The 142,446-nt window shown below is 53.6% G+C and overlaps 1 protein-coding gene across 1 annotated transcript; it reads right to left on the reverse strand.

The window, feature by feature from the left end:
- Positions 1 to 17,605: 17,605 nt before the first annotated feature.
- SYT7 (synaptotagmin 7) lies at positions 17,606 to 107,867 on the reverse strand. Its single transcript, XM_077819929.1, has 13 exons — positions 107,843 to 107,867; positions 102,761 to 102,864; positions 89,660 to 89,739; positions 84,041 to 84,172; positions 82,716 to 82,931; positions 76,343 to 76,711; positions 67,825 to 67,947; positions 58,009 to 58,144; positions 34,071 to 34,341; positions 32,806 to 32,975; positions 31,892 to 32,006; positions 31,188 to 31,387; positions 17,606 to 17,710 (listed from the first exon to the last, which is right to left on the reverse strand). The coding sequence occupies exons 1-13, from the start codon at positions 107,865 to 107,867 to the stop codon at positions 17,606 to 17,608; spliced, it is 2,046 nt and encodes a 681-aa protein (XP_077676055.1).
- Positions 107,868 to 142,446: the final 34,579 nt, after the last annotated feature.

Below are 142,446 nucleotides of genomic sequence, written 5' to 3' on the forward strand. Positions count from 1 at the left end.
CCATCTGCTCCTGCTGACTGCAAACATAAGGCAGCCTAGCAGAGAGGAAGTCTCTCTTTAGAAGGGCATGAATCTGAAAGGTTCAAGGTAAACAAAATGAGCAGGTTCACTGCAAAAGGGAAGAGCACATTTTGTTACCTGTCCCTTCAGAGAACCTTTCTCATATGTACAGTGTCTGCTGGAAGAGAAATACGAATCAGTCGCATTGACTGTGGCAAGTGGTTTCATATGACCATTCTGCTCTTTACACTGAAACAATCCAAGCATACACAAGACCTGATCCTCAGAAGGTATTAATTGGCCTAGTTCCATTAAAATCAATGAAGCTGCACCGATTTACCCCAGCTGAGGTTCTGGCTCACAACCTATACGTGAGAAGTCTCAATGTCTCAGGGCAATCATCCACCTACGCCCAGTATTCATAGTCATAGGAGGCAGTATACAAATCCCTGACTTTCTTGGGTTTCAATCTTGGGCCATATTTGGTACTCTGGCTTCCTGGTAGAGGTGTTTGTGCTGTTCTAGTAGGTGACATTGGTTTGGCTGGCACAGGGCGTGTTGTCTTAGCGGTTCACAAATTGTGTGTGCCATAGGAGATGCAAGGTTTGCGAACACCGGCCCAGGGCTTTTTATCAGCTTCTGGTTTGCTCATGTAGACTAGGGATCTTCTCAGCAGGTTCAGAGAGCTGCTATTTCAGCCATTTCTGTGTGCTGAGAAAAGGGGTTGGTACATGGACTGGTGATTTGAAGTGTGATTCCACTCTGAAAAGTGACTCTGCAAAAACGGCAGGGGGTTGCTCAGCAGATCTACTCCCGGAGTGTTTTCAGAGGCCCAGCACATTTGGGGGCACCTGAAAATAATGAATAATATCTGGTTGCTTTATTGAGAAAAATACATTTTGGCTGTTTCTCACACCTCTTAGCCCTGAGTGAGCTGGATTCTGTTCCTTCTGCACTGACACCATCGGCAGAATTGTGTGCTCAGGGTCTGTCTGCACTGCAGTCAGGGGTGTGATTGCAGCATGTATAGACATATCCAAGATAGCTGTGATGGAGCTCAAGTAAGGATAGCCATGAATCTGCGACAGAATGGAGGGCAGCTGCTTGAGTGTGTGCCCAGGGTCCTGGGCAGGTGGGCCTAGCCCAGGCAGCTGCCCTTGCTGCTCCAGCTTTACTGTTCTTGTAACTCGGGCTAGATCAAAGCTCACTCAGGTCTGTCACCACATGCTACAGTCACATCTCCTGATTGCCATGCAGCCATGCCTCCGTTCCAGTCATTTACACATGTGCAACCCCATTGAAGGTGAAGGGGTTTCACCAGTGTCGCTGAGGACACAATCAGAAGATAGGGGGCTGCAGAGATGCCAACAAAGGTCAAAATTGGTCTGCAGAAACTCTCTAGCTGGTGATGATGTCGAAGAAGGAAAGAATTAAATTTAGTTTTCAGAGCCTAAGGTGAGTTTTAGTGGCTGGCTTCTTTTTACTTGTATACTAAGCACATTTGACCTGGAATCATGGAGAGGTGACAGATGTAGAACATCACGGTGCCATTTCTATAGTGTCATTTTTCAGAGTAGAATCACACTTTAAAGTCAATAAGTGAATTCTGATAGAGGCTGAAGAACCTTTGCCATCAGCCTTGGCTTTTGACCGGTATACGTTCTGTCCTTTGGACTGGTTCCTTAGCAAGACTGTTGCTTTGTGGATAACACAGATTAACTGTGCTATGTTTACCAACTCATGCACTGGCAAAGATTGCAGATTCCTCTGAGGAATAACAAAGGCCGTTGTCTAAGACAATCTTTTTAGGGATTCCATGTCTAGCAGGTATGGCCCTCCGTTTGTGGTACTTTCAGTGGTATTCAGGATTTCCAGTTCAGAGAAGTTAGTGTAATATTGCACAACATTCATATTGTGTCGTTCCACACAAGGAATCAAACAACTGTCAGTGGTCTGCCATGATCTTGCTGGCATTCCATGAGGTATCATTGGCTCACTTGTATCAAGCTGGTCAACTTGCTGACAATGTACCAAACCAAAGGAGTAGGTCACAGTTTCTTTGCTCGCCTTTCCGCATGCCCATCAGCCAGAGGTTATGGGCCTACTACAGGAGTGGGTGGGTGAGGATCTGTGGCCTGCAATGTGCAGGCGGTCAGCTTAGATGATTGCGAAGGTACCCTCTGGCCTTAAAGTCTCTGAACCCAGTTGGAGAGTTTCTCAGTGCACATGGAACACCTGTTCTGGCCAAATAACCCATCTCAGTGGATTGCCACCCTTGGGCTCATGCTGCCAGCATGAGACAAAGCCAGAACTGCCTGAGCTCTGAAGGGCTGAGGTATGGCCAACTCCTGCAGTCCACTCCTGCAGTGTGTGGTCTGCTCCTTGGTGTTCCATGGCCAATTCTTTTCAGACTGCCTTCGGTGAAGGGGCTGCCTGGGGACTTGCCAGCTCTGGCGGTGTTTGTCCTGGCTTTTGGTGACGCTTCAGCAGCGTTGTGATACTTTAGCCCTGTATCTTTTACTGGTTCCTTGCGTAGTCTTTCTTTCTTTCTAACTGGGTGTTCAAGGCCATGACCATTGGTGGTGTTGGTGATATCTGCTCCTTCCAGGGTGCCTAGGCAAAGACTGACTGGCTGCCTGGGCCACTGGTGCCCTCAGGGCCTTGGGCCTATCTCCTCCACAGCGCATCCTTCTGTGGGTGCAGCAATAAGACATTTCTCTGAACTCATTGCAGCTCTTTGGCACTGAGATTAGTCCTGCAGTACACTGTCCTGTTAATGTGCTTGGGCTTTGTGCCTCTGAGCTCCCTCTCCTCTGGAGTTTACCCCTTGACATCAGTAGGCATATAGAATCGTAGGACTGGAAGGGACCTCAAGAGATCATCTAGTCCAGCCCCCTGCACTCATGGCAGGACTCAGTATTACCTAGACCATCCACGACAGGTGTTTGTCTAACCTGCTCTTAAAAATCTCCATCGATGGAGATTCCACCACCTCCCTAGGCAATTTATTCCAGTGCTTAACCACTCTGACAGTTAGGAAGTTTTTCCTAATGTCCAACCTAAACCTCCCTTGCTGCAATTAAAGCCCATTGCTTCTTGTCCTATCCTCAGAGGTTAAGGAGAACAATTTTTCTTCCTCCTCTTTGTAATAACCTTTTATGTACTTGAAGTATATATTATGTATATGACTGGCCGTTGTACATGATACTGATGCCACAGCTTCTTGTGCGTTCTCTTGTGGCTGTGGGCTCTTAATGATGTGTGAATGCCTGTGTGTAAGGCTTTTTAAGAGAGAAGTCTCACTCTCTTGGCTGCTGAAGTCAAAGACCCAAGGTCCAAAAGGTCTCAATGACTGGGAACTTCATTACCTGTAGTGGGTAGGTTGACATCTTTTGTGCCTGGTCAAGTCTTCCATATTCCACAGTATGCTGGTTCAGTGCCTTTCCAGCCATTGGACCAGGAGGTCTCATCCGCCAAAGAAGACTTAGCATGCTGGCGATAGGCATTTCTCTGCATAGCTGCCTTGTAGGGGAATATGGGGTGTAGAAGGAGAGGTAGTACTTCTGAAAGTCAAGACAGTTGCACTCTTGAGAGGTTCTTTTTCATTGGTCTTCATTTTATACCCAACTCTCACCTGTGGCTCCAAGTAGCAGCTAATATGCGACAACGGCCATACCCCAGGACACTGCTTTGATTGGGGGCTAATCCAGGGAGAGGCTGGCTTTGACACCAGTACAATAGGTTCTGCTGTTCCCAAGAGAGCTGTAGCTAAATGGCTCTTTGGATTTGCTGTTACGACCTGCCAAGGGTCCTTCCATTCACAGAAGAGCAGTTTCGGCAACCGTTGTCAAATCTGTCTCTGTTCAGATTTGCAGTGCAGCCACCTGGTTTACGCTGCATTCATTTACCAAGCATCACTGTTTAGACTTGGCTTTTCAGCAACAATCCAGGCTTGATTTATCGGTGCTTAAACTGCCTTCAAGGTTGGGCTCACCATGATGCTGCTGCCCCCTGGAGTTTTATTTAATTGGGATCTCTCTTGAAATTGTCCAGCAGTTGCATTTTTAGGAGATACCTTATTCTTCCATGTTAAAAATCTGTTACCTTTCAAGGCACATATATCCCTTGTTTTACTCTGTTATTAGTTCTTATTGTAGTATCTGGTACAGTGTGGTTTAGTATTCAAGAAGAGAATCAAATGAGATGGTATCTTTGGAAATCAATGAAATCACTTGTCTGAATTTTTGTTCTCCTCCCAGTGGATTAGTGCTCTCCCCTCTTCCCCGCAGACCTGGGGCTCTGGAGTTTCTGCCTATTAGTTTTGCTAATTGCCTGGTGGGATTATTTTTGCCTCTTGCTTTGGAAGGAACTGACCAGGGAACAAGGAAAAGCAACCTAGTCATTGAGAGAGGGGGAAGTGCGTGTGTGACATGAGACATCCCTTTACGGGTACCTAACTGCTCAGAACTTCACAGCTAGGAGAATTTCTTCCTGGTCTTATGCTGGTTTTATACACCTAAAATCAGTAATCCACTGACTTTGATGGGCCAGATGCCCAGCTGGTGCAAATCAGCATAGCGTCATTGATTTCAGTAAAGCCATGCCAGTTTACACCAGCTGAGGATTTGCCCCTACATCTTCAGAGAGCAAGAACCGCTAGGAAATGATTTTATTTTTTCTTGCTTTTAAAGATTACACCATTCAAAAATGAGATTGCTTCTCTCTGTTTCCATTATTTGGCAAAGAAGCAGGGACATTCCTTTTTCAGTATCTAGCAGTCTACCCCCTACTGCTAATTCCAAAGTTGTATTTTGTTCTTCCCCTTTAGTTGCCTCTGTCACTTTCCGATCACTTCCTGGCACTTCAGAATTTCCCAGGTGGTCCTGCATGTTCATTCTTTCGCTGGTGTTATCAGTAATGGATTTTTGTTATTTTTTTAACAGCTTGTCAACAGGCCTCTCTCTCCGTGGACGATGCACAGCGTGGCTGTTGCATCTGCCATTGGAGAATCCTGCAGTGAATGGTTATTTCAGGATTGATGGAAATAATTCATGGCTGGATTTAACTCTAACGTGGGGATCAATACCTATATTGATGAAAGCGCTTGTGGCCAAATACCAGTGCCTGTGGCTCCTTTGCTGTTTGTGCACAATGTTCCCCGTTGGTGTGAATGAACTGGTTGCATAACAGAGGGGTGGCCCTTCTGGAAGAGCAGAATAAGTTCATTCTTAAATGCATCTGCTTGTAGCATCAGCTGTTCTTTTGGATCAAAATAGATAAACGCTGGACCTGCTTCTTTTCTGATACCTTTGAGCATGAGTTTCTTCTATTTTCACAGACCTGGACAGGTTGGGCTAAATGGGCCAAGTATTGACTCTAGCTCGGAACAATAGTCCTGGGGTCATTCCTTGTTCTTGATCGTAGTGACGGTAGTTTGATCCCACCTGCAGCAATGCTACATCTGGGATGCAGATCACACTTTTCCTTGGCCTAAGATGTGCCCCTTGGTCAGGTGATTTCTAGAGTTTCCCCCAAATATTTGGATGATGTCAAGTGACTGCAGCTCTGTTGAGTCTTTCATGTGTCTCATCAGTCTGGTACTGGAATTTTTCTTATGCTGAACTGATGCCAAACGGTGGACAAAGGAATTTGTCCTGGTTAAAATCAGTCAAAAATAGACTCGCGATGACTCTTCAGACAGTTGAATTGCTTAATACTCTGGCCTCACATCCTGCACTCCGGAGGAGCCAGTTAGTGTACGTGTAATGTGCCAGATGCTCAGCACAGCCATGCTGATTTGCACCAGCTGAGGATCTGGCCCATTGTCTTCAAAGTCTGGCGTAATGTGGACATTATGTTGCTCACCTATGCTGCTGAGGGTCCAGACAGACTGAGTTTGCTTGTTTGGGGCTTTTTCTCTAACTGGTAAATAGCAGTTTGTAAATGACTGTTTGTAGCTCCTGTCATGCTAGTGACAATCCCTGCTTTTACTGCGTGGTCTAATTCCTGCTGGAGGCAATTTCAGTTTGCAAGTGGTATTTTTCTTGGTGTGCTGATGGCAGGGGTGGCTACTGGATCAAGATGAGAGGAATGTTTACCTGAAAAAATATTCAGTTCTTGAAAATGTCGGCATGCTCTGTGAGAACAGCAGGTTTTGTAATCTCAGCTGGAGCTACAAAGAACCCCAATATAATACATTCAAGGGACTGGAAAGCAGCCAGATCTCATCAGCTGAGAATTCCTCCGGCAGGGCAGAACAGAACCCCTGCACCACCACTCAGCCCCAGTGTAAGGGGCATGTCGGGGTGGGGAGGGGCAGTGGCCAGGGTGTGCTGCGCTGTGGCTGTGCTCAGTGGGTATAGGTTACAGCAGCCTGTCCCAGGCGAAGAGTGGCGCAGATGCAATCTGCAAATCAGGGAGCAGTAACCAGCTCCCCTGGGCCTCCCCATGCTGAGCAGATGTCAATTGTGCTCTGCTCCAAACATGCTTCCAGGCCCATAACTGGATGTGACTGAGTGTTTACAGCAGGCTTACAGGTGGCATTTTTCAATCCGCTTTCTAGTTCTTCTGTACCATTGTGCTTAACAGACCTGCAAAGGAGTTACAGGAAATTGGGCTGATGCCCTTTTCTGCTTCTTCATGGTGGACAAATAAAATACCAGGAATGCCAACTCTGGTCTTCTTGGGGACCTTGGAGGATGTGTTCTTACGCCAGGAGCCTCATTCTTATGCCATAATTAAAGGGGAGAAGGTGCTCAGGCTTTACCAAAGTCATCCTCTCCACTGTGATAATTAGACATTGGAGTTAATAAAAATCAAACCAATCTGAAAGAATGTGAAACAGTCTAACTTGAAGTCCCTCCTTCGCCTCTCCCTTGGGGCCTGAGACAAAGCCTATTTGAGGTCTGTGGAACAACACCAATGGTCTTTGGTTCAGGCACTTGCTCAGCTTTCACTCCCTGGGCTCCTGACGGCCACCATGTTACTAGATTTCTAATCACTGGGGAGTCTTCCAGGCTTAGTCTTGAATTTCTAGTGTAAAAAAAAAAAAAAAAAAAAGCCGAAAAAGCCCTTTATCCATCACAAAGGATCAATAAAAGCCACAAGCCCCCCAGTGATTCATCCTGGGCCCATTACCTATAAGCTGTTCACCTCCACAGCCTGACACGTTTGTTGGCACGTGGAAGCCGGGGTTTGAAATGTGCAGGGCAGGGGTGTTGAGTGTCTGTCTCACAGTCTGAGTATCTGTGCCTAGCGGGAGATTAGTAGGTGTTTGGCTTGAACATGACTTATTTGTTTCTGAGGCATTGTTAGTGCCTATCAATCAAAAGCTCCCTGCTGTCAGAAACACTGTTCTTGTCACCTGCAGTCTAATGATGGGCCTGGATCTGTGTGGCTCAGGGCTGAGACTTGTGCAAAGCAACGGCTTTTATTACACTTGGCGTAATTTCTGCATTAGCAGGTTTCCTTCCTGCACATTTTCTGTGCCCATGGTGGGAGGAAGGGAGGGTGAAGACTCTGTGGCTTGCTTCAGTCCCTTCAGCAATGGGGACTTGCCAGTGTTTTTGCATGGCTCTTCCTTGCCTGAATGTGCTTCAATCACCTTCCATTCCGGCAGCCATTGCTTTTACCTGGGATTTTGTGACTTCTGCAGGTCTGGAGAAAGCCCCGGCTTTCTCCAGTAGCACCATTTCATCGCTGTCTGTGCAGCTGCTGTCCATAACCGCTTTCATTCACTTCCATGCTGGTCAGGTGCCTCTGTGACTAACTCCTTGCTCTCCAGATTTCCAGCCCATTGTAGGTGCGGGAAGCCAGTCAGATGCTGACGCAAGGGCCTGTTTGAAGCGCCCTAGGAAAGGGCACAGTTAGCAGTGTGCTGCCATTTCCATCTGCTCCTTGCGGACAGAAGGTTGTCAAGTGTGAACACAATTGATAATTGCTGGGCGGACCAGAGGAGCCCTTTCTGTCACACAGTCAGGGGCAGGAGGCGGGCAGCGCCGTTCATTGTGGGCCTGTAGCACTAGGTGTTTATCCTTGTAGCAGGCAAACCCTTTGCTGAGCAGGTCAGGGCGTGGCTTTGCAGAGCGTCATGGGTAGATGCCCTAAATTATTAAAGTGAAAACCTGGGGCAGTTGCCAAAGAGGGGGCAGGGGCAGGGGCACACTTGCCTTTATCCATCCCAGTCAGCCCCATGTCCTCTTTCAGTCTAAACAAAGGACTCAGTATAGTGAAGGACCCGGTGGGGGGGAACCTGTGTTTCTCCTTTGGCATCTCCTGGCTGTGCTCTCCCAGCCCCTTCACTACCCTGTATTCCACCCTGCTCAGAGTCCTGCTATGGGTTTACTCGTCTCCTTCTTGTCTGGGCCTTTCTGCTGCTGGGATTTCTTGGAGCCTCTCGCTCCACACTCGGCTCCTTGCTTTCTTTTCTTTGCCAAGCCAGTGCTGCTGGCTATAGCACCAAGAGCACACTGAGCCCTTGGCAGACCCGTACGATCCATCCCCTCCCCCAGTCGCTCAGTCCCCACACCCCAATCCCCTCTCCTGTGCTTCAAAAGCCTCCTGCTCCTCTACGCAGGGTCCTCCAATACTTTCCATCTGGCTCCATGGCCCCAAATATTTCTCGCCATGGCTCCAAAGGGGTTTGGAGGTCTGACAAAGTCACCTTCTGCCAGGGTTGAGGGGCCTAGAAGCCCACTGGCAAGCGGATATGTTGCAGGCAGGGAGCGGAGGCCATGCTCCCAGAGGCAGGGTGACTGGCACAGCACTGCTGTTCAGGAGGCCAGGCAGAACGGTAGGAGGAAAGGGGAGCCAGCCAGGCCAGCACTAGGGGCTGGATCTCTCCGGGTTCCAGTGAAAATGGGAGCGATCCATGTTACAAACATGGGTCAGAAGGCCAGGGTCACCCACTCCAGCTAGACGTTCCCCAGCTTTTGGAGAGCATCAACGTCTGGCTAAGCTTTGTAGCCCTGTAACAGGCCAGTTTCCTTAGTCCATGCCTGCAGGAAGTGCATTTTGCACAGCATTCTGGGTCTCCTAACAGCCCAGCCCACCCTACCCCTCTGCCACATCCAGGCCATGTCTTGGGAGGCTGTTTGGGAAGCTGAAACCATAGAGAAGATGAAAATGCCTCAAGAGGTTGAGGGCAGGGAGAGGATCTGCTGATCCCTGGATCTCCCTATGGTGGGAACACCCCTTCCATCCCATTCTCCCATCTTGCGTCCCCTGGTGGGGCTGTGCGTGAATCACATCCCACCACTCCCCTCCCGCATCCCCGGCACCCTACTGCAAGTGACCAGAGAGAATGCTGAAACCCGAGTTATTTGCTGTCCTTTATTATTCAGAAGAGAGGCCGCCTCCACAAAACGAGGGGCCAGGTCTCCAAAAATATGGTTCTTCAAAGAAAACGATCCTACCTCGTAAACATTCGAGATGATGAAATCACGCTGGCTTAGTAGTAAGTAGTTGGGTTATTTGTCTCCCGTTATAATTTTTTTGGTGTGTTTTCTCTGTTTCTATTATAAAATTACGGCAACGCCATGAGTTTAACATCTCTTCAGCCCAAACACAATAGAAATGAGGCAGCAGCGGTGTCTAGCCCAGCTGCTGCCGTTGCTGCTAGCAAAGAAGTCTACAGTTTAGTCATTATGTTTTTTCGTTTTCTTGTATTTTACACACCAGTTCGATGGTTATCAGCACATGAAGAAGAGCTACCCGAACAAGATACAGCAAAGAGCTCTAGAGTTAAAAAGGAACACGCAACTCCTGGAAATCCAGCCATACAAAAGAAACCTCTTCTGGGGAAAGGAAGGGGAACGGGTTAGCCCCGGCTGCTAAGCCAGTGAGAACACGGGCAGAGAGGCCGCTTGGTCAATAATGAAAATAGTACTTTGCATGTCTCTAGCACCTTTCATTGAAGGATCTCAAAGTGCTTTACTCAGAGGCCGGATTTGTCTCCTGTTACTCGTGTTAAGTAAGCACCTTGCTCCACAAAAAATGCCACTGAAGTCAATGGGGTTTCTTGTGGCACTGGGGGACGACGCTATGTGACTTTGGGGATCCGAAACTGGTTCTTGTAGATTAAGCCTCACAACCTACCCCCCAGCGAGGGAGGGAAGTATTATTAGCCCCTTTTTACAAGTGTGGAAACTGAGGCATGGCGAGGTTCAGTGATTTGCCCAAAGTCACACAGTGAGTCAGTGGCAAAGTCAGCGATAGAACCCAGGAATCCTGGCTTCATGTCCTCTCTGCACTAACCATTAGACCTGCTGCCTCCTCATTAGTTGAATGGCAACTATTGCCCCTCCACGCCACCACCCTGCTTATTATCAGCCAGTCAGTGCCACCATTGCTGTTAGCCAGCAGCATGAAACCCGTTCAGTTCCTCTTCCCTTCCTCTGCCAGGTTTAGAAGTGTCTTTGATTACAAAAAAAAGGAGAGAGAATATGAAAAAAAATACAAATATTCTTAACATGATTATTTCTGTCAAGATTGTCCAGCACTTTAAAGAGGGACTTTCATCGCAGGCAAAACTTTAGTTTGGTGCATAAATACGTTCCTTTTGTGGCTTTACAACTCCACATGACATTAGCTGCGTACATTGGTCACATGGCTGCCAATGCAGGAATGGGTACCAGGACTTCTGGGATGTTAGCTACCCCTGCCCCTTTGCTAGCCCGGATCTCCCAGCATGTCATGAATTCAGCCTGGGCTGGAAGTAGGAATATCCCTGTTGTACCAAAGAAGAATCAGAGTCCCACGGAGGTGCAGCAGTTTTCCTGAGGCCACACGGGGACCGATGTGATGGTCAAAACTGAATCAGTTTCACTGAGAATTTTGGAAGTTGTGGAGCCAAACCCCAGCCTGGAGGGGGGTGGAAGGCCACCAGGGAGCAGGAGTTCAGAGGGCAGCTCCACGTCAGACACGGAGGACCCCAGGGCTGGCCTCACCTTAACACCTCCACAGGTGACAAGTTTACTCTTTCCCTTTGGGGTTGCACACGTCCCCCTTCTGTTTCTTCCACTGTCCAGCAAGAGCCACCATGCCAAAGCTGAGACATCACAGTTGTAACCATGGCCACAGCCTGGGCTGTCACTGAGGCAGACTTCTGACAGGAGTGGGTGGACTAGTAAAACGCCCCTTGCCCCTTGAGTCCTGAATAGTTTTGTGCCCAAATGAGCCAAATTCTGTTCACTCTGCTGCCTGAGGGTTGTCACACTTGTAATTTGGGAGTGTTTGGCCAGGGGCTAGCGACACAGGACCTAGTCACAATTTTAGCACAGGTTGGTGCAAAAGTTCATACCAGAAAGTTGGTTAATTTTTTTCCTCCTGTTGTGAATGGTTCCATCATGCAATCAGTGGAGCAGAAACAGCAGCAGTTTCAAACAGTTTTGAACCACCGGTATCACCCGAGCTATGGCCGAATAACAAATAGTGTATATTAGAAGGAATGGGGCTCTGGACGAAGATCATTCATCCCATAGTTGGACTAGCTCTAGCTCGGACTTTGCCGGAGGCTCAGGAAGAGGCAGAGGAAGGGCTGCAGGTGAGAAACCATTCCCATCAACACAGCTCAGCTCAAATACTGACATGGGAAGCTGCGTGTTTTCAAGTTTGCTTTGGTGCGAAAGTCCCCCTTTGCGAAAAGTATCCCTTTGGAATGTTTCCTTGCATCTGATTGGCTGAGAGCTGCATGGGTGGGGCACAAAAATAAAAAGACGCTGTCGCCCCTCCCACATCAATACGAGTTTGGTTTTTATTTCTGTAGTAAACCGGTAACTATTTCACCTAATGAGTGCAGATCGCTAAGGGCCGTCTCACCGTCTCTCTTGCTCTCTGCGTTTTTAAGTGGCCTTTTCTTCCCCAGGGTCCCTTCCCCCACAGACCAATAAATAAACCTATTAGCACTTCCTCTGGGCTTTGAAGAACTGGCTCAGCTGCAAAGTGATGCCACAAAATGGGGGAACAAGAAAGAACCAAAAGTCCACCCAACCCTTTCTAGGAGATCCCAACCCTTTCCCCATCACCTGTAGGCCTTCTTCCGTCCTCCCGTCATGGTTTATTGTTAATTTTATAAAAATGTGCCCATCACAAATGTCTCTAGGCACCTGCACGTTATGTAGAAAAAATACCATAACACAATAACTATGTCAACCAAAGAAAAGACTCTTATGCCCTAAAAAATAGGTGAACTACTGTACAGAGCCTATCAGTCACCCCAATCAGGGAAGGTCTGAGAGAGTAGGTGGTCCTTACATCACGCCCACCAGGTTACGAACCTTGGGCTCTGTTGGCTGGATGGAAGCAGAAGTGAATGCGTGCATTGAGAGCCTTCCCTGAGGCTGCCCCAACAGATTTTAAAATCATGAATAACCTAAGACTGAGAGTGACATCAATTATCAAGGTGGCACCCAAGGAGGTGGTTGCACCGGTAGTGAGGACCTAAACAACCCTGTGATTTATAGATTAGTAGTGACACCGTGAATCACACCTGGAAGCTCATGGGAATCTACTATAGCCTCTGGAAGAATAGGTGTAACGTTTTCACTGGGCCGGACACAGCTCATTACCAGGTTTCGCACCAGTGCTACAACCCAGATGATCTCCAAGGGACTGCCAGTGTAGAGTGCACGGCAGAAATCCAGTCTGGAGGCCATCAATGCCTGAATAACAATCAAGGTCCAAGTGAGATGGTCACAATCGTCTGACTAGAGGCAGAAGAATAAAAGCTGCCAGTGATGCCTGAGATTGCGGGGGAGGCTGGAGTTCTGACAGCACCTCCAGTTTGGACCTGCGCTAATAAAGGGTGGGAACAACCTTTCAATAACCCCCAGCCATACACTCTAACTGGTACCCAACCTACCAGCATCATTGCGCCAGGAAATGGAGATGGTGCGCGACCTGCCACTGACATAACAAGGACATTGCTGTGGCCTGTAATGTCTCAGTCTCCTCTGCCCCTGGTGGCCTCACACACAAACTGAACAGGACCTAATGGAATTGCAGCATACCACACATGAACATGTCCTTCCGTCAATAAAGCAATTGCCCAGCATCACCTGCCCTCAGCAGACCTACGCCAGAGCCATCTCATCAGCCCTAGCTACGATCTTCAATAGAGTCAACCAACCCTCAAGGTCCTCAGCTCCAAAGGCTGCTGGCAGATCTACAAGGAACATGGTGATACCTGAACTTTGTCCATCACTAGGAGCTCATCAGGCAGCAAGACTAGTGCAGCCTCCATGCCACAAACGGAAAGGAATCAAGGCAACCTACGGACTCTACATGACACCCAAGGTGTCCTCCCACAGTCTCTTCAGTGATCTCATCTAAAAAAGGGTAGATTAGAGCAAGGCCAGTGAGACTGACAGCGTCAAGCGAGGACGGCGTGTGCATGGACCTAGTGAGGACCGCTAATGAGAGGCAGCTGGCCTCGTCAGTAGGCGTTAATGATCTCACCCAACAATGGACACAGTGTTCCCTGCCCCCCACCCCAGCTCTGAGGGTTCCAGAACATCACAAGGGAAACTGAATAGATGTTGTCATCACCCAGGGCAATGTGCCATGTGACTCCACCACCCAGCCGGGCATGAGTGCAGCAAGGCAGCCTAGACATCACTAAATGCAGAGCTCCCATGGTCTAGGGGAGCACACCCTCTACCTGGTTTCACCCTGGTATCCCCCCTCGCATTCCCCCCACCTACACGTCCTAGTACCCGACCCGATACCTAACCATCCACTTAGCACCGAGACACCCCAGCACTCACCCTATCATGCCATTCACCTACCCAGTCACCACCCCAGGCACCAGCCTACCCAGTGGTCTCAGTACCTAACGCAGCCATCCACCCAGCTGCCCCTGCAGCCACCCCAGGCACACGTGCACCAATCAGTCCCAGTACCCAGCCCTGACACCCTCTCCCTCAATCAGGTCTGGATCCCTTAACCCTTCCCCCCATCTATCAGTCTTGACACCCACCCCAAGGACCTTCACCCTCCCATCTATCATCCACAGCACCCTTGCAACTACCCCACTCGCCCTACCGAGCAGCCATCCTCCCACCCAATGGCCTCAGCACCTATTCCACCATCCAGCCAGCTGCCTCAGCACTCAACATACCCACGGTGGGCAGAGCAAGGTGTGTGTGTGTGTGGGGGGGGGCAGAGTCCCTTCAAGCAGCCAGCTTTGGGCACTGCAGCCCTGTGTGTGACGGGAGGGTGTGGGTGGGCTGAGAACAGTGAACTGGTGACAGGAGCCCGGCTTGGAGGGGGGACACACTTTTTTTGCGAGGGGGGGGGCCTGTGTGGCAAAGGTGAACCATTTTATGGCGCCCCAGTAAGAGGAGTGGCTGGGGGGGGGGGGGGGAACCAGCGACATGGGGCTGGAGAACAAGGGTGAGGAGCCCAGGCCTCAGCAGGGGAGCAGCCATGGTGCCCTGGAAAGAGGGTCCCAGAGGGCCATGCATAGCAAGGGGGCAGCTGTACTGGCCCAGGGATTGGGGAGAGCTGGCTGGCATGTACCAGCCGCCTGCCTTGAGTCTAGTTCAGGGCCTGAGCGCTGTGTTTCTGCCAGCGGGGGAATCAGGGACCAGCCCCATGCAGATGGGGGGCCGGGAGGGCAACTCTGGAAGCGCCTAGTCTCTGCGGGGCTCCCTGGCCAGCAACCCGGGCAGTGACTCCAAGGGCGATCAGCCGGAGCCAGAGCCCCGGCGCTGCTCTGCCTATGGCCCTACAGTGCCACCTGGTGGAGGCTCTGCAGCCGTGCGGGCGCTCTCGCCAGGCCCATGGCTTGGGCTCCAAAGCAGACGGGCAGTTTCCAGCTAGCTCTCTAGCAGGGTCTAGCGAGGCCGATGCTTAATTCACCACAACCCCGCCCCCCCCCCCGGCTCAGCCCTGGCGGGAATGGAGAGTAACAGGCCCTTCAAAGGGGCAGAGGAAGGGCCGGGGCAGCTCGGAGCCCTGGGGCTGCGTGACGTGCTGGGCAGCAGGCAGGGTCGTGCGGGGAGTGCGGGCCATGGGCTGCTCCTGGCTAGGCCGGTGCCAGCCGCTCCCAGCAGGGGGCGGTGTAGGCAGTGGCGTAGCAGCAGGCCTGGCGCGCTCACAGCTAGGCCAGTCTGGCCCCCTGCTTGTGGGGAATGGTGGGCGAAGGGCATGTGGGGGTGGGATGTGTCCACAGCGTTCCCATGCCCCAGCGCTCTGGCGTTCTTCACCACCTAGCAGGGGCGTCTGGGTGACATTCGTTCTTTTGTGCCCGTTCGTAGGCGAGGTGCAGCCCCTTTGCCCCAGTGTCGTACTGCCAGGAAATGAGCAGCAATGCCCAGAACGGTGGGGGGTGGGGAACAGAGCACCCAAGGTGCCCAGTCAGCTGCTCCGGCGGACGTGGCCCAGTGGGGCGCTTGGTATGGGCTCAAATGGGCCACCGGGAAATGGCCGCCTGCTACCGCAGCCCATGCAGGAGACCCCATCATGGGGTGGCATCACATTTGGATTGAGGAGGAGGGGCCATATCCAATCCCACAGCTAGGGGGAGACAGATAGCAAGTGGGAAACCTTCACAGACAGCACCTCTGAGGCCTAGGGCAGATTGGGTGCTGGAGGGGTGGGCAGCGTATGGTGAGGGTGTGGGGCGTCTGGGGTCAGGTTGGGGGATGGGTGCTGGAGGGGTGGGCAGCGTATGGTGAGGGTGTGGGGCATCTGGGGTCAGGTTGGGGGATGGGTGCTGGAGAGGTGGGCTGCGTATGGTGGGGGTGTGGAGCGTCTGGAGCCGGGTTGGGGGATGGGTGCTGGAGAGGTGGGCTGTGCATGGTGAGGGTGTGGGGTGTCTGGGGTCGGGTTGGGGGATGGGTGATGGAGGAGCGGACTGTGTATGGTGAAGGTGTGGAGCGTCTGGAATCGGGTTGGGGGATGGGTGTTTAGGGTTGGGATGGGTGCTGGAGGGGTGGGCTGTGTATGGTGAGGATGTCTGGGGTTGGGATGGGTGCTGGAGGAGTGGGCTGTGTATGGTGAAGGTGTGGAGCGTCTGGGGTCGGGTTGGGAGATGGGTGCTGGAGGAGTGGGCTGTGCATGGTGAGGGTGTGGGGTGTCTGGGGTCGGGTTGGGGGATGGGTGCTGGAGGGGTGGGCTGTGTATGGTGAGGATGTCTGGGGTTGGGATGGGTGCTGGAGGAGTGGGCTGTGTATGGTGAATGTGTGGAGCGTCTGGGGTCGGGTTGGGGGATGGGTGCTGGAGGAGTGGGCTGTGCATGGTGAGGGTGTGGGGTGTCTGGGGTCGGGTTGGGGGATGGGTGCTGGAGGGGTGGGCTGTGCATGGTGAGGGTGTTTAGGGTTGGGATGGGTGCTGGAGGGGTGGGCTGTGTACGGTGAGGGTGTGGGGTGTCTGGGGTTGGGTTGGGGGATGGGTGCTGGAGGAGTGGGCTGTTTGTGGTGAGGGTGTCTGGGGTCTTGTTGGGGGATGAGTGCTGGAGGGGTGGGCTGTTTCGGGGTCCATATGCCTGGGAGCGTGGCAGTGTTTGGGAGCTGGGACATTCTCTCAGTTTGAGCAGGATGAGGCCCTCAGCAGCCAGAGGGAGGTGTCTAGAGTCAAGCTCTCATTAGCCCTAAAGCCGAGCCCAGTTTGGCTACCGATCCATCTGTTATGGCTTCCAATCCCGTATGCAACAGAGTGGTCACGAGGGGAGACCCTGTCTGGTGGCCGGCTCCTTCCGCCTCCCTCCCTATCAAGCATCAACTGGCAGCAGAGACTGGCCCCACTCCCCCTGTGGCATCAGTTCCTTCAAACGCCAAGCACCAGCCAATTAAAAAAACCCCACCTCCCGCACTGGAACCACCACTGTCCTGTGGGATCAGGGGTTGCTTCCCAGGCAGGGCAGAGAGCGAGAGAGACGTGAGCAGCCCGCACGCAAACATGTGACACTTACAACACGCTTATACACACACACACAGCAAACGCACAGGAGGCTGTTGGAGTGACGCGGCTTCCCCCAGCCCTGGCCAGGATGGGATTCTAGCCGCTATTACTTATATTATTCTTATTACTCTTACAAGTTTTATTGAATTAAAAATAAATGACCTCAAGGAGACGAAAGGCGCGTCCCCCTTGCCAGCCCCCCTCCTAGGCCCACGCGCCCCCTAGGAGAAGCTGGCTTCCTCGGGGGACCGCTCCCAACGGGCCTTGGGCTGGAAGAACTCGTAGGAAGTCTCGTGTGGCGGAGGCGTCTCCTCCTCTCACCACCTCACAGAGCCAGTCGCGCCAACACCACTTCCCCTCCCCCCAGGGCCAAAACAAACCAGCGCCGAGGCTTCTTCCCACCTAGAGGGCTGGCGTCTCTCTCTCGGCGTAACGAGTCAGAAGGAAAGGCTAAAGCAGGAAGTCGGGCACTAAAGATGCTCCCATTGGTGCCGGGCGCTCCGTGGACGCAGCGGGCGGCCAACGCTGCTTCCCAGAGTTTGGAAACGTCGCCAACTTCACACCCTCAGCTCCTTGTCAGCCCCGAGCTCATCCCCTAGGGGGATCCCCAGGTGCCTCCGTTGTGCATAAAGTAGTGAGAGTATGGCCAAGAAACGTCGACTCCGAGCGGTGAAAGCCAGAAACAATTCTCAGCCGCTGCCGCTCAGGCCTTCAGCTGGTGCCACTGTGCCACGGCCTGCCGGGGATGGGAGATCATATCCTTCCAGTGCTTCACCTCGCCGGGGCCACTCTTCCAGGACAGGTAAATCTACAGGGAGAGAAACCCGAGAGTCACTGACTCCCCCTCCTTGTGTGCCTGGGCCACAGCTCAGCTCTGCACCACCCCCTTCCAACACTGCAGCTAGGGTCACCTTCCTTCCTGCTGCATTGACTCCATTGGCCTCCCTTTAGCTCACTGGATTCCTGCTCAGAGACTTTAAAAGCCAGAAGGGAGCATCATGATCATCAAGTCTGACCTGCTGCACGTTGCAGGCCATAGGACTTCACCCACCCAATCCTGCAATAGACCCTGAACCTCTGGCTGAGTTACTGATGTCCTCAAATCTTGATTTAAAGACTTCAAAGTCCACCATTTACACAAGTAAAGTCCTGCTCTGGCTCCTCATCCAAACCCTTGCAGCCTTGCCCATGACCGTATCTCTCCTCTCGTTGTCCTGCTCCCAGCATGTTCCTTCCTATTCTATTGCTGCCCTCCCTCTTTGTACACTAAGTTCTGTGGCCCCCACGCCTCAACCTGCCTCCCAGCTCTTGTCCCCCAAGCCAGCCCCCTGCCCTTGTTGGAGTTAGCCTGATGGACCGGCAAGAGAGGCGTGGCCAGGGTAGCAAGGTGGTGGGCTGGTGGGTCTGGGGGAGAAGAGGACCAGCTAGCTGTGCAGGCCCACTGGTGAACAGGAGGGGTTGCAGCTGCCAGGGAGGTGCCCTTGAGATGTTCTGGCTATCTGGAGATGACCCATGCTCTGAAGCAGACAGATATTCAGCGGGACGTGAGCATGGGCGCCAGATTTGTATAATTTTTGGTGGTGCCCAGAACCCCTTCCCCCAAGCCTCACCCCGCCACTTTCTGGCTTCCGCCCCCTCCCCCGAGCGACACCGGTAGCCGGCAGGGCAGGCTGCTCACTGCTGCCGGCACCAGGCCCCCTGCTAACCACACAGGCTGCCCTAGATCCCATGTCCCCCTGAAGTGCCGGGTCCCCCAAAGCGCAGTAAGCCCAAACATTGGTGGAGCCGGGTCCACGTTCCTAAATATTGGTGGAGCACGGGCACCATGGGCCCATATAATTCGCCACCTACGGACGTGAGGCTGTGTCACTAACACGACACCTCTACTTTGCTAACCACTGGCAACACCGTTCAGAGAAAAGCACCAACCACCTGCCAGTTCCAGGCAATTAGGCACAGTGCAGAGAAGCTCTGCAATTAGGCACCAGGTTCCTCTTTGGGGCATGCATCTCTGGCCACTAAATCTCAACCCTTCTCCTCCTTGGGCCTCTCATCCACAGCCCCGTTCCATGGACCTCTTGTGATAACATCAGCTGCATCCCTCCTCTGCCAAGCAAATTTGATGGAGGCGTCAGAATTAGCTACAAGGCAATGCAAGTGAGTGAAAACCCCTCCGCACAGGCTGGGTTATTTTTATCTGCCGATTTTCTATACAGCCACATTGAAAATGTGCGTGTCAACCCTCCTGCATGCTGACAGCTGAGACATGTGTTCCAGATGCACTAATGGAGACTTGTGATTGTCACTCAAAGTAACAGGATTTCATAGCTTGACTTAAGGTATGCTATATACTGGTAATTATTCAATCAGAAGTTATTATCATGTTGCCAGCAGCAGAGCTGTGGTTGAGGTTGTAGAGGGCAATCTATTCTCAGTCTCGGGCTGCAGTTGCCTGGAACATACTTGACAATTTTCCTTTGCAAGTTTCTTTCAAGTTCTTTGCTCTATTGCTTGGAACTTTCTCAACGGATTTCCTTTAGTAATGAAATGTCTCTCTCTCTCTCTCTCTTGCCCTGCCTGCTGTACCACACTTGATCTACCTACCTACCTTTTGACACAGACATGCCCAGGCAGGTATATTACATCTGTGTCCAACTGTCCTCCAGATATTTCAACCAAGGGGTCTTGTGGACTCTAAAAGCTAAGAATGAGCTAATTATCATGGTTATTGCAGGATGTTTGTACATAGGGTGGCCACTCATTCATTTCTTGAATACTGGATATTTTGCGAATGGCATGGGCCTGATCCCGCTGGTGACCCCACACCTGCCGGAGTGAGGGTGCATGCAAGGTCCCACCAGCAGGGGCGGAGTGGCGCACTCTTCAAAATGGTGTCCTCTGTCTGATAACGGACAAAACCACATCCGGTTTTGTCTCAGTACTGGATGCGGGACAAACCGCCCACAAAGAGAACTGCCTGGTTCAGAACTGGACACCTGGCCTCCTAGCTGTATGGGGAATAATTGTAGCGTTATATCACTTGTAGAATATTGGGTTCCAAAGCCATTGGAGGTGAAACTTGTCGCCTGAGGCAGGATGGGTCTCCAGAGCGGACTCAATCAACCCTGAGAACAACGGACATCCACCGACCCAGCCCAGCTCTGGGTTTGCAGCCTGCAGCAGATGCAGGCTTGAGCACTGAGACAGACAAAAGAACGCCAAGGAAAAACTGTGAGTAGGGGACCATCAGGACTAAGCTGATGTTAATGAAATGCCCCGATTCTGAACTGAGACAAATGTCTGTGGCTGTACAAGGGAAGGAAAAAGGGCCAGCAGAAGTTCAGGCTCAAGGCATGTACAACGTACACTGACAGACTTATCCTAAAGGCTGGAAGGTAATACAGTTAGAGACAGGAGAGAAAAAGGAGACATTTTGTTGGTTTCTGTCTATTTCGGGAGAGGGCCACAGAACAAAGGCCAGTGCACAGTGGCCATGAAACACATTGCAGAAGGACTCCATGGCAGTCAGAGCAGCTGCGTGCCCAATGTGGATCAGCCGCTGCAGGAACGAGGTTTACGCTCATGGAACAAGTTGTAGGGAGAGCGGCTAGATCCCTCGGGAATGAATGAAAATGTGGGGAATGCAGATCTGGGTGCGACTCCCAGCAACGGGGGCCAGCCTGGCACAGCCCTCAACAAAGCAGCCTTTCGGCTGGAGATGGTGTCACGTAGTCACAGGCTGGGTGCTCTGGAACTGCTCTGAATGAAGTCAGACAAGACTCTAGAGCAGCGTGTCTCCCCTGAGGGCACACTCTCACCAGGGCACACCTCCTTGGCTCCAGCGCCTCCTGGGTCTGACCTCGGAGCGTTCAGTGCCCCTGTTCACACCGTGAGCTTCCCGCAGTGAGTCCACCTGGATGGGACACCTGGGGAAGCCCTATACGCTCCAAAAGGGGCCGTGCATCCCCACTCTGCAGTCAGCAGTAGAAAACAGAAGGGCTTATTTGTCGTCGGGAACACAGCGTAGAACAGAGTTTGTTAGCACAGAAATTAGGAACTTTCAGCAAAGTCCATCCTGGAGGGCAGGGGGTAATCCCGAGCCCAGAGCTTTCCCCTCTTCAATCCCCCAACCACAGACTAACCAGCTTCCAGCAGCCCAGCCTCTGTCACACCCAGTTTGCCCCTCCTCCGGCCTTTGTCTCTTTCCTGGGCAAACGGGTCACCTGGCCTCCACCCGGCGCTTTGTTCTCCAACATCTCTGGCTTGCTCTTGCAGAGGATGGGCCCCGGCAATCAGCTGCCAGCATACTGAGTGTTGGCCATTGTCTGAGCCCAGGCAGTCACACCTGGGGGGTCTCTGTAATGATTACACACCCTTGTCCCACCACCTAGAAGTAGACACTTAAGTAACACATGGGGGAAACTGAGGCACACACAGAGTATTTTGACAAACCATTAAGAACATTCCCACTTCATCCCAGATGACCAGATCGGAGTTGGTGAAATTGGAAAAGGAATGAGAGCACCAGAGGTGGATGGAGGAGAGACGCTGCAAGAGAGAGAAAGCAGTCCAGGAAGCTGCCCATTGGAGACTGATGGTGCTGAAAGCATGAACACAGGTGAGCAGGAGCTTAGAGTGCTGGAATTACAAAATAAGAGCCCTCAATCCAGGGGTAGTGCCCCGCTCCCCAGGGATCAACCAGCTATGAGAAGCGATGCCCAAGCTGCAGGGACAGGCAGTCTATAGAGGAGCATCTGATTACCTTTGAGAGGATTCACAGAGTACACCAGATTCCTGGTGCACAAAAATGACTGTCTTGCTTCTTAAACTCTCTGATAAAGCCTTACACGTGTTTAATTATATGGATCTGTGGGAGGCTCTGGTTTATGATCGGTGCAAGGAAACTATTGAAAATGTTTCAAATCCCCCGAGGCATATCGCCTACAGTTTAGAAACCTCAGCAAACATGATCAGATGAGTCACGGGAACTATGTTTATAAAATGGGATTATTTAAGCAAGTGGCTAAGGGGCAAAGGGGCAGAGGGTTGTGAAAAGCTGGTCGACATGTTTGTTCACGAGCCATTCTTTGATGCCTGCAGCACTGATGAAGTAAGGGCTGCAGTGTGGGATAAAACCCCAATGACTGTAAAAGATGGAGCTGATCTATAGGTGCAAGACCATTTGTGGAGTGCATGCCACAGAGGGATGGGCAACATCCCGGCATAAAGGAAGGTCCCTGATTTGTCCTGGGGAAGAAGGCAGGAGAGGTAGGTCTAAATTCATACCACCCCAGAAATGGTCCCCTCCTGGCAACACCAATAACAGGTTCCCAGTCCAGTGGGATGGTCCCAGAAGCTGTTACCTGTTTGCTTCCTCATGCATTCACTAGACTCAATGTGCTTCCTACGTGGAATCCCAATGCCAACCCTGAACTGGGCAGTTTAAGGAATCCCCGGTCCAGAGCCCCCCAGGGTCCATGAGAGGATCCCAGTTAATTTTGTCCAGTTTGACCTACTGGAGGTGGACAAAGATGCCAAGGTAAACAGCAGAATGTGCCGAGGCTGGAGGGACACAGGGGTCCATGACCCACTTGTCAAGGAGGATATGATTAAGGAGTCTGATGTGCTCCCAGGAGAGAGGGTAAAGCCCTTGGCCCTGGGGTAATCCAAAACCATGGGATCTTTGGCTCACACTGAGCTTGTGGGGGAAGGTTTAAAAGGAACTTTAAGGCGGGGGTTCTCCAGAATATACCTGTAGATGTGCGAGTGGGGAATGATATTATTTCACTGCCTAGGGCTGTTAATATTGTGACCTGCAGCAAGAGGGAGTGTCCCCCTGGGGTCCCAGACACACACCCTGCAGAGGGGGAGGCAGCTGACGTGGGAGGTGAGATCTCCACACCCTTAGCAGCAGAGAACAGCGAGATGTCCACAGGGGAGGGGGATGAGGGGCAGCCCTCAGTATAACCAAGGCCAGGAGGAGATTGCTGCAGGACAGAATACATGGCTTCCACAGAGGCAGCAGATTGGTGTACACTGCAGGTGTCTGGAAGACCAGGGACTGGACATGAGAGTGTAACAAGGTCACAGAGTTGTAGAGTTGAAGGCCAGAAGGGCCCAGCAGGGCATCCAGTCTGACCTCCTCCATTCCACAGGTCACTAACACCACCCAGTACCCGCACGCTACACCCGGCAGGTGGGGTGTACTAACTGCTAGCCTGCAGAGGGGAAGAGTAGCAGGCTTGCGGAGCCTGGATCAGAGCACTTGGGTTGCCTATAGAATTGGGAGGCTTTCTTCTGGGGGGCACAGAAAAGCCTCTCTTATGCTGTATGTAGGTGGTAGTTATTCACCCTGGCCACCTGGGGTAACCCCCAAAAGTGTCACATGAACCTACCTACTGTGTGTAATCTATCTAATCTAATCTACATGCCTGTCACTGTAGCAAAGTCTAGGAAGCTTTTCTGAAAAGTTTGTGCATAATTGGTTCATCTATTTTTGAATTAGAAGAGAGGAGAAAAAAACCTCTTTTCTCCCCTCTAAACAATCCTGGGTCAGACACTCAGCTGGTGTACATCAGTGTAGCCCATGCTGAGCTCACCAAGGCGATGCTGATTTACATCAGCAGGGGATCTGACCCCCTGACTCTCAAGGATGGCGATGGTGAGAAAAACTGTTGAAAATGGCTTGTTTGGATCAAGAGACCTTGCTCCCCTCCCAGCTACAGGAGAGTGAGCTGGATTCCATTCTGCCTCCCGCATTGGCCAAATGTCCCTGGAATGATGCTGGAGGCAGTCAGGCCCCTGTTGGGTCTCCAGATACCAGGTGGGGCTTGCAACACTGCCGGCAGCTAGACAAATCAGCTCCTGAACCAAGAGCTGGGCATGCTGTCTGTACAATCCTTAAGAGTCAATACGGAGCCCTGCAATGTTAATGTAATGTGCATGGCCTGCAGAGAACTGTGAGGGTTTGAACCTTCTCAGCGGGAGACACCATTTAAAGCAAGAGAAGCAGCGTAGTTAAATGGGGGAGGAAAATGCTGCTGTCCTCGCTGGTCTCACTGCACGGATGGGAGAGAACCACTGCTGAGCCTGCAGTGAAATCAGTTAGGCCAGTGGATTTCACTGAGGCCGCTTCTCCCTATTGCCAAGTGCACTTCCAAAAGACAGAGACTGTCCCATGGACATCTCCTCTTCCAGTGAGGACAGTGGGAATGAGACATGAGAATCCTAACAGGTTATGATCTTCATGCTTTCTCAGCATGCAGTCTCCCCACATAGCCTGCAGCCTCCTCTGCTCTCATCTCTCCTGGTCAGTTTACACCTGGGTTCTGGCACGAATATTTTTCAAGTGTTCCAAATCTTTTACCTGTCTTGAATCAGGACAAAAAGTCAAAATCTTGAAAATATTTGTGAACCCAAAAACCAATTTTTTCCCCATTTCAGGTCAACCAAAACACCAGGTTTCTATTTTGACTTCTCTCCCACTTTTAAAAAAAACCTTTCTTTCAGACTAATTAGCTTACATTTCAAAAGTCGTTTCACACCACAACACTGGAATTTGTTGTTTTGAAAACGTTGACGTGAATTATTTCGACAATTTCAAAACTTTTTCCTTTGACATTTTTCCAGTTGGGAAAGGCGTTGGCCCCAATCCTGATATGTGAACAGCTTCAGTTTCAACATATTGGCATTTTTGTTATGAAAAATCGAGGCATGGAAAAATCCCATCCCGCTCTCATTCTGGCCTCCTGGTGTTTCTGGTTTGAGTAGCATAACCAAATCTGATCCTGCCCGATTTTATAGGATAGAGGCACCTGTTCCATAAAAGAGGGTCGACACTGAAGCTGGGAAATGCAGTTCCCAGCTTAAGGAGTCATACCCACATTAGTGCTGATTGACTAGCATGCTAAAAATAGAAGTGTAGCCACAGCAAGCACGAGTGGTGGGAAGGGCTAGCTGCCCCAGTAGGATCCTGTCTGCTATGCTAGGTATATATTTGCTGCGGCTAGCCCTGCCCACAGCTTGCCCCCCGACCCATGCCAATGATCTGGTTTTAGCACACTAGCTCCATCAGAGCTAGTGTGGGCATATTTACTTGAGCTAGGAATTACGCCTCAGCTCATACTGTAGACATACCCACAGACATGAAGCAGCCCTGCAGGGGGCTGGGAGGGCCTTGGGTGATTGAAGGCTAGTTGTTCAAATGGCTCTTAAGTCACATAGGCGCTTTGGAAAATCCTACCTATGATGACGCTGTGTTTGCAACGTAGCTGAGTTAATAATGTTGCTGCAAACCTTGGACCAGAATCCAGCCTCGGTGACGCATGTCTATCCTCACTAGTGGTCGATGGGTTGTATTGGTACAAAGGGGAACAGAGTTTGGGCTGTCTACTTGTATCACTATCACGGTAGCACCTGAGGCTCCTATCAAGCTCACACTTAGTGAGAGACTGCCCGTGCCCCACAGAGCTTACACCCTAAACAGACAAAGGGCAGGAGAAGGGAAGGATCATCCCCCCCTCGGACACATGAAGAACTGAGGGCCAGAGAGGTGAGGTGACCAGCCCTTAGTCACACAGGGGGCTACAGTGGAATCAAGAATTGAACACACAGCCGTGGCTGAGGCCCAAGCCAATGCCACCAGCCATCCTCTCACTTTGTGGCCTGACTGTGCTTAAACTCTCAGCTTCTTAATGCCACCTTCATGTTCTGCTTTTAATGTAATAGACATGGTGTTTGTTTTATTGCAGCCCAGCATGAGGGAATAATTGACTCCCTGCAGCATGCAGTAATAATAATGAGATTACCATGTCAATGTATCATCATTACCCTAATGGGGGGAGAGTTATAGATACTTAGTGTAAATCAGATTTACAACAGATTTATTTTTTGTAAGTACCGCCTGTAATTTTGTCTTTACAAATAAGGGGCCAGCTCCCCAATTGGTGTAAACTGGCTGTATCTCCATTGGAATCAATGGGTTAGATTCTTCCCCAACTGACGTAAATCAGCATCATTCCACTTGAGTCAATGGGCCAGATCCCCAGCTGGTATAAATTGGCTGTAGCTTTACTGAAGTCCTTAGAGCTTGGCTGATTTACACCTGCTGAGGGTCTAACTCAAGGTTAACTAGTTCTTTGGTTAGGACTCGGGGCGACTCAGCCTTGGAATACATGTGCAATGAGTGTTTGCTGTAAGATCAGAAGGCGCTATATCCAAAGCATAGATCCCATCTTACTGGGCCCAATCTTGCCTCCGTTACTCACACAAGCAGCCCCATTAAAGCCAATGGATGTACTCTCCTGAGTAAAAGTCACAGGATCACTCCCCACAGCATGAGATATTTTTCCTCCACAGGACAACTTTGTTGTAGGTGGAGATTACACTCTACCTGGAACTGCAGAGCACTGAGCCTTTCATTTTATTTCCCTATAAACAGAGTTTCATTAGATTCAAGTTCACCCTAAAGCAGGTTCTGCTGTACACTGGAGAGACAAGTGTAGCAGAAAAGCTTAGGCAGAGAGATCCATTAGACACAGTGGATGGCTCATTTCCTTGGTATCCCAGTTGTTGGCTGGATTAGCAACTCTTGGATCATGTCAAGTCGGAGCCGAGACTGTGGCTGGGCTGGTTGCAGAGTTTAGTGCCAGATCCGAACTTTCCCAGAATTCCAGTGCCTTTTGGGACTTGGGGTTTCTTCTAGGATTGGCTGTAGTATGGAGTAGTTCTTTGGGAGGCTCCCCCCGTGCATATGCAATGAATGACTAGTGTTCATATTCCGTGGCCGTTCCAGGGCCAGGAAGACATGTTGGAAAGTCACATGGCTTTTGGGATGGGCTCTCATCGGCATAGGGTGATGGAGCAATAGGAGGCTGTGGGACAGGCGAGGAGACCGAGACACTGAGGTGTGGCTACTGCAAGCAAAGTTGTTTCAGCTTGTTTTTTTATTGATGGATGAACCTTTGTTTAGTTAATAGAGTTACCTGGAGGGCTGGGGTGGGGGGGCTCAGTGAATGGTTACCGGGCTATGGGGCCTTTCGCCTCCAGGCCACTGGTTTGCATTTAGGTAGGCAGGTTCCCATCTGACATCTGTTTGGTGGCTTGGGTGGGATGAATTCAGTGGTCTTGGCCCACTTCCCAGTGGATATGTATCTACGTCATGAAACCAATCAATACCCTCTTGACAGCAGTCTCAAAAGAGAGCTTGAGGCTTGAATGGGGCAAGGACCATGAACTCCCACCCTTCCATAAAGGTGATCTTTCCAGGTCAGAGATGAGGGACAGCACTGTTTTTGTCAGCTGTTCCATATCAAGTGGCAGGACAAGGTCAGCAACGAGGATATTCATAGCTGAACCCAGAAACTGCCTCCCATCAGCACAGGTTTGGGTTCGGTGGCTTTCTAAGTGCAGACATATCATCAGGAGGGAAGATCAATGAATTATGAAGTGTGTGTATCAAGGAATGCTGCTACACAACTGGCAAGGTCATGGGTACCAAGTGCTTCAGTGGTGCAATAGGACTGCCGATGGTGGACACAGACTGACTATCCAGCCTGACCGCCTTAAGGACCTAGCTAGAGATCAGTCTGGGTGGTGCCCAATCTGCAAGAAAGCGACATTCCTTTGGGATTTGCCTTGATGATGATGACAGCGATGGGCCTTGCTCATACTGTGCATGCTGGGGATTAACAGAAGATGTCCCACTCCAGGGCTGTCAATCTAGCATCTTTCACCAGCACTAACCTCACATGAACATTTAAATAGTTAACTGGGGTGGAGGGGGAAGGTGAGCAGCCTCTTCTGGCTCAGGGAGAAGAAGACTTTAGACAGACCACTTGACCTGAGCTCCCCGATGTGGTCACTTATTACTAGGGGTTGGCCGCTCAATCGCCTCGGCTTGCCCACGGGCTTTCGGGCCATCTTTACAGTTAGAGCTGCGCAGTGCGATAGCTGGGCTCCGTGCTGCTAGCTGAAGGCTGATTCCTTGCCCACCAGTGTTCCTTCTGGAGCATCTGGGAGTGGTGAGACACGCTGTCCCGATGCAGCTCAGCTGTTCTCGTTCGAGGCAGCTGTTCTCAAGTCGGTGTAAAAGAAGTGGTGGCTCTTCTGCCAGTGAAATCCTAACTGCACTGGGAAGGACAGACTGGTGTCTAACAAGACACTTGTGGACAAGATTCTGGACTCAGTAGTGGTACAGGGCTGGAGGAATATCTAGACAGTCCTGTTCAGCAATGAAATAGCTGCCCAGATTCAGTCGGGGACACAGCACCAAGAATCCCCTTGCTAGCGTCAGGGATGATTTACTCACCACTTTGCAAACACAGAGCTGTCCTTGATGGTGTTATTAGATCTATGGGCAGATGTGGATACTGTGGATAGTTGGATGCTACTGCCTCACCTAGATGATTAGCGGAGCAACACTGGGAATGCACTGGACTGGTACCAGTCGTGTCTGCACGCTGGGAATTTCTGGAGAAGAGGCTGAGAGACATCTGCACAAGCTTAAAAAATGTTAGGTATCTATTTGAACCCAACCCGTGGGGCTCACTCTCCACCGTCCAAATCAGTATCACACACATTGCTAGAAAGGAGTCTGGAACTTCTCTGGATCTCCCAGTGGCCATGAGAACCACGGAATTCTATTCTGCTGTCTTGTGGCTTTCTTGTACCTACATCCACTCAGTGCTGTCACAAAGCTATAGGCTTTTGTGCTTCACCTCTTATGTGGACAATGGCTAGATTTCCATCCCAGTGATCTAGGTGATGGACCTGGCTTCCCTTTTCCTGCCATTTTGCTCACGCGGGAAGACGCCAAATTCCCCATGGGTGTGATCCATTGATCCCAGTGGAGCTGCGCCTGATTATCCTAGCGATGGATGTGGCTCCGTTTCCCTAACTGGATACATCAACATTTTTTTATGGACAAAGCTGAGATGTTACTCCTGTTTCCGACATTTGGCTCCCTATCCTCATGTGCCCTGAAGATGGTCCTGGCCATGTTATAGCGATTCCCTGACTTATGCATAGTTTCTCACAGTAAATCAATTCCCGATCCCTGTAGGCTTCACCTGATTCCAGGATCTTCACAGTCCAGAATTCTCTAGGTGGCAATGGAGGCATGGGGCACTTTCTGGCTTGAGCACCATGAGCTTGACACTCTAGACAGGGTATTGTTGATGAGTTTTCCTCCCCTACAGCACCATCATTTCCACATTATGCCCTCTGTGTGAGGGACTCCTCTGTGTGCTGAGAGATGAGTTCACGAGTCTCTTATTTCTGTTTAAGGCACTTCCTGACTTCCCCGTTATACTCCCAAGACATGGTTGGCATTAACGTCCCTTCTTACGAATGGACAGTTGCCCTCTCTCCTTGTCTGGGGCTACGTTGCTTTGGTGGCACCAGTTCCAATGGTCTGTAGAATTCCCTTTTCTTCGCCTCAAGCTAGCGCAGGACAGAGGGGCTCTGAGCCGCCATGTTGCTGGGGCACGATATTTGGGGTGTTTGCAGTGAACTCTGCAGAGAGCTTTTGGGATTCCCCAATTGGCTCTGATGACTGTGGTGTTGTGTGACACTGTGATCCCTGTGGAAGGTGCAAAATGGATCGCCAAACCCCAGAAATGCCTTGCAGAGCCACCTAAAAGACACAGGCATTGGAAAAAGGCCCAGGAGATCAAACGATTGTTGCTTGTATTAGCAGCTGGCTGATGAACAGGGAGCAGAGAGTAACTGTTAAGGGGGAGACCTCTGAGCAGGGAGCAATATCAAGGGAGGGAACCTCAGGAGTCAGTGCTAGGATTCCCATCACTTAATATTCTCCTTGACAGGCTAGGGGAAGGGGAAATTCACGAGCTTTGCCTCTGATGCCCAAATCAGCCATAGCAAATGCAGGAGAAGGGGAAGCCAGCAGCAAAGGGAGCTGGGGAGAGCAGCGCTGCGGGTGCCTGAGGTTCAGTAATGCCATGTGAGGCCATCCGCCTTGGCAGAGGAAGAAGTGGAACAGAGACAAATGTGGGAAGGGTCCAGTTATCTACAGAGCAACAAGGCTGGGAAAGACCCAGGGAGGAACAGCAGCAGAGTGTGAGCTTGCAGAGCGGCTCCATTGTGAGAGGAGTCAGTGCCGGCCTAGGATTGGGTGGATCGGGATCGTGTGACATTAAAGATAGGGAGGAAATAACGCTGTTTCTTGTTTGTCCTGGCTCTTCCTGCTAACACAATCCAGCTGGGTCAAAGCCCTGAGGGGCACAATTGCCACTGCAAGCCTAATTTGAGCAGGCTATTACTATGCCCTTGTGGGGTCAGAGTCAGGCAGCTGTATGTGTACGTGGGTGGGAAGAAGAGTTAACATACAACCAGCCGTTTGCGCACACAGTCCTGGTTAACTGCGTGTACAGACTAGGCATGCAACTGCACATGCATTTTTGTATGTACACAATGGAGTGCCTGGAATATCACCTCCTTTGGGACTGAGTCCCACCGCTGGTGTGTGTCCGGCCTACTATGCTCTATAGCTCCTTGTCAATATCACAACAGCCAAGCCATTCGAGCCTCCCCTGCCCCTACCATGCATGCATCTCTTCTTACACCTCCCTGGACAGTTCCAGCCCCTTCAGTGACCTAGCAGCTTTGTACTGACGGGTGATTGAATGCACTTGGCAAGAACTAACTTGGGAGCAGTCAGGGGGACAAAGCCCCTCTCTGTGAAGCATTACCATCCCCGCGTGGCCCAGCAGGGGTTAACAGTGTGCCCCAGGCTCCTGTGAGCCCTCTTTGCTTTGGCTGTGTCTTTCCTCCACTCTGTGAGTCCTTAGTGAAAACACTGGCCAGTGCTGGAGCCAGAACAGACCCCAGCCGGACCCCACCTGACACAGCCTCCCAATGCTGACAATGCCCATTACCTATATCTGTGACACGTGTGGATCAGCTGCCCTTATGGCCTCTGCCAGTGGTATGTGCTGGTGGCCTAAGCCCTTAGTGCATGTCCACGGCCTACATGCATGCGTGGCACCTGTGCATACGGCCTATGGCAATGCTGTGTGCTGGAACAGGCATTTTAAATGGAAGCGTTCAAGCCCTCTCCCTGTCCCAGAGGTGGGAATACAAAATATCCGTGGTGTGTCCCTCTGAGCGCTGCGCTGGGATGCTAGTGAAGGTCCCGCCTTGGCCTCCCATAGCCCCTTCCCCTCTGTGCTATCAGATCCCAATTTCCTGCCACCCCTGTGACCTGCTCCCCCATCACGCAAGCCCAGGAGAGCTGTGGCCCTGGGGCTGTCTGGGGGGGGACACACCTTGCCAATGACATCGTTCCGGCTCAGCCTGTCCTTGTCCATGACGGTGATGATGATGGTCGTCTCTCGCAGCTTCTCGGTGGGGATGTCGAAGATGAAGGACTCGTTGAAGACTGGGTTCAGGCACCGCTTCATTACCACCGTCTTCTTCTTCTCCACCCTCTTGTCCTTGTACATCAGCCACACCTTGACGTAGGGGTCTGCCATGGAGAGGAGAGGTCAGACACAGTGCTCTTAGGCCAGGGCAGGGCACAGTGCTGTTAGGCCAGGGCAGGGCTCTTCCCGCTTCTGCTCCTTAACTTGGCCTGTCCTCAGGTTTCCTGCCTCTCACGCCAGGGCCCTCTCTTTCAGCTGGTGGCCTGCAGCCTCCTGTTCAGTGCAGGAGAGAGGGATCTGTGGGGCAGCTCCCCTTTTCGCTGCAGGACGTATTAGGGAGCTGAAACAGGCCAGCGGGACTCTTGAGTTCCTCCCACTGTGGGACAGAAGGGACTCAGAGCTGACCGTTCCCTCTGGAAGACAAAGGAGGACTCTCTCCCTGGTGTGGGACAGAGGGACTCCGGACAAGTTCCTCCCTGAGGAGAGGCAGAGGGCCCCAAGGTGACGAAGAATAGATTGCAGTTACCCTGCACCTTACTACGCTGTGGCGAATGGCCCCTGCCAGTACCCCTGGCTCAGTACAGAAGAAGGGCCCTGATTGCCAGTACCTGAAGTCCCCCCGATGTCCATGGCTTTCAGATTCCGTGCTTTGATGATATTCACAATGATGGAGTTACCGGAAGGGTTGTAGCAAAGGGACAGGAGGAGTTCTCCCCGACTTCCCTGCAGAGAGGAGAGGTTGTTATAGACTGGCAGAACTCCCTGGGACACCAGCTAGCCTAGCTCAACCAGAGCACCTCGGCGGCCCTGTCCCCACAGAAACCACCTTCAAACATATTTATGGCTGTAACATGCTTTGCTTCTCCACCACATACGAAGAAGCTGGCTGTCTAGGGCTGGGAAGGAATCTGTAGCATGGCTTCAGCTAGCACCGTTATTGGAAATAAATTCACATCCACATGGATCAGTGAAAGTATCCCACAGCTGGTGCCAGCCCACGTGTTTGCAGTTGGCTCTAAACCATGGCCGAGAACTGTTTTCTGCTAGTAGAGTGTCTCCTACAGGATGCACAAGGCCTTAAACCCCTTCTCAGCTGACAGGGGGTAAGACCCCTAGGCCTTCGGATTCTGAATAAAGAGAAGATGCAGTCCCCAGGGCTGTCAATACTTCCCTTTTTTACCGGTACCAGATTCATGGGTCCATCACTGATTCATAGATTTTAAGGCCAGAAGGAACCACTCTGCTCATTGTGTCTGACCTCCAGCATAGCACAGGCCGGAGACATGGCTCTCATCCCAGCCTCCAGGAGTGTTGCTGGGATAGTGGTAGATCCCTCTCGGTATCTCACAGTGGTGGGGGTTCGGGGATGTCCTCTCTGGGACCCTTGCTGTGGCAGCTCCAGGATGTCCTCTGGGAGCACTAGGCTGTTATGGTCACTGAGGCCAGCTAATAGCCACGTACACTAAGCCAGGGCATTACACACTGGCTAAGCCTCTCTCTGAACACAAAGCAAAGGCCTTACGCTCCCATCGCTGCAGGGTTTCAGCTCCTTCCAGAATGTCTGCATCTGGGTCAGGTCCAACTTGTTGAGTGGAATGGACACCTCTCCGATGGGGTCATTGCGACTGAAGCGGTCATAGTCCAGAACCTGGAGATACAGCACCCGCTGCACCACCTTCTCGTATGGGAAACCTGCCAAGGAGACCAGAGCGGGAGGTGGCTACCCAGGAACGTGGCAACACGGCCAAGTCTGGCAGAGCCATTCCAGATCCATACACCTACTTAAACCCAGGTGGCATTCATGCAAAAGAGACCATCCCTGGCATGCATCTCTCTAGCCAGTTCTGGCTGGTGTATGTTGCTGGGATCGAACAGTCAGTGGAGAAGGGGCACTGGTTGGAGGGAGACACACTTTTCAGTAATTTTATGGCCTCTACTAATATCTGTGGTTACGAGTAATCAACCCTCATGCTTCATGACACCAGCTGGCCACTGGAATCCCACCCTTCACAAACATCTTCCACAATTGGCTGGGTGCATCGCAACTGTCTGTGGAGGTGTTTCTGTGAGTGATCAGGTATTGACTGTTCACCAGCGGTTGGACCCAGATCAATGGTGTGATCTGATCCAGCAGGAGGTCAGATCCCAAGGGTGTGGTCTGATCGGGCCAGAGGCAGGACAGTCTGATATGGTTTAGCAGAAGCGGAGATAGTGGACCAGATAGGCCAGAGATGTGGCACACAAGGTGCGACGTACGACTAGTGTGACCAGTGGTTCAGTACGGGGAGGCAGGAGAGGGGAACACAGAGCTGATTGTCCATTGGGGTGGCTGTGGGGGTAGGTCACAGAATCCGATGCTGGAAGGACCAGGAGGCAGGACGTTTGGCCAGACAGGCCAGTGGCTCAATGTGGGGAGGTAGGAAAGGGTGTACTGGTGCTGACTGACCACGGTGCGATCCAGCATGGTGGAGAGAACAGTCGTGTGGAGAGATCAGCCTGGCAGGAGCAGGCTCACTGCTGCTCTAGATGGCTCACTTTGGGCTCCAGTCTGGCAAATCCTGCTTCCTACAGGGACTTGGACTCACTTTCTGTCTCTCTAGGCGTTCATATGGCCCTCGTCACCACAGTATCTGAGCGCTGGGAGGCATGAAGTGCTAACCCCATGCTAAAGACAGGGCCCAGAGGCACAGGGGAGAGGCAGTGACTTCCCAGGGTTAGCCGGGGGTCAATGGCTGAGCTGGGACTCGCTCCTGGCTCACGCCCTGTCTGCTGGCTCCTGCCGCCTACCTTCAAAGAGGAAGGTCTCATTCCAGTGCGGGTTCAAGTTCTTCCTCTTCACTTTGGTCTCCAGCTTGTTCTTTTTATCAGGCAGCAGGTAGATCTTGACAAAAGGGTCACTGGTGCCGCTGAAGTCCTTGGCTGGCAGCTCCTGAGCCTTCATGATCTTGACAGTCAGGGTGGATTCCTGGAAGTTGTAGCCGACGCTGAATTGGATTCGGCCTAGGTTCTCCCTGCTGGAGCTGTCGTGTCCCTCGTCATCCTCAGAGCCTGGGGAGAGCTGAGTGGGGACAGAGAATGGAGAGTCATCCTGGAGAACTCAGCATGGGGTGAGCACTATTGCCAGGGAGAAACCCAGAGATCTGTCTATCTACCTGTCACTTCACCCGCCTAACTATGATTTATGTTCAGTCTTTGAGCTCCTCCTCCTATAGCTGCCCTTCACCCCACCCCCTCTCTCCCCCTCCTTCCCCAAGATGGGACCAGAGGAGGAGACTGGCCTGATTTCTCCCCATCAGGCAGCTCGGGACTCTACAGACCCAAGAGGCATCTCTAGTCGGGGCAGAGTGTAAATCTGCAGTGAGGAAGGGGGGTTGGAGGCTCCTGGGGAGGGGAGATCACAGCAGTGGGATGGGTAGCTCAGTCACTGGGTGGATGAGGCTGATTTCCATCTGCCTCTGAGGAATGTTACAGTATTGCTTCAATAGCCAGGGCCGATCTGCAGCCGTGATGTGAGTGTAACGCAAAACACAGCATGGGCTGGGTGCACCTCTGGGGCTGTTCCCCATAAAGAGGTTTCTTAGGCGGCAGCTGCTGTTTCCAAATGGCGGAGCTGGTCCTGTAGCTCAACCACTAGAAGCTCATGCTTTTAGACCAGGTTCAATCAGCTGCTGACCCAGCCAAGGGGAGGGAGAGAGGTGCAGTCGGTGAGAATGAAGCATGCTGGGTCAAGCTCTCCAAGGCAAGGCTCTGCCGATTATCAACCTGCTTCCTGATAATCAGCAAAATGCCCTGGGCTTTGGTGGGGCCAGGTTCTGGTCTGGGAGTAGAGAAGGTGTCTATGGTCAGAAAGGGAGGTGAGTTTCTTCTGGAGCCCTGTGTGTGTGGACAGCTCTGCAGAGCTGGGCTAGTATTTCACACCAGCGTCCAGCTCAGTGTCCTCAAAGAACAGTGGACAAAATCCCACCGTTGCCTGAGAGAGGGCAAGTGCTGCCATGCATGGCTCAGGCACAAGAGCTGGCTGAGATGGCCACCCACCCAGCATGTGTGCTAGCCTGCTGGGAGGGGGGGCCTGGAGACTGGTAGACCACCCTCCCTGGAATGTGAGGCCAGCCTGCAGCTGGCACGGGAGCCCAGGAAACGCTATGCACAGGCCCCATCACACTGCTTGCACCAGAGAAGGAGCTTCTGACAGCCAACTAGCTGCATAGCCTGTCTCCCCTGCTGTCACCTCCCGACTGACCCTCTCAGCTTGGGACCCAGCACAGGCATGTCTGTTCAGGCTGGGGAAGAACTGGCACAGAGCTGTGGGCAGGCAGGGCCTGCTGGGGACAGGTGCTGCAACAACACAGCAAATGAGTCTCTGCAGGCTGCCAGTGGGTTTGAACCCAGGATGGTCTGGACAAAAAGCACAGGCTTCTACCGTAGAATCATAGAATATCAGGGTTGGAAGGGACCTCAGGAGGTCATCTAGTCCAACCCCCTGCTCAAAGCAGGACCAATCCCCAACTAAATCATCCCAGCCAGGGCTTTGTCAAGCCTGAACTTAAAACCTTCTAAGGAAGGAGATTCCACCACCTCCCTAGGTAATGCATTCCAGGGTTTCACCACCCTCCTAGTGAAAAAGTTTTTCCAAATATCCTCCCCCACTGCAACTTGAGACCATTACTCCTCGTTCTGTCATCTGCTACCACTGAGAACAGTCTAGATCCATCCTCTTTGGAACCCCCTTTCAGGTAGTTGAAAGCAACTATCAAATCCCCCCTCATTCTTCTCTTCCGCAGACTAAACAATCCCAGTTCCCTCAGCCTCTCCTCATAAGTCATGTGTTCCAGTCCCCTAATCATTTTTGTTGCCCTCTGCTGGACTCTTTCCAATTTTTCCACATCCTTCTTGTAGTGTGGGGCCCAAAACTGGACACAGTACTCCAGATGAGGCCTCACCAATGTCGAATAGAGGGGAACGATCACGTCCCTCGATCTGCTGGCAATGCCCCTACTTATACATCCCAAAATGCCATTGGCCTTCTTGGCAACAAGGGCACACTGTTGACTCATATCCAGCTTCTCGTCCACTGTCACCCCTAGGTCCTTTTCTGCAGAACTGCTGCTGAGCCATTCGGTCCCTAGTCTGTAGCGGTGCATGGGATTCTTCCATCCTAAGTGCAGAACTCTGCACTTGTCCTTGTTGAACCTCATCAGATTTCTTTTGGCCCAATCCTCCAATTTGTCTAGGTCCCTCTGTATCCTATCCCTACCCTCCAGCGTATCTACCTCTCCTCCCAGTTTAGTGTCATCTGCAAACTTGCTGAGGGTGCAATCCCACCATCGTCCAGATCATTTATGAAGATATTGAACAAAACCGGCCCGAGGACCGACCCTTGGGGCACTCCACTTGACACCGGCTGCCAACTAGACATGGAGCCATTGATCACTACCCGTTGAGCCCAACAATCTAGCCAGCTTTCTATCCACCTTATAGTCCATTCATCCAGCCCATACTTCTTTAACTTGCTGGCAAGAATACTGTGGGAGACGGTGTCAAAAGCTTTGCTAAAGTCAAGGAACAACACGTCCACTGCTTTCCCCTCATCCACAGAGCCAGTTATACCATTTGAGATAAAGGACTGAACCAGCCAGCCAGCAGCAGTGGCATATTCATAAGCTCTGTGATTTAGCCTCCAGAGCACTTGGTTACTATGCTTCTTGTCAGTGACGTGTGGCGCCAACTCGCTAGCCAGCAATCTACCCTGCTTGGCCTCAGCCCCCGGCTCACCCGCCCTGGCAATCGGCACTGCCTGCTTCTCATAGGCCTCTCCAAAATGCCCTTGCTTCTCCAGTACCAATCGCTAGCAGGAACGGAGCTCACAGGCCACTGCACCGCAGCTCAACTCCCTCCGCTTGCTCTGCCTGCCTCATCTGGGCTCTTTGCAAGCATTTTCCCCAACCTCGGTCCATTGTCAGAGCATCAGCAGGCGTCTCATCTAAATGTGCTCTTCCTGTGCTCAGGACCCTTGCTTCTTATTAAACTCCAGCTTCCTTTCTATTATCTCTGCTCTGCTGCTGGCACAGAGGCCTATCCCACCCTGCTCCCTGCATTTCTTTAAGGCACATATGCATAGCTCCTGTGTTGGTCTCTTAGATGGGAGGCCTTCCAACTCTCTCAGCTCCCACGCTCCCCTTTGTACTCCCTGTTTTACTGCTCATAATAACGAATCATCGATTAATAATGACTATCTCAGTTGCACCACGGCTTCCCCCTGGTGGTGTGCAGGGGAATCATCATCACTCTGCTTTCACACGATACTGTATCGCTCCCCAGATCTCTCCATATTCCATGACGAAAAGCTTCCTTACGTTGGAGTTAAGGTTGAAAGTACACATCAATCTTTTCCAGGGAAATGGTCTTAAAAGGATGTTGTGGTTTAAACAAAACAAAACAAATCCCTAGAACGCCAGGAAAATCTAAATCCAAACAAACATCTGAAAGGTTGAAAATGTCAACAGTCAACAAAATGGCCTTTACTCCGACCTGTCCCTCCACACCCAGGGCATGTGCTGTACCAAACGCGCCTATTTTGCTGAGGACATTTTGCTGACACAGGCTGGGAATATCTTTGATCCTGAGTGGCCCAGATTGTGGTTTGGACTACAGAGCTGTGCAGCGGAGCGACTCTCCTTGCATCTCTGCATGTTACCCAGAGCTGGGGTCTGGGCAGGCAGGAGTGAGCAGTTGCTGTGTACATGGAATGGGTTTTCCCTCTATTCCCTGACCAGAGCAGCCTAGCCAGTGCACGGGGTGTTGTAATTTGCAGCTGATCCAGGCCTGCAGTTAATCACTACCTTCCAAAGCAAGGGGGAAGCAGGGGAGGGACTGTAACACAGAGGGGTGTCTCTGAACTCTGATGCCCCCTGGGCATAGACGCCAACTCCATGGGTGCTTTGGGGCTCATGCACCCATGGAAAAAAAACCAGTGGGTGTTCAGCACCCACCAGCCACAGCTGTTCTTCGGTGCCACCGATCAGCTGTTTGGCGGCTGGGTAGAGGCACTTGAGGGAGAGCAGAGAGCACCGAGCGGGTGGGACCTCGGGGGAGGGGAGTGGAGTGAGGGTGGGAAGAGGCAGAGCGAGGGCGTGGCCTTGGGGAGGGGATGAAATGGCGGGGGAGTTAAAAAAAAAAAAAAAGAACTAGATAAATCCATGCAGAATAAGTTCATCAAAGGCTATTAGCCAGGATGGTCAGGGATGCCACCCCATGCTCTAGGTGTCCTTACATAGGCTCCGACTCTGTGGGTGCTCCACCCACCGGCAGCCCCCCTATCAGCTCCCTTCCACCCCCTCAGTGTCTCCCGACCGCCAGCAGGCTCCGTGGATCAGCACCTCCCCCTTCTTCCCCATGCCTCCTGCTGCTGCAGTCAGCTGTTTCACAGCATTCAGGAGGCTCTGGGAGGGAGAGGGGAGGACCGAGGACGCGGCATGCTCGGGGGAGGGGGCAGATCTGGGCAGGAAGAGGTGGGGAGGGGATGGAGTGGGGGCCTGGGACAGAGCTGGGGGTCGAGTACCCCCCACCGGCACTTCAGAAAGTCAGTGCCTGTGTGTCCTTAGGCCTCTGGCTGCCAGATGCTGGGACTGGACGACATGGGATGGATCACTCGATAATTACCCTGTTCTGTTCATTCCCTCTGTAGCATTTGGCACTGGCCAGTCTCAGAAGACAGGATACTGGGCTAGATGGGCCATCAGTATGACACAGTATGGCCGTTCTTATGTTCAAGTTCAAAGCACTTGCTAACCCTTATGCCCAATCTCAGCCACTAGTGCTCTGGCACAAGGCCTGGGAACTGGAAACTCTTTAATAAGGACTTTTGGCAGGGTGAGTTTTACATTCTGAAATGTTCTGTGTGTTCAGAGTTTCCCTCAGCCCTTGATGAATGGTACAGTGGCTTTGGGAGATACAAATCCACAGCACGGTTATGATGCTACATGTCTCTGCCGACTCCCAGGCAAGGGCAACAATTTCCAATTACAAATCTCCTGCCCCTCAGCACCTGGCCTCAAAATCATATAATTTCTTTAAATGATTTAAAAGAATTTAGGATTTAAAAGAAATTCTAGTTTGGGGGCCTCCAGTCAGATATAACAAAGGGCCGAGCTCTCTCAAGCTGGAGGACCACAGGTTTAATGTTAGTTTCCTGAATGATTCTAACTAGAGTGGGCAGCAAATGGAATTTCCATCCCGTTGAAAGTTCTCAAATTTTGAAATTTGGTTTCACCCCCAATTGGGGCACAAAGAGTCAAAATCTCGGAATTTTCAGCAAAACGAAATATTTGGAAGTATCCCCTTTGACTCTTGTCAAAACACGTTATTTCAACCAGGTCAGGTTTCATTAATGGAATTAATACAATATAAATGTAGAAATCTTTCAAAATTATCAATCTGTTTCAGGTCTCAAAAAATAAAATGAAATAAATTTCAATTAAAAATGAAACAAAAACGTTAATTTTGTTTCAAAATGTCCTGTCAAAAAATTTAGACTAAAACGAAATTTTCCTGCAAAACATGTTTTCATTGCATCCTTGGCAAGAAAAGTTTTTGGTCAGAACATTTTGGCCAGCTATACAAGTGGGTTTTAGTGGGGGGCAGGAGACCCAAGCATTTAACGGACACTCCAGTTCTGCTGCCCTCCCACCACCCGACCCCTCTCCATGGTCTCACACTTAGAAACACTGCAGTAGTCCAGCTGAAAACGCTTGTGAACAGTGCATCTAATGACTTATTATCCCATCAGCCTCTCCTGACTTAGCCAAAGGCACCAGTCCTCACCGAGGCCAACACAGACTAAAGCAAACATGGAGTTTCCAGACCGAGCTCTCTTTGGCTGAATCTGCACTCACAGAGCTGCTTCTAACTGAAGCCACAGGAAAGATCAGGTTTAAGCCCAGTCGGTTCAGTGTGTCCATGCTGCAGACTTGTTACAGTTTTCCCCATACCCACACTGTCCTCTAGGTATCTATCCCACTGTTCCCAAAAGCAGAGGCCTTTGGAAGATATTGCAAGGCCAACGGCGCCATGAGGGACTGTTTGAAGGGAGGACTATTTGAACCATTTGAGTTACGCCAGCGACCTCCAATCACGCTGCCATCATCATGCTGCAGACTGAGACATTTCTTAGCCTGTCCCATCCTAGTGCTTCATGGCAGGAATGGGCACTGTTTAGGGCACTTTTGGGTGTTGATGGGAGGTATTTCACAAGTGAGGGGCCCAGGCTGCGCTCTGAATGGTGCCAGGCCTGGTCAGCCCAAAAAGCCTCCCCAAGAAATGAGGAAGACGGTAGTTCTTAAACCCTCACATCTCTCAGATGCCTTGCGCATTCTGCATCCAATATCCCACAGCTTTCTACGTGGGCCTCAGAGCAACGGCCTGGCACTAAGGAAGGAGAAGTTCAGGCCGAGATGTTGGAAGCAAGGTTCTTAATGGGTAGGGTAGAAACCACAATGGGAACAGACCCATTAAATCTCCTTCTGGCCAGTGCAGGAGCTTCCCTTCAGGGCACCTAATAGTGCTTTGTACTAGTTTCTAAAGAACTAGCTGGTTTCTAGACGACTCCAGAGATAAGATTTCCACCCCTGCCCTGGGAGCAGTATGGGGTGGGCTGGCCTGGTGGTCAACATGGTGCTCAGGAACCAGAGGCCAATGGGCAGGTCTGAAGGCAGGAGCCAGGTGTTAGAGCTGAAAATCGAAGCCAGCAGGGACAGGAAACAGGAGCTGAAGCCAAAGGCCAGTGTTGAGTCAGAAGCCAAAAGAGTCATAGCCCATGGTTGGAGCCGGAGCAGTCAGAAACCAGGGCAACGGAGTCCAGGGACTGGAAGGAGGCTAAGGGCAGGAGCTGGGAACAGGACAGGGTCAGAGTATGGAATTGGGGACGAGGCTGGGACAGCAGGTAGGAGACGGCAGGCTCTGTAGCAGCAGCAAGCCAGGAGCCACCTTTTTGCATAGACAACTTCCTTGGTCTCTTTCTGGCTTAAATAGTGTACGTGGCTCAATCAGGGACTCCAGAACTCATCCAATCAGGTCCCTGGGGGCGGTACCTTTAATGGAGCATATGCCTTTCAGGCTCCTAGTTCTCCAGTCACTAGTAGAGCTGTTGAGTGGTGTTGTGGATGTGGCCGCAGCCTGAAGGCCTGGACTCAGGACCCTGGATCCTCCCACTGACAGGCCTCACTGTTAGGAAGTATGAGCAACCATGTGGCCAACCAGGGAGGAGGTGGAGGCGTCATGGCTGTGCAGATGCAGGATGGAGAAGTCGTTAGTGGGGATGAACTGGGGAGGGTAGGGGGAGTGTGTGTAGATGAGCCAGCTGATCTGTAGTAGCCCTGTCCAGATTGCTCCGATTCCTGATCTGGCTGAACCGAGAGGCCTTGCGGGTGCTGGTGGCTCTGCACTCCTCCATTAATGATGAAAGCCCCTTTCCGCCTCTGGCTTCTCCGGATCCACTGGGAGCCTGAGTCACTCAGACAGAGCAGAAGGCTTGGTGCTGTGGCTTGCGGCCCAGGGACTGTTGGGAGGGCTGGCCGGGGCTCCCCTTGAGAAATGGGGGAAGAAATAAGAGAAGAGATGCAGACACACAAGGAGGGCAGCACATGCCTCTGCTCCATTATGGGTAGTGACGCCGCCAGCTGCAAGCCACTCCATCAGCACAAGGGCAGCCTGGAGGAAGCTGGAGCCATTGGCCCAAAGCAGATGCAGAGGGCTTACTTGGGAAGTCCCTGGGGACTGGGCAGAGGGAGGCCTGCATTGGCACATAGCTGAGCAGATGTGTGTGCTGTTCGTGCCATACTATGCCCAAGGAGAAACCTTCCCGGCATCTTGTCAGCAAGGGGAAATGTGGAGCACAGCCTGGGCACTGCCACCAGAAACAGGCATTGCAGGCCCCTTCGAGACAGGCCGCTCTCCTTCCTGCAGAGCTCTCAGTTCAGCTAGCCACCGCAGCGAGAGGTAGAGGAGCTGCCGGTGAGCGGAGCACCAGGAAAATCTCAGGCCATGGCTCTGACTGAAGCAAGACTCAGGGGCAGCTCTGGTTAATTTATCAGCACGTCGCCACGCACAGAGACTCCAGGCCCCGTCACCTCAAGTGCTGATGCTGAGGTCCCTCCTCTGCATGTGGCCCTCATGTCTCTGTGGGTGTGTGCATGGCCCTGGGACAGGATATCCATGTCTAGTCGCAGGCATGGGCTCCCGGATCTCAAAGAACAAATCCCTTCATCCTCCAGGCTTTGAGGGGTGTTAGGGGCTGGCCTTTCACTCCTGGCTGACTCTCCTGGATACACAGCATGGAATCAGGGGCACACCCACATCCACGATGAAGGAGCAATCCCCTCTGCATCTTGCCAGGACCTAGCTGGGCTCTTCCCTTTGCTACAAGCACAGGGGGCTCCGGGTATGGGGACACTCTATGGCAATCCTGTCTCTGTCAGCGGAGACACCTCTGCGAGGAACTGGGGAGTGGAACTCTTCCCACTACGTTTAGACAACTAGATAATATCTTATGGATTCCCGGGCCTGTGGCTTCATTGTTGTCCAGGCAGCTGTCAGAGGGGATCAGCCTCTCTCTCTGTCACCGGCATCTCCTGGCTCCGCTCCACACACTCACTTCCCTAGGGTCGGGAGCTCCAATTAGCCAAATCCTTCCTGACAGCCTGCCTGTCACATCACTGCAGCCATCTCCCCAGAACCAATCCGACGGCCCAGACTGCGTCTCGTCGTGGGCAGCCTTGGGATAGCTTGGCCTCCTCGACCCAACACAATGGAGCTACTGGGACCTGGCAGAGGACGGGACCCTCACGCACACAGCGGCTAATGGCAAGGGCGTATGGCCTGAGTGCCTGAGACAGAAGGGGGCTGAGCGGGGAGAGAGAGGAGTAACATACCCGGCTATCTATGCGGAGGGATTTCCACGCTGTACTGTCTATCAGGGAGTTGGGAAGAGACAACTAAAGGCCCCCAAACCCAGCTGGGATGAAGCTCTTCAACATCCCTAAATAAAGGCTCAAGAGCAAATGATGGGGCGGTGGGAGATAATGGCTGGTGCTAGTGGAGTTCCTCATGTGTGAGAACCATTGAGAGAAGGGCAGAAGGGCCAGGTCTCTCCTGTGCTCCACTGACAGTCCCCACATGCTCCAAACATGGGACCTCCTGACACCCACCAGGCCCTTGTGATGCAGCATTTGACACGCGCCCCTTGACAGCCCCACTCGCTGTCTGTCTGACTCAGCTCCACATTTGTGGTTTCGCTCGGTCATGTCAGTCCAGGGGGGCATACACTGCCTCCCCAGACACTCACCTGTGAGGACTGGATCTCAACCCCTTCTCTGCTGGGGCTCCTGTGGTACCATCGGCCGGGACCGGTGCTCCTGCAGGGCAATGGGACTGCGTCCCAGCAGGGGCTCAGGGCAGCACAGGAGCTATCGAGGAGCCAGTCGGTTCAGATTTGTCACAGACTGATGCTGCCTTAGGAAGCTGTTCAACCATCTCCTTCACTGGATGTCCCACCCCCCATCCCTCCCCCCACACGAGTGCTTAGAGAGCTGTTGGATGGATGAACGCCCCCCGCCCCCAGTGCATTAGGGACCCACTGGTCACGCCTCCCTGCCACCACACACTAGTGCATTGGAGATACAAGGTCACACCTGCATTGCCACCAGAGCGTGACTGCAGCTGAAGCACACTACCCGAGCAAGGTTTAATCCAGCTAGCCTGGGTGCCGGAGCAGCAGAGCTGCAGCAGCCCGTGTTGCAACCTGGGCTAGCCCCGCGAGTAATTACCCAGGGGTCTGGACAGGCTGGTACGGCCCATGGTGAAGCCCTTGCTACGGCTGTTTCACTGCGCCAGGACGCACACTAGCTAGATCACCACTACCCTGGTTAGGGTTACATGGGCTGCAACCAAGTGTAGACATACCCTCAGAAGCAGAGCTGGTCAAAACGCGGCCCGTGGAAAGCTTTCCCTCGGGAAAACACTGATCCAGTGAAGCCAAACCGTTCTGTTATGTTGAAATTTACGAGGGGAGATTATCAAAAGCTTTTCACTTTGATGGCATCATTTCAGCTGGTACATTGTAACACTGAAGTCCCGGTGAAACTACATTTCCATAAAGTTCTTTCAGTGTGTCTCACATGAAGGGTCTCTGACTCTTCGTTCTGTGGTGAATTCTGACTTGTCACTCCGAAGCGGGAGGAATGGAAATCTTGAGGTGTCAGATGGAGCCGAAGTTGCCTTTCCTGACCAGCTCTGCTCAGAAGCAAAGAACGCAGGACGTGTCCCATTTCTTGCCATCCACCCGAGCATCACACTTTTCCAGGAGCCAGCGGGAGCTGAGCAGGGAGGCAGCCAGTGAGACTGCTCTAGCTTTTTCGAGTGTTGCTCAAAATACACCTCTGAGGACACATCATCAGATCCCTTGGGACGCCTAGTCAGGTCATCGTGTAGGTCCCTCCCTGGGTCACTCAGAGGGCAGCTTGCTGGGTTGCTTGGGGACCTCCTGGGTTCGTTTGAAGGACACTGTGTCAGGTCATTAGCTCATGTTCCACCATCAGCCTTGGAAGCTAGTTGTGCAGGGTAAGGAATCTAGCACAGACTCATTCAGGGGTCCCAGCAGCAGCTACCTTGATCTGCCTGAGACAAATCCACAGGGCCCTCTCATTCTGCCCTTCCCCAAGCCAACCGCTGAGGAGGGCACAAAAAGACACACATGGAGCATTAGGAAGAAGGAGAAACCCAGGCATTGCCTTGGGGAGTTTTGCTGCCCTGCCTATATAGAAGAACTGAGCCTGAGCCTGCCCTTAAAAGCTATTGAGCCAAATTCTCAGCTGGTGCATATCAACGCCGATGGAGACCAGCTGAGAATCTGGCCCCTCATCTCCTGCGTCCTTGGGACAAAGCAGGGAGTTAAGTAGCAAAACAGTTTTGTTTTCCTGTCCTTCTGCTGGTCTCCCTCTCTGCAATCCTGTTATGGAGCTGGGTAATGTGTTTGGGGAAGGATAGAGCGTGTATGAGACACGGCACTGTATTGTTAGCTCCAGCTGCGGTAATTACATTCCGTCTCCCCCACACATGTCCCTGCCAGGGGTGCAGGGATACAACTGTCTAGGGGAACCTGAGCAATGTGAATTTCGAGCGGGGGAGGAGAGTGTTTAAAGGGGGCTAGGTAGGAGCAATGGGGTGACACTGATGAGCAGTGACAGTCTCCTAGTGGCAAGGGGTTAGGGTGTGGCAGAGTCTCCCCAAAGGCAGTGGTGGGAGCAGGGAATGACTGTGTGTTGTCCAGGGAGGGGCAGGGTAGGTGTATTCCAGCCAGGTCCTCACAAGCCTTGTTTATCTCTCATTTCTACAAAGCTTCCCCTCAGCGGTACCCTGGCTATCTTAGCACGGACTCCAGAGCTGTGAGCTTCTGCTCAGCAGTGCTCTGTCTATGCCAGCACGGACTCAGAGCTGTAAGCTTCCCCTCAGCAGTGCCCTGTCTATGCCAGCATGGACTCCAGCGCTGTGAGCTTCCCCTCAGCAGTGCCCTGTCTATGCCAGCATGGACTCCAGCGCTGTGAGCTTCCCCTCAGCAGTGCTTTGTCTATGCCAGCATGGACTCCAGCGCTGTGAGCTTCCCCTCAGCAGTGCTTTGTCTATGCCAGCATGGACTCCAGCGCTGTGAGCGTCCCCTCAGCAGTGCTTTGTCTATGCCAGCATGGACTCCAGTGCTGTGAGCTTCCCCTCAGCAGTGCTCTGTCTATGCCAGCATGGACTTCAGTGCTGTGAGCTTCCCCTCAGCAGTGCCCTGTCTATTCCTGTATGGTGCCAGCCATGTGAGCTGCCTCAGAGCAGTGCCTTTGTCAATGATGGCTCAGATCAGGCTCTTGCTAGGTCTATGGGAATCTGTTTGTTGTGGGTCTGGAAGGCCAAATGTTGGTGCTATGTGTCTTGCTCATGACCTGGAATGGATAGGAGGACCTCCAGAGCCAAGGTGTGAGTCTCCACAGCTTGAGCTAAAGAGCTAAACTCCTCCCCTGTGTTGGCCAGGCGGTGGGAGGAAGGCATACCACACTGAGCAGTGGGCTTCAGGCAAGCAATGCTGCTGAGTGGGCCGGGCCCCCTGAGGAACAGCCTGAGGGTGCTGGGGAGCTGAGAGAGCAGGGTGCCACCATCCTACAGCCCCGTACAGAGCAGCTTCCCTCCCCGTTGCAGGGCTGGCAGGCTCAGCCACCCAGCGGGATTCTCTCTCCTCCATCCAGAGAGGCTGGGTCGGGGAGCAGTGAATGGAAGGTAGAGGGGCTGCCAAGCAGGAGCCAGGGCTGGAGGGTCAGAGACACAGAGGGGTTAGTGAGCTGCCTGCTGCAGGAAAGAAGACTGCCTGAGAGGGAGCGGGAGGCAGAGGGTAGCAGGGGAAGGGCAGCAGGGCAAGAGGAGTAGGGGAATGAAGGGAGGGGAAGGAGGGGAGGAAAAGGGGGCTAGAGGAAGATGGGAGGGGAGGGGCGGGGGGCTGGAGGGGGAGGGGAGGGGAGGGGCAGGAGGCTGGAGGGGGAGGGGAGTGGAAGGGAGGAGCAGGAGGGTGTAGAAGGGAGGGGCAGGAGGAGTAGGGGAGGGAAAGGGGGCTGGAGGAAGATGGGAGGGGAGGGGGAGGGAAGGGAAGGGGGCTGGAAGAGTGGGGAGGGGAGGGGCAGGAGAGTGTGGAGGGGCGGGGCAGGGGGCTGGAGAAGTAGGGGAGTGGAAGTCAGTAGGGGAGGGGCAGGAGGGGAAGGGGCTGGAGTGGGAGGGGATGGAAGGAGGACGTGGAGGGGAGGGGCAGAGGGCTGGAGGAGTAGGGGAGGAGAGCAGAGGGGCAGGAATGGAGGGGCAGGGGGCTGGAGAAGTAGGGGAGGGGAGGGGAGGGGAAGGGCAGGAGAGTGTGGAGGGGAGGGGCAGGGGACTGGAGGAGCAGGGGAGTGGAATTGAGTAGGGGAGGGGCTGAAGCGGGAGGGGAGGGCAGGAGGGGTGTGGAGGGGGGTGCTGGAGCGGGGTGGGAGGGAAGGAGGGCGTGGAGGGGAAGGGGGCTGGCCGAGTAGGGGAGGGCAGGAGAGGGGAGGGGAGGGGAGGGGGCTGGAGAAGGAGGGGAGGGGAGGGGCAGAAGAGTGTGGAGGGGCAGGGGGCTGGAGGAGTAGGGGAGTGGAGGGGAAGGGCGGAGGGCTGGAGGAGTAGGGGAGGGGAGCTGAGGGGCAGGAGGGGAGGGCAGGAGGGCGGGGAGGGGAGGGGAGGGGCAGGACAGGGGGCTGGAGAAGTAGGGGAGTGGAGGGAGGCACAGGAGGAGTAGGGGAGGGGAGCTGAGGGGCAGGAGGGGAGGGCAGGAGGGCATGGAGGGGAGGGGAGGGGCAGGGCAGGGCAGGGGGCTGGAGAAGTAGGGGAGTGGAGGGAGGCACAGGAGGAGTAGGGCATGTGCAGTGGAGGGGGGCAGGGGAGGGCAGGGCATGGGGAGCACAGGAGGAGAGAGGCCCCTGGTCACTAAAGCAGGACACATTGTCCAAGGTGTCTCTGTGCCCAGGCAGAGGGCCCTGCCCTGTACCATGCTGCAGGGGCTGGCCTGAGCGTGGGGCCAGGGTAGGGGGTGGGAGATGCAGGCTGCCACTCAGGGCCCTGCCATGGCCTGTGAGGTTTGGGTGACTCGGTGGCAGCCCATGGCCTGGCTGTGCGTCTTCCTACAGGACAGGTGCGCTTGGCGGTGGCCCAGCAGTTCATTAGCTCCTGCCTCTGACCCCACCAGTGCGTTTAACACGAGTGAGCCACTTCCTGCAGGGGGAGACACTAGGGGACCAAGTAGGGGCTCCTTGCTGGGCCCAGAGGCCTCCCCCAGGACCGGTGCAGCCGGGCAGGCTGGTACGTAGGCAGCCAGCGCGTATGAGGGTGGGCAGGTAGGACACGTGTGACCCTGTGGGTATGTGTCCAGGCCAGGAGGCTCTGGGGGTGAATGTCCCTGCACTGGGTGTATGTACGCCCCCGTGTGCGTTAGCCTGGCTTGGGGGTGGAGGGGGACGGATGACTGGCTAGAGCATGGCTCTGTGCTGTGTGTATCTCTCTGTGCTTTGCGTGTGTGCGTTGCTGTATGTCTGTGGGCTATGGCCAGTTGCATGTCTCTGCTGCGTGTGGAGGTAATGCCCCCACATCCTGCGGGGTTCAGTCCCCACCCCAGGGTCCCCAGCCTTTAAGGGGAAGCGTATCCGTTTCCTCGACCACACGGTCTCTTCCCTGCCCTGCAGCTGAGCTCCTCCCCCTCTGCCCAAGCCTGCCACGGAAGCTGAGCTGCCGGTCCCAGAGCCCCGGGAGCGGTGGCTGGACTGAACTGTGTGACTGAGGGCCCCAGCAGTGGCACTGGCCTGTGGGAAGCACCCTCCCTAGCGCCTCCCTTGCTTGGGGGAGGTGGGATCCAGGCCCCTGGCTGCCTGCTGGAGCCTCTCCCCCGGCAGTAGGTGGTAATGTGCCATACCCCACGGTGGGCCCAGCTAAGTGACCCAGGCGAGCAGAGTGCCCCACCTGCTTACATCTCAGCAGGGATGTTTTAAAGGGCAAATGTAGCCCAGACAAGGTGTGACGATGTGACTCAGCAGGGAGGGGGGAGTGTTGACCTGGGAATGTGCCCTGGGGATGGGAGACCTGAGAGCCTGTCACCTGAGCCAGGAGGGGGAGGGGGAGGTAACACCTCTGCCCAGGAATGTGGACGGAGACTGCAGCAGGGAACCTGCTAGGTGGGTTTAGTTTTCAGTTTGGGGCTGGGGAGAGGAACACAGGGAACCCCAGGGCTGGGGTCTAAGCTCCCTGTTTCCCAAGAAGGACGTGATTGAGGGGTCCTGGTTGTACCCACAAGCTCTGTTGTGGACTGTGTTCCTGTTGTCCAATAAACCTCCTGTTTTACTGGCTGGCTGAGAGTCTCAGTGGATCCCAGGAAGAGGGGTGCAGGGCCTGGACTCCCCCACACTCCGTGACACAAGGGTGCTGGATTGGCCCCTGGGTCTGAGCTGGGCAGCTCTGGCCTCACTCCACGGACACGGGACCTAAGCAAGGAGCAGGGTCTCAGCCTCACAGTGTGGTGCGTTGATCCAGGAGGATGGACGCTCCCAGCTCCTCCTCTCCCACTGCCTGGTCTAGGCCTAGGCGCTGGGGTCTCCTCGGCAGAGTGGAGGGAGCAGCTCTGGCTGCCTGGGCCATGCAGCTAGGGGTGGGGAGCAGCCAGTCTGTCCTTCCCAGTCTCTGCAGAGGCATGCTCATCCCATATCCCCTGGATGGGTGGTCCCAGCCTGTGGGGCGCGTCTCACTCTCATGCTGCAGTGCGGAGGGGCATGAGGATTGCTTTCTGGCTCACCGCTCTTATCTCTGCCCTGCGCCCCAGTTCAGGGAGCAGCTGCTTGTCACTGACACCGCTCTTCCCAGATGTGCCACAAGGGGGCGCCACATGATGCCACAATGTCCATGAGGAGAAGCAGAGGCCATTCTTCTAGGTCCGGATCTCGCCGTGAGACAAGACAGTTTGTGAGTTTGGGATGGCACCGGGGGTGCGGTGGGGGTAACGTCTCTGCCCCGCTGGGCTGGTGCCATCACTACAGCCCTGATCCTGAGCCCACTGATGCCCGTGGCCAAGCTCCCACGGGCTTGAATGGTGCAGAATCAGGGCCCAGTGAGGATCACCCCCAAGGGCAGGTCTTGGGTTTGAGCCCATCTCTCTTTAGCCCCCAGCAAGAGGGTCACTCGGCCCAAGGTCACACAGGGGGAAAGAGCCAACTGTGTGCAAATTCCCTCCTGAGCAGGGCAGCGTGGACCCCTCTCTCTGACCCTTTCCCCTCTTAAACAGAGGCAGAAAAGCCCCACTGAACCATGGCTGAGATCAGGGCCCCGTTATGCCGGGTGCTGCAGAGACACAACCAGAGACAGCTCCTGCCCCAACTGAGATCAGGGCCCCGTTATGCTGGGTGCTGCACGGACACAGCCAGAGACAGTCCTTGTCCCACCTGAGATCAGGGCCCCATTGTGCTGGGTGCTGTATATACCCCCCTGTCCCGGCTCAAAACTGTTGACAGTCTAACTAGTCCCAACAGACAAAGGAAGGATCACTACCCCGCACCCCGTTTTGCAGATGTTTAACTGAGGCCCGTAGAGACTGAGTGAGTTACCCAGGTCTCTGGCAGAGCTAGGAACTGAATGCAGAGCTCTGGAGACCCAGGCCAGCGCCTCACTCACAAGCCTACCTTTCTCTGGTTACGCTGCCTTCCCTTCTGCAATGGACTATTCAGAGCCTCGCTCCTCTAGCCCACTCGTGTCCAAGCTATATCATTTAGGCCCCATTTCTCACAAATGGTCACTGATTTTTAGATGCCTCCAGGTTTCTAACTGGGCACTCAAAATCAGGGGCCAGCATAGAGAAATGTTGGCCTGAGCTCCCTTAGGGCCTGATCCAAACTCCATTGAGTCTCTGAGTGACTTCAGTGGCTTTTGGATCAGGCCCTGTTCTCGCCCTGCACCACAATCCCCATTGCTCCTCTCTGCTCAGCACTGCCTCGGGACGGAGGTTCCCTGAGCAGCACCCAGCGTTTTAGCTGTTGTCTCCCCACAGCTGGCTCAGTGACGTGAATGCCCTGAAATCTACTTGGCATTGCAAGCTCCTAAAGCAGGTGTCCTGTCTCACCCCCCATCCCCAGCCACTCCCCAGGCTCCCCACCAATGTTCCCTCTAATTTTTTCCATCCATGTGCGGAATGCATTTTGTTATGTGCACCATAGCGAGGTAATGTGCAGATGTGCGCCACCAGTAGAAACAAAAAACCTAGCTATAATACATATATTTTAAAAGTTACCATAGGGATAATTACTCTAGCCAGGACAGGTCAGGCATTTTAGAACTTAGTACTCAAAGAATTAAATTTAAGCATAAAAGAGAAATAAAATTATGAAATGCACAGACCAGTCAAAACACTAAAACAACACACTTTGAAAGTGTTTCAGAGTAGCAGCCGTGTTAGTCTGTATCCGCAAAAAGAAAAGGAGGACTTGTGGCACCTTAGAGACTAACTAATTTATTTGAGCATAAGCTTTCGTGTAGCTCACAAAAGCTTATGCTCAGATAAATTTGTTAGTCTCTAAGGTGTCTCAAGTACGCTTTGAAAGAAGTATCAAGTTACAACAACAATAATACAAGTATGTGTTGGGAGGTGGGTGTGAAAACTGTGTGTGTGTGTGTGTGTGTGTGTGTGTGTGTGTGTGTGTGTGAGTGTGAGTGCTTTGTTCCAGGTGAGCCTTGAGTGGGCCTGACTGTTATAAAAAGCCAGTCAGCTGCGAACCAGCTGAGCGGCGAACAGAGGGAGCTTGCCTGGGAGTTCGCCCAGGGAGAGCCACTGAGGCTTACATCTTGCCGGCTTCTCTGAGTAGTTTCTACAACTCCTGAGGAAGCTCGTAGAAGGAAGGTAATTTGGATGGGGAGTGTTCAGCTGTTGTGACCTGCACTGGATGTGCCATGTTTGTCTTTCTTCCACAGGACAGAAGCGACTTTGTCTGTACAAAGTGCAAGCTGGTCTCCATATTGGAAGAGAAGGTTCAAGGTCTGGAGAAACAAGTATCGACCCTGTGTTGCATAAGAGAAACTGAAGATTTCCTGGACAGACGTCAGGTTATGCTTCTACGGGCACAATGTTCGGAAGATTCAGAGCAGGCTGTGCAGTGGGGACAGGAGGACGGTGAAGAAATTTGGCAGCATGTGATCCCCAGAAGAAGAAAGGGGAGCGTCCATGTACCAGCAACGCAGATACAGGTAAGCAACCGTTTTCGTGTTCTCTCCACAGGTACTAATGCAGAGAGTGGACTAGATGATACATCTGAGGGAAGGAAACAGAAGGAGACTCCGCCGATTGGAAGGCATGAGATTCACTGTCCTCGGGAAGGGGGTTCCACGACCACCGCTCCCAAGAGAAGGACGCGGGTGGTGGTGGTTGGGGACTCTCTCCTCAGGGGGACTGAGTCATCTATCTGCTGCCCCGACCGAGAAAACCGAGAAGTCTGCTGCTTGCCAGGAGCTAGGATTCACGATGTGACGGAGAGACTGCCGAGACTCATCAAGCCCTCAGATCACTACTCCTTCCTGCTTCTCCACGTGGGCACCAATGATACTGCCAAGAATGACCTTGAGCGGATCACTGCGGACTACGTGGCACTCGGAAGAAGGATAAAGGAGTTTGAGGCGCAAGTGGTGTTTTCGTCCATCCTCCCCGTAGAAGGAAAAGGTCTGGGTAGAGACCGTCGAATCGTGGAAGTCAATGACTGGCTACGCAGGTGGTGTCGGAGAGAAGGCTTGGATTTTTTGACCATGGGATGGTGTTCCAAGAAGAAGGCGTGCTAGGCAGAGACGGGCTCCACCTAACGAAGAGAGGGAAGAGCATCTTCGCAAGCAGGCTGGCTAACCTAGTGAGGAGGGCTTTAAACTAGGTTCACCGGGGGAAGGAGACCAAAGCCCTGAGGTAAGTGGGGACATGGGATACCGGGAGGAAGCACGAGCAGGAGAACGTGAAAGGGGAGGGCTCCTGCCTCATACTAAGAAAGCAGGATGGTCAGCGAGTTATCTCAAGTGCCTATACGCAAATGCAAGAAGCCTTGGAAGCAAGCAGGGAGAACTGGAAGTCCTGGCACAGTCAAGGAATTACGATGTGACTGGAATAACTGAGACTTGGTGGGATAACTCACATGACTGGAGTATTGTCATGGATGGATATAAACTGTTCAGGAAGGACAGGCAGGGCAGAAAAGGTGGGGGAGTTACATTGTATGTAAGAGAGCAGTATGACTGCTCAGAGCTCCGCTATGAAACTGCAGAAAAACCTGAGTGTCTCTGGATTAAGTTTAGAAGCGTGAGCAACAAGGGTGATGTCGTGGTGGGAGTCTGTATAGACCACCGGATCAGGGGGATGAGGTGGACAAGGCTTTCTCCCGGCAACTCACGGAAGTTACTAGATCGCAGGCCCTGGTTCTCATGAGAGACTTCAATCACCCTGATATCTGCTGGGAGAGCAATACAGCGGTGCACAGACAATTCAGGAAGTTTTTGGAAAGGGTAGGGGACAATTTCCTGGTGCAAGTGCTGGAGGAACCAACTAGGGGCAGAGCTCTTCTTGACCTGTTGCTTACAAACCGGGAAGAATTAGTAGGGGAAGCAAAAGTGGATGGGAACCCGGGAGGCAGTGACCATGAGATGGTCGAGTTCAGGATCCTGACGTGGAAGAAAGGAGAGCAGCAGAATACGGACCCTGGACTTTAGAAAAGCAGACTTTGACAACCTCAGGGAACTGATGGGCAGGATCCCCTGGGAGAATAACATGAGGGGAAAGGAGTCCAGGAGAGCTGGCTGTATTTTCAAGAATCCTTATTGAGGTTACAGGGACAAACCATCCCCATGTGTAGAAAGAATAGTAAATATGGCAGGCGACCAGCTTGGCTTCACAGTGAAATCCTTGCTGATCTTAAACACAAAAAAGAAGCTTATAAGAAGTGGAAGATTAGACAAATGACCAGGGAAGAGTATAAAAATATTGCTCGGGCATGCAGGAGTGAAGTCAGGAAGGCCAAATCACACCTGGAGTTGCAGCTAGCAAGAGATGTTAAGAGTAACAAGAAGGGTTTCTTCAGGTATGTTAGCAACAAGAAGAAAGTCAAGGAAAGTGTGGGCCCCTTACTGAATGAGGGAGGCAACCTAGTGACAGAGGATGTGGAAAAAGCTAATGTACTCAATGCTTTTTTTGCCTCTGTCTTCACGAACAAGGTCCCAGACTACTGCACTGGGCAGCACAGCATGGGGAGGAGGTGACCAGCCCTCTGTGGAGAAAGAAGTGGTTTGGGACTATTTAGAAAAGCTGGACGAGCACAAGTCCATGGGGCCGAATGCACTGCATCTGAGAGCGCTAAAGGAGTTGGCGGATGTGATTGCAGAGCCATTGCCCATTATCTTTGAAAACTCATGGCGGATTGGGGGAGGTCCCGGATGACTGGAAAAAGGCTCATGTAGTGCCCATCTTTAAAAAAGGGAAGAAGGAGGATCCTGGGAACTACAGGCCAGTCAGCCTCACCTCAGTCCCTGGAAAAACCATGGAGCAGGTCCTCAAGGAATCAATTCTGAAGCACTCAGAGGAGAGGAAAGTGATCAGGAACAGTCAGCATGGATTCACCAAGGGCAAGTCATGCCTGACTAATCTAATTGCCTTCTATGACAAGATAACTGGCTCTGTGGATGAGGGGAAAGCGGTGGACGTGTTGTTCCTTGACTTTAGCAAAGCTTTTGACACGGTCTCCCATGGTATTCTTGCCAGCAAGTTAAAGAAGTATGGGCTGGATGAATGGACTATAAGGTGGATAGAAAGTTGGCTAGATTGTCGGGCTCAACGGGTAGTGATCAATGGTTCCATGTCTAGTTGGCAGCTGGTATCAAGTGGAATGCCCCAAGGGTTGGTCCTCGGGCCGGTTTTGTTCAGTATCTTCATAAATGATCTGGACGATGGTGTGGATTGCACCCTCAGGACGTTTGCAGATGACACTAAACTGGGAGGAGAGGTAGATACGCTGGAGGGTAGGGATAGGATCCAGAGGGCCCTAGACAAATTAGAGGATTGGGCCAAAAGAAATCTGATGAGGTTCAACAAGGACAAGTGCAGAGTCCTACACTTAGGATGGAAGAATCCCATGCACCGCTACAGACTAGGGACCGAATGGCTAGGCAGCAGTTCTGCAGAAAAGGACCTAGGGGTGACAGTGGACGAGAAGCTGGATATGAGTCAACAGTGTGCCCTTGTTGCCAAGAAGGCCAATGGCATTTTGGGCTGTATAAGTAGGGGCATTGCCAGCAGATCGAGGGACGTGATCGTTCCCCTTTATTAGACATTGGTGAGGCCTCATCTGGAGTACTGTGTCCAGTTTTGGGCCCCACACTACAAGAAGGATGTGGAAAAGAGTCCAGCGGAGGGCAACAAAAATGATTAGGGGACTGGAACACGACTTATGAGGAGAGGCTGAGGGAACTGGGATTGTTTAGTCTGCGGAAGAGAAGAATGAGGGGGGATTTGATAGCTGCTTTCAACTACCTGAAAGGGGGTTCCAAAGAGGATGGATCTAGACTGTTCTCAGTGGTAGAGATGACAGAACAAGGAGTAATGGTCTCAAGTTGCAGTGGGGGAGGTTTAGGTTGGATATTAGGAAAAACTTTTTCACTAGGAGGGTGGTGAAACACTGGAATGGGTTACCTAGGGAGGTGGTGGAATCTCCTTCCTTAGAAGTTTTTAAGGTCAGGCTTGACAAAGCCCTGGCTGGGATGATTTAGTTGGGGATTGGTCCTGCTTTGAGCAGGGGGTTGGACTAGATGACCTCCTGAGGTCCCTTCCAACCCTGATATTCTATGATTCTATGAGAGAGAGAGAGAGAGAGAGAGACACAGTGTGTATTTGTGACAGAGACTCTGCGTGTGTGTGTGTGCGTGTGTGAGACAGAGAAACACACAGTGTGTGTGACAAAGAGAGATACACGCTGCCCCTTTACGTCCGCTGCCCTTTAAGTAGATCAGCACTCAACAGCCTGAAGCCTGCGTGTTCAGACACAGCAACAGCTGCCAGCAAGCTCCCTCTGGAGCCCCGTCGTGTCCCACCCGCTCTGTGGAGACGGGGTACAGTGGTGGGGGGAGGGTGACACCCTGATATCAGCGCCCCCTTTCCTCGCCCCACTCTGCACAGCAATCAAGAGGCTCCTGGGAGCAGCTGTTTAGGGGCTCCAAGGCAGAGGGCAGGAGCAGTGAGGCAGTGAGGGGAGGGACACCTGAAGTGCGCTGCACTTGATAGCCTGCTGGGTGATCACCGGGCTGTGCAGCTTAGAGGGAACTTCCCCACTGAAAATCCCTGCTCCAGATTCTTCCCCCCACAAACGGTTGGTCTCTTCCCAAGAGGCATTATTTTGTGCCCGCATGTCTAAGGTCAGCCCCTTTGTCTCACTTCTCTGTCCGCATGGGTTGCTTGCGACTCCTCCAATCTCAAGGTTGCAAACTTTAGCGAGTTTCTTGGCATATTTCTCAAAGCCCCAGTTCCTGGAATTAGGGGCTTCTATGAGACTCTCATCTTTCATTTAAAAAACAAAGCAAGTTTCCCGCCCTCCTGGCGGCACAGAAAAGATTGAAAACGTGACCCCTGAATACTCCAAAGCCAGACAAGAAATGAAAAGAACTCTAAATACAGTATTTTTGAAATCTTGTGATTTCTTTAGCGAATCTCATGATCTGGGGGGATGATCTTTGAATGCATAGGCTCAGTCTCATGATTTTTGAATGCATGGGAAGGGCAATCCTGACACTGAGTGTTCTCAGCATGTCATTAGCTCCATCAATAGCGTCTGCAAATAAAACCGCTCCCTAAAGCAACTGCTGCCCCAATAAATAGATATATCATCCTCCATCCAGAGTGGTGCCTCCCTCTCTTGGCTGGGCACCATCTGCCCTTCCTGCCTGCTCTAGTGCAGTGCTCCCCCTGGCCCCCCTGAGATGCTTGGGAACTCTGGGCTTGGTGGCTCTCTCTTTCCCGTCCTGCCTCCTTAAGGATTCAGCACAGCGCTCTGGCAGAGGTTTTCTTACTCATTTCATCTGTGCTGGGCAGGTGCCAGAACACACTCAGCCGCTTTAGCTGCATCCCGGCCTCCCGTCAGCAAAGAGCAGAGTGAGAGCTTCACAGTTACTGATCCAACACACTGCCCAACTCTGTGACAAGGGGGTGCCCCTGGCCCCATTTGGGGTTTGCTCAGCCCTCGTAAAGGAACAGAGAGCTATCCACGAGAGGAATGAGCTTGGCCAACCCTGTTGCAGGCGCCCCTGCCATCACTGGGCGTGTGGCTGGGCAGAGGTGCCCAGTGACAGGCTCCGTGCTGCCTGCTCCCTGAATGCAGGGCTTGTCAGGGCTGACTCCAGGGAAATGGATACACAGGGTTTGGGGAACAAAGGCTGGCCTGAACCCCCACTTAGCTGTGGCCCAGCAGCAGCCCAGAAGGGAATGGCAGCTTGGCACATCCCAATGGAGGTCCCCCAACCAAGTGTGAGCCTGGAACGACCTACCCGTCACCCCCAAAGGAACTGGGAGCCTAGTACTTCTCAGCAATGACCCTTGGATGAAGCATGAGCTGAGAACAATCTGCCCATCACCCACCAAAAAATACGAGTCTAAACTATTTCCATGATCCCGGAATGAAGCAGGAATCTGGAACAACCTGCTCTTTGCCCCCAAAGAGAGTACAAGTCTAGAACACTTTGAGAACAGCTCAGAACAAAGCAGGAGCCTAGAACAACCTGCCTATCACCCCTGCAGGGTTTGGTAGCCTTCAATGTCTTGGCAACAGCCCCTGAGACATGGACTTAGAACAACCTGGCAACAACAAACCCTGAGCCTTAAAGTTCCCAGAGCGCTCTTTGCAGTGTCACCCACTGAGCCCTGCAGCCAAGGGCACACTGGACCCACAGTGATTGGTTTTGAGTGGAGATGTAGCTAGGCTGCAGAAATGAGGTAGCAGTGCTGGCTGTGCGGGAGCTCCCAGCTACTCCAGTCCCAGCTTCTCCCAGCAGGGGGCACTATAGGGAGTGGAGCAGGAGCACTGGGCATGGGGCAGTTCAGACAGGATCGGGGTATCTCCAAGTGAGAGGCACAGAGGTTCTGGTCTGCACTCACCATTAGCATCTCACTGGTCAGGGAGTTCACCAGGTCCGAGACGGACGAGCGAGGCTCCGTTTTGCGGTCAGACTCGTCATGCTGGGTCTGCCCGGGCATAGGGGCTGTGTTCACCATCTTGCCTCCAGACGGCAACCTTGGGAGAGAGGAGCAGTATGTAAGAGAAGGGGGCAGGGTGCCATGTCCGAGCCGTGGGTCAGGCCGTGCCAATGCAGCCCCAGCTGCTCTCCATCACAGCTGTATCCTAATGCCAAGATCCCCTGACACATCCCTGTGTATCCCTCACACCCCTCGGTGATTCCTCACCCACCTGGCCGTAAGAGAGTTCACTTCAGACCTCCCACCCATTGGACTCATAACCATGGATCCAGGCATGCCCCTCACATGGGCACCCGTCCATCTCGTTCACTATTGCCCTCAGCCTGGTGCTGATCCCCTTTGTCCTGGCCTCCATCTTGCTCTGGCCCTATAGATGGAGGCCCTCATGTCTCCCCAGCCTCCAGTAATTCCCACCCCTTCAGTGGGGGCCTGGGCATCACCCACTGGCACTGCAGGCTCTCCTGTCTTGTACTGGGAGAGATGGGGGAGGGAGGCAGAGCCTGAGCTATTGCTTCTGCTTCTTTCCACTGACACCCTCCCCTGCCTCTCAGGCCCATTAACCTCTGTGAACACACACGCTCCCTCTCATAGAGAGGCAGCTGCCTTTGTTTGCTTTCTCCTGACAGATGAGTTGTCTGCCAGCCCCGACACATGCACAGCACCTGGGGGAACCCGAGTGCCAGGTGCTACAGGACGTCAGCTCTGCAGGCCAAGTGCGATGGGACAAACTCCCCCAGGGGTTTGTGCGATGGGACAAACTCCCCCAGCAACATGGCAACCGTGCTGCAGCTGTGACTCCATGGCAGCCCAGTCATGGCAGCCCCGCTATGACCTGTAACCCACCAGACAAATCCTGACAGCCCCGCTAAGGCCTGTAACCCAGCAGCCAGGCCATGGCAGCCCCATGCCCCCCATGTGACATCCCATTGCAGTTCCTGGTGTGTTGGCGGCTCTCATTTACAGTGCTGGGGGAAGCTGCCTGGCTATGCCTCCTTTGCTCAGCACCCTGCCATGGGAGTTTAGCAGCATGGCCAGGACTCACCACCCCACTAGGAGAGTGACTGAAGCGTCTCCCACATCAGACAGGCCTTGCTCAGTGCAGGTCAGCAGGGCCTCGCCCTCTTGTCCATGCCTCCCCTGCCCATGCCTGGGAAAGGTCTGATCTCAGTAGGTGCTGACTGCAGGAACCTCTCTGTAAAGATGCTAGATTGCCAATATCTCCCCCACGTTTCCCCTCCTGCTGGCCGCCCCCATTCCCAGCTCTCCCTCTTTCTGCCCCTGAAGCTGGACAAAGCACACAAATTGGAGGCTTGTTCCTCCTTCCCAGGAGATGTGGGTTCACTGGCCTTTCTTGTCCCTATTTGTGAGCTGGGTAGAACCATATAGCACAGGGAGCAGGGCTGGGTCAGCCCGGACATCTTCCCCAGACATCCAGGAAGCCAGATCCACCCCTGATACCCTAGCAGGGATGAACCTATCCTGTTAAGACACTAAGGAGAGGCCTTCACTGGTTCCCCCATTGTTCTGACCACAGTGATGATGCCGTCTCTCTGGCCCAGGACATCCAGGCCCCCCATGGCTTGGTGTTCATTCACATACACACATGGGAGGTCCCGGCTATGCTCGTCCTGGTCTAGCAATTCAATGGCCTCTCTGTGACAGCAGCTGGGTCGATAGGTGCACTGAACAGCAGTGCTGGGGGGTTTGATGGCAGCAGCCCCAGCATAGATGCTGCAAGAGGAGATGATGCACGTACGATTGGGAGGAAGGAGAGATCCAAGGTATGAGGGCGCAGGGGCAGAACACTGGAAAAGGCACAGAGGAGAGACACCGGCATACAGAGAGACACACACAGGCAATGGGAGACATGTAGAGACACCAACATGCAGGGAAATACACACAGAGACACGTGGGATACACACATACACACAGACCCACATGCAGAGACACAAAACAAAAGCAAACAAAACCTTCAAAGAAACACACAGAATCAGACACAGATACCTACTGACACACTCACAGACAGTGCAGCACACACCTAAATCTTCTAGACAGTGGCATCCACACACAGTCTCTCTCACATACCTAGATCCAGGCACACTGATAAGCTCACAGATAGATACACAGATCTAGACAAAGTGACATAGACAGTGACACACACACATAGATCTAGATGCACTGACACACTGAGTGACACACACGAAGATCCAGCTGCACCAATACACTCGTAGACAGCGTAAGACAGGCAGATCTAGATACAGTGATCCACTCATAGGCAGAGTGACACACACGGAGATCCAGACAGGCCAATACACTCACAGACAGAGTGACACACACACAGATAAAGAAAGAGACTGAAATAGCTGGAGAGGTAAAGTCAGGTTAAAAACAAAGAGAGAGCGAAAGTGTGTGATTGATAGCTGGAGGTGTGAACAATTCAGAGGTATTTTGTCAACCCCAGTGCATCGACGCAGCTGCAAAGCTATCTGGGAAACGGTTAGCACCGGTGGAGCTCACAGGACAGCAAGAGAGAGAGCGAGAGAGAGACAAAGGAAGAGCAGCATCTTCCACCACAGGGCTTGGCCTGCCTCCTGAGGGAAGGGAAAATGGGAAGAAAGCGTGAGGGGAGAGAAGGAGACACACAGAGAGATTAGTAAACAAAAAGCAACCACCACACCGACAGGACTAGGCACTGGACTGGCGCCACCAGGGCTGACAGGGGGGACAGGGCTGAGCAGCAGCAGCAGCAGCAGCAGGGCTGGAAGGAAGAAGCAGAGAAAAGGGAAAGGAGGAGACATTACAATGTGATACACCACATGGCCACTGTGAACAGGAGTGCTGGGATGGGGGGTAATGGGAAACAAAGAGAGAAAGAGAGACAGGGTCTTCCGTGGACCCACAAGCCTCAGGAGCCCTTAGCACCCACCCCTCCCACCACACCGGCCCCCACAAGCTACCCCCCTATATCCCACCGAGACTGGAGGGGCAGGGGAGCTTGTGGGGAGAGCAATAGATGGGGTTGGGAGGATGTAGAGGAACAGGGAGGAAGGTAGAGTGTGAGGGGGAAAAGGAGATAAGGATGGGGGGAACAGGGAGAGAGGTGAGGGGTGGGGGGAGCAGGAGCTGGGGGCTGGAAGGAAGTGGGGAGAACATAGAGCCTATCATTGTCATCAATTCCAAGGCCAGAAGAGGCCAGTGTGATCCTAGAACTGCCCCCAAGCCATTCCTAGAGCAGAGCTTTTAGAAAAACAGCCCATCTTGCTTTAAAAATTGTCAGTGCTGGAGAATCCACCATGACCCTGGGTAAATTATGCCAATGGTTAATTACCCTCACTCTTAAAAATGTACGCCCTAGTTCCAGTCTCAATTTGTCTAGCTTCAACTTCCAGCTGTTGGATCATGTTCTACTTTTCTCTGCTAGACTGGAGAGCCCATTATTAAATATTTGTTCCCCATATAGGTACTTACAGACTGTGATCTAATCACCCCTTACCCTTCGCTTTGTTAAGCAAGGTACAGTTTCTAATCTTTTAATCTTTCTCATAGCTCTTCTCTGAACCCTCTCTAATTGATAATACCCTGCTTGAATTATGGCCACCGGAACTGGACACAGCATTCCAGCAGCAGCCACGCGCAAAGGTAGAGGTGAAATAACTTCTCTGCTTCTGCTCAAGATTCCCCTGTTTATGCATCCAAGAATTACACAGGCCCTTCTGGGCACAGCATCGCACTGGGAGCTCATGTTCAGCTGATTATTCACCATGACCCAAAATCTTTTTCACAGTCACTGCTTCCCAGGATAGAATCCCACAACCTGTAAGGGTGGCCTATGTCCTTTTTTCCTAGCTGTACACATTTACATTACATAGTAAAATGCATATTGTTTGCTTGTTATTAACAGTTACATTTTGAGACCTATTAGTGAGCCAGCTTTTAATCCATTGAATATGTGCCATGTTAATTTCATATCATTCCAGTTTTTTAATCTAATTGTTATATGGTACCCAATCAAATGCCTTACAGAACTCTAAGTCTACTACATCAACACTATTACCTTTATCAACCCAACTTGTAATCTCATTAAAATAAAGATATCAAGATATCAGGCTATATTTTCCATCAACCTATGTTGACTGGCATTAATTATATTACCCTCCTTTAATTCTTTATTACTCTAGTCCTGTATCTGCTGCTCCATTATCTTGCCCAGGATCCATGTCAGGCTGATGGGTTATGGGGAGAACTGGAGACTGGGGTTAGGAGACTGGGGTTAGGAGGGCGTGGAGGGGGAACATGGAGGGTGGGCGAAATGGGGTCTGTCAAGGTTCCTCCCCCACTCTGAACTCTAGGGTACAGATGTGGGGACCTGCATGAAAAACCTCCTAAGCTTATCTTTACCAGCTTAGGTCAAAACTTCCCCAAGGTACAAAGTATTCCACCCGTGGTCCTTGGAATGGCCGCTACCACCACCAAACTAATACTGGTTACTGGGGAAGAGCTGTTTGGACACGTCTTTCCCCCCAAAATACTTCCCAAAACCCTGCACCCCACTTCCTGGACAAGGTTTGGTAAAAAGCCTCACCAATTTGCCTAGGTGACTACAGACCCAGACCCTTGGATCTTAAGAACAATGAACAATCCTCCCAACACTTGCACCCCCCCTTTCCTGGGAAATGTTGGATAAAAAGCCTCACCAATTTGCATAGGTGACCACAGACCCAAACCCTTGGATCTGAGAACAATGAAAAAGCATTCAGTTTTTTACAAGAAAACTTTTAATAGAAAATAGAAGTAAATAGAAATAAAGAAATCCCCCCTGTAAAATCAGGATGGTAGATATCTTACAGGGTAATTAGATTCAAAAACATAGAGAACCCCTCTAGGCAAAACCTTAAGTTACAAAAAAGATACACAGACAGAAATAGTTATTCTATTCAGCACAATTCTTTTCTCAGCCATTTAAAGAAATCATAATCTAACACATACCTAGCTAGATTACTTACTAAAAGTTCTAAGACTCCATTCCTGGTCTATCCCTGGCCAAGCACAGCATACAGACAGACACAGACCCTTTGTTTCTCTCCCTCCTCCCAGCTTTTGAAAGTATCTTGTCCCCTCATTGGTCATTTTGGTCAGGTGCCAGCGAGGTTACCTTTAGCTTCTTAACCCTTTACAGGTGAGAGGAGCTTTCCCCTGGCCAGGAGGGATTTCAAAGGGGTTTACCCTTCCCTTTATATTTATGACAGGGTCACTAGGAGGATGTGGGGAAAACAGGCTGGGAGTTGGGGGCCCATGCGGCTGAGAATGGCAGGCGGTTCATGGGCCTATCAGAGGGGGAATACGGAGAGGCAGTGAGGGGAAGGGAAGGAGTGGGTGATGAGCTCACTCGCTGCAGAGAAAGAGGAGGTGGCAGGGCATGGACAGTTTGATCACCTCCCCAAGAAATCCAGCTCCCAAGGGACCCCCCATCCTATCCCCGCACTGCACAGGGGAGGTGAGACTGGTCAGGATTCCAGGCTGGCTAGACAGGGCCCACCTACCTCTCCGCAAAGTCCCCTCTTGCAGCTCTTTGTTTTCATGAATGACAGGGTCTCTGTTAGGACCAGGCTGATTCTTTCTAACAGGGATGATGTCCTATTCCAGCTGGACCTGACAGTGCAGCCTTTCCCCCTCGCACACGATGCCAGGAGCATGCCCCCTGCTTGCTAACTCCCACTGCAAAGCCAAGGGCAACTGCCTTTGGCTGGAGAAGCCTGCAGCAAAGGCCCAGCAGGATTTGGTTGGGGTGTGTGTGTGTCTCAGAAGTGAGCCCCCTTTCCGAGGCATGTATACCCCAAATTCACTGGCCGTTGCTGCTTAACAGCACTGAGAACTGGCCACTGAGGATGGTCTGGACAATAGAGTTGGGCACTGAATGGACCTCATCATCTGTGATGAGACGTTGAGTTTCCAGGATAGGCTGCTTAGGGTCAGGGCAAATCCTTGCTTTGAATAATGGGCAGGGGGCCTCTGCTGGAGTTGCCCTTCTCCACCCATCTTGTCTCAGGCTGGATGACTGCAAGCACCATCCCAAGGACCAAGCTGTTGTGCATCAAGTGGAAGTCAAGTTTAGCAAAAGTCTTCCATAAAAGGCAGGTTTCAGAGTAACAGCCGTGTTAGTCTGTATTCGCAAAAAGAAAAGGAGTACTTGTGGCACTTTAGAGACTAACCAATTTATTTGAGCATAAGCTTTCGTGAGCTACAGCTCACTTCATCGGATGCATCCGATGAAGTGAGCTGTAGCTCACGAAAGCTTATGCTCAAATAAATTGGTTAGTCTCTAAGGTGCCACAAGTACTCCTTTTCTTTTTTCCATAAAAGGCAACAGTTGAAGGCCAGGAGCAGGGTCTGCTACAGTGCTGAGGAGAACCTAAATACACCACAGGCCTGGCCAGGGTAAGAGGGGAATTTTCTGTGGCATTTAAACACACATTCACACACATCCACCAATGCATCCTTCTGGGGCAAGAGGGGGACTGTCCCTGGGGTTACATACTCTCTCTCTCTCTCACACACACACACTCTCTCTCTCTCTCTCCTTCCTGGGATGAGGGGAACTGTCCCCATGTTTGTTCACTGCAGAGTTTCCCCCACGTATGCCTCCCCACTGGCCCATCTCTGTCTGCTGGGGAAGACAAGGTATGTGTGGCAACTTTTCCTTAAATTAATCCATGAACAGATTCACAAGTCCTCAGGTTGTGGAGAAGGGACTTGCTTCCCTAGCACCACCGGGGCGTGCTTTCACCAGGTCAGGAGGAGGGTGTGGTGGGGGTGGGGGAAAGGCAGGCTATTCTCCTAGGACCAAGGTGGAAGGTACAGAATGGGGGCGCTCTCTCCAGATTGGAGCACGCTGTGTGCCCAGTGGGAGATCAGCTCCTAGGTCAGTGTGCACAGAATGGACCTGTGCCAGCAGGGGATGCTCTCTCTGGGCTGAGGCGATCTCGGCTGAACATGCTCAGCCCACCCCCACTTACAGCATCAGATAGGGACAGACTGTGCAATGAGATGATCAAAATGGAAGTGCTAAAATATGTACTGAAATATAACCGCAGCGAGGTATAAATAGCGTGCGGGTGAGAACGGTGCCAGCTAATTAACACACTGATCATGTGGAACCAGCTTCTTCTTTCTTCACACCTCCTCGCAGCTAGAGATGGAATTTAACATGCACTTGGAGCTGCTCGAGGCCTCTGCCTCCAGTCAGCCAGGCCCCCTCCCCTCCTGATTCCAGCAGGGGAATGAGATGGCACAAAACCACACAAGAGATGGGGGCTTGTGGCTGTCACATCACTCCCCCACAACCCTCGCCTCTGCGAGGACAGCAGGCAGCTAGCAGGGGAAGCAGCCCCTGCTGGGCAACAGCAGAAAGGCCAAAGGACACTGGCAGATTTGCTGGCCATGTGGCTTAGGCAATGGAAAGATCAGGGTATAATATTCTGCAGAGTGTCTCTCCCCATTTTCCTGACCAGGACTTTGGAACAGCCCAAAAAGCATGACACCACCCCCAGACTCACTGCTGAGCCCTGTGTGTCCCAGGGCAGGACTCGCGGAGTTCAGGCAGGGCTGTGCAGATGCCCCTGAAGTACAGGCATGATCCATAAAACTCACAGGGTATATCTAAGCTGCAGCACACGTAGACACAGCGGAGCTAGCTGTGATCTAGCCAGCTGGGCTACCAATAGCAGTGAAGCTGCGGCAGCATGGGCTGGCCACCTGAAGGCCAGCCAGTGTGGGTATGTGTGCAGACGGCTAGCCAGTGCTGCAGTCCATGCTGCTGCAGCTTCACTGCTATGTATACCGAGCTAGCTAGATCAGAGTTAGTGCGATTATGTCTACACAAGCGGTAATCAGTCCCTGATGACAGTGTAAACAGAGCTCTGGTATGAAAGTTCCCCACAGACCAAGGCTAGGGTCTGCTTCCCATCCTTCCCTGGGGTGACTCTGGGGTGACTCTGGAACAGTCCAGGGGGCTACACTGGTTAAGAGTAAAAAGAGACTCAGCCCCCTGGAGCTCACTGCCCTGAAACACCCAGTCACCCCACCATTGACTCATGGCTGCCAAGGTGCTTGCACATCTGCCCACATGGGATGTTTCTTGCACTGATTGGGGGGAATCTCCTCCCCAGGAGTGAGGGGAGATGGGGCAGTGCCCCACCACTTCAGAAGCTGGGCCTTGGGGGAGGGGAACCAGGAGGGAATCAGGGCTCACCTGGAGGAGGCTGGAGTGAGAGAGGTTGTGGGGAGAGAGCCTGGAGTCTTACTGGGGATTGGACAGGGCTTGGAACAGCCTGAGGAAAGGGGTGATGGGGAAGTGGGAGCCTGGAGTCTGTGGGGGAGCCTGGGGTGGCTGCCTCCAATCTGCCCTCCATTTTGTCCCATTACAGTCCTGGCCCCCCCGCGGTCTCCATACTGCCCGGGAACCAGCTGGGGGCCCAGGAGAGGAGAGGCTGCTGGAAGCCAGGGAGTGGCAGTAGGAGCGGTGAAAGCAACTGCCTGCCAGCGAGAGGAAGAGAAACCTTAGCCCCAAAGATGCTAGGAAATATCCTGCCATCCCTGTAGCCGGAAAGAAACCCTGGGATCCTGGGAAACAAAGGTATTTCTCAGATCACAGCTCAGCAGCCAGCACAGTAGCCCAGGGGCATGTGCCACCACAGGAGTTGTATTTGGCAACAAACAACCGGGCGGCTGTTACCTCCCTGGGTTTAATGTGCAAATACCAGTGACTGTGTCGGGTCTCTCCGTAGAATAGCATGAGAGTAGTAGAGTCCCTCTCCACTGACTCTTCTCTCCCCTCCCTGCAGTTCACTGTCTCCCCCTGCCCTATGCCAGCCAACACTGCAGAGTTAAGTTAAATGCACGGGGTGGAATGTTGGCCCCACTGAAGTCAATGGCAAAGTTCTCCTTAACTTATGGGGCTGGGATTCCAGTCATGAAGGTCTTGGTTCTCCGGGATGTGGTGTACAGGGGATTGAATGAAACCAGGAGCTTCCTGGCAGGAGGTCATTCTCCAGCTCTCTGCTGAAGCACATGGCTCTTCTTGAGTGACCACAACAAATACTGCCTGATAATGCACCAAGGAACTGAGACTGGGGGACTTGCCATGGCCTTGACTAATGAGCCCAGTGGACCACAAATTTCCCTGAGGTCCTCCCTCTTGTCCCTCTCCATTCTATCGGTCTTGTTCCCCTCTCTCCCCTGGATCTTTTCAACTCCCCTCCCTTCATGTCTTTGCTTCCTATCGCCCTTAGCTAAGCAGGGTGAGGCTGCTCAAAGGCGGGAATCGGTGTGCCCACCACCCTGCTCCCTGACACCTGTCAGAAGAGAGGGAAGGGGATGAGACATGGAGGTGAATGGGGCAGGGGAGGTGGCAGAAGGGAAGGGAGGAAGGAGGACAAGGACAATTCATTCCTGCCTGAGGAAGGTGTGATTCCCAAGCCCCAGCTCTCCCCCTAACAGGGACGCGAACACCAGGACTAGGTGCTAGGGAAAGAGGAGGGAGCCTGCCACATGGCTTTGAAACAGCACTGTGCCCAACACCCAGGCTACTTGGCATTCCCCCCCTCCTGCTGCGCCAACCTTCCGCTCTCCCTGGCAGTGGGAGCTGCCACCAGCCTCCTCCAACCCTCGGCAGTGCCCTCTCTTCTCCTCCTGCTGAAGCACCCTCTCCCTTACTCATACCTCTTGTCCCCCTGAGAGTTCTGCGCCTGCTGGTTCCCAGCGGTTTGCAGATCAGGTATATTGGCAAAGTCGTCCTGCTCCGAAAGTCCCAGAACCAGGGATAACACCACCATCCGGCCTTCCCTGCACAGGAGGGAGCCGGCCGTGGAGAGGAGGAGAGCGGGAAGCAGAAAGGAAAGAGAAAGAGAGAGGAGAACAAAGCATGAGAAACAAAACCCAGAGGAAAACAGCACCTTAGAGACGGAGTGTGAGGCTACTCAAGGTTGGGATAGATACCCGCAGTACAGAGCCACAGGCTCCCCAGTTGGAGATAACATGGAGTACAGAGTAGATTGTTGGACAGAGAATCTCCGTAAGGTGGCAAATGCACTTGGCACTTCTTTCTGGCCATGGAGACCAGGGCTAAAGTCAACCAGCCATGGTGCCACTTTTCAGTAGGAAGGAGGCACTTGCGTTATTCGTGGGGAATCCCTCACCAGTGGACACTTGAGAATCAGCTCCAGAAAAGATTGTCAATCTAATGCAGGGTGTCTCAGACCTCTTTCTAGTGTGGACTGCATCTTAACAGACGGGCTGCCTTGGGGGCAGTTCCCCTCCCATTGGTGATGGCCTCTCTTCCGGGAGTTGTGACTGTGCAGGGAATGAAGGTTAGCAGAGAAGACAAGATGAAAGTGAAGGCAGGTGAATAGGGGCTGAAGGTTGGTGTGGAAGGCAAGAGCGACTGGGTAACATGGGAAGGATGGGCATTAAACTAGGATTGCTATGGCTATGGGAGGTGTCCTGGTTCTGAAAGAGAGGAGTAATGGTATGCGGTGGAGAGCAATCCTTGGTGGTTTGATAGCTGGGGCTTGTTGACGACCAAAGCTCAGCTAGTGTGTGGATGAAGGTGAGTTGGTATTTTACTGTTGAACTGGCAACCACTGCACAACTTGCCAAAATGCATCCTGGCCAACTCCAGAAAATCTCCCATTGACTTCAGGAGGAGTTTCACCTGGATTTGGACCTTCTTCCGAAGTATCACATATTGGCCACAGCAGAGGGAGGATACCACGCTAGACAGCCCAATGGTCTGATCCCGAATGGTAAAGCCTATGGTCATATGGTTTGTGAGGCACATTTGTTTCAGGTGATAGCTTTCTGTAAAATTACCCTGTCCTGGGATATTTCTCTCTCTCACTTCTCAGCCCAAAGGAGAAGATTTATTTAATGAAGAGTTTGGGAAAATTCCCATTGTCTGTATTTGAAATTACCCTTATCTAGCTCTAATGTAATCTAATCTAATCTAACCTAATCTATTTGAGGCAGGTGTGTACTGGAGAGATGGTAGTGAGGAATGGGTCCTGACGACAGCTCTGCATTGGGGAGCTGCCATTGGGGACAGTGGTATGCAGGGTGGTTGGGTACAGGGATGTTGGTTCTAGCAGACAAGGTCACAGAAATGTTGGTTACTGAAGGCAGGCTGGCTTTACTGCCCCTGGGCGAGCTGGTGCTGGAGATGGATGGAGTTGGAATAAGGCAGCTATTGGGGAGCTGGTACTTGAGAATGATTATAGGAGGCTGCTGTGGAATCAGGGTAGGTATGGAGAATTAACTACGACGCAAGCTGATCTGGATGCTTGGGACAGAAATTGGCCTGGTAGCATGGGTAGGTTGGGTGAGAGGGTGGGGATACTGGAGGGTCTTAGTCGTATGCAGATTGCCATGGGAGGTAGTGAGTAGTAGGAGCTAGAATTGAAGGAGAGTTGGTACCAAATGGGGGAACCTCTGGGGAGCAGGTGTTAAAGAGCAGGTTTTCTGTGAGGGGAAAGGGCCATACATTGGGCCCAAGCCATCCCTGCTTTAGCTCTACTGTGGTCGAAGGCATTTCCCAGGGCTGGATTGATCTGTTGTTTCCCCAGCTCAAGAAGTCCGAGCCAAGTGAATAGAAATGTTCTCCGCAGAGTACAGCCGGTTGCTCAGAAGCATGGACCTTCGGAAAGAGTGTCAGCTCCAAATTAAACCTCACTCCTGGTAGAAGCGCAAAGGTTTTTCAATTCTGAGCGAGCAGGTCTTTCTGACCTTGATCGCCGGGCAGCGGTTCTGCGGGCCCCGGGCTCAGACTAGGGACCGAATGGCTAGGCAGCAGTTCTGCGGAAAAGGACCTAGGGGTGACAGTGGACGAGAAGCTGGATATGAGTCAGCAGTGTGCCCTTGTTGCCAAGAAGGCCAATGGCATTTTGGGATGTATAAGTAGGGGCATAGCGAGCAGATCGAGGGACGTGATCGTTCCCCTCTATTCGACATTGGTGAGGCCTCATCTGGAGTACTGTGTCCAGTTTTGGGCCCCACACTACAAGAAGGATGTGGATAAATTGGAGAGAGTCCAGCGAAGGGCAACAAAAATGATTAGGGGTCTAGAACACATGACTTATGAGGAGAGGCTGAGGGAGCTGGGATTGTTTAGCCTGCAGAAGAGAAGAATGAGGGGGGATTTGATAGCTGCTTTCAACTACCTGAAAGGGGGTTCCAAAGAGGATGGCTCTAGACTGTTCTCAATGGTAGCAGATGACAGAACGAGGAGTAATGGTCTCAAGTTGCAGTGGGGGAGGTTTAGATTGGATATTAGGAAAAACTTTTTCACTAAGAGGGTGGTGAAACACTGGAATGCGTTACCTAGGGAGGTGGTAGAATCTCCTTCCTTAGGTCAGGTTTTTAAGGTCAGGCTTGACAAAGCCCTGGCTGGGATGATTTAACTGGGAATTGGTCCTGCTTCAAGCAGGGGGTTGGACTAGATGACCTTCTGGGGTCCCTTCCAACCCTGATATTCTATGATTCTATGATTCTATGTGTTGTGGAGACAACAAATAGCGTCATGACCCCGGTTCAAGAGCTGTGCCTTTGATGCTGAAGTGTGATGCAGCCGCTCTGACACGCACGTGCCACTACTTATTACGGCTGACGAGAGCGTCTTGCGGACACTTTCGCATCCCTGAACTTACCGCTCTCGGCTGGCTTCAAAAGGTACTGGGGCGCTCTGGGCAGGGGCACTGTGTAATTGGATTTGAAGCCACTGCGTGGCTTGTGTCTGAGATCAGATGATCATTGTGCGAGGCAGGAAAGGCCGGGCATGGGAGCAGGAGAGAGCAGGACAAACAGCACGACACTCGGGAAGGAGCCAGGGTAGAAACAGCCTCCTCTTTCTCCTCGCAATTCTAAATGCATCTGTATTACAGATCACGAGAGACGGTTTGCTATTCATCGGCGAGGGAGCATTGTGCTGTGGTTAAGGCACAGAGTAGGAGTCCGGCCATCTGAAGTCCCAGGGTGGCCTTAGGCAAGTGGCTAAGGCCTAGATCCCCACTGCAACCCATGAGAGTTAAGCACCTAAACACCTCTGGGGATCTGGGCCTCAGCTTCTGGGCACCTCAGTTTCCCACTCAAAAGGGGGCTCATCATACATTTCTGTCTCACACTGTGGCTGGCAGTATGATCTCATTCAGGTACAATGACTCAAATTAGGGGCCCTACACACCTGAATCCACCTTTAGTCCCTCCACCTGTAAATCCCACCAGTTTTCAAGAGGAACCGGTACCTCTGAAAATCAGGCTGCTTTGGTGCCTAGTTTTAGGCACCCACTTTGGATGACACTGGCCTGCTTGAATAAGGCTGGGCTTTTCAGAAAACCCAAAGATCCGAAAGCTGGTCGCTCAATTCCCTTCGCTGCCTTTGACAACCCCGGCCCTTAATCCTCCCAGCAGCAAAGCGGGACAGAAAGGCGTTTTCATCCTGCTTCACAGAGCGGGTCGTTGAGGCATGGAACAGCACAGCCATGTGCCCAAGGTCACACTGGGTACGTCTACACTGGAGTTGGAGGCGTAAATGCCGGCTTGTGGAGACCATATCCCACTAGCCTTAGCGTGCTAAAAATAGAGGGTAGCCGCGGTAGCAGGGACTAGCCAGCCACGTGTGTGCCTAGCATCTTGCATGGACTCATACTTGGGGCAGCTAGCTCCTCCCACCACTACACGTCCATTTTTAGTGCACTAGCTCGATCAGAGCTAGCAAGGACAGGTCTCCTCGAGCTGGAACTGCCACCTCTTGTTCCATACTCAGTGTGAGTCAGTAGCAGAGCTGGGGTTAGAACCCACTCCGCCTGCCTCCTTTTAACCCCTAGCCTGTGCTCCCTCACTGACCGATGCCAAGGGTCTTCCATCTGATCAGTGGAGGCCTGGTTTCTGTAGAGCACTTTGACAACGTGGGTTGGAAGATGCTAAGTGTATGGAGTTATTATTATTAATGTCCTGGGAGTACACCCTTCCTTGCTGCAATAGGTAGAAGAGAGGGTCTATGCAGGAACCTCCCCAAGGCTGGGACAATGTCCATTTGGTCCCCAGGGCAGTGTCACCTCGTTTGGACTAAAAGGAGCCCAGATACTCCTCCATCTCCATTTAGAACATTTCCCTCTCCAACAGCCTGCTGTCCCCCAGGTTCAGTCTGACACTATCTGCTGGGATCCAGCTGGGCGGAACTCTTTAAAGGGGACATTTTGAAACTCTGGGGGAAGTGGAATGTCCAAACGAGGGAGGGACCATGGCCCAGGGATCACTGCTGTTATCTTACGGCCCCAGTCCTGCAAGGGGTTGAGGGGATTCACCAGGTGGCCTCAATTCCCCTCTCAAAGTCATTAGGCACTGAGGGTGTTCAGCACCTGGCAGGACGGAGCCCCACATTGCTAGATTGTGCTCTAGCTGTACCACAGGTTATGGGCTGGGATGCCGGAATCACTGGGTGAGGTTCTCCGCCCTGTGCTATGCAGGAGATCAGATTAGATGATTAGAATGGGCTTAAAGTCTATCCAGCTATGCAAAGGGTGGCACGCTGAGCTGCCAGGGAGCCTGCACCAGCCAAAGCAATGAGGACTAGACAGAATGAATGGGGTCTGATCCTGTTGCAGCTGCTGCCATCAGAAGCATGGGTGGGTTTGCATTGGCAGAGGCCCAGTGCCATCTGACTCCTTTCCTAGGTAAAGCGCTTCTCGGAAGTCAGGACCAGCCAACAGCACGGCAGCAGCTGTGGAGCAGGGCCCTGCAAAGATGATTGTCTGTTATGGGAGGATTAGGAGACACCGAGTGCAGAAAACAGTGGCAAAAAATACCCCGGGGCCCTGGTCCTGTTGTCTGAGTGACACTCCCTGAGTGTCATTGCTGTGTTTTGTTTCTTAACTGAACTAGAAAGGTTTCCTTAGGTGAATGGGAGGCAGCTCAGATGGAGGAAAGAACTGAGAAAGGTCACGGGGTGAGACAAAGGCCAGACGGTGGGAGGGGGAAGGAGAGGTCACATGGGGCCAAACTGAGTGGGTAGGGCTATGAATGGTTGCAGGGGATGAGACAGAGCTCAGACAGAGGGGGAGAAGCTAGGGAAGATCTGAATGGGCTTCTTCTACTGCGTGATTTGTATCTCAGAAATGCACGGCAATTGACAGGAGAAAGGACTAGAGAGAGAGAGAAATTGGCTCCAGACATGCATAAGAGAGAAAAGAAGCGGAGAGAGAATGCATAGGTGCTGGAACTAAGGCTGCTGCCAGACCCCCTGACTTGACATGGTTTCCATCATACACAGGGTTTACAGTTTGGTTCAATGGCTCTCAGCATCCCCTCTACACAAATTGTTCCAGCACCCCTGAGAGAGAGTGAGGATTCCCCAGATCAAAATGGAGTGAGAGAGAAAGAGAGAGACCTTGACCATACACTCATCTCTGCATCTAGAGACAGGGAATGCAGGCTAGCCTGGTGTGGAATGTAAATGTTATCAGTGAGTCTGGGACGGCTGCATTGCACATGGTGCGACACGCACATCATCCCAACCAAGTTCCAGCAGAGCCTTCCCAGCACACCGTGCTGATGTGTCTCCTACAGATATTGGACGTTTTAGGAAAGCTTTAGAGATTTTTAAACTGTTTTATTGGGACTATATTTTGTATTCCTCCGCCTGCAAAGCCAAGTACTTTAGCTGTCATGAGCCTGACTGTTTAGGGCTCAGAGAGAGCCACGAAAGAAGCCAAACTAGCACTCATGTACCTGAACATGCCACAGATTTAAAGTCTGTTATTCTGGGCCCTTCGAGGGCTAGAAGTGCTGGGTCCCATTGGGAAGCAGTTGGAGATCGCCCCTTCCTGAAGGTGTAAAGCTGGGGCTCTCCTAGCCTGGATCACATCTTTCTAGCGATTTACCCAAGCTTCCATCCTCTCCCATTCCTGATCACACCAACCAGCTTCCCTCATGGGCAGCGCATCCCCATGTCAACCACAGCAACTGCTTGCAAGGAAAAGCAATACTAGGCAGATATTTCTGGGCTCTGCATATCTACAGAATAACCCACTCAACTCCAGCCTCCTGCGTATGCGTGTGTGTATGGGGGATGGGGGGGCACTGGCATGCCTGCCTTGCTATTTAAAGGCTCAGCTCCCTCTCTAGAAGAGCGAGCGTTTTCACCCACTTGAGATCCCAGGATGCTTTGCATGGATGATGCAGCCTCGTTAGTGTAGCCTCCTCTGGGCCTCCAGAGGTTAATAAATGCATGTGCATTAAAATGCTGAGGAGCGGGAGTTTGATGGTAAGCAAGATGAAAAACAAAGTTAATGGTTTTTTGGAAGTAATGGAACTAAATGGCAGTGACTCCTCGAAGGGCAAAAGCAATAGAACTGCTCAGCTCGTTCTCTTTCTGTGGGTACTTTTTTCAACCAATTAAGGCTGGAATAAGCAAATGAAGCTGTGCAAACAGAGAGGTCTATAATCCTCTGGAGGGCTAATGAGATTCATCTATAAATCAGGAAGCTGGCAAATGGAGCCTGCTATGAAAATCTTTAAGGCTAAGGCCAGGAGGTAAAAGGGCCTTGGTGCTGAGCTGGGTGTGAACAGCCACAAAATTGGCTGAATTAATAGCAAATTAACCCCAAGGATGCTGATCACCATCACCGGTGTAGTGAGTTTGCATCTTCCATCCAAGGATCTGAAAGAGCTTTACGTGGGTGAATTACACCTGACACTCCATGCCCTTGATTAGGCAGGATGGATTCCCTGTCGTGAGTCAGAGCCTCAACTGGCATCAGTCAGAGTGGTTCCTTACCCATCTAAGTAGTTACCTGGCATCTGAACACCGCCCACTCACTAATGGGTTTTAGTCTCAGAACACTGCTCTGAGGTCAGGAAGCTTCATCCCATTTCACGGATGGGGAACTGAGGCACAGGGCAGAGTAAATGAGCAGCCCGTGCTCATGCAGGGAGCCTGTAGCTGAACCCGAGTTGAGCCCAGGTCTTCTGAAGCCCAGTCCAGAGTTTTAACCACCAGACCATCCTTCCCACCCATCACTGAGTCATGACTTACACTAACTGGGGATCTGGCCCATTCACTCCAATGGCGTTACATCAGTTTACGCCAGCTGAGGATCTGGCCCTACATGTAATACATTCTGTGGGAGTTACAACGTGGTTCCCATTGTATATGGGCCCCACTGGGTAAAGAGTGAACGAAAGAGCAGGGTGCCTTGGGAAAGTATTGGCAGGGGAGGGGCACATGCCCAGAAGATAAGTGCGATTGTCATAAGCAGGGATATAATGACAGCAAAGGACTCAGCTTAGTTCATGGCGTTGGGAATGTAAAAGCCATCACTGATAGGAGACGCATTTACAACTGATGAGAGATCGAACGCCTCTAGCTGCTCTCACACAGCTGCATTTAGGGATCACGGCTGTGGAGGATCTGCGGGCTGACACTCCCAAGGATAAGCACAGGCAATTGCCTCCTTCGCAGTGGGAATGTCAGTTTCCCACTGGTACAAGAGAGTCACCCCATGGCAGGAAGAGAATTCCTGTCCCTGAGCTGACAGGCTCCCTCCTCTCCCAAAGGCAAGACCGTGCGCTGTCTGCAGCTGCACCTAGGGACGGATCCAGGACCGCACAGGCACTTTCTCCCGGGTCTGATCCGGGATTTTGGTTCAGCCCATTCTATAGACAGTGAGGCAGCTGTGGAGTGAGGAGCTCTGCTAAGACACACTCAACGGGCCTGTTCTCCTGCTTCAGGAGAAGGAAGTGGATGGGACTTACTGGTTCCCTAAGCCAGGAGGGCTGGGCCCCAAGAGTTCCTCTCCAGCTGTGGCTGCCAAATTCACAGGATGCTTTAGTCTGAGATTTTACTGGATATGTGGGGCAAAGCCACAGCATTAAATGGAAGCGACCAGATTTGATGGGAGCAGAGAGGGAGGGAGGGAGAGAACCTTTCCCCAGACACACTTGGAGGGAGAGGAAGGAGAGAGAGCCCCCCTCTTCCTCAGTGTCTCATGGATTGGGGACAGAGATCTACGCAGGGTAACGGATACCTCTGCCACTTGCAAATAAGGATCAGAGCAGTGAAAGAGCTGGCGGTGCTGCCCACGAGAGAGGACAATTCAGTGGCCGGCATGGCATTGGGCTCCTGCCACTGGCTGGCAAAGAAGGAGCAGGTGAAACAAACGAGAGAGGGAAGAAAAGAGAGAGAACTTACAGGAAGGACTTCACATCCAAGCCTCGGTTGCGAATCTGCCCCACCACGTGGTCCCAGCTCCCAGGGTTGGAGCGGCTCCGGCCGCCAGCTGTCCGGTGCTTGGAGCCAGCCGAGACTCCTTGCCGCGACTGGCCGCTCCGGTAGCCCCGGGGGTTGCTGCCGCTGGAAGAGGAGCTGGTGTGAGACTGTAGGTGCCCCAGGCTCTGGCTGGTGGTGGGCTGGCTGTGGTTGCTTTTCTGGTGCTGGCTCAGCGGCTGCTGGAGGCTCTGCTGGCGCATCAGTGTGCGCGGGCGCTGGCATTTCGGGTCTCCTGCTGAGGTGGGGATATACTCAAGGGTAGTGGCTGTGGACATAGTGGAGTCCTCGAAACTTAGGGAGGGGGAGGGCAAAGGAGAGGAAAGAAAGGAGAAGAAGGTGAAGGGGCAAAATTGGAGGAAGCAAAAGAAGAGAGTTAGAGAGAAGATGCCCCAGCGTGGTGCGCTCTCTGCCAGGGGCCTTCGGAACCAGCAAGCTGTCCCTCTAGGTCTCGGCCCTGTCTCTGCCTTCCCAGAGGCGCAAGCTCTCTGCCCCATGGCCATCTCGCCTTCCCGTCCACCCCACGCCATGTCGCCCAGACTCTGTCCGATCCTTGAGGGCTTGGCGTGTCCGTGCCCATGAGCCGATGCTTGGGATACCGCTGTCCCCGTTCCTTTCCCACTCGGCTCGCAGGAAGCCTGCGCCTTCTCAGCACGCTGGCCGACCTCCTTTCTGAGCTAATTAGGCTGCTGCGTGAAGGCGAACCCCCCAGTGTCCGCGTTGCTTCCTGTCACATGAGAAACACCCCTCTCCCCATTGGCTACAACTGGGCAGCCACTCAGTCCCTGAAAGGGACTGTGAGGTTGGGGGCTCTCCAAAGTCCCGGGACCAGGCTCCTCAGCGAAGTTCAGGCCAAGCTGGCGTGAAAAAGGCTCATTCCCAGCCACCCACATTCTGAGGTCAAGAACCACAGAAGCCCCTCAAGTGTACCGTGCACATTCCCTGGGGCACAGTGGCAACGTCAGGCCTGGCGCATGCGTGCGGCAATGACTTCCCAGTATTCTCTCTCCTGACTGGCTGCCCCTTCCTCGGCCCCCACATGCTGGTTATGGCACAGTGCCAATCGGGAGACAGCCCAAAGCCCAGCCATGAGGTGAAAGCCCCTGGACTCAAGCTTTCCTTTGCCCTGCAGAGAAGGGGAAGATGCCTGCTGGTCTCTTGCATCTGAGTTTTTTAGCTTTCAGGATGGCTCTGCATTTAAGGGTCAGATGCTCAGCCGGGGTAAATCAGGGCTGCATCACTGACTCCAAAGGGACAACGGCCAGGTCACAATCTGGCCTTTGCAATGTTTGAACCCTGGTGGAAAGGGCTGGTGGCTGAAAAATACAGCCAGTTGCCCACATGGGGACAGGGGCTCATCTGGGCATGAGAAACGGAGCGCATGGGCTGACCCAGGACAGAGAACATGGAAAGACAATGCAATGTACACTAACTAACCATGAAGCCAGACCCACGGGTGATCACACGGCTAAACATGCAGCCAGGCACATGGTAGAGCACTCAGATAAACACAGCCAGATTCCTGGTAGAGCACCCAGATAAACACAGCAGAAGACCCAGATTAAACACACGGCCAGCTACATGGCAGAGCACCCAGATAAACACACAGCCAGCTACATGGTAGAGCACAGCCAGACAAAACTGAGCAGACAAAACTGAGCACACAGCTGGGCACACAATGGAACATGTGGCTAGCGCCCCAACTGGGAATGCAATGGCGCACCTGGCTGAAGACGTGTCGGAGCCTTCAGCTGAGCACACAGTTCCTGGATATTTGACAAAGCCCGTCGCTGAGCGCACAGCTGTCACATGAGAGCATGCACCTGGAGCACAAGGCTGGGCACAGGGCAGAGCACATGGCTGTGCACGCATACAGAGCACCCAGTTAGACGCTCGGCTGGACAGTCAATGAAGCAGGTAGCTAACCCTGTGGTTGAACAGAGGAGCATGTGGCCAGGACCCAACTAACCTCTTTGTCCCCCAGCTCTGCTGCTGCCATGAGGTCATGCCTTCGGCTGAGACGTCCCTGTAGCAGCCAGCTGGGCTGAGGCCAGGGTATTCACCATCCACCCTGATGGTCATTTTAAACCTAAGACCCTGCATGGTTCCCAAGGGTACAAAGGAAGAACAGCCCAGCCACAGTGGCGGCAGATGCCACCTCCGTGGCACATACCAGCCGGGCCCTGGGGGAATCGCTTCCACCGTGGCAGCAGCAGGAAAACTTTGTCTACTTTCCATGTGGGTTTGGGCTGTAATTATGGCTGAAACACAATGGTGAAGCTGCGCCTTCGTGCATCACGCAGAGAGCAGAAAGGAGAGAGGGAGAGAAAAAAGAAAGATCGAGAAAGAGAGAGATCAAGAAAGAGTAAAGGGAAAGAGAAAAAGTGAAGTCCTGAATAAGCAGAAAGCCCGCCTCAAAGACCCAGGTGCCCTGGAGAGGTGTGTCACCCAGCTGGCATTGCCTCTGGCTTGGCATATATTTTTGGGTTCCTTGGCAAACGTGATTCGGAAGGAGCAATGCCATCTGGGTGATGAGTCCCCAAGCGTGGCCCCTGTGCCGCCTAGTATGACGCAGAGATGGGCCTTTCCCAGCCGCTGCCTTCGCTTCCATGCTCGGCGACCTCATTTCAGTTTTCTATCAAATCCTAAATTAGTCCAATTTACAACCTCTCAGTCACAGGAAACTAAAATTGGCTGCTCTGGGCCCTGAGCCAGTGGAATATATAAATTTCTATCAGCGGTAACTGACGCATGGGAGCCGCTTCTGATGCAGAGGGAACTGTACGAACCTGGCATCAAGCACACCTGGCACTCTGCTAGTACCTACTCCCGCCCCCTGGATACTGCTATTCCTATGGCACAAGCGAGTGAAGGTCGACCTCCTCCAGACACACAATGCAATGGAGAGCCCCATCACAAGGGCAGGTGTCAGCTACAGGAGTGGCTGTGTTTCTCCCCAGCAAAAGGAACTTCATTAAGATACAACCAGGTCTGTAAGGCAGATCAATTCCCTCTGCTAGAAACCTTCTTAAAACAGGGACATCGTATTTAAAAAAGCAGTAAAGACAAAGCCAAAGGGAAATTCATGACAATGCAAAGGCATTACAGTCTAGAAATTCAGAGCTAAATTTTCTCAAACACCCTAACTCTGCCTCATTTCCCACTCTTAAATGCACTAACCACATGTCATAGACTGGTGTCTGTGCCAAGTCCTTCAAGTCATTTTCAAAAGTTTGTCAAATCTATCTATCTATCTATCTAGTTAGCTAGCTATACCCTGCTATCTAATCTAATCTATCTATCAAGCTAGCTAGCTACACCCTATCTATCTAATCTATCTATCTATCTATCCACCCTTATGCACACTCATACATCATTCCCACCTCAGATGCATATATCCATCCTTCCATCTATCCACCCATCCATCACTACTCCCACCCCCATGGTATCTGAACACCTGAGCTAGTCCTCTCTGGAACAGGTAATGTGTCTGGGGACCATATATAGAAAGTGTGATGTGAGTGTTGTCCTGTCTTGCTCCAGTGGGCATTTGTGGGTGGGAAGGAGAGATCTTTACTCTGTATCAGATGGGTAGGAGGCAGGTGCTCTGCCTGACACAGTCCAGGAGCATGGATTTGAGGAGGGATTGTAGCTGGGTATGTTGTTTCAATGCAGCGATAATGCAATTTGCATATCATAAATCAGAAAGGGGTCTCTATAGTAGGGGCATGTAGCTCATATAGGAAATGTATGGAAAGGGCCATTGGAAAGATGTCTTGGGGATACAGAAGGTTGTTCAGGTACAGAGTTAAGGTTATTTATGCAACCTTAACTCTGAATTTCCAGTTTCTTTCTTTTTTTTCTTTTTTTGTAAATTGAATATTAACTTACAGTTTCCTGGCTTTCAAATTATTCTTTATAACAATAAGACTCTAACAAAATTTTAAATGACGTATTTGAATATGTTATTAAAACCTTACTGGCATCTTAACAAAGCATTTTGTCTGGGAATTTCCTTAGTGTTTTTTAAATGAATGTATTTCAACACAATGATATGTGAAAACATGCCATACATCTATATATGTTCTTCCGAGAGACTACTTTGCTGTATTTCTAGTTAGGGTGTAGAATTATACATGTTATTCAGTGAATTACAGCACAGCATAGTATCTGAGTTAAATACTGCACCATTGGAGTCTGTACCTTCCTGGATCTCGGGCAATTTAACCAACAGAGATTAGAAATTTAGGGCCAGATCCTCAATCTGGTGTAAATCAGTGTAGCTCCATGTAAATGAACAGAGTTATGCCAATTTACAGCAGCTGAGAATCTGGTCCAAAACCTTTAAGCCAAACTGAGTTACGAGTGTCCTAAAGAAACTGTTTTTTTCTAACGCTGATAAACTTCAAAATTTTCCCCAAGTCCCCCTCTGACATCAGACTAAGGGAGCAAAATTTTGGGGCTCAAAAATTTAGTTTATTGCAAAAGTTAGGCCAAATCTGGACATAGAATGGACTCCAAGAAGTCACTACTGCCGTTAGCCCCCTCCATGGGGGTGGGGCTAAGAATGGTCCTGCCCCCAAGGGTAGGAATGGGATGGCCCAAGAGTGGGGCAATCCATTAGCTGTTTCACTACACAAACCAATGACTCCATATTGGAGTGTTCACCCATTGGAGCAATCCACTAGTAAGTTACCAGAGCCCCCCGGCTTGGTACTAAGCATGGAAGGGGTAGAAAGCCAGCTGAGCAGCCTCCTACCTTGCTCACTTCCCCTACCCGCAGATACTTGCAGAAATGTAGGCATAACCCCTGGCCTGCCTGGTACCTGTAAGTCTCCCCCCACTTCTAGCACTGATCCCCAGCAGAGCCTTGATTCCAAGAGACTGAGCATTGGGCAGGCGATCTCCCTTCCAGACCCATAGAAAGCCCATGTAGCAGGCAGGATCCCCAAGATTAACTGACTCAAGCACATCCACAGGGCTGCTCAGGGGGTGCTGCCCCACCGCAGAGGATGCAGCTCTGCCAGCTGGGGGAACCAGTTAGCTAGCAATAGTGACATGGAGACGGGGCCCTGCTTTTTGGACATCAAATTAATTAATTCCCAGCCACCAAACCCCACTCCCTAAGGCCTCTCCTCACGCTCCTACCTCAATCGCTATGGACAACCCCACCATCATTCCTGTTGCCTAGGTCTGTAATCTAGGCGTCATCTTTGCCTCAGCCCTTTCTGTAGGTCCTCACATCTAGGCTGGGTCTACACGTTCTCCTGCACATCACCTCTAAGATCCAGCCTTCCTTTTCCATCCACACCTCTAATAGTCTCATCCACGCCCACCCCATCTTGACCAAACTTGTCCTCTCTGGCCTTGACAAAAGCAGTCCTGCCCCACTTATCTCCCGTTCAAAACACCACTACACAGATAATTTTCCAGGCTTGTAGCTTTGACGTTCTCACACCTCTCTTTCCACTGCTCTGCTGGCTCCTCCTCCACCACATCAAACCCAAATGACTTGTCACTTTCAAGGTCCTCTCCGGCCTACCCCATCCTACCCAACGTCAATCCAAGCCGTTGGTTCCCCTTCCGCTTTGCCAAAGCCTCCATCACCCACTTGTTAAATGTTCAGACAGGCCCCTTCGTGCTCTCTCCCTCACGCACGGGAGAAGCTCCCTGTGGTCATCCACAAAGACACCTCGGTGTCCTCCTTCAGACTCTCCTGTCTAGACCCACCTGTTGTCTCTAGACTTCTACTTTGATTATAAGCTCTTTGGGGCAGAGACTGTCTTTTGCTGTTCGCACAGTGCCTAGCACAATCACAGAAATAGAGGGCTGGAAGGGACCTCGAGAGGTCATCCAGTCCATCCCTCCTTAGCTAAGGGAGGACCAAGTGTACCTAGGTGAGTGCTGACAGGTGGTTGTCAAACCTGTTCTCCAGTGACAGGGATTCCACACTGGGGCCCTGGGTTCTGACTGGGGTCCCCCAGATGCTACCGCAATGGAGATAATGACAGTACTTCACCAAGGATCAAGAGGATTCTCATCTCATCATCATTAAATCCCCATCGGGTGGCCAAGTGTTTCCTGCCATCTCAGACATTCCAGACTGCCCTGTCTGATTCCACTGGGGTGGGGTAGTCCTCTCACACGACCCCACATTTTCCTGTACCCGCTGCCTGACCCCAGTGGGGGGGATAATCCACTCAAACAGCAGGATATTCACCCAACCCCATGCTCTGCTGGACCCCACGCTGCAGTGCCTCATGGGGCCGGGAAGGGCCTGAGAAGCGCTCTCACTCACTTGGATAGGCTGAGCTTCCCTGCTGCTAGGTGGCTCTGCACCGTGTGCCATCGGCCTCTCCCCGCCTTCCCATTGCTGGGCTCGCTGTGGGCAGACAGGCTGCTCTTCATGCCGTCCTCGCGGAGCTGCTGCTTCTCCCCCGGGCGTCCTTCTCGCTCCCCCGCCAACCCCGGAGCGGAAGAGGCGGCCAACTTAGCGCCCGATAGCAGAGAGCCACTGGGGTGGGCCAGATCCACCAGGATGGGCGCGAGGGGGGGGTGGCGGGGAGGAGGCCACACGTGGGGGGAGAAAGAGAGAGAGAAAGAAAGAGAGAGACAGACAGACAGACAAGAGACAGACAGACAGAGAGAGAAAGAGAGACATCAGCACTGCAAAAGAAAGGGCTGACGGGGAGCCTTCGGCAACAGGGAGAGGAGAGAAAAAACAACAGGCGGCCCCGGCTCGGTGTGAGTGTGTGATGGCAGCAAAGTTACGTTATCCCATAGACAACGAGGGGTTAAACAATGGAGAAAACTGTTAGGAGAGGCACCAGTACAGGCAGAGGGAGAGAAAAGCCATGTTAGTGAGAGCTTACCAGCACCAGAGTCACCACCACACAGTGCAAATGCAGAGTACACGCTGAGGGGGGACCCAAACGCGCAACCCCATCCTGTGCTGCAGAGAAGGGGGCATGGGGTGGGGGAGGGAGAGCAGAGGGGACCTGGGGCAGCGGGATGGGGGCGCTAGCCTCTCTCAGCGAGTCACTTAGGGCAGTGGTTCCCAATCCATTGGGGCAGCTGTTCCAGACTAGCAGGTGAAGGGCCTGAGCCAAACCTCCGCCAAGTCAATGGCAAGCTTCCCATTGGCTGGCATGAGCTTTGGATGAGGTCCCGAGGCCACAGCTGTGCCAGCCGGTGCCCACCGCTGCTTCCCATTTGGTGGGCTGTGTTCTATCCCGCCCTGGAGCTTGGGCCCAGCCCCACAAGGGGGCAGCCTGATGCAGCGGTGCCTTGCGAAGGGCCACTGAAGTCCCTGGCAACGCTCTCTCTGACTTGGATTTGAGCCTAAGGGAGCGAGGGGCTGAGCCCAGGGAACTGGCCTGGCATACCAGTACTGGCGCCCTTCCCAGTGGTTGGGAACCACTGAGATAAAGGCGGGGGGCGGGAAGGGCAGGAGGGGTTGCTCGTCTCCATGGCTGTCTGCCCATGGGGGTGGAGTGTGTGGGGAGAAGAGGTGGAGCAAAGAGGAAGAGGAGGAGGGTGAAGGGGAGGAGAGGGTAGGTGGGTGGGTGGTGGGTTGCGCATATACTCACTACACATGATCAAACCAGGTAACGAGAGACTCACTTGAGGGAAAGTCGTGGATCACCATATGGGGCGTAAGGTGAAATGTTTAGTATAAACTCCTTTGGAGGGTAGGAGCTCCATTTCTGCTGCACTGTGTTGTCATTGTTATTCCAAAAGTCTCTGTCTAGATCACTACATCGGCCGGAGAAGAGGGGAGAAAGAAAAGGGAAATACAAGAGAGAGAATCTGAATTCCTGCGAGGGGAGGAAGGAGAAAAAAAAATCAACCCCCTCCCCCACAAAACCAGAAAGAAGCCAGGTTAAAAAGGAGAGCAGCTCCATCTCCTCCTGTGAAAAAAAAGCCACAGCGGTCGAGGCATTGGCCTGCCACACACATACACACCCACGCAAACACGGAGGGAGGATGGACTGGGGACAAAGGGAGGAAGAGCAGCAGAAAGACGGGAGCAGGAGCCTCCAGAAGCTGGTAGGAGAGAGAGAGAGACAGAGTGCAGGTTAAAGGAGAGTCCGCTGGACACGGCAACCTGGTAATGTCTCGCCAGGCTCCCTGCTCTGTTCCTGGGAACAGCTTGAGGGCAGTTCTCACTACATCCCAAGCACCCTGCCCCCCGGATGATGGCAGAACTGATGGCTCCAGGCATTCAGAAATCAGGAGGCATGCCCCCAAAAGCATGAGATTGGCCTAAAAAGGAGGCGGTTTGGGAGTGTTAGGGAGTCACGCTCTCAAGCTTTCTTGGCAACCATTACTGGGCTGGGAACGCACTGCAGGTGTTACCACAGAAGCTGAGATGCTCACAGACTCGCGAGCCCGAGAGCTGGGGTCATCAGGAAAACACCCCAGCTGCTCAAGACTCACAATATAATCACTAGAACTGGCAATGGGGCAGTGCAAAACGTAGTCCCCTTAGCATTGAGACAGCGGCAGAATCCACTACAGTCTTGGGGAATGACTGACATCTTCCAAGAGACTGGAGGTCAGCATGCTGAGGGGAATGTCACCTTCATTCAAGGGGGAAATGAGCTGGCAGGACTCAATGCCCAGTTCCTGAGGCATGGGAGGACGTGGGATTTGGGGAATGGAAAGATTCTAAGAACATTTGATAAAGTTGGGAGTCAAGCTAGGGTGATGGTCCATCAGGATCTCCCGAGGTTGGCCTCTGAGGGACACTGGGCCAGGAATATAGTCAGACTTGTTCTGCCATCACTTCGAGATTTGCTAGAAACTCCAGCTGGAGAGAGGAGAGGGACCCGGGGAGCAACTTGAGAGACACACAGGACTAATATTTGAAACCAGCCACTAAAAACCTGAGAGGGATGGCAGATGAATCCAGCAGGGGGTTCTTATTTCCTGTTTGTCTTCCACCTAGATAGGCATTGTCCATCACCAGGACTCATCTTAGTACAGCAGAGGTGGAGAACCAGAGCTAATAGCACCCTGCTCCAGATGTGGGGCCCCTCTCTAATACAGAGCTACTGACACCTGCTCCAGATGCGCAACTCCTCCCTGAAGAATCCAGGACAGATGACACCCTGCTCCAGATGTGAGACCTCTCCCTGCAGGATCCACAACTGACACCCTGCTCCAGATGTGTAATCCCTCCCTGCAGGATCCAGAGCTAATGACACTCTGCTCCAGATGTGAGACCCTCCTCTCCTAGAAAACATATATTAAGGGTAACCCTCTTGTCCCATCCTGCGGGACAAGGTCAGTCCCCACTTGACGGTGCAGCGGGAGCCAGGGAGCGTGATTCAGCAGGGCGTGCACTGCGACTGTCTGGCTGTACATTTCAGACTCTAAATAGGTCACTTCATGCCACGGACAGATCAGAGACAAGCCGTATCTACCCATCGCCTCCTGACTTCAGAGAGCCGCCAATGGCTTCCTGTTGCTTGACCTGGAGTACGTGGGATCCAACAAGCAGCACCTTTGAAGTCAAGTGGTACTGCGGCAAATTCATCGGAGACTTCAAAAGTCCCCGACAGGCTGTGTGCCTGCACTCAGCCCGCCTCCCCTCATTAATTCCTCCAGTCCTCCTGCGGTTCTGACATGAAACGGCCTCTCCGAACACACAGAGTGAGATGAAAGGCTGAGGAGAGGGGGCCGTACGTGCCCCAGGGGCCACTGCCTTTTGCCTTAGAGTACAAGGCTCGCTCACAACCCGGTGGAAAGAAGGGGGAAAGGGAGAGAAAAAGTGGAGGGGAGGCAGGGAAGGGAAAAGAGGGAGGTGGGGAGAGAAAGAGAGAAGAGAGGATGGAGGAGAGAGGGAGAGACAAAGGCCCTCTGATTTGCAGCTCTCTTCCTCAGTCAGGGCCAGCTGGTTGGGCATCGGAGGCTGAGCTGTCTGGAGAGTCTCTTGTCACTGGTGCTGGGAGACCCACGAGGCTTCTGGGAAGTGGCAGCTTTTGAGTCCCGAGGAGAGAGGGTGAAGAGTCTCAAGTGGGCGGCGTACCCCTTAGGGAGTGGGCAGACCCTCCCAGAGAGAGAGGGTGGAGTGTCTGAGGAGTGGATGGGGTGAGTGTCTGCGGTGTAGGATGGCGTGTCTCAGGCTAGCTCTTTGTCCCCTGAGTGACTCCTCTCCTCAGAGGGCAGCCCGCACACCACTCCTCTGCGACTCACCACGGACCTCATCTCTCATCACTTCACTCATCAGCAGGGTCGGTGACATCAGCCAGGTCTGGAGCACGCAATGGGGCCGCCACGCGGGCACTGTGTGAAGGGGCATGTTGCCCAAGGTCCCCTGGCCCACATGAGGACAGGTGCTGCCACCCTTGGGCCTATGGTAGGGAAGATCCCATGCACCCAGGGACCTTGTGCGCACACACTTGATCCACCAGCCAGAGTGCCACAATAACTGCACCACTGGCCGGTCCATGGAGGGGCAGCCCTGGTCACGGCGGGTGAAGAGAGTAAGCTCCACAAGGCACCACATAGGCTTGGTGAGAGGAGGAAGCAGCCACAGTCCCACTGGAAGTGGCCACTCCTCAGGAAGGCAGTGGAAGGCGACAGGCTCAGCCTGGAAGAGCGATAGACGCGACAATGGCTCTCGCCAGGCTGAAATGCGTCAGTCATCCACCCATCCCTCCTCCCAGGACTGCCCCCACCCCGGCCAGATGACCTCCCCCCAGCCGCGCAGGCCACGCAGAAGGGGACGCCAGGTTTCCAGGGCATGGGGGGAACAGGCAGAGTGCTGACCGATATCGCTGTCCTGGCGTGGGTGGGTAGGAGCCACCTGGGGCCCAGTCATAGTCACAGGGCCCAGTTCCCCTGAAGGCCCATCTTACTGCACCGGTGGGCACTGCCCCATTGCACGATGTTACAGCACCCCAGGCCCATCACTAGCCCTTCACACCATTTCTCCACCCAAGTGCACCCGTCTTAGGAGCCCTCTTGCCGCACAGCCCAGTCACGCATTACAGCCCTCGGCCCCACGTCCTTTATGGAGTGGGTGTAGGGACTGCCCCATCGGCGTCTCTGTCTTTGGATGCTGCCTTGGCCTCTGAACAAAGAGAAGCCCTGAGAAAGGTCATGGCTGTGGCCCATATCCCCCCAGAGTGCACCATGGGCTTAAACCCTCAGCTTGAGAGTGGGGCAAGACATTATGGAGACAGCCAAGTGAACAGCAGGGCCCCTGCTTGGTGTGAGACAGAGAGAACGTGAGGTGTCCTCCACCCCTGTAGGGCAGAGGGGACCCTGAGGCACCTCCCCTCCCCTCTGTGGGCCAGAGGGGACCCTGAGGCACCTTCCCATTCCTCTGTGGGGCAGAGGGGACCCTGAGATGTCTCCCCTCCCTCTGTGGGGCAGAGGGGACCCTGAGACATCTCCCCTCCCTCTGTGGGGCAGTGGGGACTTCTGTGTGCTGAGATGTGAATAGAGAAGGATAAATCTCATTGTGATTGGTCCAAGCCAAGCAGGCTGATGCAGAAGGAGGTGTCCAGGGGGGGTCGGGATGGGGTGGGCATGGGAGCCCAGATCCAACTGGTTACCCCAATGGCTGTCAATGTGGAGAGCAGCTAGGATCCCTGCCCCTCCATGTGCCCTGGCTGCCCTTTGGGGAGCATGGACCATGCAGGAAGAAGGAAAAACCAGGGGAACTAGCTGCTGCAGGACCTGGTCTTTTATAGCAGACCCCGGCTGGCGATCAGCATCCCCTGCGGTCAAAATGCAGCATGATGGCCTAACAGCCTCGCCAAGCCCTGCCACCATGGCTACGAGCCTGGCATGAGGGACCCGAGGCCCTGACTTTGCCCACCCTGAGGAGACAGCTCTGAGGACTCGCAGCCCTGGGGACAGTCCTCTGGGCTCCCAGGAGGTGGTTGCCTGCAGGGAGACATGAAGCCTTGGTCTGGCTTTGGTAGGCTCTGTTCTCGTTCAGGGCTGGTGAGCAGGTGCAGCACTGGAATGTTTAGATGGGGGGTGGTTTTGGGGGCAGAGGAGAGCAGTTTGTAGGTCGTGGCTGGGTGCACACGAGGCAGTGGGGCAGTCTGGGGTTGGTGTCTGATTGGTGTGGGGGGCTGTGTGTGTCAGGGAGGTGTCTGAGCTGGGGAGGAGGTGGGGGGGCATCTGGGGGTTAGGCAGCTGTGTGCCTTTGGAGAGGTGTGTGTGCTGGGGGCAATGGGTGAGAGAGTTTGAGGGTGCAGTGGTGAGCTGGTTTGTTTGGGAGCACAGGGGTGTGTTTGGGGGTGGGGCTATAAGAAGTATTTTGGGGTGCAGAAGTGTGTGGAGCCTCTGAGCTTGGGAGTATCTGAGGGTGCAGGAGTGTGGGGGGAGGTGTGATCGGGTAGTCTGGGGAAACAGGAATGTGGGGTGCAGAGGCATGGGGATGTTTGAAGGCATCACGGTGTGGGGATGTTCAGAGTTTCCGGGTCTATGGATGTGTTTGTGGACATTGAAGGAGTATGGGGAGGTGCGGGTGTTGGTGGATTGTCTTGGCTGTGTAGGGGCAGGATGTATGGGGTACAGTGTGTGGGAATGTGTGGGTGTTGCAGGGGTGTGGAGTCTGTATGGGGGTGGGGTGTATGGGGCACAGTGTGTGGGGATGTTTGGGTGTTGGTGGAGCGTTAAGGCTGTGGGAGGGCAAGGTGAATGGGGCACAGTGTGCGGGGATGTGCGGGTGTTGGTGGATTGTCATGGCTGTGTGGGGGCAGGGTGTGGGGATATGCGCGTATTGGACTGTCATGACTGTGGGGACAGTTTGTAGGGAGCATAGACTGGGGATGTGCAGGTGTTGATGAGGTGTTAAAGCTCTGTCGGGGCACGGTGTATGGGTTGCAGTGTGTGGGGATGTGAAGGTGTTGGTGGATTGTCATGGCTGTGTGGAGGCAGTGTGTACAGGAGTGGTTTGTGGGGATGTGTGGGTGTTGGTGGACTGTCAATATGGTGTGGCAGTAGGGTCTATGGAGCATAGAGTGTGGGGATGTGCGGGTGTTGGTGGGGTGTTAAGGCTGTGTGGGGGCAGGGTGAATGGGGCAGTGTGTAGGGACCTGCGGGTGCTGGCGGATTGTCATGGCTGTGTGGGGGCAGGGTGTACAGGGGGCAGTGTGTGGGGGTGTTTGGGGTTCAGGAGTTTCCAGCTTCTGGGAAGCTGCGTGGAGCAGACACCACGCTCCAGGGCAGCACCTGAAGCTTTAATCCCTTCCCGCGCTGTCCCGTGGCACCTACTTGATGGTTTTCTTTTCGCTGCGCCCTCGGCTGGAATCCGGGGTCCCCACCGTCTCCAAGGAATTTTTATAACGTTTACCCTATGGGAAAAGAAGGGAGATATGTCAAGGGGTTGGAGCCAAGAAGTTTCCAACTGAATTTTTGGACACAGGCTCGCTCGTGCTAAAACCTGTGAATTGTCTGGGGATTGTTAATTTTTTTCAGGCCAGTCTGCCCACTGTGAGCCCCAGGTACCAGCGGTTTATCAGACTCACAGGTTTCATTTGCTGCAGATCAGTGTTCTCCCTATCCATCTGGCTCTCATTGTGGTTATGACATAAACGCTTTCCTGGCTAATGTGATGGTAGTCAAGTGACTTTCCCAAAGTCCCACAAGGAATCTGTGCTAGAGCCAAGAATTGAACCCAGGTCCCCAGCATCCTAGTCAAGTCCCCTAAACACAAAGCAATCCTCTCGCCCACTGACAGATACCTGTTTTAAAACAGTCATTTAATCAGGGAGAAGAAACAAGACCATGTGACTTAAGTGCCCAAACTCTCCCACCCCACCCTGAATAATGTCTATTTAATGTGACTAATTCTTGAACCAACAGGTTGCCCATGAGGCCAGCCAGAGCTTTCCCTGCTGCCATCTCTATCAGCCCACTGTCTGCATGGTGAGGGGAATGTGCAGCTGAAGATGGGTGCTGGATTTTGGGGGACGTTCGTTGGATGAGGCCATGATTAAGTCTCATGTCCCAGATTGTCAGGTGTGTTCTGACCTAGTTTTTGCTCTTTTGTGGCTTCCAGTTTGTCATTCACTTCAGCTGCTCACCTGGTTTTGCTTGGAAAAATCCTGAAATTGGTCAAACTCTTAACGTTTCTGGTGTGTTTCCCTAGACATCTGAAACAGTCAGAAAGCATCATGGGAAAGGCATGCCCCAGAATGCTCCTTGCTTGGCCATCACAATGGAGCACTTCCAAGGAGTTAGTTTGGATGACCTGTGCCCCCCTACTGCTTCTGCTTCATGAACGCAAGACAGAGAGCCAAACCCGGCCTTCCTCTCTGCTGCCCCATCACATCTGCAGCAGGGGAGGATCAGCAATTTTAGGATTAATTGAACTTTAATTAATTAAGTTCACAGAAAAAAAAAAAACCATGTCACAAGATAATGAAATGTGCATTTGTTCCTAATTGGGGCTTGATAATAAGGCCACTTGGTAGTGATTTCCGATGGCAGGTACAACATGCTGTGCGATTCCAGGGCAGACAAGAGCACAATTAATGCTGATTAGCAAACAATTAGTGGATGACACCAACCCACACAGGTGCAGGTAAAGGGCCCCCCTCACAGCTCTAGGGGGAAGCCATCTAAGAAAAGTGAGAGGCCGCCAGGGGTATTTTTAAGCCTCAGCTGCATGAAATATGCTTGGCCGGGGGCAGGGGGAGAGGGGACAAGAGAGAGCAACAAACATATGGGGTGCTCTGGATCCAACAGGAGCTCTGGATGTAATGGTGGGAGAAAACAGGACAGCAGCGGGGGGAGAGGGGAGGAAGGGAGCTGGCTCCAGGCACACAGATAGAGCAGGATGGGGCAGGAGAGAATTTGGATCTAGGTCAAGGTGGCGACGAACAGTAGAAGAGAATTTGGATCTGGGTCAGAGCAGGATGATGGAGAGTGGCACAGCAGCAGATGTGCGTGTGAAGGAATCTGGGTCTGGACTGAGGGCAGGGGTGACAGTGGGATAAGGCTGGGGTGTTTGTGGGCAGGGGAGTCAGCAATTTGGATCTGGAAAGAAGGACAGGATTGAGGGGACAACAGAGAGTTGGAGAATGACCAGTCTGATCAGGGTAGGGGAAGGGATTCCGTGGCTGGGGAGGGGTAGGCTAGCAATGTGAAATATGGACTCAGACTGACAGCTCACTCCCCCTAGACCTTTCACCCCACCTGCACTGTCCCTGTGAGCTCTCCAGGCAGCCACACACATGCATTGTTCATTGCGGTTAGTTGTGGGTAATCTGCCCACAAATTAAGAAAAAGCCTGGGGAGGATCACAAACAGCCTGTTAATCACCATGAGAAATGCTGCCCCAGGGGGTGGGGGGGGGGGGGGGAAAGGGGCTCATTTATGGAGCCAAGGCAGTGCAGTGACTTCATAGCTAGGTTGTGGTTTGCTTTCTCCATCCTAAGCCTCAGCCCTTGATCTCCCTCTGTGTCCCTCAGAAACACCTCAGTTCTGCTTCTGCTTTCTCCTGTGTGGTCTCCCGGCAGAGGAGAGATTTCTGGATGTCACTCAGACAGCCATAAGAGGTGCAAATGGAGATGTTTTCCTCCTGAGTTACTTTTGGGAAGGCACCTCCCCAGAAATGGCTTGGCCTAGAAACTCCAAGAGCCCTCCACAACAGCACATGTCCTTGAACGTGCCTTAGAAGGCCAGGTGGTTAAATTTGGAGCCAGTCACCACAAATGTCATAGAATCATAGAATCACAGAATATCAGGGTTGGAAGGGACCTTAGGAGGTCATCTAGTCCAACCCCCTGCTCAAAGCAGGACCAATCCCCAACTAAATCATCCCAGCCAGAGCTTTGTCAAGCCTGACCTTAAAAACTTCTAAGGAAGGAGATTCCACCACCTCCCTAGGTAACGCATTCCAGTGTTTCACCACCCTCCTAGTGAAAAAGTTTTTCCTAATATCCAACCTAAACCTCCCGCACTGAAACTTGAGACCATTACTCCTTGTTCTGTCATCTGCTACCAGTGAGAACAGTCTAGAGCCATCCTCTTTGGAACCCCCTTTCAGGTAGTTGAAAGCAGCTAACAAATCCCCCCTCATTCTTCTCTTCCGCAGACTAAACAATCCCAGGTCCCTCAGCCTCTCCTCATAAGTCATGTGTTCCAGTCCCCTAATCATTTTTGTTGCCTTCCGCTGGACTCTTTCCAATTTATCCACATCCTTCTTGTAGTGTGGGGCCCAAAACTGGACACAGTACTCCAGATGAGGCCTCACCAACGTCGAATAGAGGGGAACGATCACGTCCCTCGATCTGCTGGCAATGCCCCTACTTATACAGCCCAAAATGCCATTGGCCTTCTTGGCAACATATCCAGCTTCTTGTCCACTGTAACCCCTAGGTCCTTTTCTGCAGAACTGCTGCCGAGCCATGCGGTTCTTAGTCTGTAGCGGTGCATGGGAGTCTTCCGTCCTAAGTGCAGGACTCTGCACTTGTCCTTGTTGAACCTCATCAGATTTCTTTTGGCCCAATCCTCTAATTTGTCTAGGGCCCTCTGGATCCTATCCCTTCCCTCCAGCATATCTGCCTCTCCTCCCAGTTTAGTGTCATCTGCAAACTTGCTGAGGGTGCAACCCACACCATCCTCCAGATCATTTATGAAGATACTGAACAAAACCGGCCCGAGGACCGACCCTTGGGGCACTCCCCCAATGTCTGAACTTCGGAGAACTTTGCCAGGACCCAGCTGAGCTGATAACTTTTGCCAACATCAGGCTGAATTCAGCATCTCCAGAGCTCTACAACCACTGGCAGAGCGCAAGGTTCAGCAGGTGAGCTCCTGTCTTTGCCAGCAGCACAACTTGGAGACTTTGTCACCTTCATCAGCCAACCAGTTTGGGTTTAAGCTGCTCCCAAGCCTGCCACACTCTCTCAGCCCAGCCGCTGCAGTTCAACAAGGCTGCAAACACCCCCGGCCCAGCTCATGAGATCTCTGAGCTCCATTGTTCAAAAGGTCCAGGTTAGAGGAAGTTACAGACACAGCCGGAGTGGCCTGCAGGACGCGGAAACACTGTCTTGTGAACCTCTTGCGTTCCAGGCGCCCGTAAGCTCTGTCGTTAAATGATACAGGTTCCAGAATGGCGCAGACTCTGCCAAGAGCAGGCTGCAGTGTCCGCAGGCTCCATTAGCGGAACTGCTCAGGTGTGAAGGGGGTGGGGGCTCTGCCAGCACGGCCTCCAGTGAACTCCATTCATCAAAATGTTCCCATCCAAGGAGGTTTCAAGCTCAAGCCAGTGGAGCAGTTCTTTCCAGTGCAATGCTGAAAACCAAGTACAGTGCCAACCTGACACCACATTTAGGACTGTAGCAGAATATAGGGGTAGATCCTGGTCTCTGCCCCTGAGATGGTGCAAAAGGGAACAGAGCCATGAAGGAGCCTAATGACCATCCCAGCAGGATTAGAAGTGGGCACTTCAAGAGACGTCTAGCTGTTGTTCATACTTGAGAGCTGGAGTGAAGCATGAGTTAGATGTAAGTGATTTGGGGTGGATGGTACAAGGGATAACTGGTTACCTTGGTTACAAAGGGATGGGTCTTTGGGGGAGGTCAAAGGAGATGCAACTTGCACCGAATTCAATGGGAGCTGGATCTGCTTCCAGCTGAATCTGGCCTATGTGCCAATCTAGGACAGACGTGCACACTTCCTGAGCTGAGCGAGACACATAGCATCGCTGCTGATGGGCAGGCCGAGAGGAGCTCTTTTATCTGATATGGCGGGACAGCCATTGTGGGCTGGCTTCCCTTTCCTCAGTATGCATCTAGCCACCTTTCTATCTTAACCCACTTTGTCCTTCACGCTTTCCTCGCCCTGCTCCCCCCTTTGCCCATCACATCTGCTTTTAGATAAGACAGCAGGGACTGGGTGAAGCAACTGTTCAGCTGGGGACAATCACGGGTGGGCACCTCAATGGCAAGGGTACAGGGAAACTGAGTAAGGGTGGGATAACCACAGGGCCACGGCGCCTGGTCAAGGGCAAAAAACTCCCCTCCACAGACACTGATGAGCAGGGCGTCAGTGCAGACCAGCGTGGGGATGAGATGAACCTGAACGGCTGGCCTGCACCCACTGCATGGTCAATGCCCACAGTCAGAGTGCCCCCTGCTGGGCCCAGGGAAGGCTGCAGCTCACCAGCTGTGACTCCACCTAGTTGGATCTTGTGCTTAAGGCACAGGATGGGGAAGCAGAAAATCTGGATTCAATTCTTCACCCTGTGTGACTGACTGTGGGGCAGGTCACTTCATCTCCCATGGGAGTTAGAAGCCTAAACAGCTTTGAGGGTCTGGGCCTCAGTGCCCCATCTGTAAAAGGTGATTGTGACGCTCCCAGGGTCCATTCAGGCTGTAAGCTCTTCAGGCCAGGGGCTGACTCTGACTCTGTGTCTGTGCAGCGCCTGGCAATGGGCCAGAAAGCTTGGTGGGGGGCCTCTAAGAGCTACTAGCACAGAGATAATAACAAATCCTAGAGCCTACTTGTTATCTCCCCAACCCATTACATCGCTCGGCTGAGCCTACCATTCCCCCAGGGCCAGGCAATGAGGTGTCTCCCCTTTGTCCGATTCTCTGCCCCTTTGTTCCATGCCCTCCTCCTCCTTCTCAGCCCTTCAGTCATGTCAGGCCACAGGCCGGGCTATGAAGGACCTAGATCCCTGTGCTGGAGGTGAAGCCGTGTCACTCCTCTCCCCGCTCCTCCTGCATTCTCTGAACTCTCTCTGTTCTCCGAGCCTTTCCTGCCCTGCCAGAGTGAGGCAGGGCCCCGTCTACCTCTCCCAGGCCAGCAGTATCAGGCCAGCCACGGCAGGGTCCGCTTGCACCGATGGGGAGGGTGAGAGTGCCAGGCCTGTCACATCAGGCAGGCTGGTAGTAGGCAGCTGCCTGGTGGCCCCGTCAGCCACCTGCTGAGGTAAGGGGCGGGGAGCAGCTCACTCCTCCAATGCTTCAGCACAGGCTGGTCTGTGCAGCAGTAGCTTCTCCCTGGCAGGAGCTGGACAGGTGCTCACCGGTCAGTGCTGGCGAGCCACATAGCTGGCTCTGTTGGGAAACTCGAGCTGGGCAAGCCTGCTCCCTGTATCAGGGAGACGGGCCACACCCCCAGCTGGTGCGAATGTGTGCAGATCCAACAACTGCCATGTGTCCGCTGGGGCTCTGGCTCATTGTGCTGGGGAGACACAGTGCCCAGCTGGCCAACCCCTGGCTCCCTCGGCCACAGAGGTGACTGCTCCATCTGCCAAGGTCTGAGGGCAGCTGGGCATTGTGGAGCGGGGTGAGCATCTCTGAGGTCAGGAGCCTGGATCCCCAGGAATCCCCCCTGGATCCCCACCCTCATGCCTCCCCTCGAGGCAGCCTTGCGCAATGGCTCCCATTACCGGAGTGCAGGCCCGCACGCTGCAGACAGGGCACTGACCAGCGGGGGAGAGGGTGCTCACACCCCAGGCTCTCCCAAAGGGCACGCTCTGCTGCAACATCCAGCATCTCTCTCCACAGGGGCAGGTGGGACTGGGCTGCAGGGAACTGAAAGGGGACGCTCTGGGCAGGCTGCTGGACGGGGGCAGACTCTGGGGTTCTCTCTGGCTAGCATCCCCATGTAATCCTGACCTGGCCTGCTGACTACCAGATGGGCAGGTCACACCTTGTGCCCAGCTGCCAAAAGCCCAACAGGAGGAGTCAGCAGCCTAATCCACGCGGAAGTGAAGTGGAGGGTTCTTTGCCAGGAGTGCAACGGAGGTGCTCTGTGACGGCCAATTCCTGCCACTGCTCCCTGGCACCTGTCCCGCCAAAGTCACAGGGTAAGATTGGAATTTGATTTCCCAAACTTGGCCAGCAGGACGGGAGAAGGGCTCCCCATTCCCCACCCTCCCGGGCCTCCTTCCTCCCCTTCATCCCAACCCTTTCCTCAGGTCCTGCCCCCGAGCCCAGTCCTTTCCACGCCCAGCGCCTCTTCAAGAAGGCAGGGAACTCACAACCTGTGTCCAGCTCTTGGGCACGGGGTGGGGGGCTGTGATTTCACCTCTGGGGCATGGAGGAGCCTGAAGGCATGCTGAATCAGAAGGGCAACCACATGCTAGCTACCCTACCCTGGGGTATCTGCCAGGTGCGCTCGGACTGGCTCAGCAGCCACAGCGAGCAAAGGGAGACCCGACACAAGCCCCTGGAGGACACAGCAACACTGGAGTGCTGGCTGTGGGGGAGCTCCCAGCTATTGCTGTGCCAGCCTCTCCCAGCTGGGGGCGCTGCAGGAAATGGAACAGAAGTCATACCAGAGGTTCCAAAATTGCGATCTGGGGAGCATTTGTGCATGGGCCATCGGGTAATGCTGCTGCTCTTCGTCCTCCTTATTCAGTCGCATTAAATGAAGCTAGAAACACATTCAATACATTTCCTCGGGTCACTGCTCTGTGGCGGGAAGGCTGGCGTTGCACAGGGCTGTTGCACCTGGGAGGGCAGGTGTCCCTGAGACAATCTCAGGATGAAAATATAGGCCATGCCATGAACCAGGAGGGCGATCCCCTGGCCTTGATGCTGCGATTAGAGTAGCCAGACAGCCAGTGGCTGGGGGGCCCTCACAGCGTCTCTGGATCCAGCCTCCCTGACAAGCCAGCACTACAGGAGTGAGTGAGCCGGCAGCTGGCTGCAGACAGGCTGGGCATGTTTCAGCTGCGTTCGGGGAGGAGGTGAGAGGGTTTCACCTTCTTGCTTTTGTTTCTAAATTTAGCCTGCTGGAAGAGCGGACTCGCTTGTTAGCATTCTGTGCTGCCTGCGCTCCCCGGCGCGTGCAGACTGACGGACTGCGGCGGCTGTGACCTTCCCTCCTCATCAGCTGCTGCTCCTGGACCCCACGGGAGGCTCCCGACAGGTGGCACATGGCAGCAGCGGCTGCATTAACTTTCCTTAGCCCCGGAGAAGCTGGTGGATCTGCCAGGGCTCTTTCCCTTTCGCCAGACAGGACTTGGAGTAGACGAGGCAGGGGAGGAGAGCGAGTGGTCAGGTGCTGCTGCTATAACACAGAGATACTTCTGAGCTGGCCCAGCTCTTCTGGCATCTCCGCTGGCTCGGATGGAGGGGAGGCACTGCCCTGTTTGCTGCCGGCCAGGCAATGCTCTCTCAGCAGAGCGGGCTGGATGCCTGGGTGAGGGAGGGCAGACAGGTAGGAGGCTGGCTGGCTGGTTGGCAGACGGGGGTAACTATGGTTCATGAGAGACAGGTAGATACGTGGGCGGCTGGGGAGTGCAAGGAGACTCTCCTCACCATGGCATGGATCTTCGGCCTACCGAGGGCACCGGCTAGGGGCTGTGGCTCTGTGACCTTGGGCGAGGTTTCCTCCCTCGGTCCTCAGTGCTGGTTGGGCACGGATCTGTCACAGAACTCTGTCACCTTCCAGGGCGCTGGCCTGGGTACTGGGAACAGGACGCTTCTGAGGGAGGGAGGGTGTCGGGAGGGGGAACAGCAGCAGAGTCTTCAGGAGGAGGAAGCCACCCTTCACCCCAGGCAGCTGAGCACTCCACGGCTCCCTGACCCCACTGAGCCAGCCAGCTAGCTCTCTATCCCTTCTCGTTACCCTCAGGCAGCATGGAGAGCTGGGCCCAGGCAGCAGCCAGGGCTGTCCTTCCCCTCCCAGCGAGTCCTTGTTTCTCTTGTGCGGCTGGCTGAAGCGTTTTTGAACCTGGCCCCAGGCCCAGTTACCACTGAACGGGGAGCTCTTCGATTCATCTCACTTCCTCCCAGGCTGCCTGGTTTATTAATTTGGCTCCCGGCCGCAGGGCTTTACTTATTAATATGGCAGTATCGCTGCTTAACTCCCTTGTTTGTGAATGTAAACATCCTCGGCCCTCCTCGACATTCCACACGCCAGCTTCCCCCGGCCATAAATCACGGGAAGCCAAACAGCCTGGATCTGGGCAGTGGGGTGGCAGAGCCAGAAAGCTGGCAGATAGCAGCTGGGGAGGAGCCGTGCTGATACCTGCCGGAGGGCTGGGGAAGGAGAGCTGCCTGTGCGTGTGAAGGTGCAGCAGGGAGACGCTCCTAGGAACATTCCTCTGGAAAGACAAATGCTGTCTCCTTTTAACGCCAGTTTTAAAGAACAGGTGCTATGGCTTTTTAATGGTTCCCGGTGCCCGGCCGCGCCCTCTCGGGCCCCGGCAGGCGGAACGGGGAGGTGACATTATTTCTAGCGCAGTGTTTGTTGTTTGGAGAGTGAAAAAGAATCAAAAATAGCCGCCTTCGGAGCACTTGACCCACTTTCCAATCTCAGCCGTGCACAGAGAGGCTTCATGGAGGAAGGAAACGAAAGACAACGTGCTACTGAATCCTGGCCAGGAGGGCACTGTGGGGAATTAGGGCGGGTGGGGGCCACAGGGCACTGTGGGTAGGAAGGGGCCACAGGGCATTGTGGGGGACCGGGGTGGGTGGGGGCTGCAGGGCGGGGGGGGGGGGCCGCAAGTCCATTCTTTACCACCATTTGGGGATAACGCAGCAGTGCCGTGCAGCCTGCCTCCCCAGGGCTGCTCATGCCAATGCAGAGCCAGGGCGGAGCAGGAGAGGGGCCAGCTCATTACCGTGCATCTCCAATATATATATTTATTTTGAAAACTTCCCTTTATGCTGCACACACATTTTCACCCAAACATTTAATTATCACATCTCCAAAAGAGCAAAATAAAAACTGCAGCCGCCACCGCGGAGCCTTACTCAGCAAACGCCTCTCAGGGCTGCACGACTGTCACTGCGGGGTGGGACTCCAGGGGCCCCGGACACCAGCCTGCCCACACACCCAGGGGTGGCATCTCCCCCTGTGAACCCCAACTGACTGCTCTTCTACCTGTTAAACTAATGCCCTAAGTGGCTCCCCTTACACCTCCCACTGTGCTCCCCAAATTACTTCCTTTATGCCTCTCACTGCATACCCCAGTGTGTCTCCGTCTACATCTCATTGTGCACCCCTAATTAAACTCCTCTGCCCTGTACCCCAATTCCTCCTCTTGTGCCTCATGCTGTGCCCCCAGTACCCCCCCTTATTCAAAGCTTGTGCAGTTTTGTTTACAGAAGAGGGAGCATTGTAACCCGCACTCTCATACCCCAGTTTGTTCCTGTTCCCCAACACCCCATGAGCCCAATTAGATTTATTTGGCTGCGGTTGATTTTCATAACAAGCAACTGTCTTTCTGCTGGGGAAAGCGAGGGCTGCTGTTCGGACCGTTACATTTTGTCTCTCTGCTATGGAATTAACAATCTGAATGGATTAATAAGTAAAGGATCTTGCTGAGATTCCAAATTAAGGAAACAACTGCTACCCCAAACAGAGGTGAATGGAAAGGCTGCTACTTCTCAGACAGGCAAGTGTGTTCTTAGAAATGGGAAGGTGGAAAATCAAGCATTGATAGTTTTCAGTTTCAAGAGGCATAAAAAGCAGCATCGGTGTGTATCTAAATGAAACATCTTATACCCTGAGATTAAGTTTTGTTAGACCAGAATTAAGTCTGAGAATAAAGTGCCCTGTAAAATAACATTAGGGGAAAGTTACAGGTGTTTTAAAAACTCTCCAAACTCAGGAACTACATGATTACATTTCTGGCAATCACCTTAACTCTGCCCCAGGATACCTGCCCATCCTCCACCAGGGGCACAGTGGCTCTCAGCAGCTGTCACATGGAACTGAAGAAAGTCCCATGAGTACGAATTATCCAAATAGCACCTCCCAACCTCGCCTTCTACACTGTTCAGGGGAAGGGGGCTCTGCGAGGTATTAGGTGAGTGCTAGGGTGAACTGAGGGCAGAGTCTTAGATTCTTCAGATCCAAGCCCTGAGCCGGTGAGAGCCCTGACTTCATCAGCAGGCAGCACATAGCCAACGGCTGGCTGCTGGTGCCACATACCAGACTTTGCAGGACTCAGGAGGTGACACCCCCTGCCCCAGGTATATATACATCCCCAGACTGCCCCGAGGCCCCATCCCCGCTCACTACATTCCCTCTTCCTCGGTGGCTCGCTTTCTCCCACTCTTCCTCACTTTCACTGGGCTGGGGCAGAGGGTTAGGGTGTGGGAGGGGGTGAGGGCTCCGGCTGGGGGTGCAGGCTCTGGGGTGGGGCTGGGGATGAGGGGTTTAAGGTGTGGGAGGGGGCTCTGGGCTGGGACAGGGAGTTGGGCTCTGGGAGGGGGTGAGGGCTCTGGCTGGGGGGTGCAGACTCTGGGCTGGGGCTGGCGATGAGGGGTTTGGGGTGGAGGAGGGGGCTCCGGCTGAGGGGTGGGGTTGAGGGATTTCGAGTGTGGGAGGGGGCTGCAGGTTGAGGCAGGGGGTTGGGGTGCAGGCGTGGGTGCGGGCTCGGGTGGGGCCGGGGATGAGGGGTTCAGGGTGTGGGAGGGAGCTCTGGGCTGGGTCAGGGGGTTGTGGTGCAGGGCAGGTGAGAAGTCTGGGCTGGGGTCGCAGGCTCTGCGCTGGGGCCAGGGATGAGTTGTCTGGGGTGCAGGAGGGGGCTCCAGATTGGGGGCGGCTCAGGAATGGGTCAGGGGGTTGGGGCTCCGGGTTGGGGTGCAGGCTTACCTTGGTTGGCTCCCAGTCAGCAGCGCAACGTAGGGGGCTGTGCATGCCCTGGAAGTGGCAGCAGGTCTGGATCCTAGGCGGAGGGGTGGGGTGGGGAGCAGGAGGCTCCACATGCCGCTCTCGCTCGCAGTCACCGCCCCCCTCGCCCAGCTCCCATTGGCCGCGATTCCTGGTCAATGGGAGTGCAGAGCTGGTGCTCGGGCAGCACGTGGAGCCCCGTGACCCCCGGCCCAGGACCCAGACCTCCTGTCTGCTTCCGGGGTGCAGCACGGTGCCCCAGGACAGGTAGGGACTAGCCTGCCTTCGCGCCGCAGCACCACAAACCAGACTTTTAACGGCCTGGCCAGAGGTGCTGACCAGAGCCGCCGGGTCCCTTTTCGACCAGGTGTTCCAGTCGAAAACCGGACACCTGGTCACCCTAGCCTCTCCAGCCAGCGCAGGGTGCGGCAGGTGTGACCAAAGTCTGTTTGCACTGGAGTGTAAGACAGGCTAGCTGGGCTCCGCTGATGCCTGGCCAATATCTTCTCCTGATCAGCTGTGTGCCTGGTGGGGAATTTCGACCCCCCACGCATGCTGGCCTTGTGTTGGACGTAAGTGTGGTGTGGGGCTCAGAGAAGCCTGACCTCCAGGCTCGGCTCTTTCCTTTGGTCTCGATTGCTTTCCCTGTCTTTAAAGAAAAACCCAGTGGGGCAAAGTGGGGCCTGAGAGGAGCCGGGGCTGGTCCCTGCTCAGTGCTCTGACCCTTCTGGCCTCCTCCAGGCAGGGGGACTGTAGATTTCCCTACTGCTGGCCTCTCTGCAGGATGTGTGTGTGTGTGTGAAGATGATCACTCCCATCAGTGGGAACATGTCTACACCAGCTAAGGCAGGGGATCACATTGTCGTGTTTCAGAACCCAAGCGCACCATTGCATGGGCCAGGAAAGCATTTCCATCCCTCCTCCCTGCATTCTGGGAAGGACTGGCCTTCCTCTGAAGAATTCAGGTACAGCTGGGAGAAGGATCTTGCTAGACCCATGGCTTGATCCAAGGTGGGAAGAAGGACAGAGAGAGAGAAATGTAAAGAAAGGAAACTGCCAGGTGTTGCACCTGGTAGAGCCAGCCAACCATGTCAGCAACAGCACTGCACGGTACCCAGGTTTCTAGCAGCGAGATCCCTCCCTTAGTGACTGCTCTGAATTTGGGGGTGCCCACTCTGAATTTGGGGCTGCCCCACGTTCTGTGGGGGGTGGGCAGGGGGCCTGCTGGCTGTGCTATATTCTAAGATGTGGTTCAGAGGTGAAGGAAGCTGCAGCAGCTGAGGTTGGGGGAGAGCCACATTGCCCTTTGGTCAGCACGGGTGGAGGGGGGGTCCTCCGGGGTGGGAGGGTCCCACCCGGGGGGTCCAATCCTTGTGCTCTGGTGAGGGGCTGGGTTGGGGTCTCGCCATTACAGGTGAGGAATCGCCAGGGACTGTGGAGTCTCTGCTCTGGGGCGTGACACTCCTCATTCAGGAGACGCTCCCTCAAACTCCCTCTCTGCTTTAAACCAGCGACTCTGCCGGACCCTGGTCCTCTCTGGCCAAGCCCTGGCCCTGGGCGGCTGCTCCTCTCCTGACTGCCCTGGTTTCCTGCCCTGTGTCTCATACTGCTCTCGTTCCCCACGGTCGTGGATGCTGCTGCTGCAGAGTGGATTGCCCATGCCGTGCCCCGAGTGGCGTACCTCGGCGAGTATACTGTGTGCCACCCGGCAGCCTTACCCCCTAGCTGTTCCTAACCCAGGCAGGGCAGCAGGGCCCCCCGCTACCGAGTCACGGCACTTACCAGTTTGCGCTGGCACCACTGGCAGATCCCGCACAGGACGATGGTGACGCTAAGGCTGACGGTGATGATGGCTGAGACCAGGAGGACATCGCGGGAGGGCACTCCTGGCAAGAGGAAAGCACAGGGTCAGGCCCCTTGGCGAGGGGGAGAGCGGGCAGAACAGGGCTGGCAAGGGAGGGACACAAAGCTCCCGCTGGGCTGGTCTGTCCTGAGCCAACCCCCCCGGCACAGTCCCTGCAGGATGGTCCCAGGCACGGCTACTGCAGAAAGCTCAGCCTTTGGGGAGAAGGACAGGCAACACGGGCGGAGTGCTGAGGATGGCAGCAGCCATGAGGTTGATCAGACAGAGACTGGACAGGTCACCAGCCACACATGGGAGCACATGGACCCACACCCACCTTGCAGCACTTGATCTGGCACCCTGGCCCATGTCCCAGTATGGTGGCCATTCCACTCTGACACCTGATGGTAAGGTAGACCCTCAGGGCCATCCTGCTGTGGCCTCAGGGAATAAGGTGTTACACCGAACACCTACCCAGGCATGCATCCAGAAGCATAGGACACCCGACAGCGAGATCCCCCCATCCTCGCCCAGACAGAGGGAGCGGCATGGGACAGCCAACAGCAAGAGCCACCCAGACACGGTGCTACACGGAATGCCCAGCAATGAGAGTTGGTCCATCCTAACCCAGACAGAATGCAGTTTGCATATCAGAGCCATCGGGTCACAATTAGTTAGTGTATTTGGGCAGCACCTGCATTCCAGTCCAGATCAGTCTCCCAGAGTGATGGGCACTCTAAAAACACTTCCTGAGAACAGCCCCTGCCCAGAGAGTTTCCAATCTCGGCTACACACATCCACATACAGCACCACAGACTACGTCAGGCGTCAGGCCAAGCCAAGGGCCCTGCTTGTTCATGGATCTCACAAGACATTGTAGCAAGATATATCGAACCTCCTCTCTAGGTACGGTCCACTGAGTAGATCACATTGCAGTGGGATAGCCCATCTCCAAGCCAGACACCATGCATTGCATACAAGGCATGATAGTGAGGAAACACTCCGTCATTTGATCTGTTTATTTTCTAAAATGTGCCAGCCTGCAGGGACATGGCTGACAAAGTACAATGGGGCAGTTCATCCCTGGGCAGCTTGAATTACGTGCCTCTCCAATCTACTGGAATTCTCTGAAGGAGTCAACTAACTAACGCAGAGATTCTGGGCCTGACTGTGTGTGTGTCATCAATAGGTAACAGGGTGTTGTAGTCAACCTGCCCTTCCCATATTTCTAAACAGCAGGAGGGGGCTGGCTAGACAGAAGGAGAGTGTGGAAAAGGTTGAGGACAACTGAACTAGTATATAAGGGAGGCATGGCTGATGGGCTTTCAAAAGAGTTGTGACCAAGCACATCACGAGATGTTTTAAGGAAATTAAGTCATCACAGGGGCGAGGTAAACTGTCCTGGATTAGAAATTGGGTTAAAGACCGAAAGCAAAGGTCAGGCACCAATGCCCCCTTTCTGACACGGCTAACGGTGTCGTGCTTCAATGTCCCATGCATTGGTAGGACGCCTGGCTGAAAAGTGAAGCAGCAAAATTTGCAGCTGCCATAGCACTGATTTAATTGAGTGAATACTAGCAGAAGGAAGGGTTCAGTGAATCTAGGACATTAGGGCAAAGCAACGGGCTATGAGTGCAGGATAATGCATGTTGGAAGGAACATTCTGAACTACTCCTACCCCATGATGAGCTCTAAATTAACCATAACCACTCAGGAAAAAGGTACCATCACAGCCGTTTCAGTAGGAACCTCTCAGTGCACAGTGGCAGGCAGGCAGAATTGCAAACAAGATGTTTAGGCAGGAAAGGGATAAAGAAAAAATAGAGTATGAAAATGCAGCTATTCTAATGCCGTTCTGTAGGTCAGTGATGTGCCCTCACCTGGAATACTGTGTGCTGCTCTGGGTGATCTATCTACCCACCTCATTCGTAGTCATCTATCACCGAACAATACAGCATCTAGACCCTTCAAAAAGGATATAGCAGAAATAGAAGTGATCCAGAGAAGGACAATGGAAATGATCCTATGCATAGAAAAACTTCCATGTGCATAGAGATTACAAGGATTAGGACTGTTTGGTTTAGAGAGGAGGTGAATAAGAAAGGACGTGCCAGAGGTCTATAAAACGATGAATACAGACAAGATGAAGTCGGTGCTCTCACTTGCCTTGACAAGGGCAGATCCAATTCAGTTAAAAGGCAAGACATCTAAAGCTAACAAAAGTAAATACCTTTCTACACAAAGTGTAATTAACCTGTGGAACTCCTTGCCACAAGATGTCAGGAAGGACAAGAGCTTAGTAGACTCCCAAAAGGATTAGACATGTTTATGAATATTAAGCATCTCCTCAGTTACACCAACTGTGATACAAATATATCGTGAGAGATGTCAAATTCTATCCTTGAACGAGTCTCATGGGCACTGCCCCACCCAGTAAAGATCAATCGAACCTGCTCCCCTCCCACTGGCCATCCCCTAGCTCCACCTCCCCTCCCTCATTGATGATCATACAACTGTTGCCCTTATTCACATGGAAGAGTCCCATTCAGGAAGTATTTCATGTATTGTTAGCTTTTTAAATGGTAACTTAGCAGCTGGAAAACGAGGAGGAAGAGCCAGCTCCCCACAGCAAGTGCTGGGAACCCAGTCCCTCATGTTTCAAGACCCAGGCTCTCCACTAATGGCCTGGTGCTAGGAAGAGCCCTCCGCTATGGGCACGTTAGTGCGCAGCTGTCCATTCGGGGGGAAGCACGTAGAACTGAGCGCTGCTGGACACAGCACAGCTGGCTAGAGGCTCTGCTGCCTGGTATTTGGCACACCCTGTGCTGCTAGGTGAGTCACCTCTAGTGCAGTGGATTTACACCAGGCAGGAATCGGTCCTATTAATTTCATTGCTGGTCATGGTGCATTCCCCTAAGTGACAATACATCCCAGGGGAGGCCCGCCACGGCATCTGCGCTGCATCACTCCAGTCTCATTGCAAATGGGCCTGATTACTCGGCTGTGTTGTCTGGGCTCTCCCTGAACGTTGGCTTTGGGGAATGAGTCACCTTTGTTTACTCAAGCCTGAAAGCCGGATTCTCCCTGTCTCCTCAACCCTTCTATTATCTCCCTTATTGCTTCCCCTTTAGGAAACGTCTGCGAGTGGAGGCGAGGCTGGGAGAAGAGGCTGGAAGGACGCCCAGGCCCAAAGTCAGACATTTCTCTCCCCCCAGGCAAGGTCTATAGTATGGGCCCCAGCGACACACACGCCCCTGACTGCCCCCCTAGCTAGCCTGGCCTCAGAGCAGGACCAGCTCCAGCAGGGATGGGGAGGGCAGAATCCCTGACCCATGTCAGAGGGGGTCTCTGCCAACAGAAGGGCCAGTTGCCACAGTGCCCTTAGTGGAACCCTGACCCTCTGCTATAAGCGTAGGCCTGACTGGAAGCAGGGACCTGGGGGTGGAGGCTCTGCACCCCATTCCACATCCTCTGAGCTGTTCAGTCTCTCCAGACCTGGGGGCCTGTGTGAGCCAGCGACCTTAAGCAAAGGGCCCTGTACTCCAGGTCTCCTCTTGATGGTCCTCCTGCATTGGGTGATTGACATTCCCACCGTGGGGAAAGGCTGCCTGGGCCCAGCAGGGTGCCACCCCAGCACTACGGGATCGATGCTGACAAGAGAGAGCGAGAAAGACCTGGGCATCCACGCTAACTGGGAGCCCACGTCCTACAACAAGAAACCCAGGTGGCAAAGCACACAAATCCCAGCTGGGTGCCTGCTAGCGAGCCAGGCTGGGGCCGCCGATCTCTGTGCGTGCGGGTGTGTGAAACGGAGAGCGTTACACGTGTAGCCCCCCGGCCATGATACCAACCAATGGTCCCAGCCTCGCAGGGCCGACTCGCGGAGCGCCGATATAGGAAAGCTCCTGTTGATAGGAGCTGGGCTTCTGGGTTGACTACAGGAGACAGGATTTGACACACAAGCACATCTGGAGACATACCAGCCTCACCCCCCCCCCCCCCATTGAGGGTTGCTCCCTGCAGCCCCTTGCCCACGCCTTGTCCTGTGTTCAGACGCCCTGAGTGACAGAGGGGAGAGGTCAGAGCACTTTCTCAGGGAGGTCATTCTGCGGCCTAGTAACGCACACGTCGGGTCCTGTCTAAATAATAATCAATGCTCATGAATAATTAATCACTGTAATAATAGTCTATCAATAATTCAGGGAGCCATACGCATGCCACTCTTAGGAGCTGGCTCTTGAGGTCCAGCCAAACATCAGCTCCGCTCCGGGCTATCCCATGAGACCCACCTCAGAGCTCTGTCTCGGGCTTTGTCATATAGGGTGACTCTGAGCCTCCCACTGACTGGGGGTGTCTATGGGCTTGGTCACCCATAGGCCATCGCAGAGTGGGGGGCTCCACCCTCACTAGCACCCCATTCTCCAGGCTCCTGCTCCCCTGCTCCCACCCACCTGCAGACCCACGCTGCAAACTACACTCCTCAGCCCCGAGAGGGAGCGGGGCTGCCGGCAGCAGAGGAGCCGCCCTGTGTAATTTGTCTGCTAAGGCAGTGGCAAGATGGGGAAGCCTGCGCTTGCTTAGCATGCTCAGCAGGGGTGAGGGAGCCAGTCACTGGCACAGCCCCCTCTGCTCCCATAGGGGACGATCAGCAGGAACACGGACAGAGATTCCTCCCAGCCTCAGATCAGACACAGAGCCTGAGACTAGCCCTTACGTCACCTTGCCTCCTCCGACCCAATGGCGAGAACACAAAAAGGAATGATCTCAATAAGACAGAGCCATGACGCCCTGCAAGTCGTCAGACCCTGGGATGCTGCAGGTTTCCTAGGGGCATGCCAGATTCCAGAGCTGGCCAGGGCTGAGCCGCATAATCAGATAGTCACATTTGTGGAGGAGGGACCAGGGGTAGGACACCCGCCAGGCAGGTCTGCAAGGAGGATGCAGAGCAGTCGGGCTGCTCCTGCTGTATCTCAGTGTGTTCTCCGCTTGCACAACCGCACATCTCTCTGGTGTTCGCTCACCCGCCCCTGTGTCTGTCTGCTGCATCGCACCTCCACAGCCAGGTGAAAAGACAGCCAGGGGATATGACACCTTGCACGGCGGGCCGGTTGGCTCTCCCAGGCACAGCCGGGGTGAGCTGGGTCAATGCTTGATCAGGACACCTCAGACAGTCAGATGCCAGAGTGTGGCTAGACAGGCCCCTGGAGCAGTGGCGGGCTGCCGGAGGCAGTGCTGCTGGCTGGCGATGCAGAACGTGACACTTTCCTCTTGGAGTCTGTTGTGAGCTGAAGTCCCAGCACGGTGCTAGGGGAATCTGTGTTGCTGGAGGTACTGGACCAAACCAATTATTGATGCAGCTACAGGGACTTCTCAGGGGAGTTACCCCATGGTGAAATCAGATCAGCGGGAGGAGTAAAGGTCAGTGTCCCGGCCTCTTGCAGTCACTAAAGCTCCTCTACAGAAACATGCCGGGAAGAGCCCCCAGGTCCTGGCCAAATTCCAAAGCCAAACAAACTCTCCCCAATCAAGGTAGGGCTCCTCTGTGCAGGAGACAGAGCTTTCCTGGGGGCCAGTCCCAGCCCAGGGAATGAACTCCCCCAGGAACTAAGGACCACCCCAAACCTCCCGCAGCTTCTGCTCCAAGTGCCAGGCGCGTTTCTTTGCCTTTGCTTTCTCTGACATAAATACAGAGCAACGAGCACATGGAAAAACCCCACCACACAGGACACTCCCCTGTGCACACTCCTGCCCCCGGGGAGAGAAGAAACACGGGACAGGTTAGTCACGCTGGGTAATGCCCGATTGGAAGGCACTCCCTCGGACACGCCGATGAGCATGGTATAGGAACCTCAGGGAAGAGAAGGAATACTTGTGGCACCTTAGAGACTAACCAATTTATTTGAGCATAAGCTGCTTAAGCTCAAATAAATTGGTTAGTCTCTAAGGTGCCACAAGTCCTCCATTTCCTTTTGCGAATACAGACTAACACGGCTGTTACTCTGAAACCTGTCAGGGAAGAGAAGAGAACTCTGTTTCCTTGCAGTTACAACGCCCTGGAACAGAGATTCTCAACCTTTTCCATACCGTGACCCCAGGCTACAACACAAAAAGTTTCAGGACTGTTCTCCTCTGCCCCCATCTAGCCATCTAGCAAAGCTTTTGACACGGTCTCCCACAGTATTCTTGCCAGCAAGTTAAAGAAGTATGGGCTGGATGAATGGACTATAAGGTGGATAGGAAGCTGGCTAGATTGTCAGGCTGGCTAGATTGACAGGTAGTGATCAATGGCTCCATGTCTAGTTGGCAGCCGGTATCAAGTGGAGTGCCCCAGGAGTCGGTCCTGGGGCCGGTTTTGTTCAATATCTTCATAAATGATCTGGAGGATGGTGTGGATTGCACCCTCAGCAAGTTTGCAGATGACACTAAACTGGGAGGAGAGGTAGGATACGCTGGAGGGGAGGGATAGGATACAGAGGGACCTAGACAAATTGGAGGATGGGGCCAAAAGAAATCTGATGAGGTTCAACAAGGACAAGTGCAGAGTCCTGCACTTAGGACGGAAGAATCCAATGCACCGCTACAGACTAGGGAGCGCATGGCTCGGCAGCAGTTCTGCAGAAAAGGACCTAGGGGTGACAGTGGACGAGAAGCTGGATATGAGTCAGCAGTGTGCCCTTGTTGTCAAGAAGGCCAATGGCATTTTGGGATGTATAAGTAGGGGCATTGCCAGCAGATCGAGGGACGTGATCGTTCCCCTTTATTCGACATTGGTGAGGCCTCATCTGGAGTACTGTGTCCAGTTTTGGGCCCCACACTACAAGAAGGATGTGGAAAAATTGGAAAGAGTCCAGCGGAGGGCAAAAAAATGATTAGGGGACTGGAACACATGACTTATGAGGAGAGGCTGAGGGAACTGGGATTGTTTAGTCTTCAGAAGAGAATGAGGGGGGATTTGATAGCTGCTTTCAACTACCTGAAAGGGGGTTCCAAAGAGGATGGATCTAAACTGTTCTCAGTGGTAGCAGATGACAGAACAAGGAGTAATGGTCTCAAGTTGCAGTGGGGAAGATTTAGGTTGGATATTAGGAAAAACTTTTTCACTAGGAGGGTGGTGAAACACTGGAATGCGTTACCTAGGGAGGTGGTGGAATCTCCTTCCCTAGAAGTTTTTAAGATCAGGCTTGACAAAGCCCTGGCTGGGATGATTTAGTTGGGGATTGGTCCTGCTTTGAGCAGGGGGTTGGACTAGATGACCTCCTGAGGTCCCTTCCAACCCTGATATTCTATGATTCTATGATTCTATGATAAAGAAATGGAGGGTTATTAGTGACCCCCTAAAACCTGTTGGGGGTCAAGATGCCCAGGATAGAAGATTCTTTTCCACCTCCTGACTCTCACACTGTAATGCTGCTGAGAAACAGCTGTCTTTTCCCACTCCTGAGGTGGCTGCATTTCAGTCGAGAGCGAGTGACCCCTATTATAATGCTACTTGCCCCATCTCCCTGAGGAGACTTCCTGTGCTTTGAGGTTCTTAGAGGAAGGTGCTGTGCAAGTGCACAATGAAACAGGGATGCTCCCAGGTGAGACTCGGGTGCAAACGGCAGGGGGCCAACGGGCTGCTCAGCTTTGCAAATGCTGCCAGCTTTCCTCTGCAAGAAACGTTTCTTCCAACACATCAAAGGTGAGGGGGAAGCTTTAGCTGAAGGAAACGTCCGACCAGTAACAGACGTTGCATTCCTAGAACACGCCCCAAAGATCCCACATGAGCATCACAGCCCCACAGGCAAGAATTATTCTCCCCATTTTACGGATGAGGAACCAGAGGCAGAGAGAGATTGAAGTGACTTGCCCTGGCTCACCAAACCAGCAGCATCAGCATTACAGCTAGATCTCATCGCTCTGGGCCTTATTTGGACATCAAAGCCAGTGGACGCGGAGGCTAAACTAAGTCACACTGGAATCTGGGTTAGGAACCATTGGCTCAGCTTTCTGAGAGAGGTGGGGGATTCTACATTATTCAAAGTCTTTACCTCAAAACTGGGTACAAGACATACTCCAGCTCAACCAGTGGTTATGAGCCAGAAGTTGGAATCACTGGGGGACGTTCCATGGTCTGTGACTCACAGGAAGTCAGACTAGATGGTCTTTTCTGGATGTAAAATCTATTAATCTATCTGCATTGACTCCAATAGGGTCTCTGGGGTACTTGACACTAGTGAAAGTCAGGTCAGTAGCTGTCTTCCTTTTGCAAGGCTTGGAGTTTATAAGTAAAGCTGGGTTTTGAGTGATTGGAGCCCTAAAACAAAATCTGACGAATATCATCCCTGGTGACAGCTTTGTCCCCACACTTTTGGGTCTCTTAAAACAGCCACAGGGAGTTTCACCAGGCGACACTTTAATGACTCGCTGCTGTGCAGAGGAACAGCAGCACAAACTCCAGCCCAATGGGGTCATTCTTCCTGGCACTCAGAAGTGGGTCCTGCAAAGGGAAACGCCCCACAGCCATAAGCTGAGTGCCATTCATAAATCACCGGGGACGGCTGGCATTTGTTGCAGGGTTGGGAAGGAGCCGAGGAACAAAGTCACTGAGCTGCTCACAAAAAGGCGTAATTTATCATTCAAAACAGCCACTCTCCCAGTGCACTGGAGAGCAGCCAGCCCCAGGTCCCTCTCTAAATAAGGATGCGAAGGGTGATGCTGGCATGGACCAACTGGAGACCTACACATCAGTGCCGGAAACAGAGGGGGAAAATTAGTACAGATGGGCCAGGGCTGATTTTCAAATGTGGCCTTGGAATCCCACAGCTGGGCATCGGTAGCATCCATCATCAGCGACTGTTAGGGGCTCAGATGCCTGGCTGAGTTGCCCGAGTGTAAGCAGGAGCTGGACTGGAGTCCTGCTGAGATACCCAGGTTTGAAAACCGCAGAGGGACAAATTCCTGCCCTTCGCTACACCTGTCCCCTGACTGCAATCAATGTCCCGGTCCCAAGACTCCATCCTGGAGTGCCCCACACACAGGAAGACCCAGCCCTGTTGCACTCTGCCTCAGTTTCCCCACAGTGATCTTCAGCCTCCTCTTGCCACAGAGGTGACTTGCTGCGGTGTCTTTTTTCTCTGAACAAAAGTCCATCCCACTCAGGGCATCACTTCCCATCACACACAACACAAAGTCTTTGCCTTAGTCTCCACCATAGCCCAGCCCCCACTTCCCCAGGGGTCTGTCTTCTCTCCTGTGATTCAGGCACTCCTCTGCCCACCCTCTGGGTTCAGCTTTCACTCTGCTTGGGTCCTTTCCGTCTCCCTCCTCAGCCCCTCCTGGGCTCCTCTGGGTTATTCTCTGCCCTCTCCTGAGCAGCCACTCCCAGATCCTGACCTGGAGTCTCCCATCCTCTGCCAGCCTTGTGCTTCCCATCATAGGCCTCTGCTGTCCTCTCCAGCCAACTCTCTACCGCTTCCTCCTGAGTCCGACACCCAACACAGGTGTAGCAGGGCAGGGCTAATTAACAGTGTTGTCTGGCCCAGGGCCTCCTGGCACTTAAACGAGTGGGCTGCCTTGTTACAGCCCCACATACCTGCCCTCCACTGCACCTGTGCACTTCCCTCTGGGGCTCGTTCTGACCATCGAATCTGACCTCTGCATCACAGAGGCCAGAGAGTTTCACCAGAAATTCCCACCTCAAGCCCGTAGCTCCTGGCTGAACTAGAGAGATGCCCCCATTTTCCATTAAGGACTTTGAGCCCCATGTCCCAAGGCAAGTTGTTCCCATGATTCACTACCCACCCCCAGTCTCCCGGGTTAAAAATCTGCATGTGTCTAACCTGAGTTTGTCAAGCTTCAGCTTCCAGCTGCTGGCTGGGGAGGGATGGATCAGTCCCATCCTCTGCACAGGTGTGGCTGAGCCCTGGCAGACGCCCTCCCCTAGCGCTCAGCTGGCGGGGAGATATTTATTACTTTGGGGTAGGGGGGAGGAGGTTATTATTACATTACAGATCTGCAGGCCTTTCATCAATGTCTGTGGTGAAATTCCTGGGGCCAAGAATATACTTTCCGCTGCCTAAGGACAACACACAGGGATAACAGGAAGCACTGGTGATTATTGTAAAGGACCTAGTTGAGTGTGGTATGCTACGGACAGGCAGCCTGGCTGCTGGAGCTGTAACCTGCCAGGACCCTCCTAGGACAGTGCCGAAGGGAGGAGCAGGTGGCAACATCATTCACGTTCAGGACATGGCTGGGAAGCTCAGGGGGCCAGGAGTGAGAGTTTAAAGGCCTAGCATGGATTTAACGCAAGCTGAGGTCAGAAATAAGGACCTGTTACATTAATGGAAAGACACCCATTGACGTCACTGCACAGTGGATCAGGCCCCAAAGGAAAAATAAATGGCCAGTTCTTATCAAGGAAGGCTGGTCTAGTGGTTAAGGCACCAGACAGGGCTCAGGAAACCAGCTTTCACTTCCCAGCTCTGCCACAGACTCCCTGTGGGACCTTGGTCAAGTCACTCAATCTCTCTGTGCCTAAGCTTCCCATCTGTACAATGGGGATCATCGCTATGCCTCTGTTCAGAGGGATGGGCTCTCACTCTGTGTCTGTGCAGCAGCTAGCACAATGGGGTCCCTCTAGGCCCTACCCTGGCCCACAAAGTGTGACACTTTTGTCCTCTTCTGGTAGTGGTTGTGACACAGAGATTGATGAGCCCACTGCAGGCTAAGCTGACTGAGGCAGGTGTTTTAGCTCAAGCAGTTGAGGCTCACACCTTAAGATGGAGAGAGCCCAGGGACAATCCCCACTGCTAACGATCCATCTAGGTCATGGTATTACCCCTGCCATCACACACACAGTGCACCACCACTATAGCGAGCAGGAATTCAGAGCAGGGTGCCCCATGGACCAGGACGAGGACCCGTGTCCCGGAGGTTTATTAATGATTTGAACAGGAGTTGAATATTAAGGCAGCCAATCTTGCTGATGGCACAGAATGCTTTCGGTTAGCAGACTCTGGAGGGCAGCACGGCCATCCAAAGGGAATGAACAGAACAAAGTAATTGGACAACTGTGCGGCCGGCCAAATTCCTGCTAGACAAGTGCAAAGAAATGCCCCTTGGAAGGCATGATTTAAACTCCTCACACCCTGACTGGTTCTGAATTAGTTATAACCCCTCAGCACAGAGCCCAAGGTGTCACCGCAGATGGCTCAGTAAAGCCTGCTGCTGAATGCACAGAGGCGGTTGGGGGTAGGGGAGCAAATAATGTGCTAGGAGCAGTGTTAACGTGAGGCCAGGGCGTAAGAGAGCAAATACACAAATAGGAGAATGCCATTACAGCAAGCAGCTGCGCGAGTCCCCTTGGTTCTGGGCACCTCATCTCTGAACCAGGGAGCAGGAACAGGGGAGGGCAGGAGACTGGCAGGGAGAGGGAGTGCAGGCACAAGGAGGGGTTCGCAGGAACAGACAACACCAATGCTAAGGATCAGATGCTTAGTGGGGCAGGGCTGGGGGGGATGTAATATGGCTTTGAGCCACTTTCCTGCTGGGCCAAGATCCTCAGCTGGCGTAAACTGGTGTAGCTCCACTGGAGTCCATGGAGATATGGCAGTTTACCCCAGCGGGGCATCTGGCTCCCTGTATTCTGGGGCTGTGCAAGGACCCTGCTGGCCCCTTGCCAGTGCAAATTACAGCAACCTCAAGGCTGCTTCAATGTATGAGGGCCGCTGGGAAGCAGAGAACAGCTCTGCACTCTGGCCATGCCCCCTATGCTGGGGGCAGGGGAAGCTAGCAGCAGGGCTGGGGCAAAGCCCTCACACCAGCCAGGCAGGACAGATTCCCTCGGGCTATTTAGACGAGGAAGGGGAAGGGCGAGAGAGAGGGCTCAGAACGTCAATGAGAAGGTCCCATGCACCATCTCCCATCGGATGGGCAGGCTGTGAAACCCAGGGGGAACAAATACAGTTGGTGTGGAAGGAAACACTCCTGCTTTACACAGCTTGGAAACAGCTTGTGGAATTCACTTGTCCACGTCAGAGCTATGGAGCAGGGACAGGCTCTTCCTACGGGCAGCTGCATGCAGGGAGCTCAAACATTTTCCCTGCCGTGGGCTGGATGCAGTTGCGTCGTGCACCTTTGCAGGCCACACACAGAAATACGTGCTCTATACACCGGGTCCTCCATGCGGCGCGACCTTACGAGGACGGTGTGTGCGAGGTCACATCATGCGCAGGACCCTCAAGGTGTAGAGCAGATCTGCTAGGGGGTGAGGGGGCAGAGGCATTCAGGGACTGGACGGAATCGTCCTATGGGCCGGATCTGACAGTTGCCACCCTGGCCTGGCTGACAGGGCACTGGGCTGGGAGTCAGGAGAGCCAAATTTATTCCCAGCTCTGCCCCGGACCTGCTGTGTGACCATGGACGAGTCACTGTGCTTCAGTTTCTCTAGCCCTGTTTTTTTTCTGTTGAATCTGTAGGATCTGAGGGGTAGGAACTGACTGTCTTTCACCAGGTGTTTCTACAGCACCTAGCACAACAAGGACCCCATCTTGGTCGGGACTGCTTGGCACCACAATCATAATGCTGGGTTTGTACGATGCCTGGCAAACAAGACCCCCTCCTCCCCTCCCCCCAGTTTCTAGGCTCTATTGCAGTATAAATATTAAATAATAACTAATCATTCATTCACCAGCTGCCCTTGTTATCAAGGCAAATAGTTTAATGAAATTCACCCAGGGATCAGCCATTTCTCTGTCTCAGAGCAGCTGTGGCAGTGACTGGGGCTGCCCCTGCATGCCAATGACAAGTTAAGGGTTATCAGCCCTCATGTGCCAGAGCATAATTGTGATCACCCGAACTGTGCCCCCTGCTGTGATGGAGCACAACAGACACCCCCTGGGCTTCCACCTGATTCCTTCTCCTCCAGCCTCACCAGCACAGCAGGGATGCCTCTGTGGAGCGGGATGCAGAGCATCAAGAAGCAGAGGCCTGGGCCTGGGTCTTGTGGGGCGGCGCTGAAAATAAACACTGCTCTTCTGCTTTACGTGGCTACAGAGTCGCCACAAAGGACCTGGCACAAAGCCCCTGGAGACAAAGGAACGGCTCTCAGCAGCTCCAGGCCCACCTGGTTTACAGCGTCGACACCAACAGTGCTGGTGTATACCCACTCCTCCGCACAGGAGAGGAAGGCTGACCCAGTGGTTAGAGCACCAGCCTTTGCTTTGGGAGACCTGGAGTCAGTTCCCTGCCATGCTGTAGGCTGCCTGCGTGACCACAGGCAAGTCTCTGCCCCTCGCTGTGCCTCAGTTTCCCAGTTGTGAAATGAGGATGATAGCACAGCCCTGCCTGACGGGGAGGATCAATCCAGTGAAAGTCATGAGGTGCTCAGACCCTACAGCTAGAGAGCACTACTTGAACAGGGGCCAGAGAGAGGCTTTCTCCAAGGATACCAGGGTGAGGCCCAACTCTTGCAAAATCAGGCCATGGGCTCTTCAGTGCAGAGCAGAAGCAACCTTAGGTGTCATTAGTTCATCGACCAGTGAAAAGCTGCATTACCCCCGGCAGGGCTTGAACCTGTCACTCTAGGAAGTGGAGGCATCGGCAAGCCCAGCTCCAGCAGGGAAGGCTGGGCAGCTATGCCAAGCACTGTTAGCCCTGTGGGGATAGGACTGGCAGGGCAGAAAGAGCTGGATCACTGTGTTTCCTGCTAGTTTAAAGTCTCCAACGGTGCGAGGCCTCAAACGCTTGGGCAACCGTCTTTGTCCTAGAGACCAGCACACACAGAGGCTGCAGATACAGTAAGGACGTGTCTGAGCTCAGCTCAGCGGCTGTCTAGTGGTGAACACAACATCTGGCCACCAGGCTGTCTGCCCTCACCCGCAGCTTCTGCACCTGTACATCAGAGCACATGGTTCAGCAGAGACCATCCAGCCCCAGCTCCCAGCACTGCTGCAGCGAGTCTGCCTCCAGCTATGCCTGCCACCTGCACCATGCTTGGAGACCTGGGGAGAGGGTGGCGAGACGATTTCCAAATGCTTCTGGCCTTCAACCCGCGGAGGACGGGAGAAAGCAGGGCACTAGGTCCACCAGCTGCTGCTCTCCAGAACTCTGCTCCCCGCTGGGAAGCCACCGCATGGGCCGTGTTCAGCACTCGCCAAGCTAAGCGAATGCAGCAGTGGGGTTGCTGATGGTGCCCCAGTGAAACAAACAGCTGCTCCTGTGGAACTGGCAGGATCCCAGCACCTGCGTGGAATGCCTGCTCTGAGTGCTTGACACCCGCCTCAGCAACTGAGATCACTTGGTGCGGCCTGGCCAACTCTCCCTGTGGCCCCTCCATGCCCCCATACCCAAGCGTTCACCCACCCTGCAGCACCGCCCGACACCAGACGGGCTCATTCCCCATGCACCAGGGGCTGCCCTGCTGTCATGGCGGGAACACTAACCCACCTGGCTTGTTGCTGTTGAGACTGCGTGAGCTGCCAAAGGCTCCAGGGGCCCATGGGGAGGCTACAGCTCTTTGTCTGACTAATGATGCGTCTCTTGCTCTCGTCACTCCTGGCTGCAAGAGAAGCTCCTGGCTGCGTCTCTGTCCCACTTTCAGTGGGCACCCATGCCAGATCTCTCCCTTTCATCAGCTCCTGCAGCTACAGGCAGGGTACAGGGAACTCCCACCGGCCCCAGCACATCCGTAGGTCAACTGCCAGGCTATGGCCAGCCTCCAACCCATGGCACAGGAGGACCTCGGCTCGCAGTCCTGCCTGCCTTCCCCTGTAAGGTCACCTCACGTGGAATGGGCCCAACGGCTGGGTGGCGGGAGCGGCGCTGGGGCAGCCTGGGCCCACACAGCTGGGTGGCGGGAGCAGGGCTGGGGCAGCCTGGGCCCACACGGCTGGGTGGCGGGAGCGGGGCTGGGGCAGCCTGGGCCCACACGGCTGGGTGGCGGGAGGGCCCTGGGACAGCCTAGGCCCACACGGCTGGGTGGCGGGAGCGGGACTGGGACAGCCTAGGTCCACACGGCTGGGTGGCGGGAGCGGGGCTGGGGCAGCCTGGGCCCACACGGCTGGGTGGCGGGAGTGGCGCTGGGGCAGCCTGGGCCCACACGGCTGGGTGGCAGAAGTGCATTCACTGTTGACTGCTGGCATGTTTCTCTTTGTAAATACTCTTCCACTGGGAGCTGGCTGTCACCCTCCCAACGTTATCTCATTCTCCCTCCCGGTGCCGGATTGGCCATGACACACGGACAGCTGCCCACAGCTTGTCCGCCTTCTCCCTGGAGCTTCCTTTAGTATGTGCTGATCTCCCTAAGCCAATGTGTCACCACTTCTCCAGTGCTGGCCCAAGGGGGCAGCCTCTTGGGACCTCAGCGAATTACACTAACGACTCCGTCGCTGTGTCACCACAACAGAGGAGCTATTCCTAGACCACAGATGCAGCTTTTATTAATAACCCTCTGCAGAAGAGCAACCTCCCACACCCCTTCCATCATGTTCTGGGTGCTTCTTTCTCCTTCTGTCCTGTTTAATCTCATCCTTTCTCTCCTCCTCTCTTCTGGACAGAGGCAGGAGATGGGAGGAGAAGTCACACCCACGTAAAGGACAACAGCCTCCCAACTGCAGATGATCGAGCGACAATCTGGAGCACAAACAGACACTGAGATCTACTAACCTTTGCAAAGCTGTCTCAAGTCTTTTGGAGAAGATGGTCTCTAGCAGCATCAAGTTTTATTCCCAACCCCAGGCCAATCCAGTAATGCTCACCGACATCCCGAGGGAGGAAGGGAGTGCAGGTAAAACATCTCATTTGGTGTGGACCCAGGGGCAGCTCTTGTATAAACAGGTGTGACCCACTAAAGCGAACGCAATCTGCTTGATCAGGGCTGAGACTGGTCCATGGAGTACACTATCGGTAGAGGAGAGCCGAAATCAAGTTCAGAAGAGGCAATGTGCCTGGAGGAAAGGACCCAAGGCGTGGTGGGAAAGCAGGGTGTGGGCCTGAGAGGACAGGACAGGGGGATGGGGGGATGGCACTGAGCAGGGTATGCTGAGGGTGGGGGCCACAGGGTGATGCCAGACAGGCTGTAATAGGCCAGTTGTACACGATGCGGTCTGGGGGCGGGGAATGGGTATGGTTGCAGTTTGATGGTGCTGAAGGGGTTGGATAAAGACACATCCTTGGTCAGGGTGTGTGGGGCTAGATGGGGTGACAGTTGGGCTTATACATTTATGCTAATTATGAGCTCCACGGTAAAAAGCGAGTGAAAATTCATAAAATGTCACCATAACCTGTAACCACAAACATTGATGGGAAATGGTGCAAGGGGGGAAAGACAGACAGACTGAGTCCAAAACGCCCCCCTGCCATAACAAGGACTGTGTGAAGATCGCATCTGGTAAACAAGAAAAGTGTGGAATCAGAAATCAATGAAGCGACACTGGTGTGTCGGAAACGAGGCCTAAGCGGTGGACAAAATAATGAGGGGATGGATCACTCCATCCATCGCTCCCTGCGACTGAGAGTTTGAGGGAGAAATTGCCTAACAGGAGCAAGCTGCACCATCCTGGCTGCCACCTCCACTGTCTCCTGGGCCTTCATCATCCTGATCCTGACGTGTCCTGACCAGACCGGGCCACACGGAGCAGCACAGAATACATCACCACTTCCACCAGCTCTGGCTGAATCCCAAACCGCATGTGGGATGAGACTTTGTTTCCCTCCATGGGCCCTTTTCCTTCCCCACCTTATTTCTTCTTTCCTATCCCTTTCCTCCTTCCCTCTTTCTAATCAGTCTGGCTTAGCCAGCCAAGATTGTATATTCTGCAAACACTCTGTAAGCCTGTGACCAAGCTAGATGGGGCATGTGGGCCTCAGACAGAGCATGCGGGCCTTGGGCAGGGCCTGTGGGGCTGGATTGGGTGTGGGGGCCTTGGGCAGGGTGTGGGGGGCTAGATGGGGCGTGTGGGCCTCAGGCATGGCGTGCAGGGCTGGATGGGGCGTGCAGGACTGGATGGGGCCTGCAGGTCTTTTGCAGGGCCTGCGGGGCTGGATAGGGCATGCGGGGGCTGGATGGGGCACACGGGCCAGATGGGGCTCACGGGCCTCAGGCAGGGTGTGTGGGGCTGGATGGGGCGTGCAGGCCTTGGGCAGGGCGTGTGGTGCTGGATGGCATGTGTGAGCCTCCAGCAGGGCCTGCGGGGCTGGATGGGGCACGCGGGTCCCAGGCAGGGCCTGCGGGGCTGGATGGGGCACATGGGCCTCTGGTAGGGCCTGTGGGGCTGGATGGGCCATGCAGGGCTGGAAAGGGAGTGCAGGTGTTGGGCAGGGCGTGCAGGGCTAGATGGGGCGTGCAGGCCTCGAGCAGCGCATGGGGAGCTGGATGCCATTTCTTGCACTCTCGGAGGCAGGCTCTGCTCCCCGGGCTGTACGAAGAAGCAGCCCCTGGCTGGGCTGGTGCACAGTGGAAGGCAGAAGGCGGGAGGGAAGGGATGGGGAAGAAAAGCTGTTTCATACTCTCACATGGGGAACCTGAATTTTTAATGGGGTTTGGTAATGAACAATAAATCACTGAGATAAACGACTAGCCCACAAGCAGGGCTGAACAGTCAAAAGGAAAACAGCAATGCTTAGCGAGAGGGACTGTGCCCTGGGGGCAGCCTGCAGCTGCCTCCCTCATGGCCGCCCCTCTCAGCGCTGCACTGCCTGCTCTGCCCAAAGCCCTCCCACTTCCCTGGCCTCTGACTCCCTCTGAGCCCGACTCCTTGAAGGGTCCTAGGCCCAACTCCCCTTAGCCAGGACTTCAGGGTGTGCCCCAACTCCCTCTGTGCCTCCCTCTCGGATGGGCTCTGAGCCCAGACTCCCTGAAGGCCTCAGAATCTGAGACCTTCTGCACCCTCAGCCCTGGCTCACCACGAACCTGACTCCCTGCTGTGCCTTGAGCCCTGGACCATCCCAAGCCTGGACCCCCACTGCTGCATGTGCTTAGCTAGCGAGGGCTGAGTTTCTCTCCCCGATGTGCCCTGAGCCTTCCCCTGAACCCTGCCCTGGGCCCAGCCCGCACCCTGGCTCTGAACATCCGGATCCTGGCTCCAAATCCAGATCCCACTGCACGAGCCCATCTCTAAGGGACAGATCCCAGAGGAAAAAGCAACCAAGTAGAGCGCCTAAGCCACTGCCAGCCCTGTGCCCTGGGAGAGGGGATGCTCTGAGGGGTTTCTGGTGATCCCTGACCATGGCCCACAGCAGTCTCAGCCTTCTGGTGGGGAGCAGAGACCTTGTGCTCCCTTGTGTGGGGCTGGCAGCGTGCTCCTAAATCCCTGGCACCGGGTGCAGCCCTGTAGCTGCCAGAGCTGGCAGAACACAGTGTAACAAAGGCTGATGGCTTGACTGGAGCCCAAGGAATGACTGCAGCAGACGCCGCTGGTTAATGGGGACAGGGAGAGCCACAAGCACAGCCCTTCAGTCCTTGGCTTCCCCTGTGGAACTGAAACCCCTGCCCTGAGAGGGACAACCCCCCCACTGCACACCCCTGCTGAGGGGACTCCCGTCTCCAGGGGGTAGCTAGTAGAGAACAAAAAGAAAAGGAGGACCTGTGGCACCTTAGAGACTAACCAATTTATTTGAGCACAAGATTTTGAGAGCTACAGCTCACTTCAGCGGCTGCTTTCATGGTCTCGCTAGCCCCGTTAGGTTTTGCTAATGCAGCTTATAGCGCCCACTCTAGCCTCCTGGGAGCTGGTTAGTGCATCAGCCCAGTTAGAAGCAACGGAGCTAGTCAACCCCATATTGAAGGGTTATCCCCCAGGGGCTCTCAGCACGGTGATACAGAAACTGTCTGGGCCAGTATGGCATAGCGCCAACTGGTGGACACTAAAGGTATCTAACCAGAAGTGGGCAAGGGACATGGATTGTCAGGAGCAGACGCGTTTGTATCGTTGATGGGGTTGGCCAACAAAAGCCTGGTGCCGAGCCAGCATTGCCTGGGGCTTTAAACTCATGAGCCGGGCCCACAAAAATCAAGAGATGAGCTTAAAAACCATTTGAGCTTTAAACAGAAGAAGGTGAGGGTGGGGGACCCTCCTTAGTGGCATTCTGGATTTGATGCCATTAGGGGGCATATTTTCAAGGGCTCACATTGGGGACTGAGATTCTTATGTGTGCACCTGACTCCAGGAGCTGGGGCTTGAAGTCTCTCTCTGGTATGAGCAGAACTGGACCCGATGTCCCCTTTGATGCCCACTGTGCCCACGGATGGGCTGGCGAAGGATCTGCTGTAGCCCCACTACTCGCACTATTGCAGGAGAGGATCAGCCCCATGGGGGCTGGGGGAAGAGATGAGCACGGGCTCCAGGGGGCCATTGGGGCAGGATACCACACAGCTCACAAGGCATTGCTTTCAGAGCTGGGATTCTCAGAGGAGCCTAAGGAGTCAGAGGCCTGGATCCATTAGGTTCCTTTGACCATCCCAGCCTCAGGTGCTACCTCTGCCCCTTGATCCAGCGCCTTCAGAAAGCGATGGCAAGTGCTTCCCCCTGGAGCTGTTGCCCTCGTCATATGAGGAGGACGGTCTGGCTGGGATTTCCTGCATCCTGGAGGGTGACAGCCACCACAGCCTTCCCTGGGGTGCAGGACCTAGACATTGTGTCCCTTCCCCAACACTGGCCCGGCTCCCGCACAGCTGCCAGCACCACTGTGTACTGAGCCCTCCCTCTCTGCTCCTGCTTCACGGGAGGCTGCGGTTCTTTATTCAAACCAGCCCAGCCCAGCCCCCCCTCCCAGCCCCCCACGAAGCCTGTGCTAGACATGAAAGCTGAGGAGGAGGCAACCAGATATTCATGGTGCTACTCACGAGGCACTGAACTGCTAAAAGGAGCTCCTCCAACACAGGCTGCATTTAGGCCACAAACGAGGGATCTGTCCCCACTCTCATGAACCATGGGGTGAGGGGAAGGGATGAGCGCGGGCCCCATGGGATAAAGAAGAGACAGACGCTTGGCTGCTTTGATTAGAGGCTGCAGAGCTGTGAAGAAAGATTTCTCAGCCTGCGTTTCCCCGGGAAGAGAATTTGTATCTACAGATGTCAAACTGCCTGTTAGGAAAGGCATGTTCTGCCTCAGGAACTCCTGGACCTTGCTGTGTCCCCTCATCTCCATGACCCCAAGCAGCTGAGGGCACCCGCTGCTGGTGCCATGGAGACATTGCCATTCCCGACAGGTGGGCAAAGGGATGACTTCACCCCAAGCAGCTGAGTGGATAACCCAGCGCACAGTGTGTGTTACAGGCCCCCACTGTGCCTGATCTGCAGAGGATACGAGTCTGCTACAGCCATTGCCAGGGAGTCGTGGCTGGTCCACTCCAGCTCATGCTTTTAACTCTGGAGATTGCTGGTTCAATCCCTGCTGTTGGCCACCACGGTGGCGGTCTGCTGTGCGATACTTCCCAAACCCAAACTTCCCAAAGCCACTGTGAGCGTCCCCTGCTGGTACCAGAGAGACATTGTGTTCTACCCCAGTCCTGACCTTTTGTGGCTGCCTGGTCTATTTAGATGGTAAGCTTTTCAGGGCAGGGTACTTCTCCTACTCTGGGTTTGTGCAGCACCTAGCACAACAGGGCCCCACTTTTGATTGGCCCTTAGGCCCTACCATAATAAACATGATGAATTAATCCCCAGTCTCAGTCCTGCAGAAACGCTTTCCCTTTTGCACTACAGCCCAGACTCACGGCCACCCCACTAGAGCACTCCCTGCTGCTAACACGACTCCAGTCCTCAGCCTTTCAGGTGGGAGGCCCCTCTCCCCCAGAGCTCTCAGAGTGCCCCCCAGCTGGCACAAGAGGGAAGTTTCCCATCCTCTAGCCACTGTTGCAGCCCCCTGTCCCGCCGTACTGGCAGAGAAACCCAAGCCAACAGCGGAAAGAGTGTCACCTACTGGCACCAACCCACCATACCTCATCACATGCCCCAGGCCAGGGGATAGAATGGCATTTGTCCCTCTGGTGCCTGGTTGCTGTCGCGAAAGCCAAGTGGCTCAGAAACGGAGCCTGCAGCCCATGTGCCAGATGCCGCAGCCTGCCCAGTCACAGGCTGTGTAGGGGGCTCTGGCAGAAAGAGCCAATTCTGACACCCTCTTCCCAGAGCAGCCCAGTGCTTGGCAGAGGCAGAATGCCCCCAAATTGATTCCCAATGTCTGTTCCGCCTGCGTTTTAAGGGGAGAACAAAGGGAAGCAAAGAGACAGGAGAAAGAAGAGAAAAAGCCAAGCTCCTCTGTGAGATTTTGAAACACGGCTCAGATTATGGTACTAAATGGAGACAATGGCTCCCGTCTGTTCCCCTACTGCCGCTGGCAGCTGCTGTACCGCCTCCCCTCCCTGCCATTGTGGCGCAGGCCGTGGTGACATTTGAAAAGAGACACACTAACAAAACAAAAGTCAAGAAGACCGGGGGAGGGGGTTTTTAAAAGAGGCTTCCAGGTGGAAGCACTGCCTGCCCTGATCCAGCAGGAAGCGTGCTGTCCTTGGGAAACCTGCGCAGGGAGCATGCCCTGACAGTACCACAGACGACTGACTAGGGAAGGAGAGCAAAGAGGATCAATCTAGGGAGAAGTTCCAGGAGGAGCAGAGCTGAGAGCTCCAGGAGCTGCGCACAGAGCTCTCTGCGACCCTGGGCGACAGTGCTGCATGGCAAGGCGGCTGCAGGCTAGAGGCAGAAGGGCCAGCTCGCTTCCACACCCCTTTGTGCCATGGGGCACCCCCTCTTACAGGTGGAGGGACAAGCACAAAGGTTGAGGCAGCCAGTGGGGAAGTTTGCGATGAAACTTTTTGCATCAGAAAACACCCATGTGTTTAAACCCAGACTCGTCACAGAAATGGCCATGTCTGATAATGCTTTCACCGGGAAGGGTTCTCGGGCCCAGGATGGAATTACTGGTGTGCGTACACACACGCACACGAGAGGAACCAAAGAACAGCTACTAGGCCAGAGTCCGGCCACTCAGCAGGGAGGTGGGAGCCCTATTTTCCCCTACTCTGCCTGAGTCGAAGGTCTCCTGTGTCACAGCTGTGTGCCCAAATGCCAGCCTCTTGGCTATTCTGGGTCTATCTCTCTCTTGTTTTTCCATGAAAAATTCAGAAAGGTGCCTGGTTTCACCCTGAGGGAGAATGAAACCCTGACATTTTTCACAAACTGGAATTCCTGTTTTCCTGCCAGCCCTAAGGTGGAGGGACTTGCGCCAGCTGTGCCAAGTCCAGAGGAACAGGTCTCCTGCTTTTCTGAGCCTAGAGAGCTGGTCTGTTGTTCTGGGTCTCTGACACAGCAGGAGATGTGTTCCTCAGGACCCAGAGCAGCAGCAGACCAGCCCTGTAGGCCCGAAGAAGCAGGAAGGCAGTTCCATAGGACCCAGCACAGACAGAGACCAGCTCCCTACCGCAGAGGGAGCACAACCTGGAACCCAAGAACAGAGAGAGACTGACTGCCAATGACCCTGAAAGGAAGATGATACGCTGATGAAGATACAGGACTAGGGAACAGATCTTTGTTCTAGGCCTGTCTCTGCCACTGAGTCATTGTGTGACCATAAGCGAATCACTCCCACATTCTATGTCTCAGTTTCCCCATACAAGGACACTCCTTGAGCTCAGTAGGATTTAGCCCATCTCCCTTCATCAGTGTCTGCTGAGTGCGGTGAGATCCCAGCACTGCAGAGCACTGGGACCTCAGTCCCGTCAATTTGGCGTCCCTCTCTGGGTTGGTATCTTTCAGATGAAAAGCCAGTGTGATCCAGTAACGGTGGGTGGGAGGGAGGGAGAAATGGGTGGGCATCTCTCTCCGCTTCACAATGATCAACAGAGTCTTTGCCAGGACGGCGCCCTTGCCTCACATCCGGCCATATAATCTAGTATTCTTCCCTTGTATTTTATTTGGCAAATGTGATTTATTTTTGAACAAAATCGAAGAGCCGGCAGCGCGGCTCTGCTGGCAGGGAGCATCTGTCTTTCTGGGACAAGGCAGCATCGGCGCTGGGGCTGGCTGGAGCACGTGCTCTTCATCCCAACTGCCCCATGATAAAGAGGCTTTGCTTTTGTGCATGTCGGCCGGGCTCTAGGAAGCGGAAGCTCAGGTGCTCTTCTTTCATTACCAATCTTTTAATCTCCTTCAGCAGATCCATATTCCAAGGCTCTGCTTTTTAATTGGTGTGTCCAGAGAACTATATTAGGCCATGCAGATAATCCCCCCTCCCTTTTCAAGTCAGGCTGACTGATATCGGTGGCTAATCTGCCCGGCTGCTTTTCACTCTGCTCTCTCAGCCGCGCAGTTCCATAATTCATCTCTGCATCACTAACTCTTCAATGGACAGGAAAACGACCACCTTGGAGAACCTGGCATAAATCAGAAGCCAAAATACGCTGCATATCATTGGGGAAAAAAAAGAAGAGGATTTTAATGGCACTAACGAGAGGCCGTCAATGAAACTGTCAGCCCCGTCAGGCTGGAGGGGAAGAGCTGGAAGAGCACAGTAATCGCTAACAGAAAAGCAGTGCCGAGATTCAATGCAGGCAAGGGAGGTGAGTGCAGAGCAAGCCAAAAAAGCAGGCGTTTGATGGTGCTTCTGGCTGGAATCAGTGGGTGCTTTTTCTGGCCGCAGACAATCCCACAAGTCAGATGCAGGGCCTAATGGAAATCAAAACTCACCACAAAGACAGCCACCACCTGGAATAAAGGAGGGAGGGGAGTAGAGGACGCAGCCATGCGTTCCCCTCGCCCGCCGGTGTGTGGGGCATGTGCGCAGCATTGACAAGCAGAAGATGTAATCATCTGTAGGGCCGAGGGATAAGCTGTCAGAGAGGATAGGGAGGCAGGGCAGAGCAGAGAAACAAAGAATTTATTAAGCATGTAGCTGCCCCGGCGACACGGCTTGGGCTGGGAGACGCAGCTGGACAGAGGTTTTCTTTTTCAAAGTGGTGGAAGGTAATGATGGACCCCCCGCACACCAGGTAGATTATCAGGCTCTTTAGGAGAGTGATGCACCAGGCCTGTGCACCTCCTAGCCATCTCTCTCACCAGCACGTGCCAGGGAAAGAGCAAAAAGGGAAAACGCCTCGATTGCATCAGTAATAACAAGTCTTTGTGTAAAACACACTTAGCAACTGTTGCCTAGAAGGGAATTGGGAGCAGCCCTTAATTTCAAACATTTATAACCTGAAACCAGATAAGCTGCTGAGAAGGATGTTCAGCAAACTCAACCTGCCAGCACAGCCCTGAGAACAGCCCCCATGGGGCTGGGGAAGAAAGTGGCCGCTCTCCATGGTGCTGATCTGAGGCGATGTCCCTCTGGGGCACTGCACAATGGAGCTGAGCTCTGGACCAAGGGGGAGCCAGCAGGGCTCTGAGCTCTAGTCATGGTGTGGACTCAGCGCACGTGGAGCATACAGTGGCTGGCTGCTGAGCGGGAGTGATTTCGGAGTGGGATGCTGAAGCTGAGGATTAGGCGAGTTGAGTGATTCCATTCACCGCGGCACTGGGCCTAGCAACGTGCTGCTCATTTGATCAAGAGATCATAGAGTCCAAGGCCAGAAGGGGCAATTGTGTATCATCTAGTCTGACCTCCTGTACAGCACAGGCCAGAGACCTGCTCCCACATTCCTAGAGCAGGGCTGTTGGAAAAACATCCGGTCTTGACTGAAACATTGCCAGCAATGGAGAATCCACCCCGATCCTTGGGCAACTGTTCCAATGGTTAATTACCCTTATCCTATTTCCAGTCTGAATTTGTCATTGTCCCCACCTTGCTGCTCATGGATGGATGGCTGCATCAGCACTGTGCGGAGGTTGGAGCCGCACTCATGTCAGGAAATTCAACACCTCAGTGGCTTCTTTCCACTACATGATCACATGATGTACATGAGCTAATACAGAGAAGAAAATCCCTATGGTAGCACCTAGAAGTCCCCTCGGAGATCAGGGCCCCAGAGTGAGAGATAGTCCCTCCCCAAAGAGTTCACGATCCAAAGAGTGGGAAAGAGAGGCAAAGGGACTTGTCTCAGGTCAAAGGAAGAGGTGGGAACAGAACCCAGCTCTCTTGGGTCTCATTCCAGTGCTCTGCCCGCTAGACCATGGGGCAGTTGTACCAGAGAGCAGAGCATGGTCCAGCTGATATACCCAGCCCCACTGGAAAACAGCGCAGAATCCAAGACAGCAGGTCCTGTCCATAAAATTATACTGCATGGCTGGGAACTCCCTACCCTACTAATCCCTCCTTCAGACACCCTTTCCCAGGTAGCCTGATAGAGTTCATCCACCAGCCAGAGGAGGATTAGTTATATCTGTATTAAGGTAGTGCCTAGATCAGGCTCCATTGTGCTTGGTGCTGTACAAACATACAGTGAGGGACAGTCCTTGCCCTAAGGCAGGTCAGGGCCCTGTTGCACCGGATGCTGCCCAGACACAGTGAGACAGGCCCCGCCCTGGCTCAGATCAGGGCCCCCTTGTGCCAGCGCTGCCCAGACACACAGTGAGAGACAGCCCCTTCCCTTCAGCTTTTACCGTCTCAATAGACAAGACACAGGGTAGCTGGGAGGAAGGATTATCATCCCCATGGTGCAGATGGGGAACGGAGGCCTTGTCTACGTGGGAAAGTTGCACTTTAAAGTGATTTGTAACCAGGTCCAGCTAGGCTGGTGGAGATGCTTTATTTCAGTTTCAAGGTGGCTTATTGTGGTTTAGCTTAAACCTGTCCCCAGTTAACGTCATCTGAAGTGAATAGAGCCACTTGAACTGGACTCAGCACAGCCACACCGGGGTCTGCACTGGTTTCACTAAATGGGAATCTGAGCCCAGACTGCCTCCATCGCAGCCCAGGGCTCTGAGCCCGTCCTGCCTGTCACTTGTGATTTATGCAACCAGAAGATTTTGACAAATTCAAACCACTACCCCCACACCCCACCTCCCGAATCAACTCGCCTGACTCCATATTCAATCTGTTCTCTGGCCACCCACTGAATTTTGTGGCAGGTTTGTATTGTCTGATCTTTCTTTGTCTACTTCAATTGACAGCTCCTTGGAGCAGGGACCACGTGACTGTGTCATTCTGGGCACCCTTGAAGCTAAACAAATACACCACGTAACAGCAATAGAACACAGTTTCTATAGCATCTGTCCTTCCCCCTTCCACAGGGCTCAGCCTGCCATACAAATACAGTACAATAAATCCAGCCCCAAGCACAAAACAAAAGGAGAATGGATCCAAGGCGAAGAGTGGCCGTTGTGTAAGAGGGAGATGAGTAATACAGTCACCAGTGCATTTAAAAAGGTAAAATATTTGTGTGCCACATTTCTCAGCTCAGGGTTAATCAGAGAGTCACAGACACACAGGGCTGGAAGGGACCTGAAGACAGTTGTGTGATGATGGGATGAACGACCTGCGGCAAGAAAGAGGAAGTAAGGTTGCTCTGGGAAACTAGTGTGGGATTCTGCTCTGAAACGTGACTGTCAGCTGGGTTCCTTTGTACTCTGCAGACGCACACCCTGGCTGGATTCAGGGTCAGGGCTGATAATACGTCCTTACTGCTTTGTTAGCCCAGCCAAGCCAGTGAAGCCAAGGGAGAGGGAGCTGGAGTCTATTATGCCTTGTACAACAGCAGCAGAACTGATAACGAAGGTCCTGATTCTGCAGTGAGCTTGGCAGGGATGGATCCCTGCAGCTGCATGGAGACCCACCGAGTTCAAAGGGGCACCGTGTGGGTGCAGGGCTCTGTCCGCGTGGAGCTCACTGCAGGACCAGCCTAGTTCCCAGTCACTTACCCCTGAGTAAGCCCCTCAATGACAATGCACTGATGATAACTAAGGGCATTGCAGCTAGAAACCACTGAGACACAGGGAGCCCATGAGTCACTTTTCAGATCAGAACCAGAACCTAGCTAATCCCAGCCTCACCATATGCTTGGGGACCGAATCCTGCCCTCACTCACCCCCATGTGAGTCAGGAGGTGTCCCACAGACTTCAGCGGAATGACTCCTCATTTACACCAGTGTAAGGGAGGACAGAATTTACGCCCAGGCGCATCTCTTTACTGATACAAAGGAGCTTTTGCTACCGGTAAGGGCCTGACCCGCAGCCCACTGACAGCACTGGAGAGACTCCCATTGAGTTCAGTCGGTGCTAGATTAGTCCCTTTGGTGCTGAACCTGCAAACTTTTATGCGTATGCCACGGAAATCGTCCCATTGTCTTCATGCTAAGGCACATGGGACCAAGGGCCTCAGCTTGCAGTCAGCAGGGTCACGGAGCAGCAAGCTGCAATCTGTTTTGCATTTGCCCAGCATCAAAGCATCAGGCATTTGTCAGCAAAGTTCTGACTGCAGAGTCCTTCTGACTGATGTTAGAAACACAAAGACGCTCAGAGGCCGGGCTGAGCTCTGCAGGGCTGGCAGGCAGAAAAAAATCATTTTTTGACTCATCAATCGAGCACACTTGATGCAGAATCCCCCCAGAGATTAAAAAATACAAAGGGACTCAATGTCATTTCAAGAGAGCCAACAGGCCAGATCCTTAGCCACGGTAGATCAGTACTGAAGCAACGGGCTATTTACACCAGCCAGCGATCAGGCCTCAATTTCCTCCCTTGAACTCCAACATCCCTCTGTCTTCTGCAATCACAGCTTTGTTCGACGCAATGTCACTTGCTTGTATCAATTCGACCCACTTTATATTTCATGAGCAAGAGAAGGAGGAAAGATCCTGCATCTCGAGCAATATCCTGACCCCAACGTGAAAAGGAACCTGTGGGGACTGGAATGTCCCCTCTTTAAACAGTCAGGCTGGGTATTTCTTCCCACTTTTCCAAACAAAACATAATAACGTCACCTCTGGGTTGAGAAGAAAGAGGAGAGAAGCTGGACTGGAGAGGTAAAGGGTTTGGAAAGTTGTCAGCTTGCTTCTGAGCCTTTCTCCACAGCAAAGAGCTGGATCAGCCAAAAGCCATAACAATAAACTAATAATAAATACATAAATAACAACACTACAAACCCAACTCAGCTAAGGAATGAAGGGGACATTGAGCCTTCTGCTCGGGGGTTTAAGCAGGATTTAAGTGATGTCTAGCCCTTGCATGGGCCAGTTTCACCCTAAGTGCATTCTGGCAAGAGAAAATTAAAATAAAAGGCAAGATCTGTTCACTGCAGAAAGGGATCCAAGCAGCAAAGCTCAAATGAAGGATTGTCCCTGCTTAGGAAGAAGCTGTTCCAAGAAGAAATCAAGCCAAGATCCTTTCCATCCAAAATCTCATGGGCTACCCACCAAAGTGAAGGAGTCTTGGCTTTTTCCTTCAGTCAGCCGCCCTCCCTGAGGTTTTCGGTGACATGCTGTCATAGGTCACCCCTAGGTCCCCAGCCACAACACGCTGATCGCTCCCAGCCTGCTAAGATCAGGCAGGCGCAGCACTGTGCTTTCAAGCAAGCAGTTATTGGCTCTTCTCTTGCATCAGGCACCACTGGCCTGCGGGGTTGCCGAGTGAGAGCCTTACCCTCCATGCCACCGTGCCCCAAGGTCACACAAGGGAACCATCGTTAATACCCCACCACCAGAGGCTACACCCGCCTACTCAGCGGGATCAGGTGACTAGCAGCAGACTGCTGATTGGACACCACTTAGTCTACAGCTTCCAGTTCCGGCCCCACCCCTTGTCTGAACAACAAGGCCTGTCGCTGCCCAGACCCACTGAGAACAAGCTCCTGCTACCCAACCCACGCTTCTGATTTGCCCATACCCTGGCTGGATGCAGGGTCAGCCTGTCCCTGCCTACTACCTACACTGACCCTGCGCCTTGCCTATCCAGCCATTGTCATCCTCTGGCGGACTGAGATCCCTGCTGCTGAACTTGTCTACACCCTGGACTTCGAAAGCTGGCTTGCCCTTCAGACAACTACCCCTCCCTGACCTCCCGACAAAGCCCAGCTGCTCCCCGACCATGCACATCGACAACGCCCACCAGCTACCTGACCTCAGCCCTGGTCTCAAAAGAAAAGGAGGACTTGTGGCACCTTAGAGACTAACCAATTTATTTGAGCATAAGCTTTCGTGAGCTACAGCTCCCTTCATCGGATGCATACTGTGGAAAATACAGAAGATGTTTTTATACACACAAAGCATGAAAAAATGGGTGTTTATCACTACAAAAGGTTTTCTCTCCTCCCCCCTCCCCCCCCCCCCGCTGGTACTAGCTTATCTAAAGTGATCACTCTCCTTACAATGTGTATGATAATCAAGGTGGGCCATTTCCAGCACAAATGGGCCTGCTTGCTCCTAGCAGGCTGTGACAACCTGGGACTTTCTATGAGTGCTGAGATTGATTCATGCCAAGATCTTTGGAATAACTATTTGTGTTACAGCGCACCCAGAAGCTCCCAACCGAGAGCAGGGCTCCGTTGTGCCAGGCGCTGTTGCCCCAAAGTGTTTACAGTCCAATGAGACAAGCCTTATCCCTGTTTTACACCTGGGGAACGGAGGTCCAGAGAGATGAAGCAACATGCCCAGGGTGACCCAAGTAGTCAGTGGCAGAGCAGGGCATTAACTCTGATTCATAGATTCATAGATTCATAGATATTTAGGTCAGAAGGGACCATTATGATCATCTAGTCCGACCTCCTGCACAACGCAGGCCACAGAATTTCACCCACCACTCCTACAAAAAAAACCTCACACCTATATCTGTGCTATTGAAGTCCTCAAATTGTAGTTTAAAGACCTCAAGGAGCAGAGAATGTGTGATCTCCTGACTTCCAGAGCAGCGCCTTCCCTACAAGCCATACCATCAACTTTCATGTGGCACCACTGTTGTGGAAGAGACACATTAAGGAGCAGTTGCAGTAAAAGGGCGCTGGAGAGGAGCTTGCTTGGGAATCAAAGGTTCAAGCTCCTCAGCATGGATATAGATGGGCAATGTGATTCCTTTTCCGAGCCTTAAAGCCTGCCACAGACAAATCACCCGTGTCCCCTGGTTATCCTGGGAGACCGGAGCAGCCTGGCAGGAGTTAACAGGGCTGTGGAGTGAATTTTGCAGCGGACATTTTTGTGCTGCTCACAATTCAAGCGAGTCATGAATCACAGTGAGCTGGGCTGATGCCACGGGACAGCGCAGCTGGGTCTGACCCTGCAGGCTTGGCTGTGAATCTCATGGTTCGAGGGAGTGGAGTGCTCCCTTTCCCCGGAGAGCTCCAAAAGCAAAGGACAAACCAACCAACCATGGAGTTAATTGGGAATCCAGCTCTTGATTTTTATAGCAGTCTAATAATTTGGGCTGGCTGCATCTGCCTCCTCCCAGTGACAGGGTAGGTCCCAGGGGTCCCAGACAAGATCAGGGCTCTTCTGCGCTCGGTGCTGTACAGACACACAGTGAGCATCCAATCTCAACAGACAAGAGACAAAGGGTGGGGCTGAAGGGAAAGATCATAAGCCCCCTTTCACAGGCAGGATCAGAGGCACACATGGATTCAGGCTAAACCATGAGCCCTGCTGCACTCGCCTGCAGTGACCACTTTCTCCCCTTGGTGGGCTTCCAGCAGCATTGAGGCTGCCTATGGGCTAGTGGGGCAGAACAGCCACCACAGGACAGCGGCTCTCCTTCCCACTCAGGTGGGCGGAGAGGGGAGGGGAGTGGGTGGACCCACCCCCACCCAACCCACTAATCAGGGCAGGAGAGAAGTTAGCTGAGGCAGCAGAGGGCCTAGCACACATCCACGCTGGAGCGAGGGGATACAAGGCCCAGACTGTGGCTCAGAATCTGTTGGATTCTTGCCCTGCCCCTTCGGTGGGCGACACAGCCCAGTTACAGGCCAGACCTCGGGGAGCGCCCCAGGCTTCTGGACTCAGCGTTGGCCACACAGTTACCTTAAAGCCTGGCTAGTAGGTGTGTGCCTGGGCCGGTCCTTTTTCCTGCCAGTTTTGCAAAGCTGAACTCGAATTGCGACCTCAAACGCAACCTCAGCAGCTGTTCAGAGCTTCGCACTTGGGCTAGCGCTTAACACAGAAAGAGGGACAGCAAACGTGCGTTATGAACACGCGCAGGACTCAAATCAAATATCTTCATGTGAGGAGGCAAAGCACGTCCTGGATGACAGCCACGCCACACTTGACGTCTGAAATCCAAACCGCCCGAGCACAGAAAAGATTCCGGGCGATTGTTGAGAAGGGCTTGTCTTCTGCACGCTGCTAACTCAGAGCTGTCTGAACAGTTTTCCTTGAAATCTGCCAGAATCACTGATCTCCAGGCTCAGACCAAGCGTGACACGTTTCAGCTATAAGGTACTTTGAGGAGAACCTTATAAAACCCTGATCCACAGACCCTTGCTCACATAAGTAATCCTTGCTCCCGCGTGGAGCCACACTGAAGTCAATGGGCCTTCTTGTAATAGCTGCTAGTCTGAGCTAGATTTGCAGGACCAGGCTTCAGAAATGGACCGTACGCTGGTCCAGTGCCTAGCACAGTAGGGCCCAGATGGCTAAGATCTGCAGTCAGTACCTCACTGTAAATACCACCACCACCAGGAGAGGTCCCCTGCACATGTAGCCAGCAGCAGCCCACTCCATACATACCCCGGCCAGTGGTGGGGATTGACTTGGTCTCTTCAGCAATGAAAACACGTGTCCCTGTCACTTGAGCTAAGGGCTCCTTTAGCTGCGGGTGAATGGAACCTGCACTCAGCCCTGCAGCCACTGGCCTCACGCTTTGCCCAGGTGGCACGGGCCAGGCGGGCTGAGCAGCTGTGGCTTCTGTACGACCTCCAGGACTTCGTCTTCCATGGCTGTCCAGCTGCGCTCGGGAATGGGCTTGAAGAAGCCACAGTGAATGGGGGTGGTGGGCTGGGGCTTGTGCCTCCCGCGGTGCTGGGATAGGGGAGCCCCAGTGGTGCTAGCCCCCCACAGGGCCGCCAGGAGTCTCTGAGCTGGGGCTGGCTCTAGGGAGCAGAAGCTCAAGTGCCCCCACTCTGGGGATTAGAGGAACTGGGGCTCCTCCCTACTGCCCCCGGTTACCTCACCCACTCAGACCCAAATCCCTGCCTCACTTCGACTGCAAGCTCTTCTGGGCAGGGACCTCCCCGAATTATTTGTCCATAAAGCGCCCCCAACACTATGGCCACGGTTAAATAACCTCACTGCCCAGGAGAGCTCTTCATGGCTCTGAGGGCCGTTCAGACTGCATGACTCAGCGGGGGCCTGATCCTAAGCTCACTGAAGTCAAAGGGAGTCTTTCCATTGACTTTAATGATGGCTCAAGGCCTTGGCTCTGATCGTGGTGCTGAAATAGATGAAGTCCAGTCCCTTGATGGCTGGTCGCACAGTCACTGGCCAGTGGGGGAAGGACAGCACCTGGCATTTCTGTTCCACACCATAGATGTTTCCAGCTGTGATTAGTACTTTACAAGGGAGGGATCCTTACACCCATTTTATGAAGAGGGAAACTGAGGCACACAGAGGCAAAGCAGGTCATAAGTGGATGTGCCCCAGCCGATGGAATTATCCTCTACCCCTCAGCACAAAGAGTGAACCAATCTAGCTGCTCAGCTGCGTACAGAGCAAGGCTGACCTCACGGACAAAGCATTGGGGATCAGAAGCTGTGGGTTCAGGTCTTGGCAAGTCACTTCATGTCTCTGTGCTCCATCTGTAAACTGGGGATAATTATATTTCCTTTGGTCCTATTTAGACTATGAGGCTCAGATCCTCAAAGGTATTTGCTGCCTAACTCCCATGGGATTTAGGAATCAAAATACTTGTGATACTGAATTCTTGGGGGCAGGGACTGAGTCTCAGTGTGTGTCTGTACAGTGCCTCGCACAACGGGACTTGATCTCAGGTGAGGTGCCATCAGCTCTTCCCATTGAGCGAGGAGCCACTCATTCCCCTAGGCTGGGGACTGGAGAACTTGGAGCAGCAGCAGCCAGGTATTCGCTGGCAGAAGTCAGCCAGGGTAGCGAGAGCACCGACACTGGTTTCCTGATGAATGGGCAGAACAGAGCTCGGGTGAGGTAGGGTGGGGCGAGGGCAAGATGGCTCCATAACACTTTACACATGACACTCAGGCAACTGACCCCAGAGGCCAAAGCACCATGATTTACATCCTAAGTGCTAAATTACGACGCAAAGTAGCAAATTAATTCCTCTCCTGCCTCCCTCCGCAGCCAGCCACGACATACAGCACACAAAGCATGGCTGGGACCGGGCTGCCTTGCTGAGGACACGGATTGGAACGAAGAGATGCGACACCCCTGAAATCATGCTGTCAGGCAGGAAGAGTTATGTCAAGCAGATCCTTCACTTGTCTGTGATGTGTTTAACAGTTCGGGGGGGGGCAGGAATTAGTTTGGCATGATGGAACAGATTATTGCTGTTCTCGGCTTGTTAATTTCATGGCTCTTATACCCTAGTGACTAAGGAAGGGAACGTGTTCATGTTCTCTCGCTCTCTCCCTCACACATACACCCCCCCCTTAATGCTCCCCCACATTAACTTCCTCCCCCTCTCCACATTCATTCATGCTAACACACGGCCTGTGCTCACACTCACACACTGGGAAACACAAACGTTCCCCTATGCCACACATTTCAAATCAGTCTCTGACGCCCCTGCCATCGGCACAATGCTGATAGGGGAGCATGGGCCCTGCCCCGCATGCCAGAGGGACAGGGCACAGCAGGCTTGCTCCTGCACAGTATGGGGGGCATGTATGATGGCATTCCCGCAGCTCAGTATCACATCGGTGTGTGCTAAGTTCCCCTCCCCACAGCAGGGCTCCTGCTCTCCCTGCCCAAGGAACCTGCTCCTGATCTCCCCCAAGCAGTGCTGTGTCACATCCCGATTCGTTCCTGACTGAGAACTGAAGGGTACTTGGCCTGGATGCATTGCCTGCCTCTGATCCCACAGCCAGGTACTGCCACCTTACCCTTGGACCCCATAGGCTCCCCCAGCAACAAGGCTGACCCCACCTCGAGCCCCAGCGCATGTGACAGGGAATGGGAGCCGCAACTGGAGTCCGCTCCCAGCCAGCCCTGGGATGATCGTGGCCTACCCTGGGCAGGGCCCTCTCCCCTGCAGGCTGCTTGGCGTTCCCCTAGCATTCATTGTTAGCATTAGGAGTGTGTGCCTCACCATCCCAACCTGCAGGAGCAGCAGGCTGCTTGCTGGCCCTGCTTATTGGTCCCAGCCCATCTCCCCTCTGCATCCTCACCCCCTGACCACACTGGCAGCTCCAAACGGGGTTAAGGAGGCTGCGGCAGGATGCTCATTAGCAGAGAAATCAAATTGGGCACAAAGAACACGAAGGTTCTAAAGCAAGGACCTTGCCAAGGGCTGCCCAGGACTGGGATGGGGCCAAGGTGTCATCAGAGCCAAGAGTGGGGGAAGGACCTGGGTTCTGTCCACCCCAATGCAGGACCCACTCTTTCCAGAGCTGAATTCCCACGGGAGCAGGATCAGGCCAACCTCTTTCTGCCCACAAAGACCCCGCCTGATCCACGCAGGACACCACTCCCAGGGAGCACTACGGGAAGGGAAGACTGAGAGCGCTGGCTTAAGCGTTCCATTGGTGGACTTCAGCCTCTCACTAACATCCCTGCTTAGCACTTTACAGGCGCCAGCCAAGGCAAACCAGGTGGCGAGTACGAAGCAAGCCGGTGCAATTGGAGCTGCTCAGCTTTGTGTCATAGACTCTAGACTCCTGTCGTCCAACAGGGATTCTCCTTTAACTTGTGATTTTAAGAGCTAGAGGGGCAGGGTTCTTCCCACACAGTGCTCTCAGTGGGTTTGGTACGTGCTGCAGTGACCACTGTAAAACCAGCACTGGCTATGGGCTTGCTAAAGCATTACCACCCCCCTTTCCCAGATGGGGAAACTGAGGCACTGAGTGAGGCCGTGGCTCAGGCCCAAGGCCACACAGAGATAGGAGCAGGGAATGGAACTCAGGAGTGCCTTCTCACTGTGCTATAGTCCAGCCACTAGCTCCCACCTTCCTTGGACAGCTGAGGGCCCCCAGACCACACCCTCACCCCCAAAGGCAGATTACTCGGCAGGGCAAGCCAACAGGAGTAGTCCAGTTTCAGGCATTTCTCTGGCCCTCGTTACCCTGGTCACTTAGCGCCCTCGGACAGTAAGGCCATGTCAGTGAGGTAAGGCAGGGCTAGTACTCCCACTGAGGAACAGCGCGATTCAGCAGCATGCACAGCTGAGCTGGGAATTAAACCCGGGTTTTCTAAATGCCAGCCAACTGCCTTAACCACTTGGCCATCCTCCACCTAACCCTTGGGCCCCAATGTGGGCACATCTGGTCCCCAGGCTGAGCCCAGCAGCTCTGCCCAGAGCCCACCCCCGTTCAGCGCTGTTCTACTTTCACATGTTCATCGCACTCGACAGAGGCCAAGTTTCAGCTGCAGTTTTCAGGCTGGTTCTAAATGAATTTTTCCAGGCAATTAGCACTTGTTAATTAGCCAGAGAGGCTGCCAGTGCCCAGCCCACGGGGCTGACCCCCAGTGCAACCTGGGAGAGATGCCCTGGTCTGTGTTTCCCTGGGGGGGTGGAGGGGAGGGGAGAAGCTGTGTAACGAATGGAGAAAGGAGTAGCAGCACTGAGAGGCTGTATAAAAGCACAGGAGGACAAGGGAGCCTGTGGGGCAGGCAGCAGCCTGCAGGCCACTCTGCCCTGAGGGAACAGAACGGATCCCGGGGCAGGGGGAAGCTGGGAAGTGCCAGGGGCCAGCTCAGCCCTGCCTGGCACAGGGCGGGGGGAGGGTGAAGGGACACACTGGGGATAAATGGGCAGACAGGAGGGGGTCAGGGCAGCATCTCCCTGGAGAATCCTGCCTGCCCTTGCCCCTGGGAAGGCCCCCGACCCTATAGACTCTGACGGCTCCCAGGCCTGCGTGGTGTTGGGGCTCTAAAGGGCCACGTAGGGCAGAGGCTGTGCTCATGGCTCCTGGTGCCACATCCCCTGTGCTGAGACTACATCCCTTCTAGCTGCAGGGACACCATTCCACTGAGCAACAACAGGAGCCATGGGGCTGGACTAGAGCCAGCTGGGGTAGCTGGAGCCCCAAGGAAACTGCAGACAACTTGGAGGTGGCCAGAGCCCCCCTCCACCACCACGGCTGAGCAGTGGCCGGCCAGGTGACCAGGACCAAGTCACCGCTGCCGGCCAGGTGACCAGGACTGAGAGGCCACTTCCAAGGATGGCCCACGAGAACACAGACACTGGCTCTTAGCAGGAGGCCCAGCTCCCATTGGGAGGAAAGCAGGAGAGAGCTGGAGTGAGACGGAGCCTGCCACTAGGCAACACACATGCCAGAAACCCAGCCCAATGAACCTCACTCACCATCTAGGGAGAGTGGGGTGGGGCCCGAGGCTAAGCAGGGAGAGAGACAGGGGCTAATGGTGCCAGGTATGGATCCATCACCCTACAGCATCTCCCTACCCTTCTCAACATCCACTGCTCACCCCAGTGCAATTCCAGGGCTGCCCCAGCCCATCACAAGCAGCTAGAGCGGGTGGGGGTCAGAGTGGGAGAAGGGAGGCGAGGGGCTGCCACAGAAAAAGGGGGCACGCAGGAGACAGAGAGAGGCGATGGAGAGACAAAGGGAGGTGCAGGGGGAACGCAGGGGCAGGCTCAGAGGGAGGACCAGGTGGCAGGGTAGGTGAAAGGGAGAGACCCAAACAAACTCGAAAAGGCTACAGAGCAACCTCCACCCTGGCACAGCCCCATCAGCTGCAATGGGATTAGCATTGCTTCACTCTAGGACTGAATTCAGCCCTATGGCTTTTCAGGGTGAAGCCCTGCTGGCTGCCCCATTACCGTGACCACCCCGCGACTTTCCCCAGGTGAGAGCTCCCTGCGATGGTACCGGGGAGACAGTCCCATCCTTCTTACTCTCAGGGCTGAACCCCATGCTGTCAGTGCCCCCCACTCCCAGCCAGGTGAGTGCTCCCCCTTCTGGGCATAAATAGAGCCAGAGGCTGCAAATGGAGCAAAGCTCTTGGTGGTGATCAGAGTTACGCGTGCCATGACATGCCGGGTGCACTGGGAACAGCTGGTCCCTGGGTGATGCAGCCCTCACGAAAGGGATGGCCAGGGAACAGGCACCGACTGGGACCCCTGACGGTCAGCAAAGCCATTGAGAGGTGGTGGCGTGAGTTGAGAGAGGGGAACATCTGGAAGAGCAAGGGCCGAGGGTGACACGGAGTGGTGAGCCAGAAGATGACTGTTAGCAGACGGAAGACGCCCCGGCTCTGCTGCTCACTCAGCCTTGTGACAAGACAAACTGTAACTACTGCAGCCCTAAAGCACAGGGCCACAAAACACCACGCAGCCGGAGACAGAGAAGACAGCAAAGGGAGAGCGAGGCGGCGGGGCTGAGTGAGGAGACCGAGACAGAACGCGAGGGGGAGAAGAGATGTATATGTTGGACAACCCCACCGGGAGAGGGAAACATTAAAGGGACACTGTCTGTAGTACTCTAGTTGACAGGCTCAGCAGCTACGTTGTCCTCACAGCCGAAGAAGCTCTCCTCTAGTGGGCGAGGCCTGTGCTCGGGGTGCTGACGAGCCAGCAGTCAAGCCCAGCCAGTGACTGTGGTTTCCAGAGGTGAATGTCAATCCCAGCTGACATCTGCAGGTCCCTTAAGAGACCTGGGGCAGTTTGTTTGTTTGTTATGCAGGGCTGTGCATCCACATCTGAACCTTGAAGCCCAGGGTCAGCTCTAGCTCTTGATCATTTCTTTGAATCTGGATCAAACTAAGAGAGGAGGAAGGATGGCAAGGTGGTGGGAGTAAAGGACAGGTGGCAGGTCTATGTGGCTCTCCCAGGAGGTGCAGGCTGGAGATGGGTGGCAGGTCCGTGTGGCTCTCCCAGGAGGTGCAGGCTGGAGATGGGTGGCAGGTCCGTGTGGCTCTCCCAGGAGGTGCAGGCTGGAGATGGGTGGCAGGTCCGTGTGGCTGTCCCAGGAGGTGCAGGTAGGAGATGGGTGGCAGGTCCGTGTGGCTCTCCCAGGAGGTGCAGGTAGGAGATGGGTGGCAGGTCCGTGTGGCTCTCCCAGGAGGTGCAGGCTGGAGATGGGTGGCAGGTCTGTGTGGCTCTCCCATGGGGCACATATCTAGGTGGCTCTCCAACAGCTTGCAGTCCCTTTTCCTTTGCCAGATCCCGGGGCTCCCTTGCCAGAGCCAGGTTTGTTAGCAGAGCAGGAGTTGCGCCTCCGATGGATGCCATGATTCATTTACCAAGCTGCTCCTCTCACCAGCCCGGGCTTTTTCTGGCGGCTGATAATTGCTTCTGGCTGGAGGCAGCACGCGTGAGGACAGAGACGAGTACACATGATATATACAGTGCTCGTTTGTTCTCCCTGCCCCTTCCTTCTCCAATCTGCCATAAATCTCTTTTATCTGCTGGTGCAGACAGCGCTGGGTGCACGTGAGAGAGACAGCGAGTCCCGCGGCCCGGAGAGACCCCACTCGCCTGGCTACCGGATTGTGTGGCGGTCGTCTGATGTAATTTAGGTTAGTTGGCTCTGACAGGGCCCTGTGCCCGATCAATCAGGGGAAATGAATCATAATGTCAGCCCCTCTCTGGCTCCACACCCACCTTGACAGATGACAAGAGCAGTAGGGCTGAGGCCTCCGTCTCCTTCCATGAGCGGCTGGTCACTCACTGGGATGCTCGCACTGTACATGGTCCGAACCTCCTTCCTACTCCATCATCTCTGCCCCAGGAAACAGCAGGGTGGAACAGGGTAGTGGGGGGATGCCAGCTTCCATGGCAACCTTGCACTGGGACAATGAGCATCTGCAATGCATCAGGGAGCCGAGGGGGGTCACCTGAACTCATGAGAACTCCACCTACCCCTTTAAGGAAAGTAGGTTCAATTTTTAGCCACAAATGGCGGAGGTGCAGTGGGCAGTACCTGTCCCACTCGCAGACCTGCTGGTTCTCCCAAGGCCTGAGCTACCTGGTTCCATCATTCAGGCTCCAGACCTGGTTCCCCCAAGGCCTGAGTTAGCTGCCCCATCATCCAGACTCCAGACCCTGTGGCTCCCCAGAAGCCTGCACTGGCTGCTCTCCCACACAGTTCCAAAGCACTCTAGCCCCTTTCAATGAGAAACCGGGATCTTGTCTTTGGGGTGGCCCAAGGTGACGCCTGAGCAGTGTAAGAGTGAAGGGGAAGCTGCCTCTCGCTGCTCAGCGTGAAATGGACCTTGGGCTTCCCCTTTTCAACAAGGGGGAGCCAAAGGCATGAGGTGCCCACATGCCTCTGGCATTAAACAGGATTTGGGGGCGTCACCTCCAGCCGAGATCCTTGTGCCCAGGCCTCCTCCAGAGGCCCCCTTCTCCATGCGCAGGTCCCTGCAGCACAGACTACCAGGTAGCCTCTGGAGCTCCCCTAGCAGGCCGCACTTTCATCCCGAGAAGCAGGGAGAGGGAGCTAGCGCTGAAGAGCGAGTGGAAGGCATGGAGGAGGGAGGGCAGCGGCCGGGAGCTGAGCAGTGGGAGCGGAGCCATTATTGGTCGGTAGCTCTCTCATCAGTATTCCACGTGATTTGGTTTTCTGATGGAATATAATTCCATTTTGACTGTTTGTTATTGACGACTGGATCACCTGCCTCGTTAGCACCCCAAAGACTCAGCAC

The sequence above is a fragment of the Eretmochelys imbricata genome, chromosome 6 (assembly GCF_965152235.1).
Source record: "Eretmochelys imbricata isolate rEreImb1 chromosome 6, rEreImb1.hap1, whole genome shotgun sequence".
Classification (NCBI taxonomy): domain Eukaryota; kingdom Metazoa; phylum Chordata; order Testudines; family Cheloniidae; genus Eretmochelys; species Eretmochelys imbricata.

Coding starts and splice junctions, on each gene's coding strand:
- SYT7 (XM_077819929.1), bottom strand. CDS start 107,867: ATGCAGCAGACAGACACAGGGGCGG. Junction 102,865..107,842: donor GCAGACAGACACAGGGGCGG/GTGAGCGAACAC, acceptor TCCTCTTGCCAG/GAGTGCCCTCCCGCGATGTC. Junction 32,007..32,805: donor AACCCTGCAGCGATGGGAGC/GTAAGGCCTTTG, acceptor TCCTCTCTGCAG/GGAAGTCGGGGAGAACTCCT.